This window comes from Mauremys reevesii, linkage group 11, assembly GCF_016161935.1.
Source record: "Mauremys reevesii isolate NIE-2019 linkage group 11, ASM1616193v1, whole genome shotgun sequence".
In the NCBI taxonomy this organism is placed as follows: Eukaryota; Metazoa; Chordata; order Testudines; family Geoemydidae; genus Mauremys; species Mauremys reevesii.
This window is the reverse complement of record NC_052633.1, coordinates 9,559,932-9,704,110: the sequence shown is the minus strand read 5'-3', so window position 1 is coordinate 9,704,110 and position 144,179 is coordinate 9,559,932. Positions and strand designations below refer to the sequence as shown.

Sequence of the window (144,179 nt, the reverse complement as noted above, 5' to 3'; positions counted from 1 at the left end):
CGGAGAGGAGCGGATAGCAGGATGGCTGGCGGAGAGGAGCGGATAGCAGGGTGGCTGGCGGAGAGGAGCGGATAGCAGGGTGGCTGGCGGAGAGGAGCGGATAGCAGGGTGGCTGGCGGAGAGAAGCGGATAGCAGGTGGCTGGCGGAGAAGAGCGGATAGCAGGGTGGCTGGCGGAAAGGAGCCGATAGCAGGGTGGCTGGGAGTGAGGAGCGGATAGCAGGGTGGCTTGCGGTGAGGAGCGGATAGCAGGCTGGCTGGCGGAGACGAGCGGATAGCAGGTGGCTGGCGGAGAGGAGCGGATAGCAGGTGGCTGGCGGAGAGGAGGATAGCAGGGTGGCTGATGGAGAGGAGCGGATAGCAGGGTGGCTGGCGGAGGAGCTGATAGCAGGTGGCTAAGAGAGGAGCGGATAGCAGGTGGCTGGCGGAGAGGAGCGGATAGCAGGGTGGCTGGCGGAGAGGAGCGGATAGCAGGGTGGCTGGCGGAGAGGAGCGGATAGCAGGGTGGCTGGCGGAGAGGAGCGGATAGCAGGGTGGCTAATGGAGAGGAGCGGATAGCAGAGTGGCTGGCGGAGAGGAGCGGATAGCAGGGTGGCTGGCGGAGAGGAGCGGATAGCAGGGTGGCTGGCGGAGAGGAGCGGATAGCAGAGTGGCTGGCGGAGAGGATCGGATAGCAGGGTGGCTGACGGAGAGGAGCGGATAGCAGAGGCTGGCGGAGATTGCAGGGTGGCTGACGGAGAGGAGCGGATAGCAGGGTGGCTGGCGGAGAGGAGCGGATAGCAGAGTGGCTGGCGGAGAGGAGCGGATAGCAGGGTGGCTGGCGGAGAGGAGCGGATAGCAGGGTGGCTGGCGGAGAGGAGCGGATAGCAGGGTGGCTGGCGGAGAGGAGCGATAGCAGGGTGGCTGGCGGAGAGGAGCGGATAGCAGGGTGGCTGGCGGAGGAGCGGATAGCAGGTGGCTGGCGGACACGAGCGGCTATCAGGTGGCTGGCGGAGAGGAGCGGATAGCAGGGGGGCTGGCGGAGAGGAGCGGATAGCAGGGTGGCTGGCGGAGAGGAGCGGACAGCAGGGTGGCTGGCGGAGAGGAGCGGACAGCAGGGTGGCTGGCGGAGAGGAGCGGACAGCAGGGTGGCTGGCGGAGAGGAGCGGACAGCAGGGTGGCTGGCGGAAAGGAGCGGACAGCAGGGTGGCTGGCGGAGAGGAGCGGACAGCAGGGTGGCTGGCGGAATGGAGCGGACAGCAGGGTGGCTGGCGGAGAGGAGCGGACAGCAGGGTGGCTGGCGGAGAGGAGCGGACAGCAGGGTGGCTGGCGGAGAGGAGAGGATAGCAGGGTGGCTGGCGGAGAGGAGCTGACAGCAGGGTGGCTGGCGGAGAGGAGCTGACAGCAGGGTGGCTGGCGGAGAGGAGCGGATAGCAGGGTGGCTGGGGGAGAGGAGCGGATAGCAGGGTGGCTGGCGGAGAGGAGCGGACAGCAGGGTGGCTGGCGGAGAGGAGGGGACAGCAGGGTGGCTGGCGGAGAGGAGGGGACAGCAGGGTGGCTGGCGGAGAGGAGGGGACAGCAGGGTGGCTGGCGGAAAAGAGCAGATAGCAAGGTGGCTGGCGGAAAAGAGCGGATAGCAAGGTGGCTGACAAAGAGGAGCGGATAGCAGGGTGGCTGGCGGAGAGGAGCGGACAGCAGGGTGGCTGGCGGAAAGGAGCGGATAGCAGGGTGGCTGGCGGAAAGGAGCGGACAGCAGGGTGGCTGGCGGAGAGGAGCGGACAGCAGGGTGGCTGGCGGAGAGGAGCGGACAGCAGGGTGGCTGGCGGAGAGGAGCGGATAGCAGGGTGGCTGGCGGAGAGGAGAGGATAGCAGGGTGGCTGGCGGAGTGGAGCTGACAGCAGGGTGGCTGGCGGAGTGGAGCTGACAGCAGGGTGGCTGGCGGAGTGGAGCTGACAGCAGGGTGGCTGGCGGAGAGGAGGGGACAGCAGGGTGGCTGGCGGAGAGGAGGGAGCAGCAGGGTGGCTGGCAGAAAGGAGCGGACAGCAGCGTGGCTGGCGGAAAAGAGCGGATAGCAAGGTGGCTGACAAAGAGGAGCGGATAGCAGGGTGGCTGGCGGAGAGGAGCGGACAGCAGGGTGGCTGGCGGAGAGGAGCGGACAGCAGGGTGGCTGGCGGACAGGAGCGGATAGCAGGGGGGCTGGCGGAGAGGAGCGGATAGCAGGGGGGCTGACGGAGAAGAGCGGATAGCAGGGGGGCTGACGGAGAAGAGCGGATAGCAGGGGGGCTGCCGGAGCAGAGCGGATAGCAGAGTGGCTATGGAGAGGAGCGGATAGCAGAGTGGCTGGCGGAGAGGAGCGGATAGCAGGGTGGCTGTCTGAGAGGAGCGAATAGCAGAGTGGCTGGTGGAAAGGATCGGCTAGCAGGGTGGCTGGCGTAGAGGAGAGGATAGCAGGGTGGCTGACGCAGAGGAGCGGATACCAGAGTGGCTGGCGGAGAGGAGCGGATAGCAGAGTGGCTGGCGGAGAGGAGCGGATAGCAGAGTGGCTGGCGGAGAGGAGCTGATTGCAGGGTGGGTGACGGAGAGGAGCGGGTGGCAGGGTGGCTGGCGGAGAGGAGCGGATAGCAGAGTGGCTGGCGGAGAGGAGCGTAGAGCAGGGTGGCTGGCGGAGAGGAGCGGATAGCAGGGTGGCTGGCGGAGAGGAAAGGATAGAAGAGTGGCTGCCGGAGAGGAGCGGATAGCAGGGTGGCTGCCGGAGAGGAGCGGATAGCAGGGTGGCTGCCGGAGAGGAGCGGATAGCAGAGTGGCTGGCTGAGAGGAGCGGATAGCAGGGTGGCTTGCGGAGAGGAGCGGATAGCAGGGTGGATGGCGGAGAGAAGCGTACAGCAGGGTGGATGGCGGAGAGGAGCGGATAGCAGGGTGGCTGGCGGAAAGGAGCGGATAGCATGGTGGCTGGCGGAAAGGAGCGGATAGCAGGGTGGCTGGTGGAGACGAGCGGATAGGAGGGTGGCTGGCAGAGAGGAGCGGATAGCAGGTTGGCTGGCGGAGACGGACGTAGAGCAGGGTTGCGGGCAGAGAGGAGCGGATAGCAGGGTGGCTTGCGGAGAGGAGCGGATAGCAGGGTGGGTGGCGGAGAGGAGCGGATAGCAGGGTGGCTGGCGGAGAGGAGCGGATAGCAGGGTGGCTGGCGGAGAGGAGCCGATAGCAGGGTGGCTGGCGGAGAGGAGCGGATAGCAGAGAGGCTGGCGGAGAGGAGCGGATAGCAGAGAGGCTGGCGGAGAGGAGCGGATTGCAGGGTGGCTGGCGGAGAGGAGCGGATAGCAGGGTGGCTGGCGGAGAGGTGCGGATAGCAGGGTGGCTGGCGGAGAGGAGCGGATAGCAGAGGGGCTGGCGGAGAGGAGCGTATAGCAGAGAGGCTGGCGGAGAGGAGCGGATAGCGGGGTGGCTGGCGGAGAGGAGCCGATAGCAGGGTGGCTGGCGGAGAGGCGCAGCTGGTGGTGAAGATTGCAGGAGAACCCCATGGAGAGGCGTGACAGTCAGGTGTCAACCTGAGCAGTGGAGCATGTAAGATGCACAACCCCACCCCCACATACCTTTTCCTGCTTCCACCCAGGCTGGGAGGTAAACTCTGCAGAGGAACTTCTGAACTCTGGAGGCTGCACTGACCAAGGACAGAAACTGCGGGTGGGGGGAGACTGTTGGGCTGCTGGACTTTTAGACCCTGAGGGGGAAAGGACACTGCTAAACTTACTTGGGGGTGAGTCTTTTGCTCATGGTTTGTGTTATGAATCCTGTTTGTGGTGTTTTCCCAACATGATGCCACATTGTTTCCCTCCTTTATGAAAAGGATTTTGCTACACTCAGACTCTGTGCTTGTGAGAGGGGAAGTCTTGCCCCTTAGGGGGGTGATATGTAATTGTCCCAGGTCGCTGGGTGGGGGTCGAGCCGGTTTTACATTGTGTTATTGAAATAGATCCCCTACAGCCTGAACCCGGCCCTTGTTGCTGCCAACTCAGACGGGCAGAAGAGTTTCATTAGGAAGAACAACATACAATCTGGAGCCCCCCCCAGGGCCTGTGCCTCACACACTCAGCTGTGCGCTGTGTTCAGCCAGCTCCCCTCCAGGCACTGGGAATCCTTCACTGCCTGGAGACTGAACAGACCTTGGCTGCGTGTTCTTGAGTCGCTGGGCTGCCCGTGGAGCACACGGCAGGGGGGGGGCTGGGGCGGGGGCTGTGGGGGGGGAGACACAGACACTCACACGCAGGGACCGGCTGGGAGCAGCCCCTCCCCCCTCCCGGGGACTCACCTGGCAGCAGCAGCAGGAGCCCCAGGGCCAGAGGTCCGAGGAGCAGCAGCAGCAACAGGGCCAGGAGGCAGCTCACATGGCTCCCGCAGCGCAGGACAGCGCCCCCCGTGGCCGGGAGGAGGAATTACACCCTTCTCAGCCAGAGCCCTTCAAAGCTTCCCTCGCAGGGAAGCCAGTTATCAAGCGGTTCTAAAACCGCTTCTAAATTTAACAACCGGTTCGTGCGAACCGGCTCCAGCTCACCCCTGTATAAGGCTGATGTATCATCTCCATCTTGTCTTCAATCCTGCTTCTTACCTCTGGAGGGACTTTGCTACAACCTGAAGCTCTGCACAAAGGACTGAATGACCCATCCCAGCGGGGGATGTTCCAGAGACTTGATTTGAACCTGCAGTTTATGCCATCGCTGCTGCAAGCCTGAACTAAGAACATTGCCATTGCTGTATGTAATTGATTCCATTTAACCAATTCTAGCTCTCATCTCTACCTTTTTCCCTTTACAAATAAACCTTTAGATTTTAGATTCTAAAGGATTGGCAACAGCGTGATTTGTGGGTAAGATCTGATGTGTATATTGACCTGGGTCTGGGGCTTGGTCCTTTGGGATCCAGACAACCTTTTTCTTTTATTGGGGTGTTGGTTTTCATAACCATTCATCCCCAGGACGAGTGCACTGGTGGTGATACTGGGAGACTGGAGTGTCTAAGGAAATTGCTCGTGTGACTTGTGGTTAGCCAGTGGGGTGAGACCGAAGTCCTCTTTGTGTGGCTGGTTTGGTTTGCCTTAGAGGTGGAAAAACCCCAGCCTAGGGCTGTGACTGCCCTGTTTGAGCAATTGGTCCTGATTTGGCGCTCTCAGTTGGGTCCCGCCAGAACCGCCTCGTCACACATCCATGTGCAGAATGAATTTTGTAACGTGCACCAATATACAGGTGATGTGTCACACCTCACCTCCATATTGGTGCGCACAACACAATTCATTCCGCACACGGACAACAAATTAGAGGAAACACTGCTCCTGACTTTCAACCTACCTGTCACATCTTGAATTTCATACATTGACTGATCAGAATAAAGTGCTCTCAAGTGAGCTATAGACCAACGGTGGTTCATAGTAATTATTCAGCAAGTATTTTAGAAAACTTAGAACATTAGAGGAAATCATGAACTGCCAAGAGACAATTAATGGAGAGAAGCAGCAAGATTAATCCCGTACATTGGATTGGTTGTGACTTCTTTGCCTGATCTGAAAAAAGACCAAAGGACCCGAGTCTCCTCGCTGTCGATAGCCCCCTGCTCAGCCAATCAGCACTGAGACTCTGAGGGGGCGGGAGGCTGAGGGGTCTCACCAGATGTGCCAAAGGACGGCCCAGGTCACCATCAGAGGAGATCACTCAGATCCAGCCCCACCTCTTGGTGAGGACCTCCGCAATGAGAGCAACCTCCTCCCCGCCCACACTCTACACACCCTCCTTGGTAGAGGGAGGAAGCAGGGAAAGGGGAAAAGAAGCAAGAGAAGAGGCGAAAGGAGGGAGGAAAGAGGAAAAGGGAAACCAAAAAGGACAAACCCCAATGTCCCCAGGGATTCCAACCATCAAACCCTAGGTAGGAAATCAAATTCTGCCACCTGAAGCCAGTGTTTCCTGGGCCTAGAATGCTGCCTGCGCCAGGTGGATCAGACTGAACAGGTTCCAAACCTCTCTCAGCCTCTTACCTTGTCAAAGGGAAGTTTGTTTTCGGCACAGTCAGTGGCAGGAAAGGAGAAAACTCCACAGAGGTTCCTCCTCATGCTCACAGCCATGAATCCTAATTCTCTCTCAGCCCTCCAGGAGAGACCTCGTGAAGGAGACTTACAGCAGCAAAGCCAGGGGGTCTCAGAGACAGGCCTGGCCCTGCACCTTGGTCCTGCCCGGCTGATGTCGGGGTCTCTCTGTGAGGTCACCCCCTCCCCACCACCTTTGTCCAATAGGCCGAGTTCCTGCAAAAGGCCTTTGTGATGTCACTGCCACACCCACCCCTCCCCTCAAAGCTGATGTCCTGCCCCTGGCCAGCCTCGTTGGGTGTTTGAGTTGTTTACCCTGAATCACCGCACTCAATGACTGTTCAGTCTGTGGATGGAGCCGCTACACAATAAAACATCAGTTTTTCATAAATTAGTAGCCTTAAGGCCAGAAGGGACCATTAGAGCATCTAATCTGACTCCCTGCATATCCCAGCCCTTCTGTGTATCACAATAGCTTCTTTTTGACTAAAGCACCTTCCCAAAGGCCTCTAGTCTTCATTGGAAGACATCAAGAGATGCAGAATCCATCACTTCTCTTGGCAGCTTGTTCCAGTGATGAATCACCCTCCCTCTTACAAATCTTGCCTTGCTCCAATGAGAATTTTTCTGATTTCTGCTTCCAGCCATTGGTTCTTGTTATGCCTTTCTTTGCAAGACTAAAGAGCCCTTTAAATACTTGGTGTTTTCTCTCGCGAAGGCACTTGCACACTGCAATCAGCTCTCCTCTAAACAGATTGAGCTTTTCAATGCCTCCTTATAAGACATCTTCTCCATCCCTCAAATATGGCTCTTTTCTGTACCCTCTCCAGTTTTTAAAATGTTATTTTTGAAACGTGGACACCAGAACGGGATGCAGTGTTCCAGTATCAGTCTCACTACAGCTGAATCACTTCCCTTTCCAGCCTCTGTTTATCTATCCATGGATGGTGTCACTGCCTCCCAGGACTTGTGCAGTCTCTCAGCACCGTACAGTCCTTGGAAAGAACCCCCTTCAGTGTGACAGCCCTTCTTGGAGATTCACTCTCTCTCGAGGGTAAAGGCCCTCTGCCTCCGTGAAAGGCACTTCTCTGAGACCTGAGCATGCCTGTCTGCCATGGGCCCTCAGGAGTCCTCCTCTGGACCCTGGGGCCTCTACTCCCAGAGGAAGAATGCAACCCCGATCTCTAGACTGCAGTGATGCTCAGCCAGTGTAAGAGAGGGGTTTATTGAGCATCTGAACATAGCACAGGAAACTCTCAGGGCCTCAGGCCTAACCTCCCTCTGCACAGTCCAGCTAGGTCTCTCCTGCATCCATGTGGGCTCTGGCTGTTTTCTCTCCCCAGTCCAGACGCCCCCTCTTTCCAGCCAAGCATCCGATCTCATCTTCCCACAAGCCTCTGTCCTTTGTCTTCTGTCCCAGAGAAACTGGCTGCCTGGGTCTCCTCTCTCTTTAGCGAGGGGAGGGGAGAGCTGAGATTTCAGGCTGTCGTGTTTATGGCTGGATTGCTGCTATTATTTGACAGAACCTGACAATTCAATGGCACAAACGGGGGAACGGGGCAGCGCTACAGTGTCAGGGAGTGAACTGGAGAAAATACAGGAAGGATTTCTAGCAAGGGCACCGTGTAACTAACCAGAATGAAGAATATTCTCTGCCCCCCTCGTCTAACTCTGGGCCTGACTCTCTCCCGTGCTGAGGCCCCTTGCCCTGTCTCTGGCCGTGTCTGGGGGCTTTATGCCGCGGTAGAGCCCCGAAGGTAAAGGTGTGATGTAGCTTCAGCCCCAACAAGACTCAGGCCCATGTCACTTTCATCCTGGGTTTCAGATGAGTGACCCCTAGAAGTTGGGGGGCCACCGGTGCCCAGACTATGGCCCGACCACAGAGGCCCCGCCCCTGCTCATCCTTGTCCCCCGAGGCCCCGCCCACTTGCTGTTCACTGCCCTCCGCCCCCTCCCCCCGACCCCCTACCTGCCCCTCACTCTTCCCCCAAGAGGACAGCTCAGTGGTTTGAGCATTGGCCTGCTAAACCCACGGTTGGGAATTCAATCCTTGAGGAGGTCATTTAGGGAACTGGGGTAAAAATCTGTCTGGGGATTGGTCCTGCTCTGAGCAGGGGGTTGGATTAGCTGAGCTCCTGAGGTCCCTTCCAGTTCTATGATCTAAGACGCCACTCACCTGCTGCTTTCTCCTCTCTGCCCCTTTCCCCTAAGGGGGGCTGCCATGGGGCCAGGCCCCCATCGCTTTTTCCTGCCTTAGGTGAGTGGGGGGTGGGGAGGGTCCTTGGGAAGGAGGTGGAGCAGGGGCAGGAAGAGGCAGAGAGAGGGAGGGGGCTCGGGGGACAAGGCCCATCGGGGGTGGGGCGCAGGCCTTGGGGGAAGAGGCGGAGGGGGGATGGGAGGAGGCAGAGCAGGGCATCGGGTTAAGAGGCAGGGCGGAGCCGGGTGCAGGCGGAGCCCCCACTTCTCTGGAGCTTCGCTTCCAGCACTCGAAAGATGACAATGGGCCCACGGAGGGGTGACCCGCCCCACATCCCCAGTGTTCCCCCCTGCATGGGCGGCCGTTTGGGGGAGACTCAGCCGCCCCTGGCCTCTTAGATGGGCTGTGGCTAAAACACTGGCCTTGCTGTGAGCAGGATTTGAACCTGCGCAGGGAAACAGACTAATGGCGTGTGCAGGGGGAGGAGCCACGCCCCGTCTATGGGGCTTCTGACATCCTAGAGGGGAGAAAGGAGAAAAGACGCTCAGTTCCCCCATGCAACTCACACAGGGGGCAGGAACTTCTGTGGTCATTTAAACAGGCTCAAGGTCCCCAAAAGAGTGAAAGGTGTTAATGTGCCGCTGTCACCGTCCAACACTGAACGGGTGAAACAAGGCTGGCGGTTTGGTAGAGAGAGACTTCAGCCCGCTTAGTCCCATGGCAAACACACCTCTCACATCCCTGCTAGTGTGTTACTGAAACACAGAGAGAAACAGAGACAGAGTTAAAGCAATGGAAATGTCAAGTAGTCAGTAAGGCTTGTCTTTAACAGCATCCCCTGTGCCCTTTCTCTTCAGCTGGGAGAGTTTTTAGAAGGAAAGTTCCTTATGTGATGGTCTCTTGGATGGTTTTGAAGAAGGTAACAGCTGTCCTGGGGAAATCAGAGAGATCAGCTGAGATGGGCTGGAGCTGTCACTGTTGTGGTGTCTCTTGTTAAAGTCTAAGATAAGGCGAACACACACAAACGGGGAAAGAAGAGAACAGCAAAGACAGAAGATGCAGCTTCTGGCTCTGGCCTAGCACAAGGCCTTGCCAGCCGCTCAGAGACCTAGCAAGCTTGTACCCCCATTGGGCTGCTTGGGGCATGGCATTTAGCTGGCTTTCTGCTCACAGGCTTACAGCAGTGCTCAAAACACACAGTCTTGGCCAGCTAAGTCAGATTTTGATTGAACAGAAGCAGAAGGAATCATAGAATCATAGAATCTCAGGGTTGGAAGGGACCTCAGGAGGTCATCTAGTCCAACCCCCTGCTCAAAGCAGGACCAAACCCAACTAAATCATCCCAGCCAGGGCTTTGTCAAGCCTGACCTTAAAAACCTCTAAGGAAGGAGATTCCACTACCTCCCTAGGTAACCCATTCCAGTGCTTCACCACCCTACCAGTGAAAAAGTTTTTCCTAATATCCAACCTAAACCTCCCCCTCTGCAACTTGAGACCATTACTCCTTGTTCTGTCATCTTCTACCACTGAGAACAGTCTAGATCCATCCTCTTTGGAACCCCCTTTCAGGTAGTTGAAAGCAGCTATCAAATCCCCCCTCATTCTTCTCTTCTGCAGACTAAACAATCCCAGTTCCCTCAACCTCTCCTCATAAGTCATGTGCTCCAGCCCCCCCAGGAGAGGGACAGGAAAAAGAAACTATAGGACTATAACAGCGTTTAAAAAAGAACTAGATAAATTCATGGAGGCTAAGTCCATTAATGGCTATTAGCCAGGATGGGAAAGGAATGGTGTCCCTAGCCTCTGTTTGTCAGAGGGTGGAGATGGATGGCAGGAGAGAGATCACTTGATCATTACCTGTTAGGTTCACTCCCTCTGGGGCACCTGGCATTGGCCACTGTCGGTAGACAGGATACTGGGCTCAATGGACCTTTGGTCTAACCCGGTACAGCTGTTCTTATGTTCTTATAAAAATAGATCAGGAAGGAAAAAGACAGGCTGGGAGCGGAGGTGTCTTACTTAGGCCTGGCTACACTAGAAAATTAGGTCGGCATAACTACATCATTGAAGGGTGAAATCCACACCCCCAAGCAGCCCAGTTGAGCCAACAGAAGTCCTTCCCCCGTCCTGGAGACAGTGCTAGGTCAAAGAAAGAATTCCTCCATCAGCCAGCTACTAGCAGTTGGAGATGGCATCCCGTTGGCATAGGGGTGTTTACATGGAAGGACCACAGCTGTGCTGCAGCAGTGTTTTAAGTGCAGACAAGCCCTGAGTCACACATCCCAGGTGGTGTTTGGGATTCAGTTGGAACCAGTGGCAATGACAATGTCATCTAGCTCCCTCTCTCTGGCACAGTCTGGTAAGAATATCTCATGGGTTAACGACAAGCAAGGTTTGGGGTTTGAGATGAGCTACATACCCAGGTCAATCTACAACTCAGATCTTAGCCCAGTAATCATGCTGTTGCCAATTCTTTAGTATCTAAAATATAAAGGTTTATTTCTGGAAAGGAAGGAAGGTGAGAGTTAAAATTGGTTGAAAGAATCAAATACATACAAGAATTGCAAAGTTCTTGGATCACGCTTGTAGCAGAGATAGAATAAACTGTTGGCTTTTTAAGTCTCTGGTTGCTTCTGAATCATTGGAAGGTCCTCAGTCCTTTGGTTAGAACGCTCCCATTAGTATAAGGTCATCATCAAGAGGTCTGAGCAGGAAAGAGGCCAAATGGAGATGTGTCCAGGGCCTTTTATAGCTTGTGGATGGAAACCCCCTGTCAGAGTCTACCCTCACTTGAAACTGGGGGGTTTCAAGGTGAGGACCCGCATGCCACCATGTCAAAGGTCTCACCCCCACTTGGAACTGTTGGGCTCCAATGTAGGGACCTGACTTGGTTTTCCTCTAAACTAAAATTCTAGTTTAGATCTAGTAAAAGCTGCCACCACTCAATCAGGAAATGTGGATTGAGACACAGTCCTTCCCCAAAATGCTAGGGGATTCCAAGAGCCCCAAATCCATGGAGTTCTTACACCCAGGAGAAATAAACCATTCCCCCTGCTTCCTCCCCCCTCCCTGGGATCTAACTACAGAGGGATACCTCCCCCTTCCCTTTCCCTGAGAATCCACCCAAGGAAAGACCAAACAAGTCCTTAATAGAAAAGAATTTATTAAAGAATAAAAAGAAAGTAACTTGTCTCTGTAATTCAAGATAGAACAATACAGGGTCTAAACTTATCAATCTCTGGAGAGAATCCCCCCTCCCTTCTTTCTCAGTAAAAGCAATATCAGCAAACAGGAATAAAGAATTTCCTTTAGCAAACACACAATTGCAAATATAGAAAGCAACTCAAAAGACTAATTCGCCTTTCTAATTAATACTCACTATTACATAGTAGAAACTACTCCAGGAGAACTTGGAGACATGACTGGTCTCTTTTAAATCCAAAAAGAGTTCTCACACTTACACAAAGAACACAGACAAAGGCTTCCCTCCACAGAGATTTGAAAATAATCTGTCTCTGATTGGTCCTCTGGTCAGGTGGTCATCAGGTACTGCATGTTAACCCTTTACAGGTATAAGAGACCTTAACCCTTAGCTATCTGTTTATGACACCCCCATTGTTTCAAACAAAGCCCTCAGCGGAGAGAGTGGAAAATGACAGGTAACAAGATGGTGTTTGGAGTCACATGGGCATGTCCCACGTCCATGCCTGATTTCGCTTAGTCACAGCAGAAGCCACTACCTAGACTCCAGATGGAACGTTCCCAGGCAAGTCCATTGAGAGCAGATAGGGGTGTGACCTTATCTAATTAAACTATGACCATATAGACCATTATTGCAACCACTGTCATATAGTTGCAACAAATCTTGTACAAAGATGGTGAAGTGAGGTGTCTATGAAAAGGTTGTCATTTGCTGGTTATGCTTATGCTGTCGGTATGTGTGTATTATTCTTGTATTTGAAGTTATGAATATTGGCTCTGTACTTGTATTTCACTGTTTGCTTCTGAGTAGCACCAGTGAAACATTTGGACAGCTTATTGAGAAGGGGCTAGTCAAGTTGAATGGCCCAATCAACAAGTACTTGACTGACAATGGAGCCTGGGAGACTCCAATCCACATCCAGTGAGCCTTCCTGGGAATGTTCAATGGCTGCTACCTGTAAGGAACCGAGTCATGTGTGGGCATGTGACATGCCCATGTGACTCCAAGCTCCATCTTGCTGCTGTAATTTTCCACAGTAGGAACAAGGGAGTTTCCTGCCACATGACAAAGGATACAAAGGACCATGGACACCCCTCCATTTTGTCTTCAATCCTGCTTCTGACAACCTCTGGAGGGACGTTGCTACAAACTGAAGTTCTGAACACAGGACTGAATGACCCAGCGCAGCTGTGGATGGACCCCAGAGAGTTGATTTGAGCCAGGAGTTTATTCCATCACTGCTACAAGCCTGACCAAGAACTTTGCCATTGTTGTATGTATTTGATTCCATTTAACCAATTTTAACTCTCATCTCTATTTCTTTCTTTTTATGAATAAACCTTTAGATTTTAGATTTTAAAGGATTGGCAAAAGTGTGATATTTTGGCACAATCTGATTTGTATATTGACCTGGGTTTTGTGGCTGGTCCTTTGGGAATGGGAGAACCTTTAACTGGGGACACTGGTTTTCATAATTAGTCATCCCTATAAGGAGTGTCGCTGGTGGTGATACAAGGGAACTGGGTATCTGAGGGAATTGCTTGTATGACGTCTGGTTGGCCAGTGGGGCCAGACCGAAGTCCTCTCTGGCTGGCTGGTTTGGTGCCTTAGAAGTACAGGACCCCCAGGCTGGGGCTGCGGCTGCAGCTGCCCTGTTTCTTAGCAATTCACCCTGAACTGGCTCTCTCAGTAGAGCACACTTGTTACAAGCGGGTTACACATCTATTTGCTAAAGAGCAGTGGAATATTAGAGGTCTGGACTGCTGAGTTAAGGGAGTGTGGTGTAGTGATTAGTGACAGGATAATCAAAGACCATATAAAAGCAACAAAGAATCCTGTGGCACCTTATAGACTAACAGACGTTTTGCAGCATGAGCTTTCGTGGGTGAATACCCACTTCTTCAGATGCAAGTGGTGGAAATTTCCAGGGGCAGGTTTATATATGCAAGCAAGAAGCAAGCTAGAGATAACGAGGTTAGTTCAATCAGGGAGGATGAGGCCCTGTTCTAGCAGTTGAGGTGTGAAAATCTGCAAATTTGACACCATCAGCTCAGGATTAAACAAAGACTGTGAATGGCTTGCCAATTACAGAACCAGTTTCTCCTCCCTTGGTTTTCACACCTCAACTGCTAGAACAGGGCCTCATCCTCCCTGATTGAACTAACCTCGTTATCTCTAGCTTGCTTCTTGCTTGCATATATAAACCTGCCCCTGGAAATTTCCACCACTTGCATCTGAAGAAGTGGGTATTCACCCACGAAAGCTCATGCTGCAAAACGTCTGTTAGTCTATAAGGTGCCACAGGATTCTTTGTTGCTTTTACAGATCCAGACTAACACGGCTACCCCTCTGATACTAAAGACCATATAGTTGACTCATTCAGTCTGAAAAGCACCACATTAAAGCTCTGGTTTCCATTCCTAGTCCTGCGCGATGTGACTTCTCAATTACCTGATAGGAAAAAAGAGGGAAGATGGTATCCAGCACTTGACTTCCATCTAGAGCTGTGACCATGATGCTCTGGTCAGTGAGTCGAGGTCTGTGTGAAGCACGTGGAATTTTAAACAGCTCCCTGTGCAGGTGACATTGGAAGCGTTGGTGCCCTGGATCCTAAGCTCTCAGGGTATCTGGTGGGACACCGTGTCTATGGAACTCTGCCTGCCTTTGAGGTCCAGTGGGACAGGCAGCCAGCATCAACCCAAATACTGAATATCCCGCAAAATCTGTTAGCTTCAGCCCTCTGCTGGTGCAGCGGGGCTCCCTTGTTTCCAGATGAACAATTGCATTCACAGGCAGCACAGAGATACCAATCAGGCAGCGGATATTCCTTGTGCTTATCATGCATTGCTGGAGTGGCCAGAGGCGGGCTAATGGGAGGGGAGACGTCTCTGAAATTGGGTCCAAACTGTTAAAAAGTTTGAATGCCCTCTCCCCTGCTGTCAGGACTTTGAATTTATTTCCTGTCTGCTCCTGATTTAAGTTGTGAAGATGTGGCAGCCAGCTGCCATGAGGCCTCTGGGCCTGGAGCAGGGCCGGCGCTTCCATTTAGTCGACCTAGGCAGTCGCCTAAGGCGCCAGGATTTGGGGGGGGGCAGCATTTTGCCGGGAGGGTGGCAGGCGGCCCCGGTGGACCTCTCGCAGGCGTGCCTGCGGAGGGTCCGCTGGTCCTGCGGCTCCTGCGGGAGGTCCACCGGAGCCGCGGGACCAGCGGACCCTCCGCAGGAACGCCTGCGGCAGGTCCACCGGAGCTGCGGGACCGGTGGCAAAATGGGTAGAGCTGGCCCTGCGCCTCGAGCGTCAAAAACCCTGGCGCCGCTCCTGTCCTGGGGAAGTTAATTCACATCAATGTAGCAGTTCCCACTACACAGGTGCCAAGAACAATGTGATAAAACAGTGGTAATGATGCATCAGACTCCCCTCGGTGAAAATCCATGTACCTCCAGTGACTTCAATGGATCTAGGCCAACTTGCACCACGTGAGAATCTGGCCCAACATTGTACCCAGTTGTAGAGCAGCCCATGTAAGTAGCTGTGTCCTCGGCAGCATCTCCAGTCACCAGTCCCCCCTGGCAGTGGGGTTTCCTTTTCTGGTTCCAGAGGGCTGCTCCTCAGGTTCCCTGTTGAATCTCATAGTGACATTGCTGTATTCCAGACAGTGCAGAACGAAGGGCCCAGGAACACGAGACACAGCATGGTGAATGTGTTTGACTGATGACTATGGATCTCAAGCAATGCACCCTGTGGGAAAAGAGCAGCATGTGAGACCTTCTCCTCAAAGAAAAGGATTTCAGCTCACACCACCCTTCTGCAACAACATATCAGTTCTGCAGTGCAATGCATTAAATAGCTGCTATGTGGTACCCAGTCACAAAGCAGCCCATGGAACTAACTGTCTCACTACCAGCCTCTCTGGTCATCCCTCCTTTCCTTCCCAATTCCCTTTTCTGGCCTCACACGACCACTCCCCAGATCTCCTCCTGCAGCCAGAATGGACACGCGGCCTGAGAGCTTCGGAGACTTGAGTTCTCTGTTCATCCCATACCCTGTGCAGTGCTGGGTCCCAGTGCCAGCTCCCCTCACACACGCTGCCTCAGCCACTGGGCCGCAGCCCGGACCTGGGGGTTGAAGAGTTTGTCTCCATGGTCTATAGGGTCCTTGGATTCTCTTACAGCAAGGGGAACAATCAGTGCAGGCTCTGCTGGTGACATTCGTGTGCAATGGGGACAGGCTGAGATCCCAGCACATGCCACTTTCAGCAACTGCCCACAGGGGTCAGGGTTGGATTATTAAACTGAAAATAAACCCAAGGCACTGCGGGGAGGAGTTCCTGTTAGGGAAGGGAGCAGCTCTACCTGCTCACAGCTGCAAGAGGTTTTTTTAAAAAACTTTCCACAACAAAAGCAGCAGAGATTGGGGATAATGAAGTCATAGAAATGTAGAAGTGGAAGGGACCTCGAGAAGCCATCTAGTCCAGTCTCCTGCACCGAGGCAGGACTAACTATTATCTAGACCACCCCCCCAATATCTAACCTAAAGCTCCCTTGCTACACATTAAGCTGATTACTTCTTGTCCTGCCCTCAGTGGACATGGAGAACAATTGATCACAGTCCTCTTTATAACAGCCCTGAGCAGATTTGAAGACTTTTATCAGGTCCCTTATCAGTCTTTTCTCAGGACTAAACATGGCCAGTTTTTAACTTCTCCACTGTCAGCTTTTCTAAACCTTTTACCATCTTTTCTAAACCTTTTACCATCTCCTCTGGACTGTCTCCAATTTGTCCACCTCAGAGACTCATAGACTTTAACATCAGAAGGGACCATTATGATCATCTAGTCTGACCTCCTGCACAATGCAGGCCACAGAATCTCACCCACCCACTCCTGTAAGAAACCCCTAACCTATGCCTGAGTTACTGAAGTCCTCAAATCGTGGTTTGAAGACCTCAAGCTGCAGAGAATCCTCCAGCAAGTGACCTGTGTCCCATGCTGCAGAGGAAGGCGAAAAACCTCCAGGGCCTCTGCCAATCTGCCCTGGAGGAAAATTCCTTCCCGACCCCAAATATGGCAATCAGTTAAACCCTGAGCATGTGGGCAAGACTCACCAGCCAGCACCCAGGAAAGAATTCTCTGTAGTAACTCAGATCCCACCACATCTAACATCCCATCACAGACCACTGGGCATACTTACCTGCTGATTATCAAAGATCAATTGCCAAATTAATTGCCAAAATTAGGCTATCCCATCATACCATCCCCTCCGTAAACTTATCAAGCTTAGTCTTAAAGCCAGATATGTCTTTTGCCCCCACTACTCCCCTTGGAAGGCTGTTCCAGAACTTCACTCCTCTAATGGTTAGAAACCTTCGTCTAATTTCAAGTCTACACTTCCTAGAGTCCAGTTTATACCCATTTGTTCTTGTGTCCACATTGGTACTAAGCTTAAATAATTCCTCTCCCTCCCTAATATTTATCCCTCTGATATATTTATAAAGAGCAATCATATCCCCCTGTGACAGTGCTGCCCGTGGGAGCCAGCTGAGGTCACTCAATCAGGGTGAACTGCAAACCAAACGGGGCAGACAAACCCCAAACGCTGGTGGTTATTTCAATACTTAGATTTACCAACCAGCACAAAACAGCTTCTACGGTACCTCACTGGTCACTTAGAAGTCCAAACCCCGCAGTTCCCTTAAAGTGCCCAGCCTCAGGCCTCCGTCCAGACACACCTGTCAGATATGATGATGATTCCTGAGAATCTTACTTCATCATATAAAAGAAAAGGTTCTTCCAATCCCAAAGGATCAGCCACATACCCAGGTCCAATTATAACTTAGATCTTATCCAAAATACACGCTATAGCCAATTCTTATTAACTAAGCTAAAATTTATTAAAAAAGAAAAGAGAGAGAGTGTTGGTTAAAAGATCAATACACAGACAGACTTGAATTCAATTCTTGAGGTTCAGATACACAGCAGAGATGAGCTTGTAGTTGCCAAAAGTCCTTTTAGAAATAGTCCATAGGTTATAGTCCAATTTTCATATTCAGGGTGGCTCCAGTCAATGACTGGGGATCTCAATCCTTGTGGCTTAAGGTTTCTCCCTCTTGAAACCCAAAGCAGACCTGAGATGAAGAAGGATCGTGTCCCAGGCTTCTTATACATTTTCAGCAGCCTTTCGGCCTGAGAAAACAATAGGCTTAACTCCTTCTCCCAAACATCCTGGCAATTAGCACAGAGTAATTTGTCCATTAAACAGTTTAGATACAGGTTAGCACAACCTTCAAAGAGACACATAGACAATAATACTATTTCACTCAAGTATCATCATAAATGTTAATATTCCTTTTTTGATCTTTGAATTAAAACTATAGCAATGGACAAGACTTGTTTGCTGACATCACAAGACCTGAGCAAACATCTACCCTTCTACCTCTAACAATGCAGACTTGCATTTCAACACTCTAGTCATTTACATATCTTCCTAACCAGTCCTCAAGGTTCACCCATGGGTCAGGTCAGTCTATGAGTTAATGAACTCTTTCTGGCCCTGTCACCTTTCAATGAGATATTATATTATACTCATAACGTCACACCCCCAACGCAAAATTGATGCAGGAAGGGATGACACAAACATCACTGAGTGCATCCTAATGATTCCCCATCCGGGACAATGCATCAGCTACAATATTTTCCTTCCCCTTTATGTGGATTATATCCATTTCATACTCTTGAAGGGCTAAACTCCAGCGCAGCAACCTGGAGTTGGTACCTTTGGCCTTGTGCAGCCAGACCAAAGGGGCATGATCACTCAACACAGTGAATTTTTGGTTGTACAAATAGGGCTTAAGCTGCTTGACAGCCCAGACAATGGCATAACATTCCTTCTCAATGGTAGCGTAATTTTGCGCAGTGGGGGACAACTTTTTACTTAAGTACGCCACGGGATGTCTCTTACGCCCTGCCCCCTCTTGCATTAGCACTGCCCCCAGCCCAATATTGGAAGCATCTGTACATAGCAAAAAAGGCTTTTTGCAATCTGGGCTGACTAAAACAGGCTCTTTGGCCAAAGCACTTTTTATACTTGGAAATCCCTGCTCACAATAGATACAGGTTTAAGATCATTCCTCTCCTGTGACCGGCTACTTGGACTGAACAAAGCTTTAACATTTTCCCCAATCAAAAGATCCTGAGGCAATAACTTCCTGACGCCAGCTATCACTTCATGCTGAGCCCCATTCCATTCAAGCTGGATTCTGGCTAAAGGCACACGCACAGTAAACTCATAGAGAACTACAACATTCACACTCTGATTTGATAAGTAATCTTCCTCTTTGACCAGATCTGCTTTAACAAGAGTGATGTTAGAAGCCATAATTTGCCCTAAACAGCTTTTACCATTGACTTTTACACTCTCTATGAATTTTCCATTACCACTCCCATACATAGCACTGGCACAATTTATGGGGCCACCCTCTACTGAACACACAGTAACAGCATTGACATAAAAGGTGGCATTGTTGGGGTACATTTGGTTACACCCAGACAACTGCTTAGAGTTGTACAACATACCAACATTGTTATAAACTGGACTTTCAAGAGGATACAGTTTCTGCTGTTCTTCCCTTGCTTTTTTGACTTGGAACTGAAGTCTGGCAGTTTCTTGTTGCATCCTCTGGGTCTCCTGTTCCATCTTGTGAGTCTCCTGTTGCCTCTGTCGAGCTTTTTCCTCAGCAGCCAGCAGCTCCAGACGCCCCTTACGAGCTCTTTCTTCTCTCTCAGCAGCCTCTTTCCTTCTCTCAGCAGCCTCTTCCTCCAGCTGGGCCAAGGCTTGCTTCTCTTTCATTCGAATTTCTGCCAGTTTTTGCTTATATTCAAACTGCAGGCTATCCATCAGGGCTTGCAGATTCATTGCTCCTGCTGTTGCTCTCTGGCTCATGGTCACTGATCTGTCACCAACTACACTCTCAATCCCAAATTTCAAATTTGGATAGTGCGGGGTTCTGACCCAAAGCTTAATTGACCTGGTTCTGTGGATCCTTGCACGACTACATCACTGTGACGGTGCTGCCCGTGGGAGCCAGCTGAGGTCACTCAATCAGGGTGAACTGCAAACCAAACGGGGCAGACAAACCCCAAACGCTGGTGGTTATTTCAATACTTAGATTTACCAACCAGCACAAAACAGCTTCTCAAGTACCTCACTGGTCACTTAGAAGTCCAAACCCCGCAGTTCCCTTAAAGTGCCCAGCCTCAGGCCTCCGTACAGACACACCTGTCAGATATGATGATGATTCCTAAGAATCTTACTTCATCATATAAAAGAAAAGGTTCTTCCAATCCCAAAGGATCAGCCACATACCCAGGTCCAATTATAACTTAGATCTTATCCAAAATACACGCTGTAGTCAATTCTTATTAACTAAGCTAAAAGTTATTAAAAAAGAAAAGAGAGAGAGTGTTGGTTAAAAGATTAATCTACAGAGAGACTTGAATTCAATTCTTGAGGTTCAGATACACAGCAGAGATGAGCTTGTAGTTGCCAAAAGTCCTGTTAGAAATAGTCCATAGGTTACAGTCCAATTTTCATATTCAGGGTGGCTCCAGTCAATGACTGGGGATCTCAATCCTTGTGGCTTAAGGTTTCCCCCTCTTGAAACCCAAAGGTTCTATGATGAAGCAGATCTGAGATGAAGAAGGATCGTGTCCCAGGCTTCTTATACATTTCCAGCAGCCTTTCGGCCTGAGAAAACAATAGGCTTAACTCCTTCTCCCAAACATCCTGGCAATTAGCACAGAGTAATTTATCCATTAAACAGTTTAGATACAGGTTAGCACAACCTTCAAAGAGACACATAGACAATAATACTATTTCACTCAAGTATCATCATAAATGTTAATATTCCTTTTTTGATCTTTGAATTAAAACTCTAGCAATGGACAAGACTTGTTTGCTGACATCACAAGACCTGAGCAAACATCTCCCCTTCTACCTCTAACAATGCAGACTTACATTTCAAAGCTCTAGTCATTTACATATCTTCCTAACCAGTCCTCAAGGTTCACCCATGGGTCAGGTCAGTCTATGAGTTAATGAACTCTTTCTGGCCCTGTCACCTTTCAATGAGATATTATATTATACTCATAATGTCACACCCCCCTCAACCTTCTTTTAGTTAGGCTAAACAAGCCAAGCTCTTTGAGTCTCCTTTCATAAGACAGGTTTTCCATTCAGGTTGGATCAGGTTGGTTTGGCACGATCTACCTTTTGTAAAACCATGGTGTATTTTGTCCCAATTACCATTGACCTCAATGACCTTAACTATTTTCTCCTTCAAAAAATTTTCCAAGACCTTACATACTACAGATGTCAAACTAACAGGCCTATAGTTACTCGGATCACCTTTTTTCCCTTTCTTAAAAATAGGAACTATGTTAGCAATTCTCCAGTCATACGGTACAACCCCCGAGTTTACTGATTCATTAAAAATTCTTGCTAATGGGCTTGCAATTTCATGAGCCAGTTCCTTTAATATTCTTGGATGAAGATTATCTGGGCCCTCAGATTTTGTCCCATTAAGCTGTTCGAGTTTGGCTTCTACCTCGGATATGGTAATATCTGCCTCCATATCCTCATTCCCGTTTGTCATCCCTACCATTATCCCTAAGCTCCTCATTAGCCTCATTAAAGACTGAGGCAAAGTATTTGTTTAGATAATGGGCCATGCCTAGGTTATCCTTAACCTCCATTCCATCCTCATTGTTTAGTGGTCCCACTTCTTCTTCTTTGTTTTCTTCTCATTTATGTGGCTCTCTCCTAAAGCTGAGGCCTCGCTAGTGCAATATGGACTGGGACAATTATCTCGAGTGTCTTATATAACAATCTGGCCAACACACCCCAGGATGCTATTAGCCCTTTTTAGCAACTGCAGTTCATTGCTGGCTCACATGCCGGTTTCGATCCATGATAATTCCCAGATCTTCTTCAGCGGTGCTACTGTTTTACCGTTTATTGTCCGTTTTGTATACGTGTGTTTGATTTTTCCTTCCAAAGTGTTGTACGTTGCACTTGTCTCTGCTGAATTTCCTAGTGTTGATTTCAGACCAATTCTCCAGATTGCTGAGTAGAGGCAGTGATGTGCATTCAGAGATATCCTGTGTATTTTAGAATAGGCCTGAAAAATCATGTTTTTCACTTCATGTAATCAATTCTTGTCCACTATTTCCACCCCAGCGTGCATATATGCTTCCCTAAGCATGGGCTAAGTGTCTCTAAGCCACGAGCTGGTCTAAGATTTGTAGCATGAAGATTAGTGTTACAATACAAACCGGGGGCCCTGTAACGTCATAAACGAGGGGTGGCTAAACTTACCGACCCTCTGAACCGCATACTTTAATCTTCAGAAGTTTGAGAGCTGCAAGACACAGACCTGCCCTGCAGGGCAGAAAACCCTAATCCCACCACCCTGCTGCAGGGCAGAAGCCCCGAGCTTCTCCCCCCACTTGCAGGCCCAGTCTGGTGGGAGAGAAGCGGGGGGGTCTGCAAGGCACATTTTAACTGTAAAAGAGCCACATGTTGCTCACAAGCTGCAGTTTGGCCATGCCTGTCATAAACCATGGCCAAGGGAGTCTTCCAACCCCCCACAGGGGATTATAGCCTTGTTCTTTAAAACAATTAGGAAAAATGAAGGTGAAATTCCCACTGGATTTTTAAACATCTTGGAGGAGTTGAGCCAGAAGATGAATGGTAAAAATGGAATAAACAATCCAAAGAATTGAATTACACTAGAGCAAATGCCCACTCTTAGGTAGATTATTGTGTCCAATTTCAGCTACTTCACCTCAAGAGAGAGAGTTTGCAGTGTTGTTGTAACCGTGTTGGTCCCAGGGTATGGGAAGGTGGGTGAAGGAATATCTTTTATTGGACCAAATTCTGTTGGTGAAAGAGACATGCTTTTGAGCTACACAGAGCTCTTCTTCAGGTCTAGAGATGGTACTCAGAGTGTCACAGCTAAACACAAGGTGGGACAAATTGTAAAGCATAAAGAGTTAACACATGTTGCAAGAGACCATTCATGGTTTCAAAAGGCATGTGGTGTACCTCATCCAGTGCACTAAACGCCCCAAGAACAATTACGTGGGTGAAACCAGACAGTCACTATGCTCTCGAATGAACTCACACAGAAAAATGATGAAAGACAAAAACACTATACTACCCCTGGGTGAACGCTTTTCACAAAGCGATCACTCCATATCTGACTTTTTAATCCTCATTCCTCAAAGGAAACCTGCACAACATCTTCAAAAGATGAGCCAAGGAACTTGAATTTATAACTTGGCAGGACACTAAAAATAATCAACTTAGTAAAGACACCGGATTTATGGTTCATTACAACAATCTGTAACCCACTAACCCTCCTTTGTCCTGTGACTGCAGAGGCATTAACTGCTTACGTCAGCTTGAATGGTCTCTTGCGACATGTGTTAGCTCCTTATGCTCAACAATCTTTTCCACCTTGTATTTAGCTGTGCAGGGTCGGTGCAAGGATGTTTCATGCCCTAGGCGAAACTTCCACTTTGCGCCCTCCCCCGTCCCCGAGCCCCCGCTCTGAGGCGGCCCCCCCTGTGGCAGCTCCTCCCCTCCGCCCTGAGGCACCCCCCCGCGGCAGCTCACCCCTGACCCGCCTCCTCCGCGAGCACGCCGTGGCTGCTTCACTTCTCCCACCTCCCAGGCTTGCAGCGCCTAAGCTGATTGGCACCACAAGCCTGGGAGGCGGGAGAAGTGAAGTAGCGACAGCGTGCTCAGGGCGGAGGCAGAGCAGGGGTGAGCTGGGGCGGGGACTTCCCCTGCGTGTCGCACCCCTCCCCTTACTTGCTGCAGGCGACCCTCCCCGCACTCCCCTGCCCCACCTCTCTCCGCCTAAATGCTGGTGGCGACCGGGGTGGCCGAAGTTCCGGCCGCCGTGGTCGCTGCTGAAGAAAATGCCGCCCCCACAAATTCTAGCGACCGCCTAGGTTGCCTAAATGGTTGCACTGGCCCTGTAGCTGTGTCACTCTGAGTACATTTCCCAGAACTGATGAAGAGCTCTGTGTAAACTCAAAAGCTTGTCTCTTCCACCAAGAGAAGTTGGTCCAATAAAAGATATTACCTTGCCCACCTTGTCTCTCAATGGAGAGAGAACAGATTCAGAGAATGGCAATAGCTGGAGGCTTGTTGTAACATGTTCCTTCACTAGACACATTGGGAACCACTTCTCCTGATTGTGCAAGCAGGTTTGTTTCATCTATACCCATTAGTTACAAAGTCCATTTTATTTGATTCAATAGAATAAAACAAACAAGATTTTCTATTAACATTCAATGGTGTATACCTGTTACAATATGAAGGCCGGTTATCATAATTTGGGTCTTATTCAGAGCAACCAAACACAAATAAGCCAGCTAGATTTGTACTAGAAATCAGACTGGTCCCTCTAATCAATAGCTTGAGCAGATAAACATAAAAGAGAAATGAAATGCTTTTAAATGTTTGGTACAGAAATTGAATGTAAGTGATCAAAAGGACCAGGAAGTGTTTATCCTGGAAACCGAATAGCCGTACACTTCTAAGCATTATCTCTGAACACAGTGTATTTGCTACCATAGTATTTTAAGGTGTGTTTGCAGGGTGACTAATTAGGAGTTTTCATATCTGAAAAACAACCCATACAGGCACTTCAGTCTCTTTCTTGGTTTCCACCTAGAGCAAAACAGAGACAATAGCTTTGTTTTTTATCACGCTTGAGGGAGAAGAGGAGGGAAAAATCAGCTTTGCCTACAAGTGGAATAAGCCAAAGAAGCAGTTGTGGTTCTGGGACACGTTTCACTAGCCAGATCATTGCTGGGTGCAGCAGCTGAGAAATGGGGCCATTGTGGAGCTGAAATCCTATAGGAACTGCTAGTAGCCAAAAAATAAACAAAATAGCATCAAAGCAGCGTGGATAAATCTCTAAGTCCTGTATAGGTCTCATGATAGATATGGAAGGTCACTTCTGATGATGCTAATTAAGCTTTGTGGGCCAGATCCTCAGCTGGTGTATGCAGCTCCATTGAATCTGGTCCCTTCTTTAAATACAAAAGCTAGTTTTAAACTGTACTTACAACTGCTTGTAGCATCCATTCACTGAAATGCTTACAACTAAATCACTGATTCTTTCTAGCTGTCTTGCTGCAATGTGTTTTATCCTAATCCACATGGGTCAGATTTTCAAATGTGCTCGGCCCTTGACAGCTTATTGCTTTCATCCAGGCGGCTGGGCACTTCCTTTGAGGTGCTCAAATTGGAGCAGAACAGCCACTAGTATTTATGGCTATTTCTACACTGCAGCTGGGTGCGAGCCTCCAAATCCAGGTACACAGATTCAAGCCAGCGGGGCTCGAGCTAGCACACTAACAATAGCAGTGTAGACACTGGGGCTCAGGCTGGGCTTTCAAGACTAGGGGCAGTGGAGAGAAGCAGCCTTAATTACCTGGTAGAGAAGACTGGAAATATAGAATGTTTTCTCCCTGGAAACCTTAAACTGTCTTTGAAATTAAAAGCTTAAACAAAAATAAGCATTTAGGGTCTGGCCTCTCAACGACTGAAAGTTTGATAAAGCAAAGCCTCGGGCAGGATCTGCTAAACAAATACATTGTGTGGCCGCAGAGCCATAATATATGTTGTTTAAAATAACTGACTAAAGTCCAAGTTCCACAGAGTAGCAGTTCATAGAATCATAGAAGATTAGGGTTGGACGAGACCTCAAGAGGTCATCTAGTCCAACCCCCTGCTCAAAGCAGGACCAATCCCCACCTAACTCATCCCAGCCAGGCCTTTGTCAAGCTGGGCCTTAAGAACCTCTAAGGACGGAGATTCCACCGCATCCCTAGGTAACCCATTCCAGTGCTTCGCCATCCTCCTAGTGAAATAGTTTTCCTAATATCCAACCTAAACCTCCCCCACTGCAACTTGAGACCATTGCTCCTTGTTCTGTCAGCTGCCACCACTGAGAACAACTGAGCTCCATCCTCTTTGGAACCCCCCTTCTGGTAGTTGAAGGCTGCTATCAAATCCCCCCTCACTCTTCTCTTCTGCAGATTACATAAATCCAGTTCCCTCAGCCTCTCCTCATGTGCCTCAGCCCCCTAATCAGTTTTGTTGCCCTCTGCTGGACTCCCTCCAATTTGTCCACATCCTTTCTGTAATGGGGGGCCCAAAACTGGATGCAATACTCCAGATGTGGCCTAACCAGTACTGTGCAGAGGTGAATAATCACTTCCCTTGATCTAGGTAATAATTGGAGATATACCAATCTCCTAGAACTGGAAGGGACCTTGAAAGGTCATTGTGTCCAGCCCCCTGTCTTCAATAGCAGGACCAATTTTTACCCCAGATCCCTAAGTGGTCCCCTCAAGGATTGAACTCACAACCTTGGGTTTAGCAGGCCAATGCTCAAACCACTGAGCTATCCCTCCCCCCTGCTAGCAAAGCTCCTACTAATGCAGCCCAATATGCCGCAGGCCTTCTTGGCAACAAGGGCACACTGTTGACTCATATCCGGATTCTTGTCCATAGTAATCCCCAGGTCCTTTTCTGCTGCTTAGCCAGTTGGCCCCCAGCCTGTAGCAGTGCATGCGATTTTTCTGTCCTAAGTACAGGACTCTGCACTTGTCCTTGTTGAACCTCATCAGGTTTCTTTTGGCCCAATCCTCCAATTTGTCTAGGTCACTCTGGACCCTATACCTATCCTCCAGCATATCTACCTCTCCCTCCATTTTAGTGTCATCTGCGAACTTGCTGAGGGTGCCATCCATCCTATCATCCAGATCATTAATGAAGATGTTGAACAAAACTGGCCCCAGGATAGACCCTTGGGGCACTCCGCTTGATACTGGCTGCCAACTAGACATCGAGCCGTTGATCACTACCCATTGAGCCTGATGATCTAGCCAGCTTTCTATCCACCTTATAGTCCATTCATCCAATCCATACTTCTTTAACTTGCTGGCAAGAATACTGTGGGAGACCGTACCAAAAGCTTTGTTAAAATCAAGGTATATCACATCCACTGCTTTCCCCATTTCCACAGAGCCAGTTATCTCATCATAGAAGGCAATCAGGTTGGTCAGGCATGACTTGCCCTTGGTGAATCCATGTTGACTGTTCCTGATCACTTTCCTCTCCTCCAAGTGCTTCAAAATGGATTCCTTGAGGACCTGCTCCATGATTTTTGTGGGGATTGAGATGTAGTTCCCCAGATTCTCCTTCTTCCCTTTTTAAAAGATGGGCACTATATTTTCCTTTTTCCAGTTGTCTGGGATCTCCCCCGATTGCCATGAGTTTCAAAGATAATGGCCAATAGCTCTGCAATCACATCAGCCAACTCTCTCAGCGCCCTTGGATGCATTGCATCCAGCCCCATGGACTTGTGCACGTCCAGCTTTTCTAAATAGTCCTTAACCTGTTCTGTCACCACTGAGGGCTGCTCACCTCCTCCCCATACTGTGCTGCCCAGTGTAGAAATCTGGGAGCTGACCTTGTCTGTGAAGACCGAGGCAAAAAAAGTATTGAGTACTTCAGCTTTTCACATCATTTGTCACTAGGCTGCCTCCCCCATTCAGTAAGGGTCCCAGACTTTCCCTTACCTTCTTCTTGCCGTTAACATATGTGTAGAAACCCTTCTTGTTACCTTTCACGTCCCTTGCTAGCTGCACTCCAACTGTGCTTTGGCCTTCCTGATTACACCCCTGCATGCCCGAGCAATATTTTTATACTCCTCCCTAGACATCTGTCCAAGTTTCCACTTCTTGTAAGCTTCCTTTTTGTGTTTAAGCTCACTGAAGATTTCTCTGGTAAGCCAAGCTGGTCGCCTGCCATATTTGCTACTATTTCTGCACATTGGGATGATTTGTTCCTGCACCCTCCGTAAGGCTTCTTTAAAATAGTTGTGTGCATCCATGTTCTATGGGAAGATTTTGGCCCTTGAAGACTAATAATTATTTTTAAAATATTGAACATAAGGGGTGGAAATTTCAAAAGAATGTTCCAAGAAAGCCTGTTCCCTAGCACATGACAATTCTTTCCTAGTTCTAAGTTTTCTGGTTACTTCTCTTGATTTTGACTTGCCTGGCATTGTGTGGTTGTTTCAAAGGCAAATGATTTTTAATGTAAGCTTTTTAAAAATTCCACACTGTAGGGTTTTCTGAAACCCCACAGTGTACTGTGCACAGCTGGAAGCTGCTTGTTTTCGGGTTTTCAATATATGCTGTAAACAGAATGCTCCACTGTTAGTGTCTGGGGAACAGTGTTGCACTGGGAGCTCATCCTCAGCTGATTATCCACCATGACCCCCACGTCTCTTCTAGAGTCACTACTTCCCAGGGTAGAGGCCCCTGCCCTTCTGGCCTACATTCTTTGTTCCTAGACATATCTATTTAGCCATATTAAAATGCATATGTATCTGCTTGTGCCCAGCTTAGCAAACAATCCAGATCACTCTGGATCAGTGACCTGTCCTCTTCGTTATTTACCACATCCCCATTTGTTGTGTTCTATTTCCACATTTTCTGCTTCCAGAAAATGTCTCTTCTCTCCATTGGGGTGCTCCCAGAAACTGAATGGAAATACTTTGCTCAACTCTCTACCCCACTTATAAGAGCTCTCTAGCCTTCATATTTCTCCCCTTTTCACAGATCCCACTGTTGACACCACATCACAAGTTCCCACCTTAATATGATGGGATTGAATGGAGCTCCCAACCAGCGGCAGTTCTATCCATGGGCCCCAAAAAGGAAATAGAGACCAAGTCCAAGCCTCAAGCCTTCTCTGCGTCATTGCTCCAGGACATGGCCTTCAATTCCAAGTGCTTCTCTTTGGGTCCAAAGGGATTTACACTGTCTTTGTGGCTTGCTAGCCTCTGACTCTCCAGCTAAACCAACCCACCCTTTCTCAGGGTACCACTTCGCATCCAAATAAACACTAAAGTTCACATTTAACAGAACCCCCGAAGACTCTTCCTCCCAGTCCTTCTCAGGCATTGCAAACACTCCATGGAGAGCCAGTGGCAGAAGTCCAAATAACCCAGACAGTTCCAAAATAAGCACAGTTCCTCCTCCCTAATTTCTTCTTCCCACTCTTCTAGATTCCTGTGAGACTCCTTCCAAAGTCCTTGGATGTAGAAAACTGTCAGCACCTCCTACTCTTCCCAGGCGCCTGAGGTCCTCTGAGGCACAGTTGGTCTGGGAATCTCATCAGTTTCAGATTGTTTCAAACTGAGAAAAAAGAGACAAACTACTTCCCTCCAAGCTCTTTGTGCTGAAGTACCTGCTCTCATGAGCTCAGCAGCAAACTCTCCTGCTGCTTGGCACCCTCCCTTGCCTGAACTAATGTGAATTTGTCGTCCTCCCACCTCCTATTTTTGCTCCTGAAGCAGATTCTGAGAGCCCTGTTCAGTCACATTCTCACTCAGCCTTTCCATTACCCTGCAGCACTTGAATTTGAGTATGTCTGAGGGAATATGGTACTTTTGGAAAGGAAAGTTGAGAGGGATAAGTGACCCTGTAACAGTTATTCCTACTTTATTGCTGCTCAAGGGTGTTCTTTAGCAGAGCAGCTGAGCTGGGCGGTTGGGCTGATAAAGGTGTATGCAGTCATAATGCACCACAAGAAACCTGATTTTTCATAGGCATATCAAAATTTTAATTCCAAACATTAGTGGCAGTGTGAGTAAAAAGGACCAGATCTTCCTTTAGGACATACATGTGACAGCTGCAGTGGGGAGTGCCTTGAACTTGAACTTTGCTCAATCGAAGGGCTGTGATGAGAGTAGCAATGGGGCAGGTGTAACCCCTGCACAGCCAGAGGGAATGGTGTTGTGCATGGTGGGATGTTCACACCTGACTTCATGACAGTGCTGGGATTTTGGTGTCTTTTTTCTTTCCCCTTAGGGCTTTGTTCTGGCTCCTATGGGGAGAGTGCAAATGGGCTCAGGGATTGCTCCAAAGACTTTTGAAGAGTCTAGATCTTCCTGCAACAGAAGTTGCTGGGCTTTGTGTCTCCTTGCCATCTCTGGGGGTCTGAGCCAGGGTTCGGGGTCAGTCTCTGGGAAGCCATATGTGCTGGGATCAGACTTTCCCAGAATGGGAAATCCCAAGGCTTTACCAGTCTCTGTCACACGGGATCCACACAGACCACAGAGCTCTCAGCCTCTCATTAAGTCACTAGCCTAGTGGGAACTTTAGGGAACCACTGAGAGGCCTGCTGGAATGGGAGCCAGACCAGCTTGAGTCCTCAGGGAGAGAGGGCTTGGGGGAGTCCCTGGTATAGGGGTGGCACAGCAGGCAGGGGCTGGGCCCACAGGCACCTTAGTGTTTGTACCACTGTGCTGAGATCAAGGGTGTGTGTGTGTAGGGGGATGCTCTGCTGGTCTTAGGGGCTTATGGGTGAGGAAAACTGCACTGTGGTTTCACACAGGTCTGGCTCCAAGCTGGGGGGGCATGGGGCTCCATGTGCTGCCCCTGCCCTGAGCACCGGCTCCGCACTTCCATTGGCCAGGAACCGGCCAACGGGAGCTAGGGGAGGAAGCGGTGCTGCGGGCGAGAGTGGTGTGTGGAGCCGCCACCCCCCCCCCCCCCCCCGCTTAGGACCTGGACCTGCTGGCTGTTTCCAGGACGCACGCAGCACGGTGCCAGGCAGGCAGGCAGGCAGCCTGCCGTAGCCTGCCGCTGGCTGGGAGATGCCCAAGGTAAGTCCGTGCCCCAGCCCCCACAAACCCAGAGCCCCTCCTGCACCCCAAGCCCCTTGTGACGGAGCGATTCTGGCGGGACCCAACGGAGAGTGCCAAATCAGGACCAATTGCTTAAACTGGGCAGTCACAGCCCTAGGCTGGGGTTTTTCCACCTCTAAGGCAAACCAAACCAGCCAGACAAAAAGGACTTTGGTCTCACCCCACTGGCTAACCACAAGTCACACAAGCAATTTCCTTAGACACTCCAGTCTCCCAGCATCACCACCAGTGCACTCGACCTGGGGATGAATGGTTATGAAAACCAACCCCCAATAAAAGAAAAAGGTTCCCTCGATCCCAAAGGACCAAGCCCCAGACCCAGGTCAATATACACATCAGATCTTACCCACAAATCACGCTGTTGCCAATCCTTTAGAATCTAAAATCTAAAGGTTTATTTACAAAGGGAAAAAGGTAGAGATGAGAGGTAGAATTGGTTAAATGGAATCAATTACATACAGTAATGGCAAAGTTCTTAGTTCAGGCTTGCAGCAGTGATGGAGTAAACTGCAGGTTCAAATTAAGTCTCTGGAATACATCCCCCGCTGGGATGGGTCAGTCAGTCCCTTGTGTAGAGCTTCAGTTTGTAGCAAAGTCCCTCCAGAGGTCAGAAGCAGGATTGAAGACCAGATGGAGATGATGCATCAGCCTTATATAGACTTTTCCAGGTGTAAGAATCTCTTTGTCCACACTGTGGAAAATTACAGCCAAAATGGAGTCTGCAGTCACATGGACAAGTCTCTGCATACTTTGCTGAGTCACAAGGCGTGTCTGCCTTCTCTCCATGGGTCAATTGTGTAGCCGATGGCCCTTTAATGGGCCATCAAGCCAGCTAGGCAGGGCTAACATCAGCTTGTCTGGGACACTTCCCAGAGGCAGAGCATAATACAAAATACAGACAGTACAGAGCCAATACTTATAACTTCAACTACAAAATGATACACAGACATACAGACAGCATAATCATAACCAGCAACCCAGAACCTGGTCTTAGACACCTTATATGACCCCCTTTACTTAAGATGTGGTGCCACTACAGGACCTTGGTTTCAACCCATGTTCTATATGGTCCCAATTTATATCAATAACGTCACACCCCTCAGCCCCAGCCCCACCCCAGAGCCTGCACTGCTAGCCCAGAGCCCAGAGCCCCCTCCCACACCCTGAACCCCTCATCCCTGGCTCCACCCCAGAGCCCTCACCCCATCTTGTACCCCAACCCCCTGCCTCAACCCACAACCTGGTCTTTGCACTCTGAATCCCTTGGCCCCACCTCCCCAACCTGGACCCCCTCCTGCACCCCAAACCCCTCATCCCCAGCCCCACTCCAGAGCCTGCACCCCCAGCTGGAACCCTCACCCCCACCCCTGCCTGGAGCCCCTTCCTGCACCCCAAACCCCTTATTTCTAGCCCCACCCCAGAGGCCTTATCCCCTTCCTGCACCCCCAGCCCCGGCCCAGTGCAAGTGGGTGAGGGTGGGGGAGAGCGAGCCATTGAGGGAGGGGGAACGTAGTGGGCAGGGTGGGGGCTAAGGTGTTCGGTTTGTGCAATCAGAGTGTTGGCAACGCTAATGTCACATCCCCCCCCATTTGTAGCCCCGCACCCTTACTGGCACCATCCCGCCCCAGTGGTGCCCCCCACCTCCCTTTGACCCCATTGGTGCCCGGATCGGGCCCGGAGGGGCGGGGCCGCTCTACGAGCGGGGGGAGTCGGTGGGGGCGGGGCCCAAACAGGCTGTTCCGGCCTGTTGCTAGGGCCGCGTTGTGGGTAGTAACAGCTGTCTCGGGAGCTGCGCCTGCGCAGTCGGGGGCGGCGCGGGGCATACCGGGAGGGGTCGGAGCCCGAGCCGGCCCGGCCGGTGCTGAGGGGCCGCCATGAACGGGGCCGTGGTGCGGCGCACGCAGGAGTCGCTGGGGCGGGTGATCCGCAAACCGCCCCTCACCGACCGGCTGCTCAGCAAGCCCCCGTTCCGCTACCTGCACGACGTGATCGGCGAGGTGAGGCGGCGGCGGGGCCGGGCTCGGCCCCCGGGAGGCGGCGGTGGCGGCGGCGGTACCGGGCTCCGCGTCACCCCGTTGCTAGGCGCCGCGGGCGGAGACCCCGGAGGGAGGCTCTCCCCGGGAGGGCGCTGCCCCTCAGCCCCTGCGCAGGCCGCGGGCGCCCGGGCCTGGTGGGAGGGCCTGGGAAGCCCCCTCCCCGGCACAGTCTGCACGCTGCTGCCTTGGGAGTCCGGCTCCCGGCTGCGGAGGCCACGGAGGGGCGTGTAACTAGAGCCTAGCCCCCGGGGGGGGGCAGCGTGGGCCTGGGGAGAGGGCAGAGCCCTCCAGCTGCGGGGAGGCCTCCTCACCTGGTGGCTAGAGCAGGGGCTGCTCCTGTAGGAGGCCTGGGTTTAGGGCCCGTACTTCCACTGGCCTGCAGTGTGGCCATTGGCCACTCACCTAGGCCTGGTCTCAGACACCTAAAATTTAGGGCTACATGGCTCAGGGCTGTGAACGATTTCACACCCTGTGCAGTGTAGTTAGGGCGACCTAACCCCTGCTGTGGACACAACTAGGTTGACAGAAGAATTGTAGCTGTCTACCTGCTGACGGGGCGGGGAGTTGTTAGGGCAAGGAGAAACCTCTTCCGTCCTTGCATTCAGTATCTGTGCCATGCTTTTGCCTCCCTTTTCTCATGTGTGGGGACAAGAGGTTTTGCCCATCTTCATCAAACTTATTAGACTCATAGACTTTAAGGTCAGCAGGGACCATCTAGTCTGACCTCCTGCACAATGCAGGCCACAGAATCTCACCCACTCACTCCTGTAACAACCCCCTGACCTATGTCTGAGTTATAGAAGTCCTCAAATTGTGGTTTAAAGATCATAGAATCTCAGGGTTGGAAGGGACCTCAGGAGGTCATCTAGTCCAACCCCCTGCTCAAAGCAGGACCAAACCCAACTAAATCATCCCAGCCAGGGCTTTGTCAAGCCTGACCTTAACAACTTCTAAGGAAGGAGATTCCACTACCTCCCTAGGTAACCCATTCCAGTTCTTCACCACCCTACTAGTGAAAAAGGTTTTCCTAATGTCCTAAACCTCCCCCTCTGCAACTTGAGACCATTACTCCTTGTTCTGTCATCTTCTACCACTGAGAACAGTCTAGATCCATCCTCTTTGGAACCCCCTTTCAGGTAGTTGAAAGCAGCTATCAAATCCCCCTTCATTCTTCTCTTCTGCAGACTAAACAATCCCAGTTCCCTCAGCCTCTCCTCATAAGTCATGTGCTCCAGCCCCCTAATCATTTTTGTTGCCCTCGGCTGGACTCTCTCCAATTTATCCACATCCTTCTTGTAGTGTGGGGCCCAAAACTGGACACAGTACTCCAAATGAGGCCTCACCAGTGCTAAGTAGAGGGGAATGATCACATCCCTCAATCTGCTGGAAATGCCCCTACTTATACAACCCAAAATGCCATTAGCCTTCTTGGCAACAAGGGCACAGATCTCAAGGTGCAGAGAATCCTCCAGCAAGTGACCCGTGCCCCACGGTGCAGAGGAAGGTGAAAAATCTCCAGGGCCTCTGCCAATCTGCCCTGGAGAAAAATTCCTTCCCGACCCCTAATATGGTGATCAGCTAAACCCTGAGCATGTGGGCAAGACTCACCAGCCAGACACCCAGGAAAGAATTCTCTGTAGTAACTCAGATCCCACACCATCTAACATCCGATCACAGACCATTGGGCATATTTACCTGTTAATAATCAAAGATGAATTAATTGCCAAAATTAGGCCATCCCATCGTACCATGCCCTCCATAAACTTATCAAGCTTTGTCTTGAAGCCAGATATGTCTTTTGCCCCCACTACTCCCCTTGGAAGGCTGTTCCAGAACTTCACTCCTCTGATGGTTAGAAACCTTCCTCTAATTTCAAGTCTAAACTTCCTGATAGCCAGTTTATATCCATGTGTTTTTGTGTCCACATTGGTACTAAGCTTAAATAATTCCTCTCCCTCCCTGATATTTATCCCGCTGATATATTTATAAAGAGCAATCCTATCTCCCCTCAGCCTTCTTTTGGTTAGGCTAAACAAGCCAAGCTCTTTGAGTCTCCTTTCATAAGACAGGTTTTCCATTCCTCGGATCATCCTAGTAGCCCGTCTCTGTACCTGTTCCAGTTTGAATTCATCCTTCTTAAACATGGGAGACCAGAACTGCACGCAGTATTCCAGATGAGATCTCACCAGTGCCTTGTATAATGGTACTAACACCTCCTTATCTTTACTGGAAATACCTCGTCTGATGCATCCCAAAACCGCATTAGCTTTTTTAACGGCCATATCACATTGACAGCTCATAGTCATCCTATGATAGTACTACTAATACTTTGAGGTCCTTGTCCTCCTCCTCTGTTACTTCCAACTGATGTGTCCCCAATTTATAACCAAAATTCTTATTAATCCCTAAATGCATGACCTTGCACTTTTCACTATTAAATTTCGTCCTATTACTATTATTCCAGTTTACAAGGTCATCCAGATCTTCCTGTATGATATCCCGGTCCTTCTCTGTGTTAGCAATACCTCCCAGCTTTGTGTCATCCGCAAACTTTATTAGCATATTCCCACTTTTTGTGCCAAGGTCAGTAATAAAAAGATGAAATAAGATTGGTCCCAAAACTGATCCCTGAGGATCCACTAGTAACCTCCTTCCAGCCTGACAGTTCACCTTTCAGTATGACCCGTTGTAGTCTCCCCTTTAACCAGTTCCTTATCCACCTTTCAATTTTCATATTGATCCCCATCTTTTCCAATTTAACTAATAATTCCCCATGTGCAACCGTATGAAATACCTTACTGAAATCAAGGTAAATTAGATCCACTGTTTCCTTTGTCTAAAAAATCTGTTGCCTTCTCAAATAAGGAGCTCAGATCGTGCCAAACCAATCTACCTTTTGTAAAACCATGTAGTATTTTGTCCCAATTACCACTGACCTCAATGTCCTTAACTACCTTCTCCTTCAAAAATGTTTCAAGACCTTGCATACTACAGATGTCAAACTAACAGGATCCCTGTTTAGTCTGTGCATGTCTATAAAGAAATCAGCCACCATCAAGTTAGGCAGTAACAGAATAAATCAAGACTAGTTAAAGCATAGAGCCTTGTGGGTGCATGAACCTTAATTTCCTATTTAAAAAAAAAAAAGTGGATGCACAAATCTTCTCTACTGCTGAGATGTAATAATTGACAAGATTTTAAATGGCTTATTGAAACACATTACAGAAGTGATCATTGCAATAGGGAAGATCTTTAAAACTGCCCCCCAAATAATTCAGCATGTAATAGTATCTCTCCAAATGATTGCAGGAAGCTCATAAAAGTTTTTTTCAAAAGCTTTCCAGTATTTTTTAGTAATGTACTATTTCCTTTGCTTTGAAGGTAATTAGAGTGACTGGTTTTATGAATGGGCTTTACACAGATTTTGAGATGAAATCTGATAATGTTAAGGTGGGTATGAAGTTTCCTTATTTCATACAGGAATTCTTTACAACTTGCCACCAGGTACTGTGACTTATTCATGTGTCACTGAATTCTATTTACTGTGACAAACCTACAGTCTTCTAAAGATAATGTTGTCAAGGACTAGTCTCAAATGCTGCTTTTTTTTTTTTTAAGTATTGTGTTGATGTTTGTATTGTGGGTAGTGCCCAGTCACTGATCAAAACTCCACTGTGCCAGGCACTGTACAGATACAAAACAAAATTGTTTGAAAGATACTTATCTATATTTTTTAATTAATCTGTTTAATATGTAGCTCAAGAAAATAGAACTCGGTGTCCGCACATCTTATAACGTATGTGAGATGAACAATGATTTGCAGTGTTGCTGTAGCTGGGTTGGTCCCAGGATAAGAGAGACAAAATGGGTGAGGTAGTATCTTTTATTGGACCAACTTCTGTTGGTGGAAGGCACAAGCTTTTGAGCTTCCTCAGGTCAGGAGAAGGTAACTAGAGTGTCCAGGCTAAACTGCCCTCTTCATTTTAAGCAGTCTCCTACAATATGCTTAACAATCTGCCTCACTTTGTTAGCTGTGACACTCTGTTCACCTTCTCCAGACCTGAGGAAGAGCTCTGTGAAGCTCAAAAGCGTCTCCCTTCCAACAAGTGAAGTTGGTCCTATAAAATTTATTACTTCACCCACCTTGTCCCTCTCATAAAAAGTGATTGTAATGTAAAAAAAAAATGGAATGTCATATTTTAATTTTGGATTACAACAACTATCCATTATCAAAATGCTTATTTCTAAAAACGAAAATGCTTTGTAATAATAATGGATAATTTCATGTAGGAAAGTTTCTATAAATATGCTACAAATCAGAGGTTAAATAGACTTTTAATAATGTATAACATTATTTTTTCCCCCCAGGATAAAGATGCCAAAATCAGCTTTCTCCAGAAGGCTATTGATGTTGTCATAATGGTAACAGGGGAGCCATTGTCAGTGAAGCCGGCACGTATTGTAGCTGGACATGAACCTGAAAGAACCAATGAGTTTCTCCAAGCAATTGGAAAATGCTGTCTCAATAAGGTATGATCGTCCTGTCAGTGGTTTACATGGATGGTTCCCAACCTTTTCAGTCTTGTGGGTGTCTCTTGTTAAACATAACCAATATGTGATTCATAGACTTCAAGACCAGAAAGGACCATCATGGTCATCTAGTCCAGGGGTGGTCAAACCGTGACTCGTGAGCCATATCCAGCTCTTTTACAGTGAAAGTGAGGCTCCCAGAGCCCCTCACAACCCCCCATTCTTCACCTACCAGACTGTGTGGGGGGGAGCTCAGGGCTTCTGACCCGCGGTGGTGTGGTGGGGCTAGGGCTTCTGCCAGAGATGACTGGTGCCTGCTGAGTGGGGGCACACAGTTTAAAGGTTCCCCCCCTCACCAACAGCTTGAGTCATACCCCCCAGGCACACCCCCTCTCTTCCCCTCCTTGGAGTGGCTCTCCCTGCAGCTCTCAGCTGTTGGCTGCTGCCTCTATCCAAGGCGCAGCTCCCAGCTTGCTGCTGGCTCCAGTAGTTACCATGTAGGGTGGGGCCAGTAGCACCATGTGGCCGAGAAGAGCCAGCAACCCCTGGCAAAAATTGGCAGGGAAGGATGTGACCCCATGTGTCCCCCTCCCACATTGCCTCTGGCTTCTGCCCAGTGGGCCGGGGTGGGCAGGTCTCAGGGCTTCAGCCCCATGGGAGGCACTGCCAGGGCTTCATCCCCATGGGGTGTGCGTGCCATGGCTCAGGGCTTCAGCAGGAGTGGGACAGGTGCCTCCCGCAGTGCTGAGGCCCCAAGATCCCCTTCCCTGCAGGGCGGAAGCCCCAAGCCCCAGTGGGTGCCTCCCATGGGGCTGAAGCCCTGAGCCTCAGCAGGCACTTCCCAGCTCTTGAACTTCTGAAGATTGTTGTATGTGGGTTGGAAATTCAGTAAGTTTGGCCACCCCGATCTAGTCTGACCTCCTGCACAGCACAGGCCAGGGAACCTCACCCACTCTCTTCTGTAGAAGACCCTTAACTTCTGGCTGCATTACTGACCTCCTCAAATCATGGTTTAAAGACTTAAAAATACAGAGAATCCACCATTTACTCTAGTTCAAACCAGCCAGTGACCCATGCTGCAGAGGAAGGCGAAAAAAACCTGGGTCTCTGCCAATTTGCCCTGGGAGAAAATTCATTTCCAAGCCCAAATATGGTGATCAGTTAGACACCCTGAGCATGTTGGCAAGACCCGCCAACCAGACTCCTGGAAAGAATTATCTGTAGTAACTCAGAGCCCTCCCTATCTAGTGCTCCTCTATGGCTGTAGGACATAAATGCTAATAGCAGTTGTGGGCGGGCCACATGCCATTGTAGGCAACCTCGTCATACCATCCCCCTCCATAAACTTATCAAGCTCAGTCTTGAAACAAATTGTTTTTTGCCCCCCATTATTTCCCTGGAAAGGCTGTTCCAGAACTTCACTCCTCTGATGGTTAGAAACCTTCCTCTAATTTCAAGCCTAAACTTGTTGGCGGCCAGTTTATATCCAATTTTTCTTATCTCAGCATTGTCCCTTAACTCCTCTCCCTCCCTGGTTTTTATCCCTCTGATGTATTTATATAGAGCAGTCATATCTCCCCTCAGTCTTCGTTTGGTTAGGGTAAACAAGTCCAAGGTCCTTAAGTCTCCTCTTGTAAGGTAGGTTTTCCATTTCTCGGATCATCCTAGTAGCCCTTCTCTGCACCTGTTCAAGTTTGAATTCATCTTTCTTAAACATGGGAGTGTGACGGTGCTGCCCATGGGAGCCAGCTGAGGTCACTCAATTAGGGTGAACTGCAAACAAAATGGAGCAGACAAACCCCAAAAGCTGGTGGATATTCCAGTACTTAGATTTACCAAGCCAGCACAAAACAGCTTCTGTAGTACCTCACTGGTTACTCAGAAGTCAAAACACCGCAGTTCCCTTGAAGTACTCAGCCTCAGGCTTCCATCCAGACACACCTGTCAAACATATGATGATGATTACTGAAAATCTTATCTCATCATATAAAAGAAAAGGTTCTTCCAATCCCAAAGGTTCAGCCACACACCCAGGTTCAATTATAACTTAGATCTTACCCAAAATACATGCTTATAGCCAACTCTTATTAACTAAGCTAAAAATTATTAAAAAAGAAAAGAGAAAGTGTTGGTTAAAAGATCAGTATACATACAGACTTGAATTCAATTCTTGAGGTTCAGATATATAGTAGAGATGAGCTTGTAGTTGCCAAAAGTCCTTTTAGAAATAGTCCATAGGTTATAGTCCAATGTCCATATTCAGGGTGGCTCCAGTCAGTGACTGGGGATCTCAATCCTTATGGCTTAAGGTTTCCCCCTCTTGAAACCCGAAGCAGATTTGAGATGAAGAAGGATCGTGTCCCAGGGTTTCGGCCTGAGAAAACAATAGGCTTAACTCTCCTTCTCTCAAACATCCTGGCAATTAGCACAGGGTAATTTGTCCATTAAACAGTTCAGATACAGGTTACCACAACCTTCAAAGAGACATATAGACAATAATACTGTTTCACTCAAGTATCATTGTAAATGTTAATATTCCCTTTTTGGTCTTTGAATTAAAGCTATAGCAATAGACAAGACTTGTTTGCTTACATCGCAAGACCTGAGCGAACACCTACCCTTCTACCTCTAACAATGCAGTCTTGCATTTCAAAGCTCTATTCGTTTACATATTTTCCTAACAAGTCTCTAAAGTTTGGCCGTGGGTCAGGTCAGTCTGTGAGGTAATAAATTCTTTCTGGCCCTATCACCTTTTAATGAGATATTATATTACACTCATAATGTCACAGGGAGACCAGAATTGCACACAGTATTCCAAAAGAGGTCTCACCAATGCCTTGTGTAATGGCAATAACACATCTCTAGCTCTACTGGAAATACCCCACCAAGTGCATCCTAGGATTGCATTAGCCTTTTTCACCGCTGCATCATATTGGCGGCTCATAGTTATCCTGTGATAGACCAAGGTGTATTAGGTTTCAGAGTAGCAGCCGTGTTAGTCTGTATCCGCAAAAAAAACAGGAGTACTTGTGGCACCTTAAAGACTAACAAATTTATTTTAGCATGAGCTTTCGTGAGCTAAAGCTCACTTCTTCGGATGCATAGAATGGAACATACAGACAGGAGATATTTATACATACAGAGAACATGAAAAGGTGGAAGTATGCATACCAACAGGCAGAGTCTAATCAATTGAGATGAGCTATCGTTAGCAGGAGGAAAAAAAACTTTTTGAAGTGATAATTAAGATGGCCCATAGAAGGTGTGAGGAGAACTTAACATAGGGAAATAGATTCAATTAGTGTAATGACCCAACCATTCCCAGTCTTTGTTTAGACCACAGTTAATAGTATCTAGTTTGCATATTAATTCAAGTTCAGCAGTCTCTCTTTGGAGTCTGTTTTTGAAGTTTTTTTGTTGCAAAATTGCCACCTTCAAGTCTGTCACTGAGTGGTTAGAAAGGTTGAAGTGTTCTCCCACTGGTTTTTGAATGTTATGATTCCTGATGTCAGATTTGGGTCCATTTGTTCTTTTGCGTAGAGACTGTCCGGTTTGGCCAATGTACATGGCAGAGGGGCATTGCTGGCACATGATGGCATATATCACGTTGGTAGATGTGCAGGTGTACGAGCCCCTGATGGTGTGTCTGATGTGATTAGGTCCTGTGATGGTGTCACTTGAATGGATATGTGGACAGAGCTGGCATCTAGCTTTATTGCAAGGATAGGTTCCTGGGTTAGTGTTTATGTTGTATGGTGTGCGGTTGCTGGTGAAGCAAATACTCACCAGGGCTTGAAATTTCATGTGCCAGTTCCTTTAATAATCTTGGATGGAGATTATGCAGGCTCCCTGAATTTGGTCCCATTAAAATGTTTGAATTTGACTTCTACCTCAGATATGGTGATTTCTACTTCCATATACTTGTTTCCGTTACCAAGCCTGTCACTGTCCCCAAGCTCCTCATTGCTCTTACCAAAAACTGAGGAAACGTATTCATTTAGGTGTTGGGCCATTCCTAGATTAGCTGTCATCTCCAGCCCATCATCAGTGGTTAGCAGTCACACTTCTTCTTTTCTTGTTTTCGTTTTCTTTTTCTTTATATAGCTAAAGAACCTTTTACTATTGGTTTTAATTTCCCTTGCAAGTTCCAACTCTGCTTGGCTTTTGGCAATTTTTATTTTCCCCTTACACTTTCTGACTTCCAAGAGGTATCTTTCCTTGCTGATCCATCCCATCTATTCCTCATAGGCAGGCTGTCTGCTTTCTCTTAATAACCGGTTTGAGATGCTTGGCCCTAAGTTTGGTCTGCAACTAGGGCTGTCAAGTGATTAAAAAAATTAATCGCAATTAATCGTGTGATTAAACAATAATAGAATACATTTATTTTAAATATTTTTGGATGCTTGCGACATTTTCAAATATATTAATTTAAATTACAAGACAGAATACAAAATGCAGAGTGCTCACTTTATTTTTTTATTACAAATATTTGACCTGGAAAAAGCAAAAAAAATTGTAATATTTCAATTCACCTCATACAAGTACTGTAGTGCAATCTCTTTACCATGAAAGTTGAATTTACAAATGTAGAATTATGTACTAAAAAACCTTTTATTTTTTAATGCTATGTAGAACTTCAGCGCCTACAAGTCCACTCAGTCCTACTTCTTGGTCAGCCAATCACTCAGAAAAACAAGGTTGGTTACAATTTGCAGGAGATAATGCTGCTTGCTTCTTGTTTTCAATGTCACCTGAAAGTGAGAATAGGGATTCACATGGCACCAGCATCACAATATATTTATGTGCCAGATATGCTAAAGATTCATATGTCCCTTCATGCTTCAACCACCATGCTAGAGGACATACTTCCATGCTGATGATGGGTTCTGCTTGATAATGATCCAAAGCAGTGCAGACTGACACATGTTCATTTTCATCATGAGAGTCAGATGCCACCAGCAGAAGGTTGATTTTCTTTTTTGGTGTTTTGGGTTCTGTAGTTTCTGCATCAGAGTGTTGCTCTTAAGATTTCTAAAAGCAGCTCCACACCTCGTCCCTCTCAGATTTTGGATGGCACTTCAGATTCTTAAACCTTGGATTATGTGCTGTAGTTACTTTTAGAAATCTCACATTGGTACCTTCTTTGCGTTTTGTCAAACTTGCTGTGAAGGTGTTTTAAAAACGAACATGTGCTGGGTCATCATCTGAGACTGCTATAACATGAAATAGATGCAGAATGTGGGTAAAACAGAGCAGGAGACGTACAATTCTCCCCCCAAGGAGTACAGTCACAAATTTAATTGACGCATTATTTTTTTTTAACGAGCATGATCAGCATGGAATCATGTCCTCTGGAATGGTGGCTGAAGGATGGAAGGGGCATATGAATGTTTAGCATATCTGTCATGTAAATACCTTGCAGTGCTGGCTACAAAAGTGCCATGCGAACGCCTGTTCTCACTTTCCGGTGACATTGTAAATAAGAAGCAGGCAGCATTATCTCCCATCAATGTAAACAAACTTGTGCGATTGGCAGAATATGATGTAGGACTGAGTGGCCTTGCGGGCTCTAAAGTTTTACACTGTTTTATTTTTGAGTACAGTTATGTAACCAAAAGAAATCTGTGTTTGTAAGTTACACTTTCACGATAAAGAGATTGCACTTCAGTACTTGTATGAGGTGAATTGAAAAATACTATTTATTTTGTTTATCATTTTTACAGTGCATATATTTGTAATAAAAATAATAATATAAAGTGAGCGCTGTGCACTTTGTATTCTGTGTTGTCATTGAAATCAATATTGAAAATGTAGAAAAACATCCAAAAATATTTAATACATTTTAAGTGGTATTCTATTGTTATAAGTGCGATTAATCACGATTAATTTTTTTGAGTTAATCACGTGAGTTAACTGCGATGAATTGACAGCCCTATCTGCAACCCTTCCTATGATTTCCCCCCTCCCCCCCCCCGCGCCTTTGCTCAGGAGGCAAGCTCCAGATAGTTCCTGCAACTTTGAGTTAAAGTTATTCCAAGTCTCTTCTACATTCAGATCCTTGGGTTAGTCAGTGTAGTCCTCTTCTGTAACTAAATTCCTTAATTTTTTTTTAGCTTCCCCTTTTGAAATCAAGGGCTCTTGTTTATCCTTCCATTTAGTTTAAACTGATTCATGGATATGACAAACTGTATGGAAACTCATCCACTGTTTGTATTTACTCGATATATGAATTGTATTGTTGTGTTAACTGCAGTATAATATAACTAAAAGTACATATGGCCTGATCCTTAACTGATGTAAAGCATTGTAACTCCATGGGAATCAGTTGAGCTGTTTACATAAATTGCACCTAAATGAGTTGATGAGCATACCTTTAGGAACCTATTTTCAAAATCTTTCAACCTTTTAAAATCGTAAATGAAGGTTCTTACTGTAAAGAAGCCACTCTTTCCTCCAAGTTTGCAAAAAAGCAGCACTGGAGACATTAGATCCCTTGTCTTAGTAACCTTGGAAACTCATGGGTTTTAAAACAACTGTTGCCTTTAATATAGCCTGTTGTATTCCTGTTTTTTGCTTATAGTCACTGTGGAGCTTTTGAAATAAAAGACTAATCTTCTTGAGCTCTTTATCCACTGATGCCCTGCTTGATCATAGCCTCAGCCTGATCAGTGATCTGAACAAGAACAGATGGACAGGTTCTATTCTCCTGCAGAGTTCTTCCCTTTCATAAAAGAAAATACTATAGTAATGGTCCAAAACACTTGGGGTAATGATAGTGAAGTATTTAAGGACATTATTATAAAACACTGTCGTGTTTAAGGATTGTACATGAGGATGGTTCAAATTGATTTTTTGGTAATCCAGTAGTTTTTGAAGTTCATATCGCATGTGAGCCCTTCCCATAGCTTTTCGATAAATCAATTGCATTAGCTTCTTTCTTGTTTGAAATTAGGGAGGGAGAATCTAGGAAACAGGCTTTGGATTGCTTAGCTAATGTTCTTGACCCTGAATTTCCTTGGGAATTTTTGACAAGATCCAATATCCTGACAGTAGTCTCAGTCGACTGAAACTAATGGGTTGAGATAATTATCCTATTGATTTTTATGATTGTGAAAATATCAAACTTGGTCTATTGTGTGCAAAGGATCCTCTGGTCTCAGGGCTGTTTTTATTAAGACTTTTAGTGCTAATCTCATGCTGTTTACTGTTTCTGTAAATGACACCAATGTCACTAATGTTGTTCAGATGCTAATGACTGAACGTGAAAACCCACAAAAATTCATCCTTCTCCAATTGTACACGAAGAGGGAATCAGAGTAGCCCAGGTGCCTGACTCCTCTGTACTGAGTTATCATGAGGGGCAAAAGCAGTTCCAGTGATCTTAAAAATCCAGTTCTCTTTCAGGAAGTGCAAGGTGGAGCAGAACAATTCCTAAGGGTATAGTCACCTTAGTATATATACTCAGATCTTGGTATAACAGAACTTACGGCCATCGTTGTGCAGAAACTGAGACCTGACTTTAGCAGCCACCCAAATGGACTGGTAAAAATTGTTTGCTTAGTAGTTTTCAAAGCTGAATCAAATTTAACGGGACACTTGAGGGCTTCTTTTAACATGGTCACTAAATTCTGTTGGAAGTTCTCCTCAGTATAGGTTTCCTAACATTTAAAAAAAAAAATGCTTTCTTTAAAATGAAACAGTCTGTTGGTTAAAATGGAGCCACATCAGAGTATATCTAAATGTGGCATTGTAAGGTTAGGAATGTTTAACCAGTGTAGCAGTCATAATATGGTAGATACTTTCAAAATAATCCACGTTACTATTACAGATAAAAGATAAAAAACGTAGTAATGAGACTAATTAGCATTGGAAACGTAATATTAATAGAAAAATCACAGAATATATGGATAGCTTTGCTGGATACAGTCAAATTATTAAAAAAGAGGCACAAGAAAGCAGTTGACTTAAATCAGTGTATTGTCTTTGAATGAAAGGAGTGTAGTATAAAACATAAGATTTCATAAAAATCATCCTGGGAACTGCAGAATTAGAAATGCAGATTGCATTTAATAAAGTAACACAGGCTAATTTTCAGTGGATTTAATCTTCTCTACAGTTGTCCAGTGATGATGCTGTGAAGAGGGTGCTTGCTGGGGAGAAAGCTGATATCAAAGGAAAGCCTCCATCTACTTCTAAATCTCAAGATAAAGAAAACAGAGAATCCAGAGCAGAAGAACAAAAAAGCCATAAGGATAAAGAGGTGGGCTTTGCTGCATTTCTGGGGGGAAAATGGACTACAACTAGAAATATTTTGGGATGATAAATACTGTGTAATGGAACTGGCTTGTGCTATAGCTTAATATTACTTTCTACTCTATTTTTAGGGTAGAGGGGACAATGAAATAAAAGATAGAAGTACAAGCCGAGACAGAAAACCTAGAGAAGAGTTGAAAGAAGAAGAGAAGAAACAAAAAGAAAAGGAGAGAGACAAGCATAAAGATAAAGAGGACAGGCACAAAGACCTTGAAGCGGACAATTTTAGAGAAGGTGAAAAACATGAAAGAGAGAAAAGCAAGAACAGAACATCCAAGCAAGGAAGAGAAACAGAAAAAAGTCGAGACAAAGAAAAAAGAGATATGGAACGAGAAAAAGATCTGGAACATGATAAAGGACGGGAGAAGGAAAGAAAACATGAAGGAGGAAGAGAAAAGGAAAAATTGAAAGAAAGGGACAAAGAGAAGGGCAGGGAGAAAGACCGTGAGAGAGACAAAGATAGAGGGAAAGAGAGAGAGAGGGACAGACGAAGGGAACGAGGTAAAGATGGGGAACGCTTGAAAGAACAAGGAACGGATAAAGCAGAAAAAAAGGTAAAACAAACACTCTTTTTGGAAAAAAAGGTTCCTTACTAACGTGCTCTCATCCCTGTGGTATTGATTGAGTCTGTGTCTTTATATCACGTTTGCACAGATCTTCATCTGGCATTCTTGGTTGTCTGTGGTTAATTTAACGATTCTTAAGTGCCTTTGTTTTCACTAAGCAAAAATCTGCTTGCTTCATTAAATTAAAAGTAATGGAGACTCTTTCCTGTCTTCAAAATCCCTTTCCCTTCTCCCTTCCTTTTTTGTAGCACTTAACATGGATTGTGATTGCATGCACACATACACACTCTGCATGCCTCCAGCTGAATGCTGCTTTGCAGAGGCAGCTCCAGAGGCTGTAGCATGGATCCTGGATTCTGTTTATTGATGCTTAAGAAGACTGTGTCCTTTGTACTAGCCTTTTCACAGTTTTCGTAAATGGCATCCAGCAAAAAGCATCTTGGAGCATATCAAAACCTTGAAGGTGGTGGAACCCCTTGCATCTCATTTGAAGCATTGTGTGGTCAAGCTAAGAGGATCTTGGGCATCTGAGTCCTGGAAGCGACCACATAACCAGCATCCTCCCTACAAATGGCAGCTGTTGAAAATATTTTTGTGATATATTGGAGTCCTTGTAGACAGTAGCAGCAAAGTCTCAGTAAAGAAACAGTCCTGCAACAATTCAGATATGCAGAAGGAGGGGACTACTTTCTTTTGTGTGTAAAATGATTGCTGAGGGGGAAGGGCTCTCATTATTAAACTGCAAAACACAAACCAATAGCTGCCACCTTTGATTTTTAACATAATTTTTCTCTGGGAAGCTATTTCCCATTCTAGATTGTTTACCTCTGGTCCTCAGTCAAGAAATCTTTCAGCTGCTACTACTGTGTCAGGGACAAAAAGGTACTCCAGGTTGCTTCTTTCCTGGATATGACAATGGTGACTGTCTTTACAGGCCTGACTCTCTTGAGCTGACTCTCTTCTCACCAATAAATCAGTCCATGTAATTGCCAGTGGTAGATATCCTGATGTTTTTGTGAAAAAAACAAAATTTATGAAGAGAGTGGAGTAGATGGTGTAATAATTTTAAATCTCCAATTACACACCAACACCCTCTTGGAGTGCCATTAGAGGAAATGTTCCCTCTGAAGTTTTTAAGTTTCTCCAGGAGGAATAACACATGGCAGTGGTTCTCAAACTTTTTACTGATGTGACCCACCAACTGCATTTTGTCTTTTGCCACCCACCATTACATATATGCACCTTCCATCCCAGCACTGCAACCCTGATCCCAGCCAGGTATAGAGGGATGCCCTGGAGGAGGTGGGGGATGGATAATGAGCCTTTCCTGCACTCAGCCTGTCTCATGGGGCTGGCTTTGTCGTCCAATAGTTACGCCGCGTATCAGGTTGCAGTGCTTGGAGCGGGGAGAAATGTACATTTGCCTAGGGCCCTGTGACCCATCTACAACCTTCCCACGACCCACTTATGGGTAGAGACCCCTTGTTTGAGAAACACTGACATGGGACCGTTAGCACTTAAATCCCCTAGTGGTAAAATAGCCGAATACTACTAGGTGCTAGAAAGCCTTGATAACATCACGTCTTTGTGGAAATCCCACCTCCTCCACGATACCTTAATTTGAGCCATTAGGTTCTGTATTGTACTTCCTGATCATCAAATTGGCATTTGCTTTTCTGAATGGCAGTAGGGCAGTTAGTGTAGAAGCTTGGCCCATTTGGCCTTTCTTTCTTGTTGCTGGCTGTCTTTAGACTTGTTTGCTTGGTTCCAGCTTTGTTCTTGCTGGGAGGGCTGAAAGGAAGTCCACCAGCATCAAGCCATTTCCCTCCTGCGTGGGTATTATGTTCAGCAGGACGTAAGGAACCAAAGGACATGAAAAGAATAAATTCTTTAATTTACCTTTATACCAATGAATATAAATACAGGAACTGTGGAAAATTTATATGGTGTGCCAAGGGACACAAGGAGAAATCTATTGTTGGCAGAGTTAAGGACAATAAGGAGTTTTTAAAAAGTATATTAGGAACAAAAAGTATCCTAACAATAATATTGCTCCATTACTAGATGCCAATCAGCATGGGTTTATGGAAATCAGATCCTGTCAAGCTAACTTGATAGATCTTTTTGATCCGATTACAAGTTTGGTTGATGAAAGTAATCGTGTTGATGTAATAGACTTCTGTAAGTCATCTGACTTGTACCGCATGACATTTTGATTTAAAAACTAGAATGAAATAAAGTCAACATGGTATACATTAAATAGCTTAAAAGCTGGCTGATAGGTCTCAAAATGGGCAATCATCATCCAATATGTGCGTTTCTAGTGGGGTCCCACAGGAATTAGTTCTCAGCGCTATGCTGTTTTATCACTGATAAAGTTTGCAGATAAGACAAAAATTGGAGACAGGTAAATAATCATGGGGATGGGTCACTGATACAGATCGTTTGCACCCAGGTTACCAAGCAATCCAGTTCAAACAATATGGCATTTTAATATGGCTAAATGTGAATGTATACATCTAGGAACAAAGAATCCAGGCCATACTAACAAGATGAGAGAGACTATCCTAGGATGCAGTGAATCTGAAAAAGATTTAGGGATGGTAGCTGACAGTGAGCTTCCAGTCTGAACATGAGCATCCAGTCTGATGCTGTGGCCAAAAGGGCTAGTGAAATCCTTGGCTGCATAAACAGAGGAATCTCAATCAGGGGTAGAAACGTTATTTTACTACTATATTGGCAGTGGTGCAGCTGCTGCTGTAATACTGTGTCCAGTTTTGATGTCCACAATTCAAGAAGGATGTTGACAAATGTAAGAAGGTTCAGAGAAGGACCACAAGAATGATTAAAAGTAGGACTGTCGATTAATCACAGTTAATTCATGCGATTAACTCAAAAAAATTAATCACGATTAAAAAAAATAATTGTAGTTTTAATCACACTGTTAAACAATAGTATGCCAATTGAAATTTATTAAATATTAAATATTTTGGATGTTTTTCTACATTTTCATATATATATTGTATTGTATGGTGTAATTGAAATCAAAGTGTATATTATTTTTTATTCTAAATATTTGCACTGTAAAAATTATAAACAAAAATAGTATTTTTCAATTCACCTCACTTTCTGGTGACATTGTAAACAACAAGTGTGCAGCATTATCTCCTGCAAATGTAAACAAACTTGCTCATCTGAGTGATTGACTGAACAAGAAGTAGGACTGAGTGGACTTGCAGGCTCTAAAATTTTACTTTGTTTTATTTTTGAATGCAGTTTTTTTGGTCCATAAGTCTACATTTGTAAGTTCAACTTTCATGATAAAGAGATTGCACTACAGTACTCGTATTAGGTGAATTAAAAAATACTATTTCTTTTGTTTTTTACAGTGCAAATACTTGTAATGAAAAATAAATATAAAGTGAGCTGTATGAATTGCTGTACACTTTGTATTGTGTTGTAATTGAAATCAATATATTTGAAAATGTAGAAAACACCCAAAAATATTTAAATAAATGGTATTCTATTATTGTTTAACAGTGCGATTAATCGCGATTAATTTTTTGAATCTCTTGACAGCCCTAATTAAAAGATTAGAAAACATGCCTTATAGTAATAGACTCATGGAGTTCAATCTATTTAGCACTTAACAAAGAGACAGTTAAGAGGTGACTTGATTACAGTCTATAAGTACCTACAGGGGAACAAATATTTAACAATGGGCTCTTCAATCTAGCAGAGAAAGGTATAATATCCAGTGAATGGAAGTTGAAGCTAGACAAATTCAGACTGGAAATAAGGTGTGCATATTTAACAGTGAGGGTAACTAACCATTGGAACAATTTACCAAGGGTCGTGGTGGATTCTCCCTCACTGGGAACTTTTAAATCAAGATTAGGTTTCTTTCTAAAAAATCTGCTCTAGGAATTAATTTGGGGAAATCCTCTGGCCTGTCTTCTGTTGGTCCTATTTGGCCTTGGAATCTATGAGTCTGTAATGGATCACACACTTGTTAGTTCTCTCCCAGACAAGGGACATATTCCCAGTCATTACTCCCTGAATGTGGTCTTCTCTTGTCTAGAACTCGTAACTGTCTTAAGTTCTATCTCCTCATTGTTTTTCACTTCATCACTCAAGCTGTGGCTTTCTGGATGCTGGGTCCTGCTAACTTTCTCTAAATCTTTCCTAGCTTCTGTTTTTCTTCCGCTGCTTGCCATTTGCCAATAGTGACTCCAGATTAGGGGACATCTGGAGTGTGAGGACAGGTTAATTTTTGTGTGTGAGAAGATAATTTACAGATACATGTCCCCCCAATCTGGAGGATTCTTTTCCCTCTGGGATTGCTCAGAAAAGGTGACATCTTAAAAGGTTTACTTGTTTGTCATCAGTGGAAGCATACTTGGGTTTGTGGTGCCATCTGGGTTTTTATACAGGCACTGCACTCCACCAAAACTCCACCATCAGAGAACTCCCTTTGTCCTAAGTATGACCCTTACACCAGTAATTGCTAGGGGATATCAGTTAAAAGAAGACCAATAAGAAGAAACTTGCCTCATTATTACACTCAGCATTACTGTACATTGATTTTTATCATCAAGGTTTTTCCTTTAAGTGGCTTAATGTAGGTCATATATTGATATCAAGTATCTCAGTTGTTGGATATATAGCAGCTGTTTCTCTTCAGTCCACAGGATCTGAGGATACTTTACCTAAGAAAACAGAGAGATCTTCTAAAGACACCAAGACTGAGCCAGATAAAGAGGTAAGTATTGCAAAGCAATACAAAAGCTCTGTTAAGCTGGCTATTTAAAGTTTTAGAATATATTAACTCATACTGACCTCTGGGAGTCTGCAGTGGAGCTGGAACAATTTTTCTAGTTGGGGGTTGAGAGCCATTGAACCAAAGTGTAAACTCTGTATATAATGGAAACCACTTTAAGCCAGGGGGTGCGGCAGCATCATCCCAAGTTTCAGCACCTATGGGAGTCTGTTACCTGAGGATTGCTGTGATTTTTTTTTAATTGTTTTAGATTAATATAAAGTTGTTGGATGCTAAAGCAGGTATATCACTCTGGGCCTAGTTTTGGAGATGCTCCAGCATCCAGGAAGCTGGCTTTTTAATGAGAGTCTGTCGCTGTTGGGGTGTCATTGTGCTGAGGACTCAGGTTCCTTCTTGCAGCCAACAGATTCTCCTGTGACATAGTGGCAATGGGGAAACCTTCAACTAAGCAGATGTTTGGAGTTGAACCTGCTTGGAATCCAGTTTAGTTGACCTTCAGCCTTTCTTAAAGGGGCCAATGTGCAATTATTTTTCTTTCCATTGCCGCCTTCAGTGGCACCCATTGCTCTTTTGCAGTCTATCCACCATCCATGATGATATCATAGATTCATAGATTATTAGGGTTGGAAGGGACCTCAGTAGATCATCTAGTCCAACCCCCTGCTCAAAGCAGGACCAATCCCCAAATCCCTAAATGGCCCCCTCAAGGATTGAACTCACAACCCTGGGTTTACCAAGCCAATGCTCAAACCACTGAGCTATCCCTCCCCGCATAGATATGCTAGAATTGGATGAAGAGGAAATGGGTTGTGATATCAACCAAGTGGTCACAACTGAACAGAAGCTGCAGAGCCTCTATAGCTTCTATTGATATCACTATGTCTGCATGTGTTGCCTCCTGATGACTGCAGGCAATTTTGGGAGTTACTGGTCCAGGTGGCTAAGTCCTTTAGAGATGAGGCTAAAATATTTTTGTAAAGCAGTAGAGACTAGAAAAAACATTAAAATAGTAGGTAGGATGCCAGGTCTAGCAGGAATCTCTGTAGGAGTCTGTGGACTACTCACATCATCATGTTGTCGTCTTCTCCATTAGATGACAAATTTTTATAGTCATTCTTTGACTAAAATCAAACCAGACATTTTAAAATATTGGCAGTTGGGCTGAGAGCTTATGCACTAGTTTTAAATTTGAAGCTAATTGTTATGGCCAAGTTAAACTTCCTGCGAATGGGGTTTCTAGTGGAAATTCTGAGCCTGATCCCAAACTAGAGCAGTGCTCTTGGGCACCACAACAATGTACTAGTATCAGAGGGGTAGCCGTGTTAGTCTGGCTCTGTAAAAAGCAACAAAGAGTCCTGTGGTACCTTATAGACTAACAGACGTATTGGAGCATAAGCTTTGGTGGGTGAATACCCACTTCGTCAGACGTATGCGTATTCACCCATGAAAGCTTATGCTCCAATACGTCTGTTAGTCTATAAGGTGCCACAGGACAACAGTGTACTAGTGCAGTAAAGTTCCACTTCCTGTCCTAAGTGCTTTCTGGAATTATTCTAGGTCATTTTGGTTTATTACCTTCACTTTAGATGACATGCTTCTCCTTCACTCACGTGCGTAATAGAAGACATTGCGTTGTCTACAGTTGATTAAAACATGCACTATAGACCCATGCATGAGAAATGGTCACCTCACTGGATTGTGGGGGAAGAGAGTGGAATGAAAATGTTCGTAATGAATCCCTAGAATCAAAGAATTAAGATAGTCTCTCACAGTGGTTTGGAAGAAATTCCAAAAATGAAATAAATGAGAAAAGCATCTTACTTGACTGGGACTGATCCTCATATCGCACTAGCAGTACCCTAATGTAGCTCTATTAACTTCCATGGAGTTGCTCCTGATTTAAACTGCTGTTACTCTGTTGAAGCCTCACAGCTGTAAAACAGGTGAAGTAAGAGTGAAAATCAGGGTGTGTGTGTGTGTGTGTGTATGCATATGGGGTTTTTAACAGCAATATTTAATTCATTTTACTGCCTTGTTTCTTTATTTGAATTTTCAGCATTCAACACTAGCTTTTTAAAATTGAACTCCATGGTGTCATATGCATTTTGAAACAACCCTTATGTAGAGGGAGTGGTAAGAGTTTAGTTTGATTCACAGCAGTCTTCGCTTGTCAAGATACTTGTGGCTGTGCTGCTCATACTTCATTCATAATTATTTTTTGATATAGCATGATGTAGGACATAATATGATACTTTTATTTGACATGTAGAGTAAGTTGCATTGCTGCCAGTTTCAAACCCCTAATTATGACAGTAGAAACTTAATGTTGGCATGCATTACTGCTGTTGACTTGTCTGTGTAGGAGAAGCTGTTTCCAGGCCTTCTACTCATATCTTTTTATATCAATATTACACACACATAGCTACGTTCAAGCAGTCAAAAGTTGGGAAATGCCAGAACTAAGGGGCCAGTGCAGCCTGCCTTTGGCTCCCTCGTGTGTGTGCATTGTTATAGTCTTTAATTACCTACTAATTTTTCCATGTGACCCCTTCCACATTTAGTACACAGGATAGACTGCTCCAGGTTGTGCAGTGAAGGAGACTGCTGTCTGTAGGACTCCTACCTCATTTGTTGCAGCAGTTGGAAGGTGTGTAGTGAGTGAGGCAGGGGATGGCAAGAAGAGAGAGAATTATCTTGTAGTAAAGGTGGTTGAATGCTGCCCACCCAGAATTGGATTCTATCCCCACCTCTGCCAGAGAGTTCCTATGTGATGCTGGGCAAGTTACTTAAACCAGAATATTCACAGGTAATTACTAACTTCGTGTTTCTCATTTTCTGGGTATCCAATCTGAGACACTTGGGGTGTGATTTGCGGAACCGCTGGGCACTCAGCTGCAATTGAGGCCAATGGGAATGGTGGCTGAATACATAAATTGCTACATAATGTACGTATATATTTATGCTCTGAAAAATTAGGTTTTAGTGGTTTTATATTGGGCACCCAAAATTAGTGGATATTTTTTATCTTAGTCTCTCTCTATCTCAGCTACCCATCTGTAAAATGGGGAACCATCACCTCACAGGGGTGTTGTGAAGATAAATGAACATTTGTAAAGCACTTAGATACTATAGTAATGAGTGCCACAGAAAAGCCCATGAAGAAGATAAGAATTCTGTATCGGAGCAGTGTTTGAATAATGGGAAGTGAATAAGGCCTGAGGCCACAGATTGAACAAAGAGGGGAAAACAAAATATTGAATAGGGGCTCATTAATTAAAGCCCCGTCCATCTGTGCACTGAAAGAGGCAGGGCTTCTGTGGGAAAGCAGTGTGTGATCATGTACAGAGAGCCTATATATCGTAATGCATATGCATAAGGGGGGCAGATTAAGGTTGCATGGGCAGCCCTAATTCTGGCACTTTCTAACTTTTGAATGTTTAGACCTTGCAGCCTTTGTTATGTTCTTTTAATCTAGTGTGTGGTGATTTATTAAACACCTGGAAAATGACACACAAAAAGCAAACTGAAAAAAAAAATCCATTGTGTGTCAATATGATGCCACCCACCAACAGCATGGTTGGAACATTTAGGTCAGTAGTTCTCAAACTTTTGTACTGGTGAAACTTTTGTACCTTTCACATAGCAAGCCTCTGAGTGTGACCCCCCCCCCTTATAAATTAAAAACACTTTTTTATATATTCATCACCATTATAAATGCTGGATGCAAAGCAGGTTTTGGGGTGGAGGCTGACAGCTCGTGACCCCCCCCATGTAATAACCTTGTGACCCTCTGAGGGGTCATGACCCCCCCAGTTTGAGAACCCCCAGTTTAGGTCCTCCACACAGACCTCTGCCACTTGAACTAAGGGAGTCCTCTGTGTCCTCCTCTATGTGGATCAGACACTGCAGGGGGTTGCAACACACAGTGGGTTTCACAGATATTTGTTGACCATGGAAGAATGGTGAGACTCAGTAATCTTGGGTCCCATTTTAGGTTGTGAAGAGCAGCGTACTCTTGTGATCATAGACCCTTTTGCCTGCTCTCCTTCTACCTTCCAACTTGTTTCTGTACCAGTTCTTTTTCCCCATCCCTGGCTCTTCACCTCAGTCCAGTTCTTGACTATCCCGTCCCAGTCTCCACTCCTTATGCTTCTTGTCTTAGTCCAAGTCTCCTTGTGCAGCTTAGTCTCTGGCTTCTCATCTGTTCTGTTCTCCTTTCACCCACACTGGTTCCAGTTCCCAGGCTCCCTCTCTGGGCTCTTCATCCACCCTCAGTCTATACCACCACACCCCTGGCTCATCATCCCAATCTCTTTGCCCAGCCGGTCACCATTTTTTCTCCTCACACTCCAGATCCGTTTCCACTCCTGGCTCCCAGTCATTTTCTCTCTCCCCTCCCACCTTTAGTCTGAGTTTTACCAGGCTTCTTGCCCCAATCTACTCCTTCCCTCTATCTGGTCTGGCTCCTGTCCCCTCTGCATTCAAGTCAGGCACCTTCCTGTTCCTTTCTGACTGGGCACCAGCAGAGGGGATATTTAAAGTGCAGGAGAGACAGGCTCCCTGCTCTCAATTCTGATGCCTGCAGTGTTTCAAGCTGAATGGTTTGAATACTACATTTAAGAAAGCTTTGTTCATTTAGAAGTCTGTCTTGTCACTTAGACCTCAGTTTGCTAACTATGCTTGTTTGAGATTAGACTTCTAGACTAGATTTTGTGTGTGCTTCTCTCTTCTCAGAATTTGTAATATTCCTCTTGCTATTTATCTCCAGAAGTCTGAGCACTGGGCAAAATGCCTTCAAATTCTGGCATATTCTTTATTAAAGAAAATCTGTTCTGTCACCAGCAAGTGGTGATGTCCTGGTATCCATAATACATTTTCTAAAATGAAAGTAAAGCTAGTCTGAGCAAAAACGAACAGGAAGCATTCGGATAATATCTGGCAGGCAAGCTTTAGTGTGTGTTGGAAGATGGATGCCTGCTGGTTATTGCTTATCCCCTTGCTTGTGATTAGAGAAAGTAAAATTGTGTTTTGTATGCTCTTGGTCCAGATCGAGTAGTTTTCTTCTCAAGTGGGCACTTCCATAGCATGACTGACTTTTTAGATCATAAAGATAACTTCAAGACTTGTGACAAAAGCCAGGGGACTCAGGCCTTAGGCGGACCTTCTGAAGCATATGGTGCTGTTTATGGGGAAAGTGGCTACAGAAGATGGATAGGATGTCAGTGAACCCTAAGGCAAAACACATTGAAAAGGTCTGACCTGTTTTACAGATGACTGTTGAAACTTTTGGCTGTAGCATTTTCTAATATCCTGTCACTTTTGGCCACATCTCTGGTGTCTGTTGTTTATTGCTACACAAGCTATGGTGCTCTGGAACTGGTCATTTGGATCATCCTTTAAGGCACATCTAATGACATTCTTTCAGAGGAGAATTTCTATGTGGAAATGATCTAGAATATATATTTAAACAATGTTACTGAATCAAAGAAAGCAGCTGCTCTGAGAGGGACAAATGCAGTAGTTCCATAGAGCTTTATTTGGGAGTTTTTCATAAATATTAAAGTTCCAAATGACGCTCTTTTGATGGTGTCACTTATTTATGCTCCATATAATGGAAGTCATTCATTAAAGTATACAATTTGCCAGCCAGAATTCTCTGTCCTAGGACATTCCTTTGTGACTGAAGGGTTTTTTTCCGTATTTCCAGCATTTACTGTTCACTTAACACAGAGGTACATTCATGCAGAGAATGTGCTAAATGGTTTATATTGATATGCCGACATGAACAAAACCTGGGTATATATTTAAAAACAATCATAGCAATGTTGTTCTAATTAGGGTAGCAGTACCCTTTGGAGGATTCTGGGGTAATGGGTGAATTAGAATTACTCCCGAGAATAGGAATGCTGAAGGGTTTTTTTTAATGTATTGTCTAGTCTGTCGGACTTGATAATTTATAGGGGGAGAAGGGGGAATAACAAACTGCTAATATCTTACAATGCATGTATGAGTTGTATACCCTTTCTTTTGAGTGGGAGATACATTTTTCCACAATGGCCAGTGAGTAATATGAGAAGTCCAGACATTGGTCCAATTTATATCCCCGTGAGACCCTGAATACTATGGAGCAAAGACTAACTTCTTTTCCTTCCAAGTTATAAAGGCATTTTCTCAGTATATTACTTTTGTCCTTGAGTTCCCAGTTAACTACTTAGCCTTCAGACCACTTAGGAGTATAAAATCACTGAGCCAATGATTGGATCCTGAACACATCTTGTGACCAGCGGTGTTCTAACCTTACTTTTGGCATGAGTCTTCTGTGTATCTCGGTGACTTGTGAGGGCAGTGGAGCTCAGAGGAAGGGCTGGTCATTGACAAAGGATTTTCATAATGTCCCTGCATTAACAGTCTCATTAATGCAGTGGTTGAACAGCATTGCCCCTGTGGATCAGAAGAGAGATTTAAAAGCAAAAGTGGCAGAGTATCTCTCTGGAGCATATTCTCCTCGTGATATATTAGATTTCCAATAATCTGCATTACATTTGTGCCTCTTACCACATAAATATGGCTATCCAAGGGGTGTAGCTGCTGATACTGGAGGCCTGATTAGCAGATTTAGATGGAGCACAGACTTTAAACTTCCCAAACAAATACAAGTAAGACGTCACAAAATTTGCAAGTATTTGTACTTACTGCTTGGGCTAAGTCTTAAATTAATTTTTCAGACTAGTTTGAAATTGACTGTAAAGTAAAAACTGTTGTAATGACTCCATTAGCGACTTCTCTTTAAAGTCTCAGAGCCTCTGAATTTGTACGAGAACAGAATTAACATTCTTTTTTTTGGTACATTACCATAGTGATAAAAATTAGCTATTATTTTACACCTGTTGCCATGGTGCACGTGTTGTACAAAAATGTAAAACCATGCCGACACAAATAAATCACTAAACCAGCTCTGTTAGAAGCCTCTCCACCTAGTCTCAACTTCTTCCCCACCTGTGCTAATAACTGCATCGTCATAAGTCACGAGAATGCTTGACCAGACCAGATGTGCCCCAAAGGCCCTCAACCCATATTTTGCTGGAATGCTAGGTTTTATTTTGCCTCTTGCATAATGTTATGAATGTAAAAAGATGGTAGTAATTAAAATAAACCACTTCATTATTACCTTCACTTTTGTTTGCAGTAGTTTTATTTTTCACAATATCTCAATATTTCCTAAAGAGTGAAACCAAAACATTTTCTATCTTGCTACATGTAAAATAACTGCAAAAATCTAATGAATAAATCTTTATCAAAACCAGTTGCTTTATTCAATATCACCTGTTGTTCATTTTGTGTAGAGACATTTCTGGCTGTAATATCTGTATGTTTTTGTTTTATTTCAAGTCTTCTGAAATTCTGAAGGCAGAGAGATGTGCCTTAGTATTTTGGTGCATATTTTACTTCAGTTTTTGAATGACTCAAACTAGTTGTTAAATCTCATTTGCCCATAGATTGCTTGCTTGCCCATAGGATGCTTGTAGTGACTAACAACTCCTGCAAAGAGTTGAAACAATCACATAATTGCAACCACCATTTAAAAATAATTATTTTTCGGTTTTGTGGTAGGAGAAAATCCATAAGTTCTCTCTACTGTCTGCATTCTTAACTCCTATTGTGCTCATTAACATTACTCGCACATAATGGGGAAAATATGCCCTCTAAAAGCAAATTTACAGACCCTCCTGTAGCAGGTAATCTTCACCTTCTTGATGTTAACAGTGTCTCAAATTATTATCAATGGGGTGCACTGTCTCCGTGCTTTCTTAGAAATTGATTCTAGCATTGTTGTGAATAGGAATATAGAGTAGTTTGGTAAGCATATTTTTCCTTTCTTTCTCCTTTATTTCATACATGTCTTTTATGGTGAGCGTTTTCCTTAACGCATGAGTTCTATAGCCATGTATTTCAGATATCACAGATGTAAGAAATATTATGTGCTGTTTCGCTTAGAGCAGTGTTCAGATTTGAGGGAGTATCAAAGAATTTTTTAATATAACCATATAGAAATTATCAAGGTACGAGTCTCATTCATATCATGAGAATATGCATTATCAGTAGGGTTGGCAGTTATTCTTGGATGCAGAAGACATGCGTTGTTAATTCATAGACTCATTCAAAAGTCAGTTGAGGGGGAAATCCTGAGAGGTGCTAAACATATTTCAGGATTTGGACTAAGATGCTGAGATATATATAAAGGGATAGCGAATATGGGAAAAATAAAACTGCATTCTATAATCACTGATATGCTCTCACTTCATACTGTTCAATTTTGGTCACTACAACTTAAAAATGATGTAGACAAAATAGGAAAGTTCTGTAAAAGGACAGTGAAACTGATGAGAGGTCTGGTGGATGACGTTAAGATTAGTGAAAGCTACCGGGTGTTCTGTTCCTTCTTGTGCCATGCTATAAGAACAGGGAGCCATGGTTAAATGATGAGCTAATCTCCATCATTGGGCTCATCATTCAACCTGCAAGTGAGAAGAAGGTTTCACAGCAAATTCAAAGACACCTTTTTTTTTTTTTTTTTTTGAGCAGTGGGGTATGACAAAATAGTACTTGTCTGAAGACCCTACATTTGGCTTTGGAGTAAAGTTTTTGTATGGTATGATCCCCCTCCCCTGCCTGAATCTTCTGCTAGAGCCGAAGGAGGCCACCTTATACCCCATATACAGAGACCTTCTTTGGGGCAGTTGAACCCCATCTAGTATATCTGCTGCAGCAGTGGGAGTGGCAGGCCCCTAGGACACCCACTCCTACAGTGGCTGACTTCCCCCAGGTTGCCTTAACACTAACAATCAGTGCCCCTCTCACTCCAAGACCAGCAGTGGCACTGGAACAGTCTTTCGGCAGACTGGGAAGACATCTCTGCGTTGGGTATGCTTAGCTCACATTTGTGAGGTTATCTCTTGAAACCGTGAAGACTAAAAATTTCAGTTGCTTTAAAACAAAAAAGGTAAGAAACTGCATTAATCTAGGAAAGTTTCCTGCCTGCCCTATGCAAGTAGATTTTGCTAGCCCTGATTTTATTTATATATGTGTGTGGATCTGTCTATATGAATGAAATCTAACTTATATTAACATGTTTTTTGTTTTTTTTTAAAGAGTGGAAGTCCTGCAAGAATACCAAGGCAGTCTTCAACAAAGGGACCCAGGCAACGAGTCAAACCTGGAGCAGAAGGTAACTGGAAAGCATTTTTCTTTGTCTGTTAAATATGCTTGAGAGAGTAATAGGAATACCATAAATTTATACAGTATCTTTGTTTACTATTTTATGCAAAACATTTATTTATAAATCCAAATGGCAATTTTTTGCATACATTGTGTGAGTAGATATATCTACCCAATTTAGCATGCAAAACAAAAACGACAACCAAACCCCCCCCCCCCCCCAAAAACCCCCAAAACCCACCAGAAAAGGTGTGCATGCAAAATTGAAGGCACAAACTTAGAGGCTGATGTTGAATTATTTTTTTTAAATACATGGAGATATACCTATCTCATAGAACTGGAAGGGACCTTGAAAGGTCATTGAGTCCAGTCCCCTGCCTTCACAGTAGGATCAAGTAACGCCATTGACAGATTTTTGCCCCAGATCCCTAAATGGCCCCCTCAAGGATTGAACTCACAACATTAAAAAGGATGCTTTTTAATGCTTCATAAGCTATCAGGACTAGACAGATATTTCCTTTAAAACTCTGTATAAGTGTATGTGTGTGGGTGTGCACATGCTGTGGCATTGCTGAAAAATGGACAGCTTGTATGCATAGCTAAGTATCTAGAATTTCCCTTTCAGTATGAAATCTTTGAGGGCAAAAGATTTTGAAAGACTTAAACTTGAAATATTTATTATAGGATGCCCTTCACCATGGTACCTGGGTGCCTTTTCAAAGATTTCAATAATGAGACAAAACATGATGCTTCCCTGCGACTTTTAAACTGATCACTTTGACTAGGAACCCAGCATTTTGTAATGTTATCAATTGGTAAGACTTAGAGATAGAAGTGTATCTTAAAACTTTTTCTGAGAGCAGCCAGGGTCATACTTATATTTATTTTGGGAGAGAGCAAATTCCAGAAGAGTGGGCCTGTAGTTAATAATGTCCTTTCTCCAATACCTACAAGTCTTCGCCTCCGGAACATGGAGTTCCAGATTTGTGCATGAAAATTGGTTAGGTGCTTTTTTAGCAATGACAAGGTGGTTGATGAGATGAATTGAGCATAATCCATAGTAATCAATAACTTAATTTCACCTTGCAGCAATTTGATAGACAGCCCAGAAAGTAGAAGACAGGTTTGATATGCTTTTATGAGTTCACCACATTCAGAAGATGGTTGGATGAATTCTGGACTAGACAGGATTTTTGGGGTAGCTTTTGGTTACAGTTTCAGTCCTGAGAGGTGCAGAAGCATTGGTGACTGTAACATAACCCATATCTGACAGGATGGGACACAGTCTCTTCATTGATCACTTGTGATCAGTGTAATCTGCAAGTCTAGCAATATTGAGGAGTCAAGTATGATCACTAGACTGCAGACCATGTTGATGATTAGGGAAGATGCCTCCAATTATTGGAACAGATGTATTTTGATAGGTTCTCTACGTGCTTTCCTTAACTCTCTGCATAAGCTCAGGCTTGTCGGATTGAGTTTCAACTAGCTTTTTTCATCCTCATCCGTTTCTGCTTTGGGCTTGTCTAGGGGGTCTGAGTTAGAGAAGGATAGGGAGCTAGGTGTTGTCAGTACACTGCTGACTTTGTATCATAGAATCATAGAATATCATGGTTGGAAGGGACCTCAGGAGATCATCTAGTCCAACCCCCTGCTCAAAGCAGGACCAATCCCCAACTAAATCATCCCAGCCAGGGCTTTGTCAAACCTGACCGTAAAAACCTCTAAGGAAGGAGATTCCACCACCTCCCTAGGTAACCCATTCCAGTGCTTCACCACCCTTCTAATGAAAAAGTTTTTCCTAATATCCAACCTAAACTTCCCCCACTGCAACTTGAGACCATTACTCCTTGTTCTGTCATCTGCTACCACTGAGAACAGTCTAGCTCCATCCTCTTTGGAACCCCCATTCAGGTAGTTGAAAGCAGCTATCAAATCCCCTCTGTAGCCCCTATTGTTTCCCACAATGGCTTCACCTAGAAGTTGAGGAATAAAAGCGGGGATGGTACTGAATGTTGTGGGATGCCACTTCTGCGAGCCTCTGATTAAGAGGAGCTAGTTGCTCATTTGCTCTCTGGAAACAATCAGAAAGGAACAAGCAGAGTCAAGCTGAGGCCATTCTGTGCCTGGCAGCTGTCTTTTTTCCCTGAGAAGATGGGAAGGAATGAGGGGAGTGTAGCAGCAAAGGGATGTCGTTTGGAATTATGGCACGATTATGGAGGATGCTGTTGCACCATTGACTGCACCTTGGGCTTTCCTTGATTTTAATATTGTTGCACACATTATGCTCAGAAGCAAGGTGCACTCTGGAATTTCCCAGTTTTAGTGGAATTGAAGTAGAGCGTCAATGGATGCCATCATATTTTTGACATTTGTGTATTATCTTCTCATTTGATTAAATACAAATGCTGGCAAATGGCCAGTATTCAGACACACATCTAATCTGAATCAAAGAATTTTCACATTGCTAGCATGGATAGGTCATGTTGTTGTGGCATATGCAGGAAGAAGCTAGATCTCTGTGCCACAGACACGTGACCTATCCTAACCAGTTGAAACCAAAGTTTAGAAAGTTTCTGTACCTTTTCTCGTTTTTGCTGGTTCCCTTACCCAAAATGGCTGTTGTCATGGATGTCAAATGTCTTCTTTGTCAGAACTCTTGTGCTCTGAAACCACAGAATTCAATGATCAGTTTAATGCTGTGATCTTAGAAAAACATAAGAAATACTCTTACTTTGCAAGTAAATCACATTGTTTAAGGCACTTCCCTTATTGCAGAAGCAGGCACCAGCATTAGGAAAGTGCATTAGTACAGCATCAGATTCTTAGCGTACATGCTTGAATGGTTTCATTCACATTGTCATCTTCTGGGTGTTATATGGAAAGTCACAGTGCTGCTGTGAAGGAACGGAAGCTGTAGCAAACAACTGTATGCTTATTGAGACATTTGATATTCCACCTTTCTCTCATTTCAAATATGATTTTTAAGTGAAATATAGTACCATAGTGAGTGAAAATTAACTGTGTATACCAAGGTGAATTATATGGAAAAAAGAAAACTATTTCTGCGCCATCTCCAAAAACCAAAAGAAGCCCCATGGATAAATCAAGAAGAAAATCTTCAAAGAGACTCTTGGGTTTCCTGCTTTAGTGTAATGTTGGGATCAAGTATAGTTAATCAAACTTTTGCTATGATTTGGTTCATACCTAACTCATTAACAAGAAAAAAAATGAGTACATGTGAAAAGTGCCCACTTTGAAAGCGTGCAAATTGAAGTAATCTGTTGGACAGATACAGATGGGGCAAGCAGCACCGTAAGCTTTTCCCTTGCCACCCTGCCAGCATACCATGACTGTATTTGAAATGATCAGTGATGAAAGTTGGAGACTACTACAACTTTACGTCCTTGGCCTCTGTCCGGAGACTGTCCAAGTTATTAGTTGTGGCAATGGTTCTGTGATGGCCACACTTGCCCATTAGGAAGTGGACTGAGACCACCAATCTATTCATATGACTAGACAATTTAAGTTATTGGATGGGGATCCCTTTGAATCCCTACAGACCGTAGTAGACTTGAGCCTGATACAACCTCTCTGTCTCTGTTGCCACATTCCCTTCTAAAAATTTCTCTTTATCTCCTTAGACTAGGGGTCCCCAACGTGGTGCCTGTGGGCGTCTAAGTGTGCCTCCGTACTGGCCGGCAGACGAGCATCCGCCAAAATGCCGCCGACAAGCTGCGTCATCCAGAGGCGTTGCCGCTGAAATGCCGCTGATTTTCGGCGGTATTTCAGCGGCGACGCCTCTGGATGACACGGCATTTCGGCGGCGACGCCTATTGATGTTGCTGCTTGTCGGCGGAATTTCAGTGGATGCTCGTCCGCCGCCACGGTCCTCCGTGGCTCGTCGTCTGGTGTCCGCCAGACAAAAAAGGTTGGGGACCACTGCCTTAGACCATATTTAAGTGAAGATTTTAGTCTTTTTAGTTAATCCTAGCTCAGCCTAGGAAGAGCTGTCTTGTACTTTGCAAAAATGTAACCTATCTTGTTTATTTTTTAAGGTTCTTCATTCCAGCTGATTAGGTCACCACCTGCAGTTAGTAAGTGCATTAGATATGGTATTTGTACACCATTTGAGTCTATAAAATTTCTTTTAAAATATCCTAAATGCTTATCTCATAATTTTCATGTCAGGAAGAAAGGAATCTAAAAACAGTGCAGCTAGTGTCTCAACTGAAAAAAAGCTTAGCCCTTCATATATGAAAGCCAGGAAGGACACTATAGTGAAACAGCTAGGTAAGAGGCAAACCTGTCCATTAACCATGTCTCATGTTTTGGTACTTTAGTTGGCATTTCCATATTCTGTGCTTTTTTCCCCTTCGTTCATTTTAACTGTTTAATATGGATTGTACTTTTCTCACCCTTTTTGAACACTTTAAAGATTTAACACTATTCGCATTGGTCGCAGCAGCCATAATTCTGATTTTTACATTAATTTAGACACTTGCATTGATTTCAAAAGGTGAATTTTCACTTTCTTCCTATACCTGTTTTTTAAAAAGGTAAGAAATACTGCTGAGAGACTCACAGTTTAACAAATGAGATGTTTAGTTCTCCACATCCCTTAGTTTTGTCCTGGAATATTCCTGCTATTCCAGATTTTGTGCAGATTGCTAATCATGGTGTACCATTCAGACCACTTTGTTTGCATACTGGACTCAAATCCCCTATGTTCAGAAGCTGATCCCAAGCTAGTTTGGTTCCGAGGTGTGTCAGGTGAAAAGCTAACATGTTACATCAGACCATGGGTACAATATTGAAAAGTACTCAAACACCTAGTAGGATTTCCGAAAGTGCCCATGTGCCTTAGACTCATTCATTTCCTGTGTTAATGCCTATTGCAAATTATTTTGTGGGTGTTGGAAGTTTGTCACGGGGCTCAGAGCTTTGAATGTTCTTTTTAATGTTAAATTTAAAAGAAATAATGCCAGGAAGAAGAGAGGCTTGCACTACAACTAGACCTGCAGAGGCAGCCATTGTGTTAATAAAACTGAAATGGAAACTACGGGAACCTCCCAACTTAATGAATACCCGCTAATTATAACCAATTATACCATATTTTGCCTATCCTTATTATTAAGAATAATTTTTCAATATTGTTGCCATTTAAAATTTTTTTGAATTATCCTGTGTAGTTAAATATTAAATCTACTGTCATTCAAGTTACCAGTGATGAGCTATTTTCACTGTTGTACTATGTCTTGTAGTAAAACTAATTGCATAGCAATGCAAATATTAGGTTAATCTATAAATTATATGTTGCAGTTGTCCGTCTTTTTTAAATAACTCCTTCCATTAAATCAGTTGTGATTTTTGGTCTATAATTATCTATAATTAACAGAGCATGTGAAAAGCCTTCCTTTTAACAAAGAATGAATATTTTTGTTTCATAACATTGTGTCACTAAAGCATTTAGTCCTTATGTAAAGAAAACAATGTTAGGAGTAGATCACTTACAAGATTTAAAGCCCCTTTGCCTGTGTACCCATGTCAAAAATAAGATTTTATAAAGTAATATAGAAACGCATGCTTTATATTGGGAGAGCAGAAAAGAGGAAAGCTTGTGAATTTGAAATTAAAAACATTTGTGAAATGTCAGTGGATCCACAGCCATATATACATGATCGTCAAGATTGTCATCTTGCCTACCCAGAAGGCAGCAAAAGTACTCCATCTTTGTGGTTTGAAAATCTGAAGAATGAGCATATGGTAGGATGCTCTTGACAACTGAGATGCATGCTAGGTAGCTTGTGAGCACATTACGTAATGCAGCAACTGATTCTGAAATGTTTGGGATTATGTCCCTCGTGTATAGTACATATCTCATTGTAAACTATTTTATGTCAGGAAGAAAGGAAGCTAGTAAAACTGCCACTAGTGCCTTGGTTGAGAAAGCAGCTAGTATATTAAAAGAGAAAGCTGAGTCAGTCACTACAATGCAAGAGCCAGGTAAGAGAAACCAATGCTTGGTATGTCATGGCTGAATAGGGTTTAATAACGTTTTATTAAACACTCCTGCAATAGCACTGTCTTCATTGTTTACCTTTTTAGCTAGCTGATGTAATATAGGAACTACTATACCAGATTAGCTCAGTGGTCCGTATAGTATAGTATTCTGTCTCTGACGGTTGTTTCTAGCATGTGCTTCAGAGGAATGTGCTAGAAATCCTCTAGTGGACAATTATGAAATAACCTGTCAACAAGATACATTTATTACTATAACCATTAGTGGTTGGCTTATACTCTGACGTATGAGGGGTTCATATCCCTTGTGCGTGTAAATATTCTTTTCTAATATACCTGGATGTTTTCACCATCCATACAAATGTCTATTCCTTTTTTGATTCCTACTAAGCTCTTGGCCTCCTGGATATAGATTGATTGATTGTGTGGAGTTCCAAATTTTTAACAGTTTTAAATTTGTTGCCTTTCATTTTCTGTGAATGTCCCTGTGCTCTTTTCCTATGAGGAAAGCTAAATAAGAGCGCCTGATTTACTTTCTTTGTACTATTCGTTACACTATGTACCTCTATCAAGTCCCCTCTTGTTTCTCCTCTAAACAGTCCTAGTCTTTCCAGTCTGTCCTTACACTAGTCTTTCCATGCTTGTAATCTTTTTCATCACCTATCTCTGGACCCATTCTACTTCTGCTGTAGTTTTTGGGGCAAGGTTGACAACTAAACACATTATTCCAGCGAAGGCATGCCATTGTTTTATATAGTGGTATTATAATACTTCTAGTATTATTTTCTGTCCCGTTCTTAATATGTCCTAACCATTTGTTTGCTTTTTTGACCATGGATGCTGTTACCTGAAATTGGGCCAGCTAGTAAGCTTAGGGGAGGACTAATGACCCCCCAGAGTTTGGCAGAAAGCAGCACGGTTATTATACTGATTGCCGTGCCTGTCCTGGGAGCGTGAGTGCAAGTGTGAGTGTGACCCTCCACCCCCTTCTTTTGAGCTTAGCTATCAGTATAATAAACATGCTGCTTTCTGCCAAACTCTTATGCCATGTCCATGCATTGGGGTGTGAATGCTGCCTAATTAGAGTCCCAGACACCTTGTTTACCTGGGAGCTCTTCTGATCTTTCAGCTGTTTAACCAGCCCATTTATCCCACAAGCATTCCAGGAGGGAGGGGGAGGGGGAAAGCCACTGCACAGGTATTCAGAGAGGGAGAGGAGACAAAAGGGGGGAGGGGAGTGTAACAGACCTTTTGAGCATACAGGTTATACAGAGCATAGTTATAGAGAGCATACAGATCACTGCTGCTCCTACAACACTCCACCCCTTGATCTATGATTATTACAGTAGTTGTTGTCCTCGTAGGGCCCAGGTGATCTGTTGCAAACAAACCAAACAATTATAACCAAACTAAAACTATATTATAACTAAAACACAATTGACTAAACACCAGATACAATATAAACACAAATGCAAACAATCACAATTATAATAATTGGGAATACAATAAAACCGTCACCGTTACAATAATTGGGTACATTGACAAACAAAATGAGGCCCAAGCCATCAAACAATAAAAGTTAACCCTAACCCTTAATTGCACACAACAAATAAGATTTGTAGAAGTACCACAGTTGTCATGCAAGGTTAAACTGATTTGGAAGATACATAGTAACAGAGAACTTGGTGAAATTGCTGATACTTAAACTAACATTTGGTTGCTAAAATGTTGCAGAATCCCCTATTACTAACAATTCTTTTCAAGAGGTCTCGGGGGTGGGGGTGGAGGAGGGGGGGGCAACAATTCCAAGACCTGAAAGACAGGGCCCTACAATTATAGGCCAAGGTCAAAAATCCACTAGGGGGTGATAATGGGGGCCCATGAACTATCCTTAAGGGCTTGGGGAAGTAGAACCAGGGGGCATAGACGAAAGTGTGGAATTAACAATGCAAGAAAATGTAACTAACAATACACATGTATTAACAAAAATCAACAACAAAATGATTATTAGAGAACCTAACAAAAAATAAACCTGATGCACTGGGGACCAAAGTCTTTTGGACAGAGGTGGCTGTGATAGATAATTTGGTTGGAGATGGGGGAAGTAGAGAAAGGAAAAGGTATTTACCTTGTCTAGTGTAGTATCCTCTCTCTCTGGCCCCAATGCTAGCACAGGACACCCACCAGAGACAGACACAGAACATGGAACACAGAACACTGAACATGGACTTTGTCGCGACGCTATAACCATGGTATTTCTGTAACTCTTTAGCTGGTACCAGCTCATCTGATGTTCTGGTTCAAAGGCTGAAAGATAGACGCTTAGAAACAAATTAGTACAGTGCTCCATCTGGGGCAGACCCTGCTTGTTTGAGTTGTCCGCTGTGTACCGAGTTTTCCTCTAGGGCTTTTGCTAACTTTATTGCTTGTGCGGGAGTCAACTCGGTCTCTGCCATAGTGTGTCTGGTACTTGGAGCTGCCCCGCCCCCTATGGGCGCAGGCCCATAGTTTTGGACCACCCTTTGGACCGCCCCAACAGTGTCTGGGGTCTGGCTATCTGGGGTCTGGATCTGGGAGATTTGGATCATACCAGATATCCCTGTCCCAATCATCATATGGTCCCGCACCCCTCTGGGCTTTCACCCCAATGGTGGCGACCTGGGCTGAATAAGCCCCCTGGACTCTGTTCTCCTGGGTGGACCCTTTCAGGACCAGATCCGTCAGGCAGATAACTGCCTGGCTCAGAGCAGCAGTCTCTACTTTCGCAGTCAGAAGCTGCGCCTTTCATATATCCCATTCCTTCTCCAGCTCATGAATTGTACTCCCAGGTGGAACTGCCCCTGGCATCCAGGGGTCTGCCCGTTTCTTTTGGAGCCCTTCTAACAACACCCCGGGAGATGGTGCCGCTCCCCCAGGGTGGGTGTCTTCTCGCTCAGGCTGCTTTGCCTTTTTCTTCCCCTTGCCTCACAGTGGCATACTTAGCAGCAGCGTCCTTTTCTCCCTGCAGTGGGTTGCTACCCTACCACTTTTTACACGGGGTTGAGCTGGACCCGCTCAAGAAGCTATTAGGGGGTGCCAGAGGATTTACACCTAGTTCTCTCCCTTGCCCTACACCAGCACTCAACAGTGGTGTCCTTTTCTCCCTGCAGTGGGTTGCTAGTCTACCACTTTTTCACGCAGGCTCGAGCTGGACCCACCCAAGAGAGCACCGGGGGGCACCAGGGGACTCCTACTCTTGGGTCAAATCCTCCACTAAGCTGCCCACCTTCTCCCCCATTAATGTTACCTAAAATTGGGCCGGCTAGTAAGCTTAGGGAGGACTAATGACCCACCAGAGTTTGGCAGAAAGCAGCATGTTTATCATACTGATAGCTAAGCTCAAAAGAAAGGACGGAAGGGTCACACTCACACTCGCATACTCATGCTCTCAGGACAGGCACGGCACTGGAGATGTCAGGATTCTTTAAGGTAAGTGCCCCACAGCGCAGCGATGGATGGTGCGATGAAGGTAAGTCTTCTCGAGGCACCATGGAATGCAACGCAGCGACCCACTGGCCAGGCGGTCCAGGCGAAGGGCCTTTACGGGAGGTACAAGCTTGTGAGTGCACTTCTGAGCACATGGCCCTTTCCCCTTTTAAGGACCTGCTCCTCATGGCCTGCGACTGGAGATGACTTGGCCACGTCTGGTTGTTTACACTCCACCTCGGGCAATGTCCGTGCAGTGTCCATGCATTGAGGTGTGAGTGCTGCCTAATTAGAGTCCCAGACACTTTGTGTACCTGGGAGCTCTTCTGATCTTCCAGTTGTTCAACCAGCCCCTTTATCCCACAAGCATTCCAGGAGTGAGGGGGAAAGCCACTGCACAGGTATTCGGGGAGGGGGGGAAGTATAACAGACCTTTTGAGCATACAGGTTATACATAGCATAGGCGTACAGAGCATAGAGATCGCTGCTGCTCCTACAACAGATGCTCAGTGTGCAGAGGTTTTCATTAAGTTGGCCACAGTGATGCCCTACATCATTTTTCAGAGTGGTTGCAGTTAATTTAGCACCCAGCAATGTGCATGAGTAGTTGATATTATTCTTTCCGATATGAATTATCTTGCATTTGTTAAGTGTCCTTTCATTTTACATACATCTGGGAAATTAGTTTAAGATAGTGGGCATACGAAATTCTCTTCCATCGTTTTTAGCATGGACTGTACCAAAAATAATTGTACTTCTGTGTAGCATTAGAAAGTTGGACAATAATCACGGATTACGCATTTTGTTATGTGATTAATTTCAAATTGTACAGTGCACATATTGGTAGTAGTTACTGGATAACACTTCACAATTTTATGACTGAATACCATTTAATGGCAAGTTATTGGAACTAACTCAGTTCTTTGCCATATAATCCAGAAAGCATACTTTAGTAACTGCTTAGGTTTTACTAGGTAAATACAGTATAATTTAACTACTTACCCTGCTAGTAAATGATACTATATATTTGTAAACTGCTCCTGAATAGAATAAACTTTCTTGTGTTTGTAACTTGTATAGTTCAGTCTTTTGCTTCTTGGGATGAAAAACTTGCTGTGGTGATTTTTTTGTTTGTTTGTACTTCACTAATTATGTGAAAAGCCATTGTAAATTTGTAACTTTGCTTATTTGCACTCAAGATACTTCTTTAAACCAGAGTAATCCTTAAACAGGTAATTAAATGAACTAAATATTTAGCACAGCAATTTATTCTAAACTTTTATTATCATAAATTTCTTTCTCTTGTAAATTCTTTTATGCTAGGTGTACTGGAAACAAATAGTCCTGGAGATAGCGTTTCAGATGAAAAAGCAGCTACCTTATTACATGCAAAAGCTGAACCCAGACCTGCAATAAAACACCAAGGTGAGAAGAATAAAATCTTGTTCGGTACCTCAGAATTCCTTATTTGGATCTATGCTCCTGAGTACATCTAAGAAGTTAAGCTGTGTTTTTTTGTGTGCGCTTAATTCAGATGCTCCCCTATAATTTAATCTCACTGTGTAACTACTAGTGAACTTCATAGTTCAGAAATCACCTTTCCTAGTAAGGTCTTTACTCCCTACTGAAGCACAATGCCTTTCAAGTCCAAACTTGAAGATGATAGGTGGTATGCTAATGAGTGGTAGAGATGAGCCACTCCACAACTATTATCAAGTTGTATTCATGAATAATGCGATAATAGATTTGAGACCCTTGTTAGATATCCTAAAGCTTTATTTTGTGATCTGTTTTTTGTGTGTCCTTCCTATGGTGAGCAACCAACTATTGTTTTTCTCCCCACAAACTGTGCTCTGTTGCTGGCATGCTGTGAAGGGGATACAAACAATGCTGAAAGGGAGAGGGAAGCTTGGTAACAGACTACATTGTTGTTGCGCTTGCACTCTAATGCAGGCAGAACTGTCAAAAGAAGCAATCGGCATGCTCCCTTATTTCCGAGGAGTGTTTATGCTCCTTTCTATTTAGCGCACTAGGATTTGACTTACACTTTTTAAAAGATGCCTTTTTATCTCTCACTGCTTCTTTTACATGGTTGTTAAACCACGGTGACTCTTTTTTAGTTCTTTTACTGTTTTTTAAGTTGGGGGTATACATTTAAGTTGGGCCTCTATTATTATGTCCTTGAAAAGTGTCCATGCAGCTTGCAGGGATTTCACTCTAGGACCTTTTACGCAGCATAGCCATATCCCTGGGCATCCAGGCAGAGTTCGTCCAAGAGAACATGCATAAACCAGTGGACATTTTACAGCCTGTCATCCCTGGGAGTGTGGCCCTGCTGATCAATGATGCATTCCTTGAGCTGTCAAGAGCCCTATGGAGTACATCAGCCTCGGTACTGCCAGTGGTGAAATGCATGGAAAAGCGATACTTTGTTCTCATGTAGTGTTTTGAGGCGTTCTATTCCCATTCGGCCCCAGACTCCCTGGTAGCAACAGTGGTAATTAACAAGGCCCAGCAGAGTAGGTTCAAGTCTACCCCCAAGGATAGAGATTCCAAGTGATTGGATCTTCTGGATAGGAAGATCCATACCTCCTCATCCCCAGAGATGTCAACAAACTTTACTGGCCATGTAGGATTTCCTTAATTGATCAGCCACGGCTAAATTTGAGGAGCAGTTGCCTGAGGCCTCAGGTGGGGAGTTCTGGGCATTTGCTGCAGAGAGCTGTTTTGGCTGCCACAACATCCCTGCAATCCGCCATTGATGTTGCAGTTGCTGGGGTCAGGGCCATGGCCTTAATGGTATCCATGAGGAGGGCTTCCTGGTTGCAAAACTCTGGGATTGCTCTAGATATCCAGCAAGCCATAAAGGACTAGCCCTTTGACAGCTCAGTCTTGTTTTTGGACTGGACAGATGACACTTTGCACTCATTCAAGGATTCCAGGGCTACTTTGTGGTCCTTGGGAGTGTTTGTGCTGTCCGCACAAAGATGCCCTAATGGGTGGTGCAGCAGCAGCAATATCGCCCGCAGCATTCCTTTGCGCAGCCTTTCCCCCTGGAACAATGGGACTGGCCTAGAAAGAGAGAGAGATCCCACCAGAAAAAGCAGTTGGGCTCGGGCTTCAGACAGTCCTTACGCCCTCCCTCGGTGCAGGCTAAGTGCACTGGTCCAGTCGTTCCTCCATCCCCCTGTCCCTTTGGGGACAGGTTGGTCCGCTTTTACAATGCTTGGGACTCTATTACCTCCAAAAGCTATCAGATCAGACTTTGCACACCAATTTCTCTCCACACCGTATTCCCACCCCCATTCTCCATCCCTATTCAGGAACACTTTCTGCGAGAAACTGCTCATCAAGCAAGTCAGCTCTCTGTTGAAGTTGGGAGTGGTGGAGGAAGTTCTGCCAGAACAGTGGGGCCACAGTTTTTACTCCCAGTACTTTCTGATACCGAAATCCAAGGGTGGGATGAAACCTAGTCTTGACCTTTGCAGCCTGAGCAAATTCATCAAATACCTGAGATTCCACATGGTCGCTCTGTCGGCCATCCTTACTGCACTAGTCTCAGAATGACTAGTTTGCAGCTCTGGACTTTCAGAATGGAGACTTTCATTTGGGCATTCTGCTGAGCCACAGAAAGTTTCTGTGTTTCATAGCAGTAGAATGCCACTTTCAATATACAGTTCTCCCTAAGTCTTCACCAAATGTATGACGGTGGTCATGGAATATATCAGGAGGAAAGGAATCCACATTTTCCTGTATCTCAACAACTGGTTCCAGGGTGGCTCCAGAGAGGATGTTCTCGCCCATGTCAACATCATGTTGCATTTGCTTGACTATCTGGGACTCATTTTAAACACCGCAAAGTCAATCTTCGCTCCCACTCAAAAAGTTGAGTTTATTGTGGCCCTGTTAGACTCCACGAGGTTGAGAGCATTCCTGCTGACCAGCCTCTTCCAGGCAGTTCAACATCTCTGCCTCAATCTGCAATCCCAGCCATCCACAACAGTTTGTGTGTGCCTGAGGTTGTTGGGCCACATGTCTGCCTGCACACAGGTGGTCCAGTTTGCCAGGTTGCACCTTCTGCCCCTTTCAGATACGGTTCAGGACAGTTTACCTTGCATCCTCTGCAACAGATGCCTTGCATCCTCTGGACAGATTGGTTCACCTCCCTCCATCAGTCCTAGATTCCCTTCGCTGGTGGGAGTCCCCACGCAATGTGTGCTAGGACTCCCCTTTGCTAGGCCCTCTGACCAAATCAGTGGTTATGGACACTTCCCTTGTGGGTTGGGGTGTGCATCAGGACTCATTGAGGGTGTAGGGCCTGTGGTCAGAAGGGGAAGCCTTCCTCCATATCAATGTGCTGGAACTTCGGGCTTTCCACAATGCATGTTGTGCCTTCCAGAACTGCATCAGACATTCGGTGGTTCACACACTCACAGACCATACCACCATGATGTACTATGTGAATAAGCCAGGGCGGGAGCATTCCAGTTTACTCTATCTGGAGGCAATCAGTATGTAGCAGTTTTGTATCAAGGAAGACATCACTAGAGCAGCAGTCTAGTTGTCGGGGGTGAAAAATTGTCTTGAGGACCATCTCAGTAGGTTTTTTTCCCTGAGCCACAACTGATCCCTGGAAGTGTGTGTTCTCCAGGTCATCTTTGCAACATGTGACACCCGTGTGATCATCCTGTTTGCAATGAGGGGAAACAGAAAGTGTTGCCTATTCTGCTCCCAGGGCGGGCTCCCTCTCTGATGCCTTCCACTGCAGCTGGCAGTCGGCTCTTTATACTTTCCTCCCCTATTTTGGTCATCCTACAGGTCATCCTCAAATTCAAGGTGGATCAGGCCAAGCTCAGACTCATTGCTCCAGCATGGCAGAGACAGTGCTGGTTCTCAGACCTCCTTGTTCTGCCACTTGAGCTTCCCATATCACTTCCTCTCTGTCCCGATCTGCTTGCTCAGGACCATGGCTGCACTTTCCATCGTGTGATCAGCTCCCTGCACCTTAGTCGTGGCTGCTACATGGCTGAATGAAGAGGAAGAGCAGTGCTCTGCAGCTGTCCAATCACAGGAAGTTCTCCACTAGGGCCGCCTACTTAGCCAGTATCTAATAGGAAATCTTACTTGAGCTGTACTGAGAGAAATTTCTCTTGTTCTAAAGGGATTTAAGGTTAAATGATTTCCATCCCTTTGCTGGCAATGGTTAGTATCCTAAATTTTGCTAATTAGCGATAGGTAGGCTTAGATGTCTGGTCACATGGGGTATTCAGTACCTTTTCAGTTTACTTTAGGAGTTATCATTCAGAGAGCATTAATCTATTGCTCCCAGGTAATCACAGTGGAATTCAAGGCAGCTGTCTGTCTGACTGTGTTAGGCCCCCTTCAGATTCCCACACAGTGTCTTTGCAGGCATTCATATTTGCGGCAACAGTTTATAAGAATTGAACATAACTTTCCTTATAATATACCTAGTGCTTTAAAGGGTTTATAGGGTGTTTGAGATGACTGCTTCTAAATATTCTAATCTCTGAGTTTTTCTCTAGACTTTTCATTTGTTAGGCCTGGTCTATGCTACGAGTTTATCTCGAATTTAGCAGCGTTAAATCAAATTAACCCTGCACCTGTCCACACAATGAAGCCCTTTACTTTGATATAAAGGGCTCTTAAAATGGATTTCTGTACTCCTCCCCGAAGAGGGGAGTAGTGCTGAAATCAACATTGCCATTTCGAATTAGGGTTGGTGTGGCCGCAATTCAACGGTATTGGCCTCCGGGAGCTATCCCACAGTGCACCATTGTGACCGCTCTGGACAGCAATCTGAACTCAGATGCACTGGCCAGGTAGACAGGAAAAGCCCCGCAAACTTTTGAATTTTATTTCCTGTGTGTCCAGCGTGGAGCGCTGATCAGCACAGGTGACCATGCAGTCCCAGAATCAAAAAAGAGCTCCAGCATGGACCGTACGGGAGATACTGAATCTGATCTCTGTGTGGGGAGATGAATCTGTTCTATCAGAACTCTGTTCCAAAAAACAAAATGCCAAAACATTTGAAAAAATCTCCAAGGCTGTGATGGACAGAGGCCACAACAGGGACTCAACTCAGTGCTGCGTGAAACTTAAGGAGCTCAGACAAGCGTACCAGAAAGCCAAAGAATCAAATGGACGCTCACAGAGGGAGGGGCAACTGACAACTGTAGTTATCCCACAGTTTCCTCACTCTACGAAAACCATTTGAATTCTGGGCTGAGCTCCCAAAGCCTGAAGGGTCAAAAACATTGTCGCAGGTGGTTCAGGGTATATGTTATCAGCACCCCCCCGCCCCACCCCACCCCACCCCCGCTGCTGTGAAAGCAAAGGGAAAAAAACTGTCTTGCCTTTTTTCAATGTCACCGTATGTCTACTGGATGCTGCCGGCAGACACGGTGCTGTGGCGCTACACAGCAGCGTCCCCTTGCCTTGCGGACGGAAGACGGTACAGTAGGACTGGTATCCATCATCGTTGTCCCGTGGATGCTCCTGGCTGGCCTCAGTGAGGTCAGCCTGGGGGTGCCTGGGCAAAAATGGGAATGACTCCAGGTCATTCTCTTCTTTAAGTTTTGTCTAATGGAGATTCAGTCCTGCCTGGAATATCATCCCAGCTGGAGGCTTCTGCCTCAGGCTGCTCTCCCAGTCAGCAGCACCGCGCGGTCACACCTACCCCTTGCTACCAGGGCTCACAATCAGATATTTAGACCTCTACATTTTGCTGCAAATAAAAAAATTAAGCTGCTGTTTAGAACTGTCCCCCAACATACATATCCTGGGACATTTTGTATTTTATCAGTGTCAACCAAAGGCCCACACACAAATGGAGATTCAGTCCTGCCTGTGCCTCTATCCTAGTGCTTATCACCGATTCCCATTTTCAGCTATAGGCTGAGTAAGTGCAGAATGGTGGTTCACTCTACTTTGCTGTAAGCCAACCGCCCTCCCCGCTTTGATCTCTGCTTTCAGAGGCAATAAAGTCAGTGTTGTTTCTTATTCATGCATTCTTTATTACTTCATCACACAAATGGGGGGATAACTGCCACGGTAGCCCAGGAGGGGTGGGGTTGTTGCAGGGGCACCCCCTAGAATGGCATGCAGCTCATCATTTCTGCGGGATGTCTGGGGCTCTAACCCGGAGTGGCCGTTTGCCTCTCTGGTTCTTTAGTAGGCTTGCCTGATATTCTAGGTAGGACTGACTCTCCGTTAGACAAAACTTAAAGAAGAGAATGACCTGGGGAATCATTCCCATTTTTGTCCAGGCGCCTCCGACCGATCTCACTGAGGCCGGTCAGGAGCACCCATGACAGCAGCAGACGGTACAATATGACTGGTAACCATCTTTGTCAACTTGCAAAGCAGCAGACGGTACAGTGTGGCTGGTAACCATCTTTGTTAACTTGCAAAGGCAAGGGGATGCTGCTGTGTAGCACTGCAGTACCGCGTCTGTCAGCAGCATTCAGGAGACATACAGTGTCAGTGAAAAAAGGCTGAATGGGCTCCATGGTTGCCGTGCTATGGCGTCTGCCCGGGCAATCCAGGGAAAAGGGTGCAAAATGGTTGTCTGCCGTTGCTTTCACAGAGGGAGGATTGACTGACAACATTTACCCGTAACCACCCACGATACATTTTTGGCCCCATTAGGCATTGAGATCTCAACCCAGAATTCCAATGGGCGAGGGAGACTGCGGGGGAACTATGGGATAGCTACCCACACTGCAACGCTCCGGAAGTCGACGCTAGCCTCGGTACATGGATGCACACCGCCAAATTAATGTGCTTAGTCTGGCCGCGTGCACTCGACTTTATACAATCTGTTTCCAAAAATCAATTTCTGTAAAATTGGAATACTCCCATAGCGTAGACATACCCTTAGTGTAATTGTAGATTATGCCAAATTTACATTGAAGTGAGACTGCTCCCTATGGTCTGGTCAGCTGAAAGCTTCAGGAGTTTCTTTCATTAAAATTGTTTGAGCCCATGATTAAGACACTAATCTGTGTTCTGCATAATAACTACAGCATCACAGAACAGACTGTGATTCTATACCTGGAGTACTCCACTAAATTATTTGCTCTTCATGGTAATGATTCAATCCCTTTTGGGTAGTAGTTTTCTGTAGTTCTGTTGTAGTACTAGATGTCTAACTTGATCATTATTTTCTTTAGCAAGATATTGAATCTCCTATCTGAAGACTGATAAATGTGTTTTATTTTTTCAGGAGAATCTGCCAGTGATGCAGGTATAGTAAGGATTACATTGAAATATAAATAGCACTCACAAAATACCTATCCACAGTTAAAATTAAATTTGTCGTAGTAGTATTAAATATTTTTTATAGTTTTAATAGTGTATTTTTCACACTTACACCAATATACATTAAAGAACGTTTAATTTATAAACAAAAATTAAATGTAAATGACTTCTGTTTTCACTTTTTAATACATTTTCATTCAAGTAGTTCTAAGTAAAAAAATAATAAAAAGCTACCTTGGGCGTTGGTCTGTATTTAGGGTTAAGTGGTGTTCCTATATGTGGTTTTTTTTTTGTTTCTTTGTTTTTGTTTTAATTATAACTGCTTTATACATTTTATTTTGAGACTAAGCAGACACTGCATGGAACTTGCCTTGCAAAATACTGTAGATAGTTATTTCACCATCTACTTCAATGGCACTTCAATCTTCCACTTTCCTAATGTCAGTACAAGTTTAGAAAGACATTGGTCTCTTCCCCCTCCTCTATTATGTGTTTATGGCTTCAATTTATGTTAAAGGTGATCTGCAAATTAATTCCCCAAATAGCATGGGATGGATAATTCTGCTACTAACTGATTATAAATATGCCTTTTAGAAAAATGAAATATACCAACTCTTTAAAGTCATTGGTATTTTGCTGTGATGTTCCACAGTCTGTTATGCTGTGATGTTGCAGCTACCGTTTTCCCCCGTTGTACTTAGGAACCCAGAAGAGTTCACTAAAGTGAAGTTTTATATGTAGTATGGTTTTCATCTCAAGGTTAAATAATATTTTAAAGACTCTGTAATTGCTCCATATAACAGCCATGCCATTTTCCTGGCTACTTTTAGGCCAACTCTGTATTCCAGCAGAGTTTATTGGTAGCTGTTATATCAAAGAGGGATGCATTTTGCAGGGAACCTTTTAATGGGAGTTGGGTGTGGATGGAGGCCAGGAAAGACCATGCGCACACATTTCTCCCAAAGTTAGAAGAAAACCATGATGCCAAGTGATGGCTTTACAGTGTGAATAGTAAAACTGTGCCATTAATAAACCAAATAGAACACATTAAAAAGAAAAAGGTCTGACCTTCACACTAATCGTAACAAAGCACTCTGAGTTAAGGCTGCCAAATAGTCCTTAACTCAGCCTCATTTAGTCTAAATCTTCTCTAAAGCTCCATCCCTGTAGTCTCTAAGTGACTTAGTATTGTGCATATGTGCAGTCTCTCAATCAGTGGATCTTAATGGATACTGTCATGTGCTTTACTAAGAAATTACTTCTACTTTTATAAGCAATCTGTGGTGTTCTTCACCAAAGTATGAGTGGCTTACATCATTCGTGTGGGGTAGAGAAATATTATGCCTGTTTTATATATGAGGAAACTGAGAAACAGGAAGGCTTACATGATTTGCAAGGGTCGCGCAAAGCCCGTCACAGAGTCAGCAATAAGAACCAGGTTTTCTGATTCTCAGTTCAGTGAGTTAATATCTAGGCTATCTGTCCTCCGTTGCTTAAGGGCAATATGGCTTGTTAACTCCTAATTTCCTTACTCATTAGTTTGTACCATCAACTTTAATGTTAAAGTAGCATTTTTGTACATTAAATGTGTTCATGTCTATTCTTTTACTCTAACGAAGTAAATTATGTATAGAGTCAGTAGATGATTTATTCAAAATGCCTGGGTGCTGCATTAAGTTAAAATTAACTTTAAAAAATCCTTACTGTCTCATTTGTCAATTAAAAAGGAAGGGGATGTTTTACTGGTAATAAATTAATTGTTCAGGGCTCAGGGTAAAAATAAACAGGTTAGGAAAACTGAACAAATGAGATCCCAGTCAGCAAAGTACTTAAACATGTGAGTAATCCCATTGACTGCAGTGGTGGTACACATGCTCAAAGTTAGGCATATGCATAAATACCTTGATGACTCAGAGCCTGACTTACTGGGGTAGGGCTATTTTTCAGCGATAACGACTAAAGTTTATGGGGGCAGAATACAAACTTCTTATAGAGGGTTAGTCTCCTCTTAAAGCACTATCAGAACAAATCAATTACTAAATAGGAAAAGTCATTAAATATCTGTACAAATTTTTAAGATTGGTTGTCAGAGTATTGAATGCTTTCTGCCTCTAATACTGTTTTTTCTAATTTTTATGTTTACTTATAAAAAGTATCCACAGAAATACTGTTGCAAAGCCTGAGGAACTGGTTATATCCTGCTAACCTGCACAGTTAGCAAATATTCAAAACAAAAGTGTCACATTGGTCAGAGAGAATAGAAAAAGAACTAGATACATTCTTGGAGGATAGGTCCATCAATGGTTATTAGCCAGGATGGGCAGGGATGGTGTCCCTAGCCTCTGTTTGCCAGAAGCTGAGAATGAGCGACAGAAGATAGATCACTTGATGATTACCTGTTCTGTTCATTCCCTCTGGGGCATTGGCCACTGTTGGAAGACAGGATCCTGGGCTAGATGAACCATTGGTCTGACCCAGGATGGCCGCTCTTATGTTCTTATGTCTATTTAAACTCAGCTTGAAAAGAGAGATTCAGAAGACAATCTTCATAGGTTTAGCATGAGGAAATGTTGAGATTCCCTTTGACCAGACTAGTTTTGTATTCCATTCAGGGGAGTGGGGGGGAATTAGTTATATTTTATTAGAATAATCTTTATAATAAGTGGTGTCAACTGTACTGAGATCATAATAATGTGAATATAACTAAACAAGAATTGGAAACACTGTTGGGGGGAAACAGCAAATGTAAATATTTAATGGAATGAAATAAAAGCTTATAATTGCAATAGATTTTAAAAGTCCTAATGTACGGAACATGATCTTTTTTATTAACTTCATGTCCTCTCTCATATATACCTTGTATAATGAACAAATATGAAAATAAGAGGGAAAAGTTGCCATGTCACTTTTGAAGAACTGGAGGAGAGAGTGAAATCCTTCTTGTTCTCCATGTGGTTGCAACTGTGTGAGCATACCCAGCACATCAAAGCTGGAGAATTTTGTCTAGCACTACCTGTAGGGATAGAGCTTTGCACCCTTCTCCCTTAGCCCCTTCCGTGGCTATATAAGGGCAGCACTGCCCTCACCCCCCTCATTCCTTCTCATTTCCTACAGCAAGAGTCTGAGTATTCGGTGAGATTTTTTTTTTTTTAACCTCAGACTTGCCTTCAGTTTTTTCTCTGTTTCTTCGGAATATAGTTATAGTTGGTTAGTAGTACCTGTTAGTCATAATAGTTAGTAGTGGTAGTAGTAATTAATTAGGTAGTTTCTCCCAGTGGAATGCCCTCACCAGGGTTTAAAGTTTGTCCTTAGTGTAGGGTAGCTATCCCCAGTAACGTCCCCCACACTTGACATTTATGATGTCTGGGGGAAGGGCACATTAGAAAAAGGTGCTCCATCTGTAAGCTTTTTTAAAAAAAAGACACCGGTGGCTTGAGACTTAAGATTAAAGCCGTATCTTCTCAAGAAGGCCCTGAGCTCTGCCTCAGCGTGAGGGACCACTGTGGCGCATCAGGCCCCTCAGAGGCACTGAGGGGCCTGAACTAGTACAGGCTGGATCTTCTCAGCTGAGCTCAGATTCCTCGTCAGAAGGAAGAGGGATCTCTCTTCTTCATCAGGTCCCCCATGCAGATGTGTATTGTCAACCAGCATGTGCTATTATATAAAAATGACTTTGTGAACTGGGACCCCATGTCCAAATTTGTGGATAAGTTACCAGAATCCTTCAGGGAGGATTTCAAGGCTTTTGTTGCAGAAGGCCGTTTAGTGGCCAAGACATCATTACAGTCAGCTCTGGATATAGTGGATGCTTTATCCAGGCTAATGGCTTCAGTCTTCACAATGAGGAGGATCTTACATGGTTGCAAAACCCTGTCATGGCTCATGAGATCCAGCAGAGCATAGAGGACTTGCTGCTTTTGGTCACCTCATCATTACTGAGAGAAATGAAGAGACATTACATTCCTTTAAAGACCTCCAAAAGCCCCTGTGCTCCTTGAGGATTTATGTTCAGGCCCCAAGGAGACATGGCTTTGGTAGCCATCGACGGCAGTAATAATCACCCTCAGCGATATTTCCATCAGTCCCCCTACTCTGAGGTAGCAGTATTTCTCCAGAAAGGGGCACAAATTGGAGCAAAGACTTTCTGGGTCTAATTCTAGCCAAACGGCCCATCGTCTCATCTCTTGGACTTGGCAGCCTATTTGACTTGAATCTCAAAAGCAGCACTCCAGCTTGGAACATAACTTTCCCGTCCCTTCTGTTCCAGGACAGAAGTTGTCCCACTTCTGTAGTACTTGGAAGGTTATAATTACAGACAGGTAGGTCCTTAGCACTATGTGATCGGATTATGCTATTCAGTTCATATCCAGTCTCCCTCCTATCCCCATACCCATGTGACTGGGTGGACCACTATGATGAGTCACTGTTTACGCAGCAGGTGGAAACCCTGTGTGCTATGGGGGCCATAGAGGAGCTTCCTCCTCATCTTCATGGAAAAGGATTCTACTCCCAGTACTTCCTGATCCCCAAATCCAAGGGAGGATAGAGACCTATCCTTGCTCTGTGATTACCCTCACTACTATTCTTCTTGCACTGAATCATAATGTCTGGTTTGCTGATGTCAATCTCCAATATGCCACACAAAGTTTCTGAGATTTCTTGTTGCTGGCCAACATTAATGGTACACAGTTCTCCCCTTTGGCCTATCTTCAGCCCCAGGGGTCTTTACCAAATTGAGTGATGGTGATGTGGTGGCGGCCTTTCTCAGAAGGAGAGGGATTCATGTCTTTCTGTGCTTGGACAATTGGCTGGTGAAATGCACATCCAGGGAGCAGGTCCTCATTCATTTCCCGTTCACTTTGGACCTTTTTGGTTAGCTGGGTCTGATCCTGAACAAAGGAAAATCAACTCTAATCCCAACTCAAAAAATTGAGTTCATTGGGGCCCTATTAGACTTTACAAAGTGGAGGGTCTTTCTCCAGTAAGAACAATTCCAGACAATTTGGAGCCTTTGTCTGGCTGTCCAATTTCATCCTTCAACCATGGTCTGTGTATGCCTGAGATTACTGGGCCATATGGCCTCATGCATTTACAGTGCACAGCAGGAGAGGCTCTTTGCCCTCTTCAGTTGTAGCTGAGGTTGGTCCGTCACCCAAGTTGCCAGTCATTGGACACCCTTATCTGAGTTTCCCCAGAGCTACCGGACTCACTACAATCATGGATAGAGCACAGCAGTGTGTTTCAAAGGTCTCTCTTTTGCCTTTCTTCCGCCAACCAGAACGTTCATCACGAATGCTTCCACAATAGCTTGGTGAGTGCATTTGGGATCATTAAAGATTCAGTGTTTGTGGGCAGAGCAGGAGACCTCTTGTCATATCAATGTACTGGAGCTTCAAGCAGTATACAATGTCTGTTGGGCCTTTCAGAATCAGATCCAGTGAGCCACTGTTCATACTCACTGATGATACCACTGCAGTGCATTATGTGACCAAGCAAGAGGGCAGCTACTCCACCCAGCACTTCAGGAAGCAATAAAATTCTATCACTTCTGCCTCAAGGAAATAATCATACCCATGGCAGCTCACTTCCCAGGCTCTCAAAACCAGCTGGCTGATCACCTCAGCAGGACCTCTTCAGACAACCGTGAGTGGTCCCTAAAGAAAAGTGTGCTGAGATCTATTTTTGGAGATAGGGGAGTCCCTTTTATCAACATATGTGTGACAAAGGACAACAGGAAATGTTGTCAGTTCTGTTCTCAGATGGTGCTCAGCCTGGGATCTGTAACCAATTATTTCCATCTGAATTGGGGAGGGGACCTGATGTATAACTTCACCCTCCCCATCACTTTGATCCATCAGTTTGTTCATAAGCTCAAATTGGACTATGCCAAGATAATGCTGATTGCACTGGCTTGACTGAGGCAGTGTTGGTTTTCCGATCTTCTCACCCTACCAGCTTGGCCTCCTAAGTCTCTCCCTACCACCTGACTCAACATCACAGCCAGTTTGTTCATCCTACATTGGACAGTCTGCACCTTACTCTTGGATGTTGCATGGCTAGATGAGGAGGAGAGGAAATGCTTGGTATCTACAAGGTCCACCTACTTGGCTAAGTGGAGATGTCTTTCAATTTGGCCAACATCAAAGCAAATTCAGCCCATGTCAGCTCAGATTCATGATTTTTGGTATTTCCTCGCCTAGAACACAGCCTCCCTGACTGCAAGATGAGTCAGTGAATTGCAAGCCTTATGGCAGACACTTCATATATGCAGTTCTTCAAAGACAAGGTATCATTGAGACCACTCCTGGAATTTTTGTCTAAGGTGCTGTCTCACTTTCACTGTAATCAGGTTATTTACTTAGCTATATTTTCTCCCAAGCCACAATCAATTCCCTGGACAAAGAGTCTGTATTACTCATTTTTCCCAATGCCTCTAACTCTAAAAGTGATGAACAAGATCAAGCAGGACAAGGAGATCTTGATAGTCCTTACATGGCCAATACAAGCATGGCATCATTACCTTTTTAGATTGTCTCCTTGTCTGGTGATCAACCTTTCCTGCTTCCCTTGTCTCTCTTAAGATGCAGACTAACTGCTTCATCCCACCCTAAAGAGTCTCTGCCTCAAGGCATAGGTCCTTGATGGTTCATGGGCATACAGTCCACTTGTTAGGTAGAGGTCCATAAAGACAGCCTTTTTAATAATCATTACATTGGCTTGAAGAATTGGCTTGAAGAAGGGAAATCAGAGGGCCTTTTTGGTGGATCCTTCCTTTTCAGTACACCTCTACCACCTCTATAACACGACCTGATATAACATGAATTCGGATATAATGTGGCAAAGCAGTGCTCCGGCAGATCAAAGCAAGTTCGATATAATGCAGTTTCACTTATAACGCGGTAAGATTTTTTGGCTCCCGAGGACAGCGTTATATCAGAGTAGAGGTGTATTTTTGAAGGATAAAATTGCCCTACATCCACATCCCAGATTCCTTCCTAAGGTATCGTCTGAGTTTCATCTGAACCAGACCATACGTTTACTGTTCCCTCTGTGTCAGAAGAGCATTGGCTTTCTATCTCGATAGGAGCAAACCATTTTGGAAGTCTCTGAGACAAATAGTCTACATAGTAGACAAATCTAAGTGTTCCTCTATTTCTACCCAGAGATTTCAAGGTAGATTTCAGGACGTATTATCACTTGCTATGAAATTGCCAATGCCCAACCTCTTGCTAGGGTTCTGGCCCATTCTACTAGGTTGCAGTCAACATCCTGGCCTTATTTAAGGACATTCCAGTACCTGAAATCTGCAGGGCCAGTATACGGTCTTCAATACATACCTTCTCTAAATGCTATGCCTTGGTTCATGCCTCTAGATCTGATGTAGCAGTAGGCAGTGCAGTTCTGTCTTCTGTACTAGACTCTATTCCAAAACTCCCTCCTGCTGTGGTACTGCTCAGAAGTCACCTGAAGTGAAGCACCCATAGGACTCTACTTGAAAGAGAGTGAAAGGTTACTTACTCTGTGCAGTAACTGTCGTTCTTCAATATGTATTTCCTTATGGGAGATCCACTGTTCACCCTCCTTTCCCTTTGCTTCAGTGTTTTCTTTGTGGGATTTTGCAGTAGAAAAGGAAGTGAGGGTGGTTCACCTGTGCAGCTTTATGTATCTTCAGCAAGGCATGGGGATCTGTGGGGCTGGTGCATGTGCCCAACTCACTGCTAATGAAAATCTCTGCTCAAAGGTGCATCTGCACCTGAAGTGGAGCATCCCATATTGGGACACAACTTGAAGAAATACAGTTACAGGATGAATCACCTTTCCTCTTTTCACCCCGTCTGCATCAGAGTTTCCAGCCTCAGTTTTGGTGCAAAGGAACTAAGGGAGGGTCAGGGTGGTGCTGCCCTTATATAGCCACGGTAGGGCCTACAAGGGAAAGGGCACTAGCTCCGCCCTTGCACGTATTACTAGATAAAGTCCTTCGGCTTTGGTGGCTGGGCGTGCGCACACCTGAGTGGAATACATGTCTGCACCCACATCTCAAAGAACAACAATTATGCTACAGGTAAGTAGCCATCTTTTTCCAAATGGAAAAGGTGACAGTATTGTGAGCGAATGTGAAGAGTTGGAGTATAGAATTATTTCTCAGTGTCCATTTGAACTGTAAGTTCAATATTTAAATAGTTTTAAATATTTCAGGCTTAAAAGGCTTTGGTTACAAATAAATTTAAAAAAGTAAACTGTTTCTGTTTTTGTGGATTTAGTTAACTGGCACACACTGAGCTTTGATAAAATGTAAAATAATTCAGTACAAAAGCTTAGATTTACATTTCAAACTTGTAATTATGACTAAGCTGTGGTGATGTTTCCTTTTAATAGAAGGAGAAGCTGGAAACCGTGCCTCTGAGAAGCCAATGGTGTCCGAGAATGGCGAAGTATCTAATGATCTTCCACCTCACGTCACCCAAAGGTCCGTTCCTAGCTCTCTGTTCCTTTCTTACCTAACTGTAACAGGTCTGAAGAAGGCAATTGTTAGTCTCTAAGGTGCCACGGCTACCACTCTGAAGCTTAGACTCACTAACCAGAAGGCTTTATTAGGGCAATATGACTTTAATATCTGGGATGCCATTCTGAAATTTAAGGACAAGTTGTAAAGCCTCATGCATCTAGAACCTGGGCTTGTAGATCTACCAGGCAGCTGACATCTCCCGGCTACCACCGAGCAGCAGCTGCAATCAACTTGCGCTCCGCTTCCCATGACCCACCGTGGACATAGACCATGGGAAGTTCCGCCTCAAAGGTTTGACAGACGGCAGCCCCAGGGCTCCCAATTGGCTCCCTGCCCTATATAAACCCAAGGGTAGTTCCAGGAAGAGTCCAGGCAACAGCGTGGATCTTCTGTAGCTGCCACAACCATTTCCGCTCCTTGGTCTTGAATTCCTGGCTTAAACCTTTGCTTGATGTGGACTTTGCCTCCTGATTCTGGCTACGTCTACACTACCCGCCGTATCGGCGGGTAGCGATCGATTTTTCAGGGATCGATATATCGCGTCTCATCTGGGCGATATGATATCCGAACTGCGCTTCTATCGATTCCGTCTCCACCGCCCGCGGAGCGGCGGGCGGTGGCGCGCGGAGACATGGAGCCGCCCGATCGCGCCGGAGGGCGGGATATATCGATATATAGATACTAGATATTCATTCAGCTCGCTACGTGTGTAGCTGCGTATATCTTATTTCGATTTTTTTCCAGTGTTAGACCCTCAGACTCTGACCCCAGTTATCGACCCTGGCCTGGCCCTGACTCCAAACTCCTCTTCTATTCCTAGCCTCACGTTTGCCCCTGCTTTGACCCTAGGCCCTGACTTCCCTTGTTGGGATCTTAAAACAAGTTGGCTGAGGATGCTAAGCAGGAGTTCCTTTCACTGGTAGATGAAGGAAACTTGTTCGTCTTAGCTATTGGCTGAACAAGTCGAGTGGACTTGTAGGCTCTTAAGTTTTACATTGTTTTGTTTTTGAGTGCAGTTATGTAACAAAAAAAATCTACATTTGTAAATTGCGCTTTCACAAAGAGATTTCATTACAGTACTTGTATGAGGTGGAACTGAAAAAATACTATTTCTTTTGTTTTATTTTTACAATGCAAATATTTGGAATGAAAAATAATGTACAGTTTGATTTCAATTACAACACAATACAATATATATGAAAATGTAGAAAAGCATCCAAAATATTTAATAAATTTCAATTAGTATTCTATTGTTTAACAGTGCGATTAAAACTGTGATTAATCATGATTAATTTTTTTAATTGCGATTAATATTTTCACGTTAATTGCGCGAGTTAACTGTGATTAATTGACAGCTCTACTATAAACTAGTAACTTCCATGGACGTGTATTAGTAGTTCGTTTTGCAGCTATAAATGAAAAATCTTTTGTTTATTGTAGAAGACCACCACGTCCCAATAGCGCAAGGCCAGCTCCTCCCCGGATAAAACGACAAGAAAGTACAGAGGTTTTACTTCCCGAGAGGTAAGGGAAGGGGGGAGGGGAGAGAGAGAGAGAGAGTGTGTGTGATGCAGAATAAACATTCCTAGTTTTCCCAATGCATCATTTTGTGGTGTTCCATGTGACACTCACCCATAACAATGTTACTAAAATATACACACTGTACATGGCCTCAGCTTAGAAAATGTTAAGATTTGGTGTCCTGGTCTTATTATTTCTGCAGAACCAGTATATTGTCAGAACAAAGTGAAACTGAACTGTGGTATCAGAAGCTTTGAAAAGCAGATAAAATGATCAGCTGTTGCAAACTCTGGAACAATAAATCTTATAATGCTAATCTAAGATAAGCCTAGAAAAGGTCGGTCATGTATGCAGTGAATAGACCATGGCCCCAGAATGCTAAAGGTGTCTTTTGAAACTATTCCTAATTACCAAAATGATAAGCATCTGATAAATGCTAACTTCCTCTAATCCAGAAAAGCAAGTTGGTGGTTAAAAGAAGAAAAATTATTTCTGTGGCCAAATAAAAGACACTTACCTGTATCATAACTGTTTGTTCTTTGAGGTGTGAGTGTGGACATGTATTTCATTCAGGTGTTTGTGCGCCTAGCACTACCTGTAGAAGTGGCATTCATGCCTTTTCCTTCACATCCCTCCCACGGCTATATGGCATTGCTGCCCCGACCCCCCTTCCCTTTCTTTGCACTGAAACGCCAGGCTGGAGACTCCAGTGCTGAGGGATCAGATGGTGGGCTGTGGAATATATGTATGCACTCACCTCTCAAAGAACAACAGTTACGATACCGGTAAGTAACCGTCTTTTCTTCTTCAAGTGGTTGCAGACATGTATTCTATTCAGGTGACTCTCAAGCAGTTTGAGCAGGAGGTGGGGATCAGAGTCTATTTAAACAGTGCATGCAGACCTGCCGTCCCAAAGTTTTCATCTGATCTCGACACCGTAGTGATAGCATGATGTTTAGCAAAAGTATGCACAGAAGACCATGTCACTGGCCTGCAGATAACCAGTATTGAAATATCGCTGAGGAATCCAATTAATGTCACAGATTGAAGAGCCTGGTATTAAATATTTGTTACCTGTGGAGATACTTATAGACTGCAAATTAAAGTTGGGGTGCAATTGAAAATGGCATAAATTAGATTAGGAAGTAGAACAGTAGAACCTCAGAATTACAGGTTTCAGAGTAGCAGCCGTGTTAGTCTGTATCCGCAAAACAAACAGGAGTACTTGTGGCACCTTAAAGACTAACAAATTTATTTAAGCATGAGCTTTCGTGAGCTGTAGCTCACGAAAGCTCATGCTTAAATAAATTTGTTAGTCTTTAAGGTGCCACAAGTACTCCTGTTTTTTTTTCTCAGAATTACAAACGCCAGAGTTACGAACTGACCAGTCAACCACTCACCTCATTTGGAACTGGAAGTATGCAATCAGGCAGCCGCAGAGACAAAAAAAGCAAATACAGTACAGTCCTGTGCTAAATGTAAACTACACCTCTATCCCGATATAACGCGACCTGATATAACATGAATTTGGATATAACGTGGTAAAGCAGTGCTCCGGGGTGGGCGGGGCTGCACACTCCAGTGTATCAAAGCAAGTTCGATAAAGTGCGGTTTCACCTATAACACAGTAAGATTTTTTGGCTCCTGAGGACAGCGTTATATTGAGGTAGAGGTGTACTTAAAAAAAAAAAAAGGGGGGGGGGGAGTTTAAAAAAAAAAATTGACTAGCCAAGGAAACTGTTCCTGTGCTTGCTTCATTTAAATTCAGATGGTTAAAATCAGTGTTTTTCTTCTGCATAGCAAAATTTCAAAACTGTGTTAAGTCAATGTTCAGTTGTAAACTTTTGAAAGAACAACCCTAACGTTTTGTTCAGAGTCACAAACATTTCAGAGTTGTGAACAAGCTCCATTCCCAAGGGGTTCGTAACTCTGAGGTTTTACTGTATTAGAGAGAGAGGCATGTGCTCTCTTCAGTCATGGATAACATTTGGCCAACATTTCTGTATGGTTTAAATTTCCATTGTCTTTCTTTCAGGAATGGCAGCGGGAAAGCCGTCTCAAATGTGATCATAGACAAACAGAATTCTGATGATGAAGATGATCAGTTTGTAGTGGAGGCAGCACCACAGCTACCTGAAATGCCAGAAATGGAAACGGTCTGTTAATATAACAAAATCCCAGCATTTTTGCTCAAATCTGTGTTCAGAGTTCCCTTAATGCTGTCCAATTTTTTTTTATTCAAGCAGTTTCTTATCTGGGATGCATGCATGCTTTAGATCACAGCAATGTAAGCTTCCTTATAACTAAAAGCTTTTACTTTTTCTTATGTAGGAACCAATAATGGAACTGGATGGTGATGAGAAGCATGGTAAGTTTCTCTGGCTCTTCTCCCTTCATTTGTGATTCATACTCTACACAGGATGTAAAAGAATCTTAAATAGATAATGGGAATAACATTTCTTGATCATGTTTTGATCTTGCATCTTGAGGGTATGTACTTCTAATTTATGCAATAACTTTAAAAAACAAAAATATAGAAACAAGCTATTTAGCAAAAGCAATCTGTTCTTATTGTAACAGGGTAGCAGGATCTGCAATCCAGGTAGGGATACAGGGTAGCAAGAGTTTAGAACCCTGCTGAGTAAATTCTGCTAACTTATTATGGTAGGTACAGCTGGTAAAGTCCATGGAGAACCAGCATATTATCAGATCAAAGTGAAACTGAACTTTGGTATTGGTATGTGTTTGCTGCCAAGTTTTAAAGAAGGTCAAATCACTGAACTGGCAGAAGTCACTGACTAAGCACCTTGAACCAAAGTTTGTTGACATGCTCAACCAGCTTTTTACAGCAATAGCCTCAGGTGCAGACAGAATATTTTCTTCATTTCAGTTTATTCAGCTGGTTCAATTCAATGACTAGTTAATTCATAGTCGAGAAACTGGTTATGAGTTGAAAAAGCAGGGAAGTTTGTTTTCCTTCCCTAATCTATGAAAAAAGACTACGGCTGGGAGGATAAGATCTACTAGTTCTAAAATCTTGAAGGACATGGTGACCAGAAACAATTAGTTCTCTTCATTAATTACACATAATACTTCCCTTTGTTTATTAAATTAGTTTTAAATGCAAAACATCTTTGATAAACATTTTTTCTTACATATCAGCACATTTAAAGTAATTTCATTTAATAAGTAAAATGCTGGGTTTTTTTACATTTTTAATTGAATTTGAATTTCCATCCAAATAGAGATTGACATGCATTATAAGTAAATAAATAAATAAATTATTCATCATCTAGCAAATAAGAAATGCATCATTCACATTCACCATTTTCTAACATAAAATATAAAACTTAAGAATCTAAATACATATGTAAGTTAAACTATATAATTGCTTAAATAAATGTGTATAATATAGTATATGCTCCTGGTTAGCAAAATAAGCACCAGAGTTAGGATAATGGCTATATTTAGTTGCAAATCAACATGTTTTAATGGTTACCAACCAATGAGAATCAACCCTTTTCTTTAGGAAGATAACTAAAAAGTACAAATGCAAAACAGTATTAAAATTGAAGATTTAAATCATGGTTTCCTATTTTGATTATTTAAATCCTGATTAAAATTGGTGATTTAAATCAATCCACCGGGCAGCTAGGCTTAATTAGTTTTGTTTTGTGGTGGTGACTGAGTTACCAGTAAAGCAAAGCCCAAGAAGGAGCTAAGTTTGGTATTATACAGCCCATGTAGACTTTCTTTTGAATGTGGTCGGAACTGTCAGGTCACACATATATAAGAAGCAGCACATGTTATCAGGAACTAAGCCTGTTGTCCTTTTAAATTATACTAATGCTGAATAGAAACTTAACTTCTGAGAAGTGTCTCCTGAAAAACAGTGATCTAGATATGAGTTCTAATCTGAGCTCAACCACTGACCCATTTTGTGGCCTTGAGTGAGTCACTTAACTTCTGTCTCTATCAGGGACTGTGTTTTTGTGATTGCGGTAAGCCACCAAGGGGTAAATTTCCATTTTACATTGAGACAGTGCATCTACATTGGAGTTTTGCATCAGTGTAGCTACCCCAGTACAAACATCTCTCTATAGTCAGGCCTTGGGATTGGAATGAGGATTGCCTAGTTTACAGAAGCTCCAGTTCAGCAAAGCACTTAAGCTTTTGAAAATTTTACCTCCCATGTTTAAATGCCTTAGGGCTTGTCCACACTTAAAAGGCTACAGCAGCATAGCTGCACTGCTGTAATTCTTCAGTGTAGAGACTACCTACTCCGACAGGAGGGACTGCACAGCAGAGGTAATCCACCTCCCTGAGAGGCGGTAGCTAGGTGGACCTAGCAATGTCTACATGGGGACTTAGGCTTGGTCTATACTACAGAATTAGGTCAACATAAGGCAGCTTATGTCAACCTATTTATGTCAGTGTCCACACTACAGCCTTGTTCCCGCTGATCTAAGTGCCCTGCTACACCTACATAATAACTCCACCTCCACAAGAGGCGTAGGGCTTATGTCGATGTAGTTAGGGCGATGCAGCATCCGTGTGGACACTGTGAGTTTCTTACATCGGCTGTTGGCTGTCATTCTTGTCAATTTCATGGCTCCATGCTGGAGCTTTGAACTGACAAGAATGCTGCTCACAGCTTGAGCTATTACCCAAGGGTGGGGGGTGGCTTTAGCTAGAGCCTGGCTGTCCCCCAGGTTCCTGTCGCCCAGTCCAGCTGCTGTGCTGATTCCCCGCTCTCTGCCAGGAGCCCTGTGACACCAAGGCTCCCAGCTCACACCGCCCCCCCCCCCCCACTGGGCTCTCAGCTCCCCACTGGGAACCTGGCAGCCACCCAGGCTCTAGGCAAGGAGCTCCAAGTCGGGAGCGAGGAGCCAAGAGCCCGCGGGGGGAGGGGAGGTTGGGGCAGATGGGCTCCCAGCAGGGAGCTATGCAGAGTTGAGATCCTGGGCTCTCAGGCCCCCGTAAGTTGGTGGAAGTATTCCTGGTGAGGAAGCACACCACCAACAGAAGGAGGGCGGTATGGACATGAACCACTGCAGTAGTTGCTGCGGTAGCTGTAAGTCAACCTAAAATAGTTGGTAGTGTAGATATGTCCTTAGGTCGGCTTAACTAAACCGCTCAGGGGTGTGGATTTTTGACATAGTGACGCCACCTAATTTTCTGCTGTAGACCAGGCCTAACTCCTGCTGGTACTTAAGCTCCTAAGTCACTTAAACACTTTTGAAAATGTTATCCATACTTAAATTTATGCACATGCTTAGGTCTCATTGATTTCACATGCTTAAGTGCTTAGCTGAATCAGAGCTAAGGTGTTGTGAAAGCTAGTTAAAGTTTGCATAGCGCTTTGAAAACATAAAATACTATCTAGGTATCAAGTAGTGTTGTTGTTTCTCACAGCCAACAGGAAAAATGAGTTGTCGCTATATAGTGTCATTTAAATGAGAATTTCCGAAGGACACTGTACATGAATGAAAGTATGGAAAACCTGTACCTCCAATATTACTGCATTGTTGTGCTAAAAATGAAATAAAATGCTTTTGAAGGGGAAAAAAACCCTTTCAACTGTTTGATTGCTGAGTCTTAACAGACTACATCTCTAGATGTATTATAACTATATTTTAAAACAGAATAAATTAAATGTCTCTTACCTAACAATACCTGAGTGTTGTTTCCTCTTCTACAATACACACCTAAAGGACTGTATAGAAAATGCAGGTAATACCTTGTGTTGCTTTAGGTACTAACGATAACATTAAAAGTTGCAGAAAAAAACAGAATCCTGCAAATTCTGATCTTCATAGCTATAAAAAGCCTGTTGGGCAGTGCACCATGGAAATATAATCTATACTTCTGTCAGTATGAGTAGTAGACCTGGTATCTCTGAAATGTGATAAAGTATCCAATTCAGATGGCTGTCTCCTTAGGCTGAGTTCAGGAGACATGTTTTGTCACTAAATAATTTAAATGTTCTTGTGGCATGTTACTTTAGCCAGCAGAGTGTGTACGTCTGCATGACTGACCAATTTAGAGTAAACTCTGAAAAAGTGTACAAATAAATCTGCACAAGCAAGTTGGTTCTAAACATCATTATGCTTATTCTTTATCCCAAATCTCATTTATTTAGTTTCTCAAAACCTAGAATCCATTGTAATTTTACTGGACCTGGCTTATTTGAGAACGGTGTTTTTCTAAATGTCCATATGTAAATATTGCACTTTTTAAAGGAAGGGCATAGAGATTAGATGATCCATGTATGTAGTCTGTATAGCATTTGGCAGATTTTTCTGAATGAAAAGTGCTATATAAATGTAAGAGATTGTTATGATAACATATAACTCAAGAGTGTGGCTCTACACCTTTAATGAGCTATATTTTCACATATTTAAATCAACACAAAACTAAATTTGAAAAAATTAAAATTAAAACCAAAACCACCTTTTCCCTTCGATATTTTTGCAAAAGGAAGGTTTACTTTAACTACCACCAGTTTGGCTGGTTCAGGTTGCCTTTAGGTCAACAGTTCAAAGACTAGAATAGTAGTCTTGGAAATATACTGTTATAACATGAGGTAGTTTGTTTGACAAAAGTAATTCATTTGGGGATGGTGTCCTTTGGGCTGTTCCCATTTATCCTTCTCCTATCCATTACCCTCCAGCCATGCAGAATTGGATGTGGCTCCTCCCATAAAGCCTTTGTCCTTGCTTTGACCAGCAGGCGAATGGGTTCAATTTAAGAGTTCAGATACTGCCTCTTTGGCAGCTCAACGCAGAGGAGCAAAAGATTCACCTTGGTATGTGCCTCAGGAAGACGAACGAAGCCCAGTAGGCCTCTATTATGATTCTGTGACCTGACTTGATTTCTTTCCTCTCCCCCATCTCCTCTCTGGTTGTGCTGTGTAATGTACTTGCCACTACACAATCATGACATTGTATAGAAATGGGGTAGAGTAATGTACTAGAATACAGTTAAAGCTGGTCTAAAATCAGTTTTCATTTAATAGAATTAAGTGACCAGGTTTTAGATTAGTTTTCAGATTATTTACAACAGTGTTTTAGTGTCAGTAATCAGCACTAAGAGAATGTTGATCTTCAACAGGTGGTCTTGTAAAAAGAATCTTGGAAACAAAGCGAGATTATGAGACATCGCAACAGGCAAAGTCTACAGAGAAGGTAATGTGATAATGGGCTACAAAGACTTGTCATTCACGAATGTTTCAGTAGTGACCTCTCTTTCCTCCATGCATTGTTTTTTTTCTTCCCAGTTTTCTTTTCCTTACTTATCTAGTTATTCTTGATTTCTTAAATTCATCTTTGTGTTTCTCAAATTATGTCCTGCTTTCCATATCAGTCTTTGCCTTTCTCCCTTTTTTCATTCTGTTTTTGTATTTGTTACCATACTCCTTTTTCATGTCCTTTATTTTCATTGTTAGCTGGAAAATGTAAAAAAACAGGACAGAGAATGAGGAAAATAAGCAAGTCTCAGAAAATAGTGACATCTCTCATTTTGCTGCTTATCAAATGTAACTTGACACATACTCTGGTCAGAGCTCTGTAATTGAATTGATCAAGAAAGCATCTTTGCAGCAAGAGACGCCAATGAGTTTTATTAATTTCAAGCTGCTGTAGTTGTAATACTGCTTCAGTTGGGAACTATATGAGGCGTGCTCTGTGTGTTTGCATAGCCGTAATGTTTTGATTCCCGTCTTAGTTGTCCTTTGGGCATTTGTAGAGCAGCATCCTGTTGCCCAGCAACAATTTTCATGGGCTGCTAACCAAAATAGGATCTTAGGATACTACTAACCTTATAAAGTGTAATCACATTGGTTCTCTGATACTGCTTCATGTCTCCAAAGCTATCTTGATTGCAGCCAGTACTGAAGTGTAATTAATGTAGTGTGTGTCTTTAGTTTTTATACTGAAAATCTTTACTGTTTAAGCCTTGTCAAGATCTTGTTGCAAATGCCCATCAGACTGCATGATAACGTTTTAGATTGATTTTCCTGATCAAACAGCCATTGAGAAGGCTAGTAAATTACTGGGCCAATTGATGAGCTAGAGAGAGACCGTGGGAGTCACTAAAATATATCTTGGCAGGTGCCAATATAAGAATCTAGACAGGTAGACTTTCATGTGCTTACAAGTAGGCACTTGTAATTCCCAATTCTCATCAAATCTCACCTGGAAAGTCCACAAACCTCTTTTTACTTCAGTTTATCCTTAATCTTTATTCATAAGTATTTTCATTGGGCAAGAACTTCAATAGTGTGCCTCAAATATTGGGTGCCCAACTTGAAAGAAGGTGCTGAGCATCCACCTTCTGAAAATCTTGCCCCTATTAAGGTGTCTCAGCTTGGGCACCCAAAATCACTAGTCAGTTTGGAGGACCTTGGCCATTGGGTTTCTTTTGTCATATCAGAGTTAATAATTTCACACTTAGTGGCAAAGTGTATGGCTATAGTTTTAATATTAGTCCCAAAGATACCTTGAGTCATGAAGGCTGTCCGATGACTTTGTGGTTGATACACTGTTGTGGGCAATTATCTTGGGAAGCTTTTGAACACTATAGTCCCATTCTAGTCACATATCTCTTTTTTAATTTGATGCAATAAGGCTGGCTGCTGGCATCTTAGTGGATCAGGAACAAAATTCATTAGAGCGTATAAATATCTCCAGATGACTGAAAAACAGACACACCTGAAGAACTGGCCTTATGGAGAGCTATTATGGCTTGATGGTGGTCTCTAGTTTCTGTGCCAAAAGTGGTAGCGTTAACCTGAACCTTTCGAAGTGTAATCTTCAGGTTGTCCATAGTTAAGACCTGAGATTGGTATATCTGTGCTTAAAAAATAAACACAGTTTGCTTTGCTGTCTGGAGGCAGTAGATTATGTTGTCAGAAAGGCCTGGATCCACAAATAGACATAGGGGTTGCAATGCCTAACTTGTAGGTGCCTAAAAATCACTGAAAGCCACAAAGCCTGCATTAGGCCATGTTCTCCCTATACAATGAATGGGAGAGGCAAGCAGTTTAGGCGCCTAAATCCCTTTATGGATCTAGGGCAGAGAAATCAGGATTTACTTTCTTTCCTCCCCATGTTGGGACTGCCAAGGAGGAGTGCAGTTCCTCAGAGGGAAGGGGCATCTTTCTGACTGACGTGTGGGGCTGTGTCAGGCCAGCCTTCCTTGGTCGGGGGAGAGTCCCACAATGCGGCAGAGGAAAAGTGAGGTCAAACAGTGCAATGAATGCCTTCTCAAACAAGAAAACCCATTAGATTTTTCCAAATGGCAACCCATTATCAGCAGACTTTGCTGTGTCAAACTCCTCTTTTATTCTACTTTAAAATGCATTGCATCACAAATCATAGAGCATAGACGTGTAGGACCGGAAAGGACCTCAAGAGGTCTTCTAGTCCAGGCCCCTGCACTCAAGGCAGGACTAAGTATTATCTAGACCAGGATAGTCAAAAGGCCAAATCTATTTTTACCCTCTCATTCTCTCATCATGCAATCTCCAATACATTGTACTGTGAATTAATGATTGATTGGTTCTCCTTAATTCCATATTTGCTTAATTTGAGCTGTCATCATTTCCGCCTATAAAAAACCTGTATGTTCCTTTTATAAAATTACTTTATGCTCATAGGCTCATTCACACTGTTGAAAGCTGTAGTCCTGCCTCTAGTGCTTTCGACGTTTAATGGCTTTGTGTTTAAACATGGCACTGAAAAAAATCGTTCATTTCAGGAAGAGTGAACCAATGCTTACTGTTTTATTTTGTACAACATCCATAGGCTTGACCACTATGTTTCATTTATACAGCGGTTTGATTTTATTTTTCATGTCATGCACTTAAAAATATAAACAATGGGGTATATTACTAATGCACAGCTTGTATGAGTTTGTTGAACAGGGGCACTCAGGGTGTGAAAAATGTTTCTCTAGAGTCTGGACCTTGACTACACCTTGTCCAAGAAATTTGGACCTTGACAAAAAATAATTGACTAACCCTGATCTAGCCCAATACTAAATGTACAGAAATACTATCCCTCTCTTGTTCTTACAGTAAAGTCTATTGTTAACAACAAATTTTAGTGAAAGTTCCTATATACAAAGTATATAGGTCATCTTGAACTAATAAGACTGTTAATTTAATATCCATTGACAGGAATGAGCTCTGTGTGTATACAAATGCTTAGAGAATGGAAGGGATGAGTGAGTGATATTCTGCTCTGCAATACTGCATAATGAGTTACCAGCAGTGTACACTGAACTTGTATTGGATTTTTTTTCTGTACACGTTACCATTCCTAGATCTGTAACTAGATGGTGCTGTTCAATCATCAAATCTGATAAACTAGATTTGGGGAAAACTATCAGGTCATTTAGTTCATTCCTCTCCCTGCGGGATTATTCTGTAGAGTATTTTGTCCTGTCAAGGTAAGCAGTGGGACTTTATCCATTTCCTGTGAGAAGCTGTATATCACCTAATAGATTTCACCGTCAAGAGACTTTTTTTTGGTAATCAGCCTAAATCTCCTTTTGAATAAGTTCATTCAATTTCTCCTAATTAAATCTCTTTAAACCGTAGCGAACAAATCTGCTCCCTTACACCCATTCACATTTTTCAAATGCACATGGCAGTTGTATCCCTCCTCAGTGATCATTTAGTCATACTATATATCTTTATATCATATGACCTCTAAATACCTGCCTGCTATTGTACTGGGTCTTTATCGCTACTGCTTTTCAGATTACATCAGAGACATCTTTATGATCCAGAGAGAAGCTGTTATTTTTCTGACAATAGAGAACTGTTTGAGGGGAAGATTAAAAGTGCTTGGTAGCAGTGATAATTGAGAGGGTATTGGATTTCAGGAAAGTATTTGCCTTAATTTGAGGAATCAAGAAACTGAACGTGTGGTGCAAAAATAAATAGCATTAAAAATATCTTCATTCAGGCACTGTAGTACATATCTTCCCTGACGTTGCTAAAACTACTCCTGCTGACAAAGAACATTTCTTCTTTCCATCTTCAATTCTTTAGACTTTAAAGCCTAAAGCTGTTACTTAGCAAAGATCAGAAAAATTGTCTGTCTGTATTTTGTGTGTTGTTTATGTGCATTAATTTATTGTTTGATTTTAAAAATCCAATCTATAAAGTGGGTAAAGATGGTAAATTCATGCTTAGGATTCAGCAGTGTTATGTTTTGACTAGAGGATATTAGACAACATAACTTTTAACTGCTGTTTGCAGTGTAGCATTTATTTATTCATAGCTTCATATGAAATACTTTCCATGCCCACCCTCACAAACATACCTATGCTTTCTTGAAACACTGGTGTTAGAAAAAGGTTAAATCTACAAATGCAAAAGCTATGTAGTGAAAGTACTTAAAATAATATACAAATTTTTCAGGTCAAACAAAGAGGTCACCTTGGAAATACACAAGGTTTTTGCTGTCTTGATTAGCTGCATTCAGCCTAACAAATTCCTGAAAAGACTTCCCAAATATATTTGGTTAGAACCTGACCCCTATGTTAAACAGTCAGAGAAAGAAACAGATGTTATGTTTTGTATTCCACTTCATTTATTTGATGCATGGCAAAAGTAGGCAGGTAATGAAATAGAGTTTTTGCTACGTGGGATCACTTACTAAAAACTCCCATCTACTACCAAAAAAGTTCACTGGCTCTGAAAAAGAAGCAATTCTGCAAGGTTTTTGCTAGAAACAAATGTATTAAATAGTTCCATAACCTGGATAAAGTTACCTTTTATCACAAATGGTGTAAAAACAAAAAATCTTACCACTTTAAGACCAAACCAGTCATGATGATTGTTGATATTATTTTTGTTAAAGTTTCTCAGAATAACATAGACTCCGCACTATGATATGGTGGATCCCCCCCACCCCCCCATAAATGCAATTAGTAATTTATGCATGCAGTGGTGTAGTCATGTCAGTCCCAGGATAATAGAGAGACACGGTGAGGTAACAATTTTATAGCTGACGAAGCGTTCCATGTAGCTCAAGAGCTTGTCTTTCTCACCAACAGAAGTTGGTTCAATAAAAGATGTTACCTCATTAGTAATTTATGACCGTTAAATTATCTGTGTTTGTTTAAACCATCCTCAGATCAAGTGTTGTGACCCAGTCTGTTCTTTGGGAGCCCAAGCTTCTCTGTATCCTACTATTTTGTGTCACAAGGAAATGCTTACATTGGGATTTAACTATTAGAATGCAGCTACCCTAGGGCCATACTGAAGGCCAATTGTATTATCAGTGCTTTGTCATGATGTAGTGACTATTTAAAGCTGCAATAAAATACAGTGAGAAACTTTTGATATTAGCATAATGAATACATTTCTGCATGTAGACAGTCATACTATTTCAGGGCTCCCTACAGTAGAGCTGGATATGGCTGATTAACCTTTCATTTAACATCACTGAGAGAAAATTAGCATAGGCTAATGGAATGCTCAAATCTATCTTGGCTTTTATCCTAGTCCCAGGTTCAGGTCACTGTGACTGCAACTCTCAGGAATACCTTGAGGTCACCAAAAGATAGTTGCATGTAGTGAACATGAGAACAGGATTTTGTGAATATTATTTATTATTTGAGTTGCAGTAGTGCCTGGAGTCCCCAGTTAGGAAAAGGGGGCCCATTGTGCACGTGTGTACACCTTGCAACCAAAAAAAGATATGATCCCTGTACTGAAGAGCTTACAGTGTAAATGTAAGCTGAGACAACATAGATACAGCAAACAGATTGGGGGCACAAGGTCACAGTGAGACAGTTATGATTATTGTAATTACCAGGGCACATCTGCTGCCTAATTAGTGTTTTGTAGGTGTCATGGCAGAAGCAAGTTTCAAGGAGGAATTTGAAAGATGACAATTAAGTGTCTTGGTGGAGTTATGTGGGGAGCCCTTCCCATGCATGATCTGAAAGAAAGCATGAAGTTGTCAGGAGGAAATTAGCGTATGTCTACACTGAAATGTAAGCCCAGGATTTGAACTCAGGCTCAAGCCTACCCCCTTCCATCTACACACAAATTGCGCTAACCCAGGGCACAGTCCCAGGACCCCATGGGGATGCAGGGTTCAAACCCTATTGCTCTGCAGTGTTGATGCAGCCCCACCAGGCTTGGGCTCTGGGAGTCCACCAAAAGTATCCCACAGGCTGATTTTCTTTGTTCACTGGACAGTCAAGTTTAGTGGACAGTCAATTTTTCCTACACTGTACCACCAACAAAGGGCTAGAGCAGCCGTTTGTGGGAGGGCACTAGTAATTCTGGCATATGGGTGGTTGGACTTGGGCCTACATAGTGTAGTCTAGACACTGGAGTCCTAGGTTGGGACTCTGGATTCAACAGTTCCTAATTTGGGGTTACAAATGAGTGTAGACTCTCAAGCCCTAGATTAACAATCCTGGTCTGTTAACTTGTGGTTTACTGACCCTGGGCTTACATTGCAGCATAGACATATCCTTAGACTAATGGCTGATGAAGGCTGGTACCATTGACAGAGAGATGGGGATTCGGTAGCTTAACAGTCTGAGAGATGATAAGTACGGAGAGTTAAGCCATAAAGGGCCTACATATGAAGACAAGTTATTTGTGTTTGTTGCAATGGGTGAGGCATGGAAATTGCCAGTGAAGGGATGTAAGAGAGGGGTCACGCAGTAAATGACAAGCCAGGAAGATGATTTTTTTCATTATCATTTTGAATGGATATAAATGCGGGGGCGGTGGGGGCGAAGCATCTGCGAAGGCAAAGAGAGAAGAGATTGTAGTAGGAAAGGTTGAAGATAATGAAGACATAAACCAGAGCTTTAGCAGAATGGACAGAAAGCAAATGCTGGATCTTAGAGATGTCATTCAGAAAGAACCAATGTCTGTATAGAACTGCTGCACCATCTACAAATCAGTGCTGATTTAATATTTTCCACTTAACTTACTGTATGTATAAAAATGAATCATTCGATTTGTTTGTGGATGTGTTTGGGTTTCAAAACCTCTGAGGACTTTGCTTAAACAAACCCATGCTAAGTATTGAGATTTGATGCTTCTGCAGGACATTCACTGATGTTGAGTGAGATGATCTACAGGAGCTGGGCTGGGTGGCTCTTCCTGTGTTTGTTTCAGCATTCCTATTCCTCTGTATAAATATGAACCTTAAGTTGTGTTTTATAAATAAAAAGTAATATCCCTGCTCTTTTTGACAACTGAATTTTTTTTCTTTCTGGGTTCCAGTTCAGAAGCTGGTAACACTAACTTTCATAATTCGCACTGTAGAGAACATTGTGTCTTTGTTTCTTGGCCTCCTACTGAACTTCAGACCTGATATAAGCAGAAAAAACATCCTGTTCATTGAGAAATGATTTGTTTTACTGTTTTCCTATGGTTACTATGAAAAGGTTTCTCTTGATGAACCCTAGTAGTTAGTCTGTTTAAAATGTAGAAACTATGCTATTTATGATCGCATGATATTTTGTATAATAAATCCAAACTCTTTTTTTGGAGACAAATGGATTAAAAAAACCAAAACTTGTCCAAAATGAGTTTTCTGCTCTTTCCTGTGCTGTAGAAAAAAGGGGGAAACGATGTAGCTTAATAAGTGTGACTGTTTAGTTCTACTTTGATAGCAGGCCCGTACTACTTCAGTAAAAGGGCACGTAGAAACTGTTAACCACTTACAGTGTGCAGGTTCTGTAATTTAATCCATTTTTCACTTCCGTTAATTTTAAAATAACAAGCACTGTATGTGGTAATAAACATAGAATGAAAAACTATTATCAAATAATTCATTGAAATATTGACTCTAGAAATACCCTTTCCAAATGGTAAACAATTACATCACCTCTTTCCTGATTTTTTTAGGATGTAGGGCATTTCAAATTTACCAAACAAAGTGAATATTAGAACTGAGTGTTCTGTGATAAACCATCTGCAGAGCTATTCATGCCATTAGCTTGTGCTAGTTGCTTAAGAAAGGCGGAATGAAATGAAAGTAAATCATGGGGGTTGGCGATTTATTTTGGGTTCCTATCCCTCCCTTCTCCCCCCTGCAACCTCCACATCAGTGGTAGTTTTTCCCTCATTGATTGAAAAAAGAGAATGTTCCTACTTTTTAATTTAGCAAATCCCTGCGTGCAGTTCCACATTGCAGTCTGTTCTGAACAAGGTAAAGGGAAAGGCAGACCTTTTTCCCCAGGCATCCAAAGTAAACATTTATCTTGGTATCATAAAAAAACATGAAGAAAAGGAGGCACACTGAGCCTATAGAGTGAAATAGTCCTTTTATGTGGGGACAGTTTATTGATTCTTGGATTTTATTGAGAGTGGGTTGTTTGAGGCATATGATCAACTTAAATGATTCTGGCATTTTTCTTAAACTGGAATATATCCTGTTATATATTTGTGCAAAATGAGCAAAGGTGACATGTAGGATTTTACCACCCACATTGCTTGTTGTAATGCACCATCTGCCACAATTCTTAGGGATTTAAAGAGAAAAGATTCAAGCAAATTTTAACCCATATATGTAGCTGTGAGATCAGGAACTCTTCGTTTTTATTAACTGCCTTTCTCACTGGGTATTCTTGCAAAGTTTTACTTATTTACTCTGTAGAAATTGTAGCTCTTCCTCAAGTAGTGTCCCTAGGGGTGCTCTACTATACTCTTGTTTGCATCCCTGCACCTCTGACCGATAGCAGTGTCCGTTCGGCCTGCACATGCGCGCTCTCTCTCGTGCTCTTCTTTGAGGCTAACTAGCCCTGTGTGGGTGAACCAACCTCGGGGGAGGGAGGGATAGCTCAGTGGTTTGAGCATTGGCCTGCTAAACCCAGGGTTGTGAGTTCAATCCTTGAGGGGGCCACTTAGGGATCTGGGGCAAAAATTGGTCCTGCTAGTGAAGGCAGGGGGCTGGACTCAATGACCTTTCAAGGTCCCTTCCAGTTCTAGGAGATTGGTATATCTCCAATTATTACCTTTATTAGTTCTTTCTCAGCTGCCCTTGGCCTGAGACAGAGCGAATAGCAGTCTGCTTTTCTCTTTACCTCAGAGTCTTAGAGTTCTTTCTTAGCTCCTGCTAGAGTTTCCATTTGTTTTTTCTTAGCTTTATAGAGTTTTCTTTAGTCTCCCTCCCCCATGTTTAAAAAAAAAATTCCTTCTCCCTTTTTTCCCCTATCTGGGGATCGCCCCAATAAGCAGCATACCTGGCTCCTCCAGGTTTAAATGCTGCTTCTCCTGCAGGAAGGCAATACCAGTTACAGACGGACACTCTCGCTGTGTCCAGTGCCAACAATTGAAGGCCAGATCCCAAAAGAACTGGGAGTTAAAATAGAAACTAGTCCTGATGGAAGGTGCTTTGAAACTGTCGTCTGACCCCTGTCCCAAATCCTCTCCACGGTGAAGATAGTCCCCGGAGCCTTCAGTGTCTAAGGAGGGAGAGCTGAGCAGGAAATCTTCAGACACTCCTCTCACTTTCCAAGAAGAGGGCTGCAAGCCCTCAAACTGAGCTCCTGACCAGCCAGAGGAGATCCCCAGCACAATGGGTCATTTAGGCACGACGGCCCGGAAACATGGTACCCGTAGGACACATGGGTCCTCAGGTACAGACACCATCTATAAGCTTGAAGACTTGAAGGCACAGGCTCTGAAGCGGCAGCACCGCCTGCTAAAGGTGAGAACAAAGACCGTACTGTCTCTGTGAAGGCAATACCAACATGGAAACCTACGGCACCAACTACTTACAAACAACCCTTGTCGGACCGATCATTTCTCATAAGACCTCCATCGATTTCCTCTATACCAACGAGTCAGAACCAACAAGCCCTGATGGTACTGATCACTGTGGTACTGCAGTTGTTTTGTTTTTCTAGAGATCTCATGGTGGCTGAGACTCCAGAGTTCCTGCTCTACATGTTGATTCCCCAGAATCCTCTCCACTGCTATCCAGTGAGGACTCAATAACCAGGATGATATCCCCTCACTACCCTGACACCATGGCCCATCTCTACATCACCAGGGCCCTCCCAGTTACACTCTTGGTCCGAGCCTCAACCCTCTTGGTATGGCCACTCGTGGGTACCACCACCCCATGCCCTTTCCCCCACCCCAGTGGCCATACTGGGACATGTGGGCAGCCTATAGACACCATACATCTCTGGCATCTAGTGTCTCTTACTGAGAATCCATAAGATGATCTCCTTCACCCTCTGTATCCAGAGCCCCAGAACCATAATAGGCCAGACTAGAAGAGGAGATTACACCACATAGGAATATCTCTTCCTCCTCCTCCCCAGATGAGGCAGTGATGCCCCCACCACCATTCATGGCAAATGATTTTAAACTGTTTCAGGATCTCACAAAAAGGATGGCAGACACTACAAACTCCCCCCCGAGGAGATACCCAGCACAAGTTACTAGATATACTGCACATCTCTTCCTCCTTGAGAATTGCGCTCCCAGTCAGTGAGATGCGTCTAGATCCTGCTAAGATCATTTGGCAGACACCAGCCTCTAGTGCACCAACATGTAAAAGGGCCGATTTAAAAAGTACTCTGTGCCCTCAAAGGATGCAGAATTCCCCCCCACACCTTTTTTTTTTCAGTCTTCACCTAATTATATAGTTGTGGACGCTGTGAGTTCTCGTAGCCGAAAGCATCATAGTAAATCCATTCCTTATGAGAGAGACTGGAAAAGACTTGATTTATTTGGTAGGAAGGCATGCTCCTCAGCAACCTTGCAATTCAAGATTGCAAATTACCAAGCCTTTATGGCGAAGTATGACCACATGAACTATGCTAAATGTAATGCATTTATTAACCACTTACCAGAAGCACAACAAGAACTGTTTCAAGCAATCATACACAAGGATCAGTTAGAATGGCACTTCAGACCACACTAGATGCCATAGGTACAGCAGCCTGCTTGGTATCGATGATGGTGGTTATGCAACAGACCTCATGGTGATATTTCTCAGGACTGCTAAAGGAGGAACAGACGGCAGTTGAGGACTTCCCTTTTGAGGGCATACGAGACCGGTGCATCAGTCCATACTTTAAAGGAATCCAAAGCCACACAACACTTGCTAGGGATCTACACACCTGGACAGAAAAGGAAATTCAGTTCTTAGCCATCCCAGAGATCCTGACCACTCCAGTACCTGCAGCTACAGTGTTACTATGAGCCACAGCGAAAGGGGCCTAGGATTCAAAGGCAAAAGCCATCAGCCACTGAATCCTCAGCATTTTAGCCCTCAACCTCGAAACACCAGTTTGACGCCTTGGTCAATTGGAGTGTTACTTTGGGCGAAATTATGCTCTCCACGGTGAAGGAATTAAAAAATAAAATGTGAGCAAGCATAAGGTGCTGAAATACTGTGGTGATCGGTTCAGTACAAGACCCAAAGTAGAATGGAAAAATTGAATAGAAGAATCTGAGTCTGTGTCTATGAAGTTTGCCACGATACCTTCAGTGGATATGGTGTGGTGGATGGCAACGGGAAAGAGGTTGTGGCTCTCCAGGCCGAAGGGTGTCTTGAGATCCAGGGGGAAGTTCTGTGGATCTCAGGAGAGAGATGGTGTGCCGTGGTAAATGTATGGAGAGTGGTGTGGGTTGCAGAACAAATGGGAATTATTACTGACAACCAAATTAATGATGATTATATATCTCCCCAAGAGATTGCCAAGGAGGTGAAGCATCATAGAGTAGCTCTCCGTGGAACATTCCCTCTAAAAAGCTTGGCATTCTGGGAGTGTAAATGCTTTACCGGATCACAAAGGACAAAACTGGTCAAGAAAAACATGCTTTGAAGTTTGTATTACAAATGAGAGCAAAATACCTGAAGAATGTCCTCTTTAATCGATACAGTTGTGCAGTATAATGAAACACCTGCTTTGGAGAAAGAAGTAATGGGCAAGGAACAGGAATTAAAATGAGTATTTCTTTTAACTGTCAAACCATAAGCCCACAACACTCAGGAACTGACTTTGGAAGCCAAGGTCACAAAGTTCACCAGTGTTCATTGCCTCACCTCATTCCTAATTAAACAAATCTGAAGTTCTAAAATCCCTGAAAACTCAGAAGTCCCAAAGTTTTCATACACAGTGTGTGTGGTAAAATACAAGCATCAGAAGTAAGTAAATCTGCCTTAAAATCTTAGAAGTATTTTTCTAAAATATATATCTGAGTTCATCAGTAAGCCAAAGGCTGTTGAAATGTGGTTGGCAATCGTCCCTGCTGCCTGCAGATGCAGCTGAGCAAACAATCCACAGCTTGGGTAGGAAGAAAGGCCAATCAGGTAGGGGGGTAATAGGGGACAGTATAGTATATTGTGGCCCAGTGAGGCACACCCAGGCTGTTACCTCTGGATTTATATAGCCTGTAGGAACTGCTTTTAGTAACTGATGAATCCTGGGGCTAGGATGTTAAATAAAGACCTTTCTAGTTTTCCTGCAGCCATTAAATAGCTGAAAGGAATTTACATAAACTTCAACATGTACAAACTTTGCACTAAAGGAAAACCCAATTTTGGACCCCAAGCTCTCTGGCTACTGGCTTTTTTTTTAATAGAAAGAAAAATTAATCCAGAAAGGAGGAACTTGCGGGGTGAGGTGGGGATGGAAATTTCTGTTGCAGCAAATGCTGCATTGAAGGAAAGCTCACGGGAATAGGTTTGTTACAGAATGTTAATGATGTCAGATTGGTCATTCTGTTTACTCACTTTTGGCAAATATCGGTCCGTCACTCCAAGTTAAATGCTGTGGGCTAGGAGTTTCCAAGGTGCCTAAGGGAATTAGGCAACCAACTTCCATTGAATTCAGATCTGAATGCCTAACTCTCTTGGGATGCTTTGAAAATCCCACCCATTGTCCTTTTAATTTTTTAAAAAATCTTTAATTTTAATTTTAATCCAGTTACTGTACTTGGGTCAGCAAGGGGGGAAATTTGAAAAACACAAATGGCAGTGAGTTGCCCAACTCCAATCAAAAGTCAGTCTTAGTTGGACACCTAAATTGCCATCTGTGCCTGTGCAAATCTTATCCAAAAATCAGCATGTTGCATTAGTGACACATTGGGCACACTGACTTGCCAGTGCCAGTCCAGCTGAACCACACCAACTAACCATGTTGTTGTACCCGATGGAGTCTCATGATGATATTCAGTAGACCTGACACTCAGCAGTCATGCTTCCCACCAACACATTTTAATAATCAGATCTCATGTTCTAGAGATCATCCTGGAGCACTGTATCCTCTTTTGTAAACCTCTTTAAAATATTAAAATGCTTTCACATGGTAAATGTGCAGCCTTCTCCTGCTGTGGTTTTATAGTTCACTTCTTTGATAGTTTTTCATCATCCTTTGGAAAGTGTCTTCTCCAATTTTTTTGGCTGGCAACTCAGTATTTTTAAGAGTTAAAAAATTGATTATCATAAGATGAGCTAGAACTAGTGGTCAGAAGCAGGTGCTGTTCCAATTTCCTCTCATACTCTGCACCTCAGACTTACTACAGCCTATTAGGTGTTCCAGTTCTGTGTCTGTCTTGAGCAGGATGTTTATCATAACACACTCTGTAATGATTTGGAGTTACTCTTTTCAGGAGGGCAGCCTCCACTTTGAAGGATTAAATTGCACCTGCATTCCTGGAGTTAAGGTATAGCATAATGTATCATTGCAGCTGCTGTAATGAGGACAGAGTGAACAATCAGCTGGAGGTCAGCTGTTAGTTGGACTAGGATGAGCTGAAAAATACTTTGGATGCCATATACTTTCCACCAGAACAATCATTTAGTGATTCCATGGGGAGGAACCTACCTTTCCTCAGTTCTTACAGAACCTGTCCAAGTCAGCTGATTTTTTTGGTTGAAGCTGGTCCAGGAACCTACAAGGACACAGTTGATAAGATCCTGGGCCAGCAACTCTTGTCCAGTAAAGGATGCCATGGCCGTACACCTATTTTGGACCCACTGGTTAAGGCAGGGGTGGGCAAACTTTTTGGCCCGAGGGCCACATCTGGGTGGGGAAATAGTATGCAGGGCCATGAATGTAAGGCTGGGGCAGGGGTGTGGGAGGGGGTGCAGTGCAGAGGAAGGGGCTCAGGGCAAGGAGTTGGGGTGCAGAGTGTGGAAGGGGGCTCAGGGCAGGGGGTTGGGGTATGGGAGGGGGTTGGGGTACAGCAGGGGATTGGGTGCAGGAGAGGTTCAGGGTGTGGGCTCCGGCCTGGTGCTGCTTCCCTGGAGCGGCTCTGGGGTGGCAGCAGTGCACAGCAGGGCTAAGAGGCTCCCTGCCTGCCTGTCCATCCGTCTGTCCTGGCCCTGCGCTGTGCCACTCCCGGAAGTAGCTGGCACCATGTCCCTGCAGCCCCTGGGAGAGGGGAGGCAGAGGGCTACACGCACTGCCCTTGCCTGCGGGTGCCTTCCTGAAGCTCCTATTTGCTGCGGTTCCCTGTTCCTGGCCAATGGGAGCTGTGGGGGGCAGTGCCTGCAGGTGAGAGGAGAAGCACATGGAGCCTCCCTTCCCCCCAGGGCTGCAGGGACGTAATGCCAGGAAGGTGGGGGTACAATCCTGCGGGCCAGATCCGCCATAGTTTGCCCGCCCCTGATGTGGCAGACTCCTCACACAGCTTCTTTGTCTTAAGGCAGTCAAGTATATCCTTCCCAAGAACGCTGCTTAAACTGTTTAACACCCTCCCCATGAGAAGCTGGTGGTGAGAGGGTCCTAGCTAAAGAGAAGACTAGCCACATGGCTTCTGAAGATTCCATCTTGCAGGAATCTCACTCACCACCTGTCAGAATTCCACACTAGCCTTTGTATAGATTTTTCTCTCAAACGCTTTTGATGTTCCACTGATCCTTGTGAATGGGCTTTTCTTTCTGGGCAAATGGCCACCCATGCGGTTGAAGTAACAGATTGGAATGTTTGGGCAACAGTTACACTCTGCAGTGGGGTGCCTGGTTTGTACTCACCCTGTTCCCATTGCCCTCAAGGGTTACAAAACAAATCTTTATGAATTAGGGGAGCTCTGCCAGGAGTGAGAATCCTGGGGCGATAGTGTCTTCAGTAGTTCAGTTTGGACAGTAGGGATGTTGCCTCTTTACATACAGATTCAGGAATCAGATTAAATGAGGCCTTCTTTTTTCCTTTGATCGTCATCATTGTATGATGTCACGTGAACTGTGCATTGCCAAAAGTGAATTTGCACTTGTAATTTAACTTGCACTTTTTTGCCTTGAATGATCTGGAAATCATTCTGTTTGAATGTGGCTACTACTGTTACTACATGGTTCTGTGACAAGCCCTTTTCAGTGAAGTGGTGATACTGCTGACCTCTTCTCGAATGCTGCTTTGGCTTTATAGCTTCATTGCAGTTAGTCTTAAACATCCCCTTTACAATGCACAGCTTCCTGTTTTTAACATGCTTTTTAGTTCACCTCTTAAAAATGTTCAGGGCCTTTCTTGACTTCATGTTTTCCCTGTTTTTTTTTTTGTTGTTTTTTTTAAATCAATTTAATTAGGAGAAGCCGCTTTTGTCAGAAGCAGCCAGGAGAAAGGAGAAGGACCTAGTATCAAAAGAAATAGAGAAGTTTCGTGCATCTATTCAGACGCTGTGTCGGAGTGCACTTCCTCTTGGGAAAATCATGGACTACATTCAGGAGGACATGGACTCCATGAAGAACGAACTGCAAATGTGGCAGCATGAGAACAAGCAGCATGCAGAAACTCTCCAGAAGGAGCAGAGGTAAGGATAGCTAAGGAAGAGTGTCCTCAGGACAAGGCTGGTTTGCCACCTGGGACAGGCTGAATACAAATTGCTGTCTCTACAATTTTAATTACTTTTTGTTTTAAAAAAAAAAAAAAGTAAAAGTTTCATGCGTTCTACAAGGTTCTGGTTTAACCCAGATTTTAAAGTCTTTTCAGCTCTTCTGTTATGTGAATACATTATGTTAAATGAGTTATATGGCAGATAGAGGTACCTCTGAAATACTGACCATTTTCCACACCCTTTCCAAGAGCCTACATGGATATCCATGTAATGCAAACAAATGTTATGAGGTGGTGTCATAATTATAGAGGAAAGAGTAGCATAAAATCCCTCCTTGTACTGAATTGCCTTACCTATGAGGGGTTAAACAGTTCAATAATCTAGTTGGCACATGACCAGAAGGACCAATGAGGAAAGAAGATGCTTTCAAATCTGAGGGGAAGGATTTGTTTGTTGTACCTGCTTGGCTTCTCTCTCCATCCAGAGAGAGGAGCAAACAAAGAACAACATCTCCTGAAAATATACCTGGAATAATCCATCTAAAGTTACAGAAATTGTAAGTAAGCCAAGGAAATGCGTTAGGTTATCTTTTGTTTTAGCTTATGAATTTTCCTATGCTACAGAGGTAGATTTATTCCTGTTTTTGTAACTGTGAAGCTGAGCCTAGTGGGGAATCCTCTGTGTTTTAAATCTTTTTTATTACTCTGTAAATTTACCTTCCATCCTGGTTTTGCAGGTGTGATTCTTTTACTTTTTTCTTTATAATAAAGTTCTTCTTTTAAGAACCTGATTGATTTTCAGTGTCCCGAAGACAAAGGGTCTGGTCTGTGCCCTCATTGCTAAGGCAATTGGTTGGTATATTATTCTCAAGCCTCCCCAGGAAAGGGGGCAAAGGGACTTGGGGGGGGGGGGTAGGGATTCCAAGTGACTCTTCCCTGAATTTTTGTGTAAATCATTTGGTGGTGGCAGCAATACCGTCCAAGAACAAGGAAAGGAATTTGTGCCTTGGTGAAGTTTTAACATAAGCTGGTAGAATATAAGCTTAGGGGATCTTTCATGCGGGTCCCCACGTCTGTACGCCTGAGTTCAAAGTGGGCAGGGGAACCCTGACAGGTGTAAATTAGATGTTATGTTGGGATAAGAAGTCTGTAAAGCAGTTATTTTAATGAGTACTTCGTAGTAGTGTTGACAACAGTTAAGTCTGCAGAGCAGTTTAAACTATAAAACCCTAACACACTAAACCTCACTCGTCTGCTTGAGCTTGAAACCTCAACGCTACATTAAAACTGGATTTTCTTTGGAGCTTAATAAATACTTACAGTGAGGGAAAAGGGTTTAAATGGAGTGAAACTTTTAAATACATAAAAATAATTGAATAGAAAAAACAACCTTAACAGTGTAGTTTAAAAAAAAGTTGGAAAAGCAGGAGAGTAAAGTTATGCTTACAATTAACTAAAGCAAATTATGAAAATGCAGGATTAAGGAAGCTGAAATGGTCTGCCTTCAGTGAGCCACCACTAACTGTATTCCTGTGTTAGAATAATAGGAGTGTGGGGCTAGAAGGGACCTCTGGAGGTCAGCTAGTCCAGCCCCCTGCGCTGATCAAGACCAAGTAAACCTAGACCATCCCTGACAGGTGTTTGTCCAACCTGTTCTTAAAAATCTCCAGTGATGGGGATTCCACCTCCTTTGGAAGCCTATTCCAGAGCTTAACTCCCCTTTTAGTTAGGAAGTTTTTCTCAAATATCTAATCTAAATGAAGCCCATTGCTTCTTGTACTTGAAATGGTTTAAGTCAAGTAACGGATATGTTTCTTCCTGGTATCACCATAAACCTGGATAGCTGGGGACATTTTAAACCAAGGGTCAGCAACCTTTCAGAAGTGGTGTGCTGAGTCTTCATTTATTCACTCTGATTTAAGGTTTCACGTGCCAGTCATACATTTTAACGTTTTTAGAAGGTCTCTTTCTGTAAGTCTGTAATATAGAACTAAACTATTGTTGTATGTAAAGTAAATAAGGTTTTTAAAACGTTTAAGAAGCTTCATTTAAAATTAAATTAAAATGCAGAGGCCCCTGGACCGGTGGCCAAGACCCGGGCAGTGTGAGTGCCACTGAAAATCAGCTTGCGTGCCGCAGGTTGCCTGCCTCTGTTTTAAATCCTTGTGCTTGCACTGTTTTATCTACAGCTGCTGCCTTCAGGACATGCATGATAGTTTACATGGTACTATATATGTAGCCTAAATGGAAGGCTTGATTTTAGGATGTTCAGGAGTGCAAGAAGCCCCATCACATTACGTACTAGAGGGTTAAAACTATACATTTCTAACATCTGGCATAGGAGTTTAATGGCTGAGATGGGAATAAGTTAGGGCTGTGGTTTGTATGTGAAGTATAATGATGTTAGTATCTTGCATTTACATAGCTCCTTCTATCCAAGCATCTCCACACACTTTTCAACATCACACAACACTCCTGTAAAAAGTAGGGAAATAGTGTTAACTATAGTTTATGGATCGAGAAACTGAGGCCTAGAGGTTGTGACTCACTCCAACTTAAATAGAGTGTTAGACAGAGCTAGCAGTGGAACTCAGGGCTCAGGACTCCCCGTGTCTATGCTTAGCTAGTGGAAGAACATTGGTCATGCCATGCCTCTCATCTACCTTCATTGTGCTCTCACAGGACAGCTGTACACTGTACATGCCTTGCTGGTCTCTTATATGCCTCTTAACTTTTGAGACAAATTATACTCTGGACAAGACTATGCATTTTACATTTTGGGTGGATTGATTTTTTTTCAGGGATGTGTGTCCAAACCGGGCACTATGATGAAAAGCTCATTTTCAGGATCAATTAAAAAAAAATTTAAATTTAAATTAAATACAAGTTTATATTATTAAAACTAGGGCTGTTGATTAATCACAGTTAACTCACGTGATTAACTCACAAAAATTAACTGCAATTTAAAATTTTTATCATGATTAATTGCACTGTTTAAACAATAGATTACCAATTGAAATTTATTAAATATTTTTGGATGTTTTTCTGCGTTTTACAATATATTGATTTCTGTTACAACACAGAATACAGAGTGTACAGTACTCACTTTATATTATTATTTTTATTACAAATATATGCACTGTCAAAATGATAAACAAAATAAATAGTATTTTTCAATTCACCTCATACAAGTACTGTAGTGCAATCTCTATTGTGAAAGTGCAACTTACAAATGTAGATTTTCTTTTTGTTTTGTTTTTGAGTGCAGTTATGTAACAATGTAAAACTTTAGAGCCTACAAGTCCACTCAGTTCTACTTCTTCTTCAGCCAATCGCTAAGAAAAACAAGTTTGTTTACATTTACGGGAGATAACTGCTTCCTGCTTCTTATTTACAATGTCACCTGAAAGTGGGAACAGACCTTCATATGGCACTTTTGTAGCTGTCATTGCAAGGTATTTACATGCCAGATATGATAAAAATTAATATGCCCCTTCATGCTTCAGCCGCCATTCCAGAGGACATGCTTCCATGCTGATGATGTTCGTTAAAAAAATAGTGTGTTAATAAAATTTGTGAGTGAACTCCTTGGGGGAGAATTGTATGTCTCCTGTTCTGTTTTACACGCATTCTGCCATATATTTCATGTTATAGCAGTCTCAGATGATGACCCAGCACATGTTTGATTTATGAACAATGTCGCTGCAGATTTGACAAAACGCAAATGTGAGATTTCTAAAAATACCTACGGCAAGGTTTAAGAATATGAAGTGCCGTCCAAAATCTGAGAGGGACAAGGTATGGAGCATGCTTTCAGATGTCTTAAAAGAGCAACATTTCAATTCAGAAACTACAGAACCCGAACCACCAAAAAAGAAAATCGGCCTTCTGCTAGTGGCATCTGACTCAGATGATGAAAATGAACATGCAGCGGTCCACTCTGCATTGGATCATTATCGAGTAGAACCAGTCATCAGCACGGATGCATGTCCACTGGAATGGTGGTTGAAGCATGAAGGGACATATGAATCTTTAGCGCACCTGGCACGTAAATATCTTGCAACACTGGCTACAACAGTGCTATGAGAATGCCTGTTCTCACTTTCAGGTGATGTTGTCAACAAGAAGCAGGCAGCATTACCTCCTGCAAATGTAACAAAACTTGTTTGAGTGATTGGCTGAAGTAGGACCATGTGGATTTGTAGGTGCTAAAGTTTTTTACATTGTTTGTTTTAGTTTTGAATGCAGTTATTTTTTTGTACATAATTCTACATTTGTAAGTTCAACTTTCATGATAAAGATATTGCACTACAATACTTATATTAGGTGAATTGAATTATACTATTTCTTTTCATAGAATATCAAGGTTGGAAGGGACCTCAGGAGGTCATCTAGTCCAATCCCCTGCTCAAAGCAGGACCAATCCCCAACTAAATCATCCCAGCCAGGGCTTTGTCAAGCCTGACCTTAAAAACCTCTAAGGAAGGAGATTCCACCACCTCCTTAGGTAACCCATTCCAGTGCTTCACCACCCTCCTAGTGAAAAAGTTTTTCCTAATATCCAACCTAAACCTCCCCCACTGCAACTTGAGACCATTACTCCTTGTTCTGTCATCTGCTACCACTGAGAACAGTCTAGCTCCATCCTCTTTGGAACCCCTTTCAGGTAGTTGAAAGCAGCTATCAAATCCCCCCTCATTCTTCTCTTCTGCAGACTAAACAATCCCAGTTCCCTCAGCCTCTCCTCATAAATCATGTGCTCCAGCCCCCTAATCATTTCTGTTGCCCTCCTCTGGACTCTTTCCAGTTTTTCCACATCCTTCTTGTAGCGTGGGGCCCAAAACTGGACACAGTACTCCAGATGAGGCCTCACCAATGCCGAATAGAGGGGAATGATCACATCCCTCGATCTGCTGGCAATGCCCCTACTTATACTGCCCAAAATGCCGTTAGCCTTCTTGGCAACAAGGGCACACTGTTGACTCATATCCAGCTTCTTGTCCACTGTAACCCCTAGGTCCTTTTCTGCAGAACTGCTGCCTAGCCACTCAGTCCCTAGTCTGTAGCAGTGCATGGGATTCTTCCTTCCTAAGTGTAGGACTCTGCACTTGTCCTTGTTGAACCTCATCAGATTTCTTTTGGCCCAATCCTCTAATTTGTATCCTATCCTGCCCTCCAATGTATCTACCACTCCTCCCAGTGTAGTGTCATCTGCAAACTTGCTGAGTTTGCAATCCACGCCATCCTCCAGATCATTACTGAAGATACTGAACAAAACCGGCTCCAGGACCGATCCTTGGGGCACTCCACTTGATACCGGTTGCCAACTAGACATGGAGCCGTTGATCACTACCCATTGAGCCCAACAATCTAGCCAGCTTTCTATCCACCTTACTGTCCATTCATCCAGGCCATATGTCTTCAACTTGCTGGCAAGAATACTGTGGGAGACCATATCAAAAGCTTTGCTAAAGTCGAGGAATAACACGTCCACTGCTTTCCCCTCATCCACAGACCTAGTTATCTCATCATAGAAGGCAATTGGGTTAGGCATGACTTGCCCTTGGTGAATCCATGCTGACTGTTCCTCATCACTTTCCTCTCCTCTAAGTACTTCAAAATTGATTTCTTGAGGTCCTGCTTCATGATTTTTCCAGGGACTGAGGTGAGGCTGACTGGCCTGTAGTTCCCCAGATCCTCCTCCTCCCCCTTTTTTTAAAGATGTGCAGTACATTAGCCTTTTTCCAGTCATCTGGGACCTCCCTCGATCGCCATGAGTTTTCAAAGATAATGGCCAATGGCTCTGCAATCCTATCCGCCAACTACTTTAGCACCCTCGGATGCAGTGCATCCAACCCCATGGACTTGTGCTCATCCAGCTTTTCTAAGTAGTCCTGAACCACTTCTTTCTCCACAGAGGGCTGGTCACCTTCTCCCCATACTGTCCTGCTCAGTACAGTAGTCTGGGAGCTGACCTTATTTGTGAAGATAGAAGCAAAAAAAACATTGAATACATTAGCTTTTTCCACATCTTCTGTCACTAGGTTGCCTCCCCCATTCAGTCAAGGGTCCACGCTTTCCCTGACCACCACCATTTTGCTAACATACCTGTAGAAACCCTTCTTGTTACTCTTAACATCCCTTGCTAGCTGCAACTCCAGGTTTGATTTGGCCTTCCTGATTTCACTCCTACATGCCTGAGCAATATTTTTATACTCCTCCCTGGTCATTTGTCCAATTTTCCACTTCTTGTAAGCTTCTTTTTTGTGTTTAAGATCAGCAAGGATTTCACTGTTAAGCCAAGCTGGTCGCCTGCCATATTTGCTATTCTTTCTACACATTGAGATGGTTTGTTCCCACAATCTCAGTAAGGATTCTTTAAAATACAGCCAGCTCTCCTGGACTCCTTTCCCCCTCATGTTATTGTCCCAGGGGATCCTGCCCATCAGTTCCCTGAGGGAGTCAAAGTCTGCTTTTCTGAAGTCCAGGGTCCGTATTTTGCTGCTCTCCTTTCCTCCTTGTGTCAAGACCATCTCATGGTCACTGCCTCCCAGGTTCCCATCCATTTTTGCTTCCCCTACTAATTCTTCCCTGTTTGTGAGCAGCAGGTTGAGAAGAGGTTTTTTTGTTTTTTACAGTGCAAATATTTGTAATAAAAAATAAATATAAAATGAGCACTGTACTCTTTGTATTCTGTGTTGTAATTGAAATCAATATATTTGAAAATGTAGAAAACATCCAAAAATATTTAAATAAATGGTATTCTATTATTGTTTAACAGTGTGATTAATTGTGCAATTAATTTTTTTAATCGCTTGACAGCCCTACTTAAAACATAAAGCTGTTTAAAATTGAATTAGAAAATGTCTACCTATGTTAAGGTCTAAACTTACCAAATCATTTAAATTAAATTTAAAAAATACTAAATAGTGCATGTTTTAAAGAAAGTTCCACCAGTTTTAGTGATCTGAGTTACTGGCTAAGCATGTGGAACCAGAGTTCTAACTTGCCAGCAAGTTAAAGAAGTATGGATTGGATGAATGGACTATAAGGTGGACAGAAAGCTGGCTAGATCATCAGGCTCAACGGGTAGTGATCAATGGCTCCATGTCTAGTTGGCATGCGGTATCAAGCAGGGTGCCCCAAGGGTCAGTCCTTGGGCTGGTTTTGTTCAATATCTTCATTAATGATCTGGAGGATGGCGTGGACTGAAAACTCAGCAAGTTTGCAGATGACACTAAACTGGGAGGAGTGGTAGATACACTGGAGGGTAGGGATAGGATACAGAGGGACCTAGACAAATTAGAGGATTGGGCCAAAAGAAATCTGATGAGGTTCAACAAGGACAAGTGCAGAGTCCTGCACTTAGGAAGAAAGAATCCCATGCACTGCTACAGACTAGGGACTGAGTGGCTAGGCAGCAGTTCTGCAGAAAAGGACCTAGGGGTTACAGTGGACGAGAAGCTGGATATGAATCAACAGTGTGCCCTTGTTGCCAAGAAGGCTAACGGCATTTTGGGCTGTATAAGTAGGGGCATTGCCAGCAGATCGAGGGATGTGATCATTCCCCACTATTCGGTATTGGTGAGGCCTCATCTGGAGTGTTGTGTCCAGTTTTGGGCCCCATTCTACAAGAAGGATGTGGAAAAACTGGAAAGAGTCCAGCGGAGGGCAACAAAAATGATTAGGGGGCTGGAGCACATGATTTATGAGGAGAGGCTGAGGGAACTGGGATTGTTTAGTCTGCAGAAGAGACGAATGAGAGGGGATTTGATAGCTGCTTTCAACTACCTGAAAGGGGTTCCAAAGAGGATGGAGCTAGACTGTTCTCAGTGGTAGCAGATGACAGAACAAGGAGTAGTGGTCTCAAGTTGCAGTGGGGGAGGTTTAGGTTGGATATTAGGAAAAACTTTTTCACTAGGAGGGTGGTGAAGCACTGGAATGGGTTACCTAAGGAGGTGGTGAAATCTCCTTCCTTAGAGGTTTTTAAGGTCAGGCTTGACAAAGCCCTGGCTGGGATGATTTAGTTGGGGATTGGTCCTGCTTTGAGCAGGGGATTGGACTGGGTGACCTCCTGAGGTCTCTGCCAACCCTGATATTCTATGATTCATACCTCAACCCCCTGCTCAAAACAGGACCGATCCCCAACAAAATCAGGAGGGGTGGATAAATATTAGATCTCCAAATGGCACTAGCCAAAACAAAAAAAAACACTGGTTTGGGGGAGCACCAAGGGGAGGACTGAGAAGGAAGTGCTGTTGCTCTGCAGATACTGTTTGCAGCCTTTGGCATAGCACTCTGTTAGGGTCAAAAAATGGCAGATGAACAGCATCCAAGTCACAAGCAGTTTACTCTGGGAAGCTTTTTATTAACATAGCCCTGTCTCCAGAGGTGATCTCCAGCATCAACTATTTGCCATAACTATGAAGTGCTGAAGTAGGAGTAGCCGTTGGGAGTAGTTTATTACTCTTCTTGTATTTTAATGTCAGTAATAAGTAATTCAATGAAGAAATGTCAGCCAAAAAATAAAATCCCCTTCACCTTCACACAGTTTAATTTTGATCCTGTAATTTGATGAAATGAAAATTACACTCCCCCATAAGGGAGAGTGGCTTTTTTTTCCAGTGATAGCTTGTTTATTTTTCTACACCTAAAATAAATAAATTTAAAATAAAATGAAAAGTAACAGTCAATAAAAAGCCCAAGCAGTGCATTGCATCCAAGCATAGAGGAAATGAGAAATACAAAGTGAACCTAGTCCAGCTTGTTGGTGATACAGTGTAACGATCCACTTGGGGGAGCTACTGGGTTATTCATTGCCCAATAGATAATGGAATGTCAAGTAATTAAGGGGAAGTAGCTTGTTTGCAACCTGGCTGACACTGGAAATTAGCCCTGATTCCAGCAATCTCCTGATATAGCTGCACAGGTGCATATCCGAAGTGTGGACCAGGAAAGTTACTATTTGCTCCAGTGGAGTTTACCCAGGTTTGCGGATAAACTCAACTGATGCAAATTGTGGCCTTCCTTGTCTGGAGAGCATTTGGAATTCACACTGGTGCATATTGTGATGCTCCCAGGGGTACCCTGAGGCACATCGCTACCACCTGTCCGTAGCTTGCAGAAGCCTTGTCTGTGCCTGCCAGGGGTCAGCTCCCTGACTCCACCAGCCACATGCAACACAAGCACCCACCTCTCAGCCTATGCAGACTCCACCGTCCCCTTATAGGCTAGCTATAGATACGCTCCAACACCCTAGTCCTCCGAGCATCTCTGTGGTGTGCAACCCCAGTCATAGTCCCAGAATGACCAGATCCTCTGTTCCTAAATGAAGAGTACACCAAAGCTTACGAGTTATGTGCTGGGTCACAGCTCCACTCAACGCACAGCCCTTAGATTTGTTTATAGAGAAAATAAGCGTAAATTCATTTAACAAAGAACAGGGATTCACATGATAGCAAACAAATATTGGAAACAAAGGATTACATGTAAAACAAAATCATAACACACATTCTAGAGCCAAAACATAATTAACAAGATCCCCTCTTCTCTAATAAGACATTGCTTACCCAAAGTCCTTCTCACAACGTTTTTCAACCAGGATGTCAGAGACCCTCCTTTCATAAGACCAAAGCCACTGTCAGTTTGTCTCCCCAGATGGAGGATGCCAGGGCATCCTCTGTACCTCTGATTCTATTATTCTAAATGCTAAACAGCTTTTGACAGCAGTAGCCTCTTCTGCAGGTGAAGGGAGAATATTTTCTTCATTTCCCTTTATTCAGCTAGCTCAGTTCAATGACTGGCTCATTCAAAGTTAAGAAATCAATTGGGCATTGAAAAGGCAGGAAAGTTTGTTTTCCTCTCGCAATCTGTGAATAAAAATAAGGTGAGAGAGGATGAAATCTGTTAATTTTAAAATCCTGAAGGACATGGTAACTAGAAACAATCAGTTCACTTTGCTAACTACAAATAATACTTTCTTTGTTTAATAAACCCATTAGTTTTAAATGCAAAACATGATCTGATAAACTTTTTTCTTATGTATTCAGCACATTTAAGATAGCTTTATTCATATATATATATATGAATAAAGCTAATTCATATATATAAAATGCTGTTTTTGTGCAGTTTAAATTGAATTTAAATTTCCATCCTAATACAGCTTGACAGAAATCACAAGTAAAACATTAATCATCTAGTAGATAAGAAATGCATCATTACCCATTTCCTAGCATAATAAAAATGTAGAAATTAGGAATTTGAATAAATGTAAATTAAGCTGTGAAATTACTTAAATATAATGTAGTATATCCTCCTGGTTAACAAAAAGAAGCACCAAATTTAGTGTATAGGTTATATTTAGTTGTAAATCACCATGTTTTAATGGTTACCAGCTAATGAGAATAACCTTTTTCTTTAGGAAAATAAATAAATAAAGTACAAATGCAGAACACAATTTAAAATTGAAGATTTCAGTCAAAGTTTTCTGCTTGCTGATTTAAATCATGATTAGAATTGGTGACTTAAATTGTTTGTTTAAAGCAGTCCACCCTGCTGGCTTCTACTTTAACAATGGAGAGCCTAACATCTCCTCGTAATAGCCATTCAGTTTTCACACAAAGAAGAAAAAAAAAATCAAAAACTCTACAACAATATGTTCTTTGCCAGATTCATTGTGAAATCCTAATAAGATCATCATAACTTTATGGCAGTTCACATCTTTCAGGAAAAAATTACTCCGTGTCAACCATGAAGAAGACAATGTTTCCCATATGTAGTATAACTTGGATGCACAGTGTTGTTTTCTTTACTTCTGTGGAAGACAATTAATGGGTCCCATTGGGGAAATCCAAGTGCAATTTTCATTGATAATTTTTTGTGATTTGTGGAAGGGAAGGAGAATTGAAAGTTATGAAATAAGAACTTCTAAATGATGACTCCAGGGAGCGTGTGTGTAATTCTGAACTGCTACAAGGCACTTCAGCCCAGCACTGCCTTAACTGTAGGACCTTAAGTCAAGCATTTAGGAACGGTGCATATTTGTTTAAAATAAAACATCTCAATTCATGTAAACAAACGAAGAAAACCCACCCTTACTCATGAGTTCATTTATTACTAGAGAAGTCCCTTTGCAATGTGCAATCCCTGCCCGGGTTTGCAGCTGATAGTTTACAATTCCTTGAGCCTCATGGCAGCATATTCCCGTTTATGCTGTGTGCAGTCTTGTGCCACTGAACTTCAGGAGCCTTCTCAGACATGGGTCTGTAGCTGTGCAAGTGACCCCTTGTAGCACTGAACATCCAGGGCTGAGGTTACAAAGAGGCCATTTGGTCCCCAACTGTCTGAGTTCTTTCCTTGCCAGGGTTAGCTGCCAGTGGAAAGACTGTCAGTCCTTGCCAGGAAAACTTTCCTTTCTTGTCAAGCCTCTGGCATAGCTTCAGCCTCCCCATCTCCTTGTCTGTGCAAACCAGCTTCTCCCCTGAGAAGTTCATTGTGTGGGGGGTGATCATTATGCATTATTTGTATGGTGGTAGTGCCTAGCAACCCAGAGCCCCTGGCCTAGGCACCACAATCCCAGCCTCAGAGAGTTCTGCGTCTACGTGTCAGACAGGATGCAGGAGGTGATGAAATAGACGAACAGGGTAGGGTGGGCTGGGAGGATGAAATAACCATAAAGTAAACAAAGTTTAGCAGGAGGGCAGTTTTAGATTATGAAAGCACCATTAGCCAGTGAATTGTGTGGTAAAACATCAGGGTAGCCAGGGCCGGCTCCAGCGTTTTTGCTGCCCCGAGCGGTGGTACTTCGGTGGCAGCTCTAGAGCTGCCGCTTCATTCTTCAGGGGCAATACAGTGGCAGGTCCTTCCCTCCAAGAGGGACTGAGGGGACCCGCTGCCGAATTGCCGGATGTGCCGCCCCTTTTCCTTGGCCGCCCCACGCACCTGCTTGCTGTGCTGGTGCCTGGAGCCGGCTCTGAGGGTAGCTCTTCAACAATCTACTTCTCTATCTGTGTTCATTTTCCCTTCTGCTGTCTCACTAATTCCATCTGTTTCAGGAAGGGTGGGTTTGATTTAAAAATTCTTTGCAAATTCCAAGTATTTCATGTTCTATTTCAGAGGCATAAATAATGCAAAACAGTGTAACATTCCCCTGAAATGTAGTGTGCTGCTTTTCTCTTTCAGCATCACAGACAGCGCTGTGGAGCCCTTAAAAGCAGAGCTGGCGGAGTTGGAACAGTTGATTAAAGACCAGCAAGACAAGATTTGTACTGTAAAGGCTAATATTTTAAAGAAGGAAGAAAAAATCCGGAAGATGGTTCTCAACATTAACGTATCTACGAGAAGGTGAAAAGAAGGAGGAACTTATATTCTTACCAAATAAAGACAGAAAAGGGGAAATAATGAAGAGAAACTGTACAAATAAAGCGCCTAAGAACAATGGCCTATAAAATTTCATATTAGTTCATACACGTTACATTCGATTTACTGGTGAGGTTGGTGTTATCCATGTCAATGACATGAATTCAGATTTCTTCTAGAGCTTTGAAAGTATCTCTTCAGTGTCTTTAGACATAGGCTGCTATGAGACAGTTATTTGCTATTTATAACCCACTTTCCCTCCCTGACCCCATTTTATAACTAGCTGCTGCTCAGGCTTGCCCCTTTTTTCCTACTGGGCAAAAATGGGCTACCATGATGTCATGAAAAATGGTATTGAGTCCCCTTTTTGCAGAAAGTTCTGAAATCCCTCCAGATCAGAATGGTCTGCAATACCTTCAGGGATTTACAAGTCCTGAAAAGAAATCTGTAAATGCTTTTACAGCTCCAGAAATAAAACATTGTTTAGCATATGGCTCCTTATATCGTCACAGGGGTGATGTCATATTTCCATAGCTCTCACGGAATTTTATTATGGGGGCGGGCTATAAAATTTAGTACAAGCATCACCATGGAAAGGATCTCTTGTATTTTATATGCACAGGTGTTAATTCCATTTTTATTGCATACATTCATTTGGAAAGGATTCATTAAAGTACCCATTTCCTCCCAAATGCATGTTCATGTACGTTTTTTGTACATGAATTATTCCAATGATTTTAGTTAACTGCCAATGTGTTTTCCTGCTGACCGCTCCAGCATACTGTGTGTAAGGGCCCAGCACAGCATGTTCATGAATTTGAAAAGCATATTCAAATGTGGCATAAATTAGAGCCCTGCAACCTGGGGGTCGGGACCCAACTACAAGTGTCGAGTCCAGGTCAGGTGGGAAAACAACCGGACCCTCCTGGGGTCAGGTCTGCTCTCCTCCGCCACTTCTGCTCCTGGGTGCAGTGTTGGCTACGTGCCACCACCTTAATCCAGTCCAGAGTGAGTGTGCCCGCCATGGAGCGACAGGACTTCTTGCTACACAGCAGCAGGGGCGGCAGATGGCAAGAGCAGGGCATGCAGCTGATAGGGCGTGTCGCTACAGTTGCACTGACCCCAAGCAGGAAGAGCAGTGCTGACCCCAGAGGCAGGAGGCGGCAGTGGGGACTCAGGTTCGTGGGGGGAGGGGTGGAGTGGGGTCAGGTTGGAAAACAAATTAACCCTCATGGCCTTGGGTTCTGCTTCGGGCCTAAAAATTAGTCCTGATCAGACTTCTAGCACAAGTACATTGAGCTAAACTTAATGTGAAATGCAGAGAATTCTAGCTTCCTCCAAAGTTTAGGCCATTCTTTCAAGGTTTTATAATGTACAAGTACCTCTTCTGTTCCATTTTTTTATTGCGTGTAAACTAGAAAACATTCATCTGTGCGTTAGCAAATCTGCACTGTGTGGCGTCTTGACCTTTTCAGGCACGTTTCTCAAACGCTACAAAATGTGACATTTTAGATGCTCTTCATAGGAGAGAGGAATGGATGAATCTCCATTTTCAACTTTGGTATGTCACGGCTGATAGGAATTTTAAAGACGCATTGGGGACTTAAAACTGGTTCAGTACAGCATTTCAGTTAGCCCTGGACTAGACTGTAACTGAATTGATCAATCTCAATTGTCGGTAGAACAAGGTTTATACCATGTGAGCATTCACTTGCTGGCTTTACATGATTGATTTACTCATTTTTTCTAGATAGGTTCCTCACTAATGAGACTTTTGGGGTGATGTCTTAGCACAGTTCAGTTTTCTGAGCAGAATATTCATTCTTTAAGGAATATTACAAATATCACTTCAAATGTGTATAAGCAAAATAATCCCTTTGAGTAGGATGCCATGTTGCTTTCCCTGAAAAGGCTTTATGAAAAAACTACCAAGACCTCTGATACATTGGAGTTAAGGCCTTTCTTTGTAATCGGTCAAAAATGTTAAGCTAAAAGATTAGATACAAGTCTTTGTTTATGCTAGAACTAAGTCACCTGTGTTGATTGGCACTTGGAAGTTAGTCTTAATTATACACTCTCAACAGGATACACCATCAGAAGTTCTGTTGATCTTCAGGGTCGTATGTAAGCCCTGCATAAATCTGTAAATCCGACTAGGACTGTTTCTGTAGAAAAACTTAACAAATATACTGTGTGTGAGCAAAAAATTGTACAAAGTAGAATATCAAATTGTATCATAAAATTATTTTTCTTTTTATATAAAAATCATTAAAAATGATCACCTATTTTTTTATGAAGTGGAGTGTTTGGATTGTGAAGTTCACGTTTGAAATAGTAGTTGAATTACCTTTTTGGAAATGTAAGTGGTTTTTTTTTAAATCCACTTGTTTGGAAAAAGTGTTGTAAATTCTTATTAATGTGATAACGCTGCCTCCAGGCTGAGCCCCTGAGACAACTTTTCAGTAAACATCCACGCAGCAGAGGGGTGACTGCGGCACATATAAACATACCCAAGCTACCTTTGATCTACGTAATCTGAATAACCGCAGCAGTGAAACTGCAGCAGCATGTGCTGTATGGCCCTGCGTATGTATTGGAGCAGCTAGCCTGTATTGTCACCTCTGCTGCCACGGCTTCATTGTTATTGTTGTTTGAGATAGTTAGATCAGAGTTAGCACAGGTATATCTATAAATGTTAAAGTTAATAATGAGGTCTGAGAGCATTATATATGATAAATATGGACATTATATATATATATAAATATAAAAGTAGCTGATGGGTCTGGTGACAGTTGTTCCATGCAGGACTGAAACTTCTGGAGTTGGGACCACTACAGAGCCCACTTTCTTAGCCCCAGGAGAAGTAGAATGACTCATTCCCTAACCCAGATAGAACAAAAGTGTACTGCCCTTAGGCCTCTGTCCCAGCCTCCATCATCACAATGGCAGGCTGCAGTGATGTGGGGCTTTTGTGGGAGTGGAGAGGAAACGGGAATTCTGAAGGTATAAAAAGAGTATTAGAAGCTCTGTTCTTTACAACACATGACTAATGCTCTCTGTGTTGGATTTATTGCTAACACACAAGTTGATGCAATAATGCCTGATTCACCATTTGGATAAAGTCCAGAAAGGAAGGACTACTACTGAGTGTAAAACTGGGGTTCCATATGACTATCACACGCCTGTATTCTCCTGTGCGCTAATATTTATGCAAGGGAAGATAGGCTACTGTTTCTTTTGTCTTGGGCGTAAGAGTTCCGTCATGATGTGCAGATTCCACCGATGGGTCAGAGTGCCTGGAAAGAACTCCCCAAGCTCAGAGTTTGTGGCGCTACCTGAGGGTATTGCACCACCTTTGCCAAGGTGCCTAGCAGTGAGTAGGTTCTTTTCAGACCACTGTGGAGCTCCTCAATACAATTCATTAGCCTCCCACTCTGTCTATTCTCTACTTCAGAGCAGTTAAAATTTTAGGGAGCATCTCTACACTGAGCCACAGGCTCCTGGTGGCGCTCTGCTGGCAAGGAGTTGTTCCCTGCTGTCCTGTTCCCTTCCAAAATTGCTCAGGCCAGGCTGACTGTGTCACTGCACTCAGGCTGTCAAGCCTCGTCTCTACCTCCTCCTGAATCATCATCTTGTGAGTCAGTCAACAAGCCTGAGATTCTAGAACCACACTGCCTTCAAGTGTGAAATCCATGGCTCCCTGCACAGAGCCAGTCCTGTTAGCAATGCCTCTGGCAGGTGTTACATTAGTAGATGTGACACAGCCTGTGATGGAGCCTGCTTGGCAGCTTCAGCCCTTCCACCCTCCGTATTGATACAGCACTATGCAATGCCTGCTGAAGGTGAAGAGAGAAACCAGGATATGGATGGCTTCTCTAAGGCCAAGCGCACAGCCCTGGGGAAGATAATGAAAACGTTAACTCCATACAGGAGGGTCTTGGCCCATGTCCTAATTATGGAGCATCTGACCTTTCTCTGCTGCCTCTACAAGAAAACCTGCAAGGGGTGCGGTTAATCGGTACTTGGAACCAGCCCTTTCTCTAGACAGTGCCTCTTCCCCTACCTTCTCTTGTTGGCTGGGTGCAAGCTTAGCCTGTGATGCTGGAAGCCTCTAGCAGGGTTGACTAGAAATATTGTACCAGCTCCACAAGAGTCTGGTGGTGGACACTATGATTAGTTAAGCTGAAAATAGCAGACTGACAGGCTGGGGCTGCCATCCCATGGATTCAATCTATACGTGTTTGTATGGCTTTCACCACGGTAGAGTCTAATTCCCGATGCTACAGTGCCCAGGAAAGAAAGGACTGTCGGGCTTGTAACGGATGCTCCTACGTTGTCAACTCTGCCATTAAGTATCAGTTTGAGCTTTGTTTCAATGGTGGGGTGAATCCTCTGTGTTGCAAGCTGTGACCTGCAAAGGGGGCGGACTTGGCCAGAGGTGTTAGAGCATCATCTGATGTCCACTAGGCAAGCAGGGCCGAACCTTCCGCTGATGTAAATAGGTATTGTTCCAATGGCTTTGCTGATGTAAATGGTGTTGCTCCATTGGAGCAATGCCAGTTTACACCAACTGAGGATCTGCCACTAATTCAGTACTTGAATGGTTTCCAGGGGAACCATGGGTGAATGGAGTGTGCATCTTCCATTGCAATAGGCGTGGAGGTTGCAGGTTGTGCCAGAGGCACTGAGCTTCAAGTGATTTTTCTTGGCCACATTTATTGCAAATAAATAAATAAATAATATGACTGTTAGGCTAGCGTTTAAATTCAGTCCTTTAAACCAGTGCAGTTGTGTTGCAGAGTGATGGTTCTGTCAACAGAAGATGTCCGTGTACATCAAGGGGGAATAAAACACTTCCAAGTGGGAACGTTTTGCTGTTCCTAAACTATTCTACTTCATGACAATGCCCCTGCAGATCCTCCATTGCCACATGCCGCCTGCTCTGCCTCATGGTAACAGGGCCCATTTCAAAGCAGTTGGGCCTTCAATAGGAAGGATGGTCCAGTGGTTTAAGTATTAGTCTTGAATTTGGGAGTCCCAGGTTCAATTCCTGGTTTTGCCACAAAGGTCTAAGATGACTCAGGGAAAGTCCCTTAAGGTCTGTCTGCCTTGCAATAAAAAAACCCACCATGTCTGAGTCTGGGTCAGCTGGCTTGAGCTGCAGGGCTAAAAATAGCAGTGTAGATATTCGGGCTCAGGTTGGAATCTGGGCTCGGCGACCCACCTCTCTGGTGGGGTCTTAGAGCCTGGGCTCTAGCCTGAATGTCTACACTGCAATTTTAGAACCCCAAGCCCCAGTCATCTGACCCAGGCCAGATCCAGCTGTAATGCGGGTCTTTTATTGTTGTCTCTGTGCCTCAGTTTCCCATCTATACAATGAGGATAATAGCCATGCCTTCCCTTGTAATGGGGGCCACATGAGTACCAAGAGTTGGAAATGTGGGCGTGTTCATTTGTTCTACCCACCCAGCACGAAGTGTGTGAATTACCTTGCTGTGCCTCACTTCCTCTGTTGATCTGAGCAGTCTTGGAAACCAGCCGTCTCCCCCGCAATGGGGCATGTGCTAGGGTATCTTATGGCTCCTGAGTAACACGTAGATTGATGAAGTTGGGTCAGTCTTTGGGCATCAGCAAGGTGTCTGCTGCTCAGAATTCTCCCACCCTTCGAGGGGTTTCCAGTTCAAATTTTTTCTTTGCCAGTGTTTTCCCCAGACTTCCTGATCTTCCACGTTAGCCTTTTAACAGCCAATATTATTCCAGGGAGCTTATCTGGGCAGCAGGAGGGAGCCAGGCTCTTGTCTGAGTTCGTACAGCACCTAGCCCAATGGGGTCCTTGCCTGGGAGCCCGGGAACCACCGCAGTACAAATTCATAACCATACTAATGTGATTTCCCGATATTCCCGTTCCTTGGTCACTGCATCAAATGTACTTCTATTCAAAAGGATCAGAGTTAGATATCAAGCATCTTAAATCCCAGCACCAGTATTTTCATTTGGTTCCTTTCCAAGGAGGGAACAAAATAGTGGTTTGGAGCCAAGATTTTATGAATTTAAAACCATAGTCCGGACACCGCCTTTCAAACAAACAAAGCCGAAATGCATGAAAGGGAAAGATCACCCCTGTGCAAATGGAGAGGTGTATTTTTGATATGTCACACAACACTTTGTCCATGTAGCTAGCAGTTTGGATTTTAACAGGTGGGTGGTTCTTTAACAAGGGAAATTCACCAGCTTGGTGGTTTGAGGTTTGAAAGCTTTGAATTGGCAGGCCCCTTTGGAACTAACAGAGCCCGACGGTTCTGGGAAGCGTGTGTTTGCTTTTCATAACTTTCGTAACTTGTGCAACTGGGGAGAGTGTGCTGCCAACCCAGCCTTTAGGAGTTCTGAATATTCCTAGAACTGAAGTGTTAGAAGGGCAGTGGACCAACCCCCATTAGAATGATACTTTGTATTTGGCTTGAACCTTCCAGCTGGGGATCTCAATCTGTGTGTCAAACATTTCAGCCTTACCACGCCAGGGGTGTGAAGTATGGTGAGTATTAATCCCCATCTGCCCGAGGAGGAAACTGAGGCGTGAAGGTTAAGTGACTTGCTCAGTGTCCTACAAGAAACCAAGAGGAACAGCCAGATGAAGAACCCAGATTTAGGAACCCAAATCCCATTGAAAAATACCAGCAGCCAACTCCTTTCTCTTGTGGTTTAACCACGGGATCACACTTCTTTCTTCCATCCATAGGAGACTTCCTGACAATGGGTTTCTTATTCTGCTAAACAACAAAATCAACGACACTGCAGCTTTGGGTGATCTTGGGGCTAGGCCCCACCTTTAAAACCCACTCCCAGAATTCTTGGCCTCCCCTGCTTCACACTGATGGGCAGAGTTGATTTTAATTTGGCCCTAATCTGGCATTCGTGTAGAACCAAGGGTTTAGAGGCAGCTAGGGATGATGGAATCAGCGCTTTAGTTGACTGCAGCTGCTAAAACGAACCACTATGAACCCATTGCTGTTAGATGGTGCTCTGTAAGCCTTGGAGATGAATGGTGGAGTTCAGATCTCTGAGCCATCATCTCAGGCTCTTTGCGGCCTCAGGAAATCAACACTGCATCTATCTCCATGGGACTACCCTTATTTAATCTGGAGCACAACAGTGTGCAAGCCATAACATATCATCTACTGCAAAACTGGGATACATGAGGCCCTGCAGATTGTATCTCCTTTGTACAGATAGACGACACCTTTGCTTTCAGGTGCTGGACTTGGTAACAGTCATCGAGGCCTTTCAGCCAGTGATATTGGATTGGAGATCTGAAGACCATGTGGAAACTTCAGCTTGTGCAGAACATTTACTGAGTAAGGAGGACTTAGCAGAGAGGAGCATGTTACACCTGTGCTTCATGCTCTGCTCTGGCTTTCAATTGAATTTGAGGTACAAGTTGGGGACCTAGAGACTGCCTTCTTCTTTGGAGCTACCTCCTTGCGGCAAATGCGGTGCTTTGAATGGCGGGAGATGCCAGAAATTACTTCAAACCGCAGTATCATTGTAGAACTAGAGCAAGATTTTACCTGCTGTAGACAGAAGATGTCAAAAAGATGAAGCTTGTTATTTTTAATGGGCCTGTGGGAGCTAGGTGCCCCCACCCCAATAGGTAAAATTTTCAAAAGTGCCTAAATGCTACAGGCTCCTAAAGCCAATTGAAAATAAATGGGATTTTGCTCCTAAAGCACTTAGGCACCTACACACTTTACCCAATGACTTTCAAAGGGTGTTAGGCACCTTACTGCTATTATCATCCCCCTAAACCCCCTAGGTTCCATTGATGGTAATCAGCCTAATTCTCTATCATTTTCTCCAAACCCTCCTAAAGACTGATCCACAGCCCTTGAAGTCAGTGGGAGTCTAAGAATGTCTATGGTCTTTGGATCAGGCCCTTCCTGACTCCTACCTAATTAAAGGAGGGAGGAGGAGCAGGATTGGAAAGTTCTTCTCTATTTTCTCTGGCTGCCAGAGAACAACCAAACGTGCATCAATCAAAGTTAGTTGGTTACGCAGCTGCCAGGTGCCAATTCAGAAATGCCTTCTGCTCTGTTGTGCCAGAAGATATTCGGAAACGATTATTTCCTTCTCCAGTGTGCAATGTAATTAAAATTATAGTTTAATTTAAAGTGACGAAAAAACACCAGTCTGGTATTGAACCTGACAACCACAGAAGAAAAATGCTTTAAAAAGCCAAACAAGCCAGATTTATGACTTGCTAAGCAAAGGCACTATGGGTTAGAATTAATTTAGGCCGGGCCGTGGTCCACAGACTTGACGTTGTTGTGTGGCTGGGTTTGGGTTTAAGATCTGATTTTTGTTGGCACCTCTAGCAGATCATTTGTATGCTCAGGTGCTTGCTTTTATAGGCCAGTTATCCACTCATTTATGAATAAATTTGAAATATATAGGCCATTGTGTGTGTGGAAATACAGGCAGTGTACCTGTATAGCCCCAAGCTGAGGTGGTGCCCTATTTCCCAGTCTGTCGTGGTTTATTGGGATTGCAATACCACCTAGGGATACCAATCAAGGGTTAGTGTTAAGCACATGGATACCCAGGAAAAGGCACCCTCCCTATCCCAGCCTGCTTACAGTCAAGGCTGTGACCAATAGATGGATGAACCAATTATTGAGGAGAGTAGGACGATGCAGCAGTAGAGCAAGCAAGTTATCCGGCCTTCACAATCTCTCTGCTGCAGCTGCCACAGAATGTTTGACTCCTCTGCCACTGAAATTGGCACAAAGTCCTTTCAGAACTCAGATTCCAAGGGACCACTGTGACCATCTCGTCTGACCTCCTGTACAACACAGGGCAGAGAACTTCCCCAGACTAATTCCTAGGGCAGAGCTTTAGAAAAACACCCAATCTCGTTTTAAAAATGGTCAGTGCTGGAGAATCCACCACGCCCCTTGGTGAATCATTCCAGTGGTTTGTTGCCCTCACTGTTACAGCATTTACACCTCATTTGCAGTCTGGAGTTGTTTAGCTTTAACTTCAAGCCATTGGATCATGTTAAACCAGTGGTCTCCAGCGCGGTGCCCGTGGGTGCCATGGCGCCTGCCAGGGCATCTATGTGCGCCCGCGTATTGTCAGGCAGAAGAGCATCCGCTGAAATGCTGCCAAGAAGCAGCGTCATCCAGAGGCTTCGCCACCAAAATGCCACTGATTTTCAGCTGCATTTCGGCACCAACACCTCTGAATGACGCTGCCTGTCGGCAGCATTTTGGTGGCGACACCTATTGACGTTGCCGCTTCTCGGCGGCATTTCAGCGGTGGGGATCAGGCTTTGGCTTCGGCCCTGGGCCCCAGCAAGTCTAAGCCAGCCCTGGCAACCCCATTAAAACAGGGTCCTGACCTACTTTGGGGTCCTGACCCACAGTTTGAGAACTGCTGCTCAAAGGTATTGAGATGTCTAACTCAGTTTGAAATCACTGGCAGTTAGGGGCATAAATACCTTTCAGGATGTGGGCCTTGGGGCCTGATCCTTGTCCTGCTGCCTTCAATGGAGCTGGATCAGGCCCTTATTCACCTGGTCCAAGATCTTCGTAAAATAAGCACTTCAAGCCAGGCTCCTAAATGCCTCTTTGGGCATTGAAATAAGAGGCCAAGTTTTCAAAAGTCCCAAGAGCCCAGTAGCTCCCACTTCAGTGGAAGCCCAACGTACGGCATCTTCCTCAAGGAGCTTGAAGAGTAATTACAACCTAATAAGCTCTTGGGAGCAGGGATGGTCATTTATTATATTTGTGCAGCACCTAACACAGTGGGGCCTAATATGGCTGTTGGGTGTTGCTGTGACTATGTGTTAAATAATAATCATCTTCTTCCTGGTCAAAGAATGGAAGCTGCACAATATATTTGTGTGTACATAGGAGGGCGGTTCCTCTACCAAGCTATGGTGTGGGTGGGCTGCCCTACCACAGAGGACAACTATTGATCAGCAGACTGCTCAGCTTAGAAAAGAGACAACTAAGAAAAAAATATGATCGAGCTCTGTAAAATCATGACTGGTGTAGAGAGAGTGAATAGGAAAGTGTTATTTCTTGTCTGAGTGATGGTCCCTATTGTATTGCACTGTAGGTTACATATAGGAGCTGGAGAATTTGAAAGTAGTGTCTGTTGGTCCGAGCGTGCACCCTGGCTCACCTCATGACCGTGGACTGATTCTCTCCATTCCTTCTCACCACCTCATGGTCCAGGTCGAAACCTGCCTGTACTGCCTTGGGGAAGCCAACCTCATGGCAAGGAGCAGTATCTGTTGGTCGTTCCCCAGCCATGTGCAAGAAGGGCAGGAACTTCATCTTTGGAAGCACCTGATGGAAACGGCAGGAGGCGTCAATCAGATCCAGGCCAGGAACACGCCCATACATTGGCCTGATTCAGCAAGGAAAGCGTCTCCTGCTGCAAAGTCTGACTGCGGTGCAAGAGAGCCTACCCCCAAAGACCCCCAGCAGGATCATGGCAGGAACCCAGGTAGCATTCTCATAACCCTAAGACTGTCTCCTTTAAATCCATTTTGAAGAACTCAGATTTGACTCTGAGCAAGCCCATCAGCATGGGCCAAGAGGACTTAGAACGTCCTAAGTCCCAGAGGCATGACAAGAAATCTTACAAACATACATCAGTACAGAACTGTGATCCAATGGTACCATCATCCTTGGCACCTTCCAAACCTCAGTATCTGCCGGCACCAATAAAGACTGATCATCACCAGCTCTGACTATCCATGGTGCTGTCTTCTTCAACAGTAATACAATCTCCTCCAGCTCTGGCGGCTTGGACAGGTAGAACCCCTTTATACTGCGGAGAACTGAATCTCTTGCCACTCCATAGGACATTTTTGCTCTTCTGGATCCAGAATCCCCTTCTCCAGTGGGTCCCTCCATTTCCCCAGTGGTGTTATCTCTCTGGGAGTAACTGCTAAGAAGAGTTTGTCACCTGTCCCATCCTTGCGATATAACTGTCCTCCAGTGGTAATGCCAGTACCATCACTGGAACAAGACTTCTCTTCATTGGGAGACTCTAACCCACGTATCCACCACCACCCAAAAGACCTTCACTTCAGAGCCGATAGTAACCCATGCCATGGGGGCCTCTGTGACCCCCAAATCTACTCCATCTTCTGGCTATCTTTGGGGCTTTAGGATCTGTACCCCCCATAGATGGGTTGGGACTCACCACCTAGCGCCTCCTGCTGGTGACTCCGGGAATTAGCTCTGTCCAGTGGAGCGCCCCCTCCTGATGGTGTCTCGTCCATCGTTCTGCCTTCTGTTGCTGTCTCTGGACCTGCGTTGCTGCCTGCTCGGCAGCGTCCTCTTCGAGGCCACTGCCCTCCGGCAGTGCCCCTTAGTCCATCTGCACCCCCTTCCGGGGGGTTGGTGATCAGCAGTCCCACACCCCAGCCACTATGTCCAACCACACCCTTTGAGTCCAATCCCTCTTGTCAGGGATCTGGCGTAGTATAATGGCCGCTCCCTACGGCCATTGGCTGGGTGTACTGCAAGGAGGAAGGGGGGGACCCAGGCCCACCCTCTACTCTGGGTCCTGGCCCAGGGACCCTCTGGCGGCAGCCTCACTGTCCTCCTTCTCTCCCCTCATCTGTCTGCTTCCCTGGGCCGCTTCCCCTACGGCCCCTTGCACCTGCTAGGCCCTTCCCTTCAGGGCCTGCAGCCTGGCAGCTATGGGCTCAAGCTCTCTAGCCTCCCCAAGCCTGGCCAGCACTGCACTGTCCGTGGTGCTAGTCTCCACCCTTGGAGACTGACCTTCCCCTCTCAAAGGCCTGGGACAGACTGACTGCTCCCTTCCTGAGCAGCCTTTATATATGTCTGAGCCTGGCCCTGATTGGCTGTCTCCAAACTGGGCCCTTGGGTTAACATGCAGTACCTGGTGACCACCTGACAAAGGACCAATCAGAGAGAGAGATAATTTCAAATCTCTGTGGAGGAAAGCTTTGTCTGTGTTCTTTGTTAGAACTCTTTTGAATCTAAGAGAGAGATCATGTCTCCAAGTTCTCTCTCCTAGTTTCTTTTAATAAAATTAATAGTTAATTTTAATTAAATTAGTTATATGATTTTTTTTTTTTATTTTGCAATTGTGTGTGTGTGTAATGCTAAATGCTTTATTCCTGTGGGATAGCTTGGGCTCATAGAGATTCTGTATTTTTTTTTTTTTTTTAAAATATTCTTTTTTTTTTTCTATTAAGGACTTGTTGGTCTTTTTCTGGGTGGATTCTCAGGGAGGAAGGGAGAGTATCCTCTCTAGTTAGATTTGGGGAAGGACTGTGTCTCAAATCCATTTAATGATTTGAGTGGGCAGCCCTACTAGATCTAAAAAAGATTTTAGTTTCCATTGTTACAAGGAGTTTTCAGCTGGGCTACGCTGCTGAAGAGCTATTCTCTTTTCTTTCTTTGTTTGTTGGACAGCAGCAAAAGGTAGAAAAGCACCTTGGAGGAAAAGGAGGTGTGTCATTCCTAGGTGGGGGAAGTGCCCTCACAGATTCCTTGGGTGGGGAGGCTGCTCCTGGGCTCCCACCCCCAAGGAAAAAAAACAGGTTGAGGAGGGGGAGAGAGAAAAAAACTCTTCCTAGTGTGTCCTTCCTTCCTTTGTGATATCACTCACTTACATTCCCATCCAGTGGGAAAACAGGTTTGGGGGGGGAGGGGAAAGAAAGCCTCCAGTTTTCCCTGTGTTTTTTGAAAAAAATCCTCTGGAGCCAGAAAACAAATCCCTGAGAGGATTAGGTGAATAGAAAGGGTTAGGGAATAGAAAACCAGTTCACTGACTGCAGAGGGTGTGGCCAGCACAGGGTGTGGCAAAAACTGACTGCAGAGGGGTGTGGCCAGCACCAGAAGCACTGTTCCATAAGAAATTTTGAAATTTTTTAAAAAGGACCTGCATGGGTACAGCATCCCTGAAGACCAGTACAAGGACTGGTCAGGAAAGTGAACTTTGCTGTCTATAAACATTATTCCATCCCCATGCTACTGGGGGAAGACTGCCAACCCAGCGGAGAGGTCCACAGTCAGTGTGTCTCCGCCTCAGGGAACAGTTCCAGACTGAGCAGAAGCCCGATGAAAAAAAAAAAAAGCTTGCGCGCATGCAGCAAGACAAGCTCTTAAGCTTGGGCCTGATCCCAGTCAGTAGTTCCCACTGTTGGCGATTTGGGGGCGTGTCATAAACAGATAGCTAAGGGTTAAAGTCTGTTTACCTGTAAAGGGTTAACATGCAGTATGTCTGTGTTCTTTGTTAGAACTCTTTTGAATCTAAGAGAGACAGTCATGTCTCCAAGCTCTTATTAATTAGAAAGGCGATTAGTCTTATGATTTGTTTTCTATATTTGCAATTGTGTGTTTGCTAAAGGAAATGCTTTATTCCTGTTTGCTGATATTGCTTTAGTCTTTAATAAATTCTTTTCTTTTCTATTAAGGACTTGTTGGTCTTTCCTTGGTGGGATTCTCAGGGAAGAGAGAGGGGAGATCCCTCTGTAGTTAGATCCCGTGTGTCTCTCTAAAGGGGGGGGAGGAGAGGCAGGGGAATGGTGTGTTTCTCCTGGGTGTAAGAACTCCATGGATTTGGGGCTCTTGGAATCCCCTAGGATTTTGGGGAAGGACTGTGTCTCAATCCACAATTAATGATTGAGTGGTGGAAGCCTACTAGATCTAAACTAGGATTTTAGTTTACCAGGACAGCCCTAATTGGCTCTCAATAAGCCCTTCTTTGCTTGGCTCCCTGTCTGCGCAGGCGCCCTGGCCTGCCGCAGCCCACTCTCACAGGGAGTGGGGCAGTCCGCCCGACTACACCCCCCCCAGTCCAATCAGCTAGGGAATCACCTCTGCCTCTCCCAGAGTCATTACCAAAGTTTTCTTGGTAGTAGCAGCTCATGTCAGACTTCTCGGTCTCATTTTCCCCTACCTTGATGACTGGCTCCTTGTCACCAAGTCTCGCCAGGAGGCCTATGCATCGACTTCAATGATGCTTCACTTCCTTTTCTTGCTGGGGGTCAGTGTAAATGCTACAAAATCTGTTCTCACCCCCACAAACAGTCTCTGGACTTCCTTGGGGGCGATCTTGAATTCTATCACAACAAGAGTATACAAGGATAGGTTCCAGACCATGAACAATATCCTAATCCACCTCAGACAACCCCCGGGTACCAGTCAAGACATATCTGTCTCTCACGTCCCATGGCATCATGTGCTTACATCACCCTGTGTGCAAGACTCCACCTAGAGTCAGTAAACTCTCCAAACCGCTATCCTATGAATTTCATGGTAACAGTTCCTACCAAGGTGGTGTCCTCCCTGCTGTGGTGGATGAATCCTCAGCAGGTATGCATAGGAGTCCCCTTTCGCCCTTCCTCTCCAGACAGGACCATTATTACAGACGCATACCTATTTAGTTGGGGAGCCCACATGAACAGCGACACAGTACAAGGTACCTGGACCTCTTGAGAGTCCAGAATGCACATCATCAATAGCCTGGAGTTGCTTGCAGTGCAGAAGGCATGCAAGTCCTTTTTTCCATTCAGCCACATCACCATGTTCTTATAATGTCAGACAATGTTATAACTGTCTTCTACATCAACAAGCAGGGAGGAGTGAGATCCATTCCCATGTGTGCAGAAGCAGTTAGGCTGTGGAACTGGTGTGTCAGCAATCAAATCATCCTACCTGCAGTCTACCTTCCAGGGAAACAAAATGTGCTTGGAGACTCCCTCAGCAGATGTTTTGCAGTTGACCACGAGTGAGAGCTCCATGACTCAGAACTGCGCAACATTTCTGCACTATTGGGAACCCCAACTAGGGATCTCTTCGCTTCTCAAACGAACAGGAAACACAGCACGTACTGCTCCAGAGGAGCCCCAAGCCCCAAGGCAACGCACTCCTTCTTCCTTGGCCAGACCATTTGAACTATGCATTCCCTACATTACTGCTTCTGCCTCAAGCCCTTTGCAGAATCTGGCAGGACAGGCCATGGGTTATTTTGGTCACACCATACTGGCCCCTACAGTTTTGGTTTCTGAGCCTCCTACACATCATCTTGAGTGCCAATCTTCCTCCCAACATTTCCTGCCCTCCTGACCCAGTGGAAAGGCAAGATAAAGCACCCCAATCCACGTCCGCTTCACTTCAGGGCTTGGTTTTTTGGGGGGCATTGTCCTTAGAATGTTCATGTTCCACAGCCATATGAGATATCATATAGGAAGGACTCTGCTAGAAGATATCACCTAGCTAAAAGGAGATGCTTCTCTTCTTGGGGACATCAAAGGCACATTCTCCCAGAAACTGTAGATATTCCTCTAATCATACACAATAACTTTTCTCTGAAGACATCAGACCTGTCCATCAGCTCTTTGAGTCCATTTGGCAGCGATCAGTGCATATCATCCACTTTCTCAGGGCTGCTTGTCTCCATGCACCCACTGACCACGAGATTCTGGAAAGCCCTAATCAGAACCTTCCTGCCTATTCAGAAACGTGCTCCTCAGTGGGACCTGAACTTTGTCCTCTCAGCACTCACAAGGGCCCCTTTTGAACCTTTAGCTTCTTGGTGCATGTCTCTCCTTTCCATGAAGGTTGCATTGCTCATAACCAATGCCTCAGCCAGAAGGGTTGACTAGCATGGAGCAATGATGGTGGATCCTCCTTACACTATATTACATAAGGATATGGTTTAATTGCATTTACACCCAAATTCACCCCCTAAAGTCGTTTCAGAATTTCACCTAAATCAATCAATACATTTACCTGTGTTCTTTCCAAAACCACATGCTTCCTCAAGGGAATTGGACTGGCCTTGGCCTTTTAACTACAAAGAACAAAGCCAATTAGAAAGTCTCTGAGACTATTCATCACTATAGCAGAAAGAATCAGAGTCCATGCCATCTCTACTCAGAGAATCTGGCTGGGTTCTACTCTATCATCGGCTATCAAACCTTCCCTCTCCCCATGGGGTAATAGCTCATTCCACAAGAGCACAAGCAGTGATTATAGCATCACTTCAGGAGCTGCCCCTCCTTGATAGCTGTAAAGTGGCCACTTGGGGTTCCATTCACACCTTTGCAATATATTATGCCCCAGTACAGGAGTCTGGTGATGTCTCCTTTGGGATGGCGCTCCTTTGCTCAGCTCTACCATCTATATTCTCGTACCTCCTCCAACTTAGGTACTGCTTGTCAATCACCCACAGTGGAATACAATAGAGACCATCTCTCAAAGAAGAAGAAGAGGTTACCTACCTGCAACTGGAGGTTCTTTGAGATGTGTGGTCGCTATCTGTATTCCACTACCCACCCTCCTTCTCGGCTTCAGATCTTTTCTGAGTCACAGTAAACAAGGAATCAGAGAGATGATCAGTCCGCCCCTCCCCCCCACACCTTTATCCCCTCGGTTGGAGGCATAAGATGAGCCAGGGCACATGCATGGACCAGTGGACACTACTTTGACATTCTCTGGCTCTGGGCACATTGTGCACATGGGTAACCCACAGTGGAATACAAATAGGGCCACACATCTCGAACAACCTCTAATTACAGGTAAGTAACCTCATCTTATCCCTTCACATAACACAAGAACTAGGGTCACCTAATGGTTATGATTGATATTATCATTAAAGCTGGTCAAAAAATGTCTGCTGATTTTTTTTTAATGGAAAATAGTGGAAATTGTCATGGGGAGTAAATTCAGGTTTTTTGTTGAAAATGTAAATTGCAATTTCTTTCACATAAAAATGTTGATGAAAATTGTTTATCTCGGCCAAAACTTTTCATAGGTTCAAAAAGGAAAACTCATTCCCCAGCCAGCCCTAATTATCACAGGGCCTGTAGTGTGGCCAGTCTAATGCTCCTGTGCAGGGAAATAGGAGGTGTTGGGCACTCCCTTGCTCCTGGCGTTGGCTATTCAGAGTAGGTACTGGCACACATGGAGGGAAAATAGCTTTCAGAGCCGCTACTGCCCCTCCCGCACAGGAAGGTGGGGAGGAAGTAGGCAATGTCTTGGTTCCACCCCATATGTGCCAGGGAAGTGACCTGAGGCATGGATAGGGCTGACACAGAAAGGATCACTGACCTAGACAGTAGAGTTAGGAGCGATTGAAGAGCTAGAGAGAAACGTGCAAATGCCTAACAAGTTTTACCTCCTCTACAGGGTATGCTGTTGGGTCTGTCCCTTGCCTTCCCTTCCCCGCTGCTCCAAATGAAATGTTCTGCAGTGACCAGTTTCACTGCGGAGTCTACTGAAGGCTGAGAACATTAATAATGTACCGCAGGAAATTCTTACCACAAAAAGAACTTAAAACATTAGATAAGTGCAAAGAAGCTCATTTTCTTCAGACCCTGGTCATAACTGGGCTCCTCACAGCTGCTTTCTTTGTGTCCCATTGTACTTGCAGGAGACACATACCCCACTGCAATCAAGTAAGCACCCTGCTACTAATGTTTGCTGTCACATGTAACATTCTTTCCCACCGAGTGACTAAGTACAGTATGTAAATTCCTTGCAGCAGGGAAGGACTGCAAGAATGATCGTTGACTCCAAGCTGCCTGGACATAAATGGGAAGGTCTTCTATACAATCAGTTGGAAAGATGCACTTTAATGCGACCTTTCTTGTTTTAAAACATAGATTTGGCAGCGCAGAAAATGGACGGGAAATCAGGCAGATAAGCAGTATGAATTCAAGAAGCTTGAGGCTGGATTCTAACTGATGGATGTTTGATAGGAAGGTTTTGGATACACAGCACTGGAAGGCCACCCGTGAGGAGGAGACTATTTGGATAAGATTGCTTAAGCAAGAGACGTATCAACTTTCTAGGTTCCAAAAAACTGGCATGACTCTAAACTAAGTAGGTGGAGGAAGAGTTTTCATCCAACTCAAATAATCTGACCTGGAGGGGGCGTAGCTAGAACAGCAAACAAGATGGTGGCTTAATCTAGCTCTGTGTAATAAAGGGGCATTAAATGAAAGCAACTGAAGACGATGAAAAGAACCAAGCCATTCTGAATCGACAGATCTGTGCCATAGATGTGAATTACCACCCATGGAGCCAGTTTTGAGAAGGCCAAAAAAAAAAAAAAAAAAGGACGACTGAAGAGAGCTGGCAAAGCCCAGCCCCGGAGAGTAGCCTTGAGGGTGAGGGGGCAAATCCATCAATGGAATCCAGCGCCATCAGCCTGCAGAACATATTAAAAATTACTCTGCAAGCTTGGTGATGTTGAACTGGACCCTTGTTATCCTGTAAAGAGACAGGACATTTGTCATGAACCACTCCAGAAAGTGTGACAGTTGCGCCATATGTTTGCCTCTCGCTACACCAATTTGGAGGGGTGGTCCTACAATCTCTGGCCAAGTAGACACCAAGCCCACCTCCAGTTCGAACTGCTTGTGAGTCACCCAGAGTGGAACAGAGATGTGCAATCACTCAAAGAAGAAAAAACAGTTACCTACCTTTCTCTAACTGTTGTCCTTTGAGATGTGTTGCACCTGTCCATTCCAGGACCCGCTCTCCTAACCCTCTCTGTCGGAGTCTTTCCAGTAAGAAGGAACTCGGGCGGTTGGGGGCAGCTCAGACCTTTATACCTGCATGCAGTGGCATGAGACACCAGAGAGCGCTCATGCTAGTGTGACGGGTATTGCTGAGCAAAAACTCTCCAACAACTGTCCATGAGGCATGTGTGCACATTCTACAGTAAATTGGACGTGCAACACATCTCAAAGAATAAGTTACGGAAAAGTAGGTAACCGTTTCATGTCGGAAACGTTTGCTAACCTTTTCTATGCTTTGTATACTTCAGAACATCCAAATCCAGAATTTATAATTAGATAACTGAGATGTGTGAAACTACCTCAGCTCTCTGAGGATGATGTGGCAGTTCTTGATAGGCAAATGGCTGCAGAGGACGTTGAAGTTCTACTTAAGAATTTAAAATCCAGTGTAGCTCCAGGGCCCAACGAGTTTTCTGGAGAGTATTACAGAACTCTAAAGCAAGTGTTAATCCCTATTTTAACTGACTTGCTTAATGCTACATTTCAGGAGACAAGTTTCCAGATTCATGGGAAGAGGCAAAAACTGTGGTCATTCCTAAAAAAGGAAAAGATCTTACCAACTGTGCATGATGCAGACCTATTTTGTTAATTCATTTGGATGCTAACATTTATGCCAAGGTTTTAACGAACCGATCAAGTGTCCTCTTGCTCAAATGTCAGGTTTCAGAGTAGCAGCCGTGTTAGTCTGTATCCGCAAAAAGAACAGGAGTACTTGTGGCACCTTAGAGACTAACAAAGTCTCTAAGTATCAGAGGGGTAGCCGTGTTAGCCTGGATCTGTAAAAGCAGCAAAGAATCCTGTGGCACCTTATAGACTAACAGACGTTTTGCAGCATGAGCTTTCGTGGATGAATACCAAGTCTTGCATCCGACGAAGTGGGTATTCACCCACGAAAGCTCATGCTGCAAAACGTCTGTTAGTCTATAAGGTGCCACAGGATTCTTTGCTGCTTTTAAAGTCTCTAAGGTGCCACAAGTACTCCTGTTCTTTTTGCTCAAATGTGTTCACCTCACCAATCTGGGTTTGTTGCTGGCAGGCAGCTTATCTAATAACATCAGAAGAATTCTGAATTTGAGCTATAATGTTAATTCTAGCAATTCTTCCTGTGCACCCTTTCTTTGGATGCTGAGACTTAGACTTTGACCAGCTGGAGTGAGAGTACCTCAGATAGATTTTTGGTAAAGTTTGGTTTTGGAAATCAGTTTTCTATGGGATTATTGCTCATCCTTGAGCTTCTGCTTTTGTTGATGGTCATCAGTCTCCTCCTTTCAGTTTGTCTAGGGTTATAGAGCAGGGTTGCCCCTTATCCTGTCTGTTTGATTTGGCAATGGAGTTATTTGCAATAATGAGAAACAGCCCCTAGGTAAAGGGCATCAAATCCTATTCTGGATTAAAACCCAAAATAACTTTGTATGCTGCTGCTGTCTTGTTATATTTGCAGGATCCAGAAGCCTCATTAAACATGATAGAACAGTTGATTTTGGAATTTGGGCAGGTATCAAGCTTCAAAATAAGATACAGTAAATCTGATATTTTAGGAATTATTCTTACTGAAAGGTTGAAAACCAGCTGTCGGCACCTACATAAACGTAAATGGATAAAGGAATCTTTAAAATATTTAGGAATAAGTATTGTGGAGAAAAATACATCTTTTTAAAACAAATTACTCTCCACTGTGGAATAAAATAATAAAAGTGATGGAACGGAACAACTATGATATTTCTTGGCTAGGTAAGCTAGCTGAGATAAAGATGAATGTCCTCCCAAAGTTGTTTTTGTTTCAGTGCATCCGTGTTGGTACCCCTGATGTGACAGTAACACATGGCACAATGTGCTATTTAAATTCATATGGAAACAGAGTTCTAAAGTTCTGTTCAAGCCTAGCAAGTGGATTGGACTAGCTTCCCCCGATTTGGCTTATTATTATTATTATTATTTATTATGCATCGCTATTTAAAAAAAAAAGGTGATCAGTTGAGTTGATGCTAGACCATCCAAACATGGGTAGAACTCAAACAAGACTGGAGCGCAAGAGTAACTGTTGGGTTAAAAGAAATGTAGGTCACCAAAAATAAAAAAAATCACCCATTCATCCAAACCATCTTAGTAGCTTTGGACAAAAGTTTTAAATTCCTGTTGTCAAGGCCCTCTCCCATAGAGACTTTAATAATCAGGAATTAATGTCTAGGAAATATCAAAGTGATACTCGTTGTGTGTAAGAGCTAGTATTACTCAATTTGGACAGCTGGGTCCTGATCTGGACTCATACCAAGAGCCAGGTAAATAACATACAGACCCCATAGGTTCAATATTTACAGGGCCAATATTTTATTGTGAAATCTGGATACGGGATGGCTCTGTCTAGATCTTTTGCCACATTTGAGATGTTGACCCAGGAGCAAGGTGCAACCAAAGATTTAATTTTTAAGATATTTTGATTGAAAAGGATGATGAGAAGAAAACAACCAAATGATAAGATTGGAAAGGGATTTGGACAAAGAAATTAATCTGGATAAGTGGGCCGCTATATGGAAATGGGGACATACATCTTTTATTTGTGTAGCTCATAAGGAGATTTTTTATAAATTACTATATAGATGGCGTTTGACTCCAGTTAAGATCCATCATATTTTTGCTTGTAGGAAGATGCTCTGTTGGAGGGGTTGTAGGGAAAGGGATTAGGTGATTTGGAGAAGAAATTATTTAAGAAATTCATTGTATGACAAAATGTCATAGAGATCCCCTGACCTGCTTACTCAGTGCTCTAGTAAAGGATCTACATTTTATACAGAGCGACAAATTGATTTCTTTTTTTATTGTTAGCAACAAGACATTTTGCATTGCACATTATTGGAAAAATATGACTTCTCCTCCTATGGAATCAGGATGTAGGAAAACATGAAGTGTCCTTGTAATGGAAAAGTGTTCACATCAAGTGCGCTCAGAAGATACGCACTAGAAAGAGGAATAGGTGCTTAGAA

The 144,179-nt window shown here is 44.1% G+C and overlaps 1 protein-coding gene across 4 annotated transcripts; it reads left to right on the top strand.

Moving 5' to 3' along the window:
* The first annotated feature begins 32,027 nt into the window (after positions 1–32,027).
* Positions 32,028–124,918, top strand: TRAF3IP1 (TRAF3 interacting protein 1). 4 transcript variants are annotated; one of them, XM_039494881.1, is made up of 19 exons: positions 32,029–32,242; positions 35,663–35,731; positions 36,650–36,811; positions 44,928–45,071; positions 45,196–45,678; positions 50,375–50,452; positions 59,621–59,696; positions 63,745–63,783; positions 63,878–63,979; positions 65,591–65,692; positions 70,496–70,597; positions 77,418–77,438; positions 85,829–85,919; positions 87,399–87,482; positions 89,515–89,635; positions 89,811–89,847; positions 94,593–94,666; positions 110,018–110,241; positions 122,445–124,918. In XM_039494881.1, exons 1-19 carry the CDS (start codon positions 32,120–32,122, stop codon positions 122,608–122,610), a joined length of 2,298 nt encoding a protein of 765 aa, XP_039350815.1. In that variant the 5' UTR covers positions 32,029–32,119; the 3' UTR covers positions 122,611–124,918. The 4 variants fall into 4 exon arrangements, with proteins under 4 accessions (XP_039350816.1, XP_039350815.1, XP_039350817.1 ...); XM_039494882.1 differs by lacking the exon at positions 35,663–35,731 and having other exon boundaries at positions 32,028–32,242; positions 122,445–122,610; XM_039494883.1 differs by lacking the exon at positions 63,878–63,979 and having other exon boundaries at positions 122,445–122,610.
* The last annotated feature ends 19,261 nt before the right edge of the window (positions 124,919–144,179 follow it).

What these genes read in the sequence shown, in the direction of transcription:
- TRAF3IP1 (XM_039494881.1), top strand. Translation starts at nt 32,120, where the DNA reads ATGAACGGGGCCGTGGTGCGGCGCACGCAGGAGTCGCTGGGGCGGGTG. An exon ending in AAATGCCAGAAATGGAAACG is followed by an intron (nt 89,636 to 89,810) that starts GTCTGTTAATAT and finishes TTTCTTATGTAG; the next exon opens with GAACCAATAATGGAACTGGA. An exon ending in ACTCTCCAGAAGGAGCAGAG is followed by an intron (nt 110,242 to 122,444) that starts GTAAGGATAGCT and finishes TTTCTCTTTCAG; the next exon opens with CATCACAGACAGCGCTGTGG.